Source organism: Corvus moneduloides, chromosome 24, assembly GCF_009650955.1.
Source record: "Corvus moneduloides isolate bCorMon1 chromosome 24, bCorMon1.pri, whole genome shotgun sequence".
Classification (NCBI taxonomy): domain Eukaryota; kingdom Metazoa; phylum Chordata; class Aves; order Passeriformes; family Corvidae; genus Corvus; species Corvus moneduloides.
Genome location: NC_045499.1, coordinates 3000112 through 3122007, shown reverse-complemented (window position 1 = coordinate 3122007; position 121896 = coordinate 3000112). Strand labels below are relative to the sequence as shown.

The window sequence follows — 121896 nt, the reverse complement described above, 5'->3', positions numbered from 1 at the left end:
CTGTAATGATCTTGCTCCTGTCCTCTCCCCATTTGGAGTGTGATGCCCTAAAATGATTGATTTTGTGGGAATGGAGCCAACAGCACCTGACAGCCTTTCTGTAAAGTATCCATACTAAATACTGAAGACTAGGAAGGTAGTGCAGACCCCAGTGCTTACAACCCACTTTCAGAGGTTTGGTTAAAAAAAATTAATATGTTGGTCTGGTTCCCAATGTGGAAAACACCCACAGAAGTTTGAGTGTGTTTAGCTGGAGCAAAGGAGGCTCAGGGGGGACCTCCTGGCTCTGCACAACTCCCTGACAGGAGGGGGCAGCCGGGGGGGTCGGGCTCTGCTCCCGGGGAACAGGGACAGGACAAAGGCAAGTGGCCTCCAGCTGTGCCAGGGGAGGTTTAGATTGGATATCAGGGAAAATTTTTTCACTGAAAGAGTGATCAGACACTGGCACAGCTGCCCAGGGCGGTGGTGGAATCACCATCCCTGGAAGTGTTCAAAAGTCATGTGGATGTGGCACTTGGGGACATGGGTTAGTGGTGAGCACAGCAGTGCTGGGGGAACGGCTGGACTTGATAATCTTAAAATGCTTTTCCAACTGAACTGATTCCATGATTTTCTGATCTCTCAGGGATCAAGGCCTCTCTACCTTTGGTGCTGGGCCCCACGTTTTGAGGTCCTGGACCCCAACCCTAGCAGAGAAGCTCCTGGGCACCTTCTCTGTCTGTGCAGAGCCCGCTGGGCTCAGGTGCTGCTGCACAGCACCATTGACAATTCACTTCCTGCAGATGACCATAATGTGCTTGTAAAACAAACTCTGCTTGAGAATTGGCTGTCTCTGAAGCAGGAGGCACTTGAGTGGCTGAGTTTCAAACAATTCTTCTTTTGCCCTGACAGCCACAAACACACTCCAGCTCATAGCAGCTTCATTCAACAAAGCTACGAGCTGCAATTAAATTTCTGGGTAATTTACAGACTTTCTGGTAAGTCAGGTTTCTTATGAAGGACATGGACTCTTTGTATGTACTGTGGAACACCCATTTTTTGTGGATCACACTCCCCCAGTCGCAGGGAATTGCTGGTCAGTTTTGTGACCTTTCTGTGTTTGCTGTTCCTCAGCCTCTCATCTTTCCCCTTCCTGTGCCCTTGTGAGACCCCACCTGCAGCAACCCTTAAAAAAAGCTGAATTGCTGTCCTGCTACTTCTGGCTTTCAGTACGTGTTTCCTCATGAATATCCCAGCACAGTGGGAGTTTTCCTGCTCCCAGCAGTGAGGTAGGACACGTTTGTTGACAGGCTGACACGTGCAGCACGTCCTTCCAGTGGGGCCAAGCTGTGTGCACAGGGAAAAGCCTTTTGAGAGCTGGCTGAGGGCTGCTGGACAAGCTCTCACAGGATCCAGGAGCCACCTCAGACCTCTCTGCATTCCATTCAAATGCCAGGTGTGCTCTTTTGATCTGGCTCCAGGAGCAAAGAGGCATGGAGTGAGGCAGGAGCACCTCCATCCGTGTTCCCATGGATGAGGAGAGGGGAAGGATGTCTTGTGGCAGATGCTGGTTTTGCTTTTTTGGAGCACTATTGGGTTATGCTTGGAACCTGTTAATGAGATTAATGCAAAAACTGAGTGGGATAGAGTGGATGGAGACACAGATCTGTTTTTTACTACTGACATATTGATCTAATCTTTCCATGCTTTCCATGTATATCCTATGGATATTTATGGCATAAGAACACACCACTAGAAACACTGAGCACCCAAATCCTCCAAATTTTATCACTTTTTTAAAGATCCTCTTTGAAGTATCTTGAAGGGGATTTTTTGCAGTTTAGTTATAATCAGAATTTAGAGCACATGGGTAATAAAATGAGTTATTCTGTAGTAACCTCCTGAATGGTTCCAGTGCTGTGCACAGGGGAACTTTTCTGTCTAAAAGGAGCATATCCTTTAAAACGGAATAGATTTTACCTCCCTAGGAGGAGATTTCTGTGCCTGGAATAAGAAGAAATTCCCTTCCTTCTGCTGAGTGGAGGTTTTGCAAATATATTTTGTTGTTGTTGGGTTTTTAAATTAATTTCATGTTGGTTTTTTTAAGCAAATACCATAACCTGAAGTGTTTGGCGAACTCCCTCCTTCCTTAGTGTTTTTGGGTGGAATAGAGAACAGGAATGAAAGTTTAGTGAAACTCTGAGGCTAATGATTTTGTTCTTTAGCTTAAATTAGATTGTTTCCATGACAATCCTTCAGTTAATTGCACTTAAGCTACTTAATACCACAGTTTCTTCTGAGCTTCCTGTGCTGCTGCATGTGTGGCCTGACAGGACCTTTCTTAGCAAAACAGCTGAAATTGCATCAGAGATGACTCAGAATATGGAGAGGAAAAGAGGAGTGAGGAAGAATAACAGAACAATGGACAATAAGTGTGAGTCTGACCCAAACTGCTGGGATGCACATGGGGCTGGAGGATGATTTAGGCAGAAAGGAAGGAATGAGAGCAAAAACTTCTCCCCTGGGTTTAAAGCACTTGGTAAAAGCATAGGAGCCCCTCCAGTTGCTGAGGTCAAACATGGAGGAGATTACTATGTAGAGATTTAGGATGTCTGGAACTGTCAACTTTCCAGTTAAATTACAAAACAGTACTCTGAACATGGAAAAACATGCAGGAAGAAAGCCTGTGGGATGCCATATGACTTGATTTGGACAAGAGGTAAATTTAAAAAATAGTGCATGGGCAGAGTTGGCAACAGATCTAGACTCAGAATTTTGACCTGTTACTGAAAAAGCAGCATTTCAGATTTTAGATAGGGAGTTGTTTCTCTAAGTTGTGTGGCTGAAGAAAACAAGATAAATGTGAGTAAAGATCTGTGAGAAGTTTCTGGGAAGTCAGTCTTTTTCCTTGGATGTTTTTGGTAATATAACTTGCACCAGTTCCTTGTGCCCTTTAGTGCCTACCAGGTGAAGTTGGGTGACGATGTGTTGGCCAATATTTTCTTTCACACATAACCTGGATAATGTAATGGGAACTCTGTCAGGAATTTATGAATGAAAACAAAGCTGTAGAAAGCTGCCAGAATGGGGGAGGACAGACATAGAATTATAAATGACAGATTGGGGAAAACCTCTAAAACAGTAGGTATAACTTAATAATAGCATAGAAGATCATGGATTTGTGTAGGAATAATCATCATCACAGGGGCAGCATTGGGAGCAAATGGCCAGGTAAGGTCTGCAGTGAGGAATTTGGGAGATGCTGTGAGCTGAGCAGAAAATGCTGCAGGGAAGGAGGCAACCCCTGGTTAATGTGGACAGGTCCCAGTTTGTGGGTGACCACGACAACCAGCACTCACAGCCCCTGTGGGATTCTGCTCCCCAGGAAAGGTGGGGACCACTAGGGGACAACCCAGACCAACTTTCAGCTCTCTGATCCCTCTTGGAGCTGTAAACATGAGATAATTCCAGGATATCTCCTGCATATGTCCTACATATGTCTCAAGTCTTTACTGTGAACTCTGCAAATACTGCAAAGAATAATATAAAAGCACAGCCCAGATGAGGCGGTATCAGAATGTAGGAAAAAAGCTTAGAATGTAGGGGGAAAAATCCAAATGACAAAAGCTGGATGAATCTGGAAAATTGCTCCTTCATAGCTTTGTGATTAGAATACTGCTTTCTGTCTTTCTTTGGCTGTCCTCTTTGATTGCTCAGAAATGTGGGAAGTCTAAACCCATTTCTTTGATTCTTAGTCAGTAGTAGAATGTCTTTTTCCCAGCTCTCCCCTGCACTTGCAGGCCAGGTAGGTAACTTCTCGTGGATGCTTGTGGAAGGTGGTGATTCAGGATGCCTTGGAAAATTACTGGTGCTGTTCAAAAGCTGTTGGAAATCACAGGATTTCTGGTGCCTCTGATGCTGGCCTACATCTGGCTTACTTTTGTGACTTTCACAGGTCCTTGAGTATTAAGCACTTCTGCTGGAATTGAGGTGGTGTGGGAGGGTCACCATTCCCAGATCACCTGTTTGTCTTTCCACCCACATCTCTTGGGTGTTTCTGTGCCTGCTGCTGTCACAGTCGTGCCCTATTGCAAACACTTGGGGAGATACAGATGTCTTCTGGCCCAGGATGTTTTAATGCTTTTAAGGGAAAAATTGTTATTTTAGTGTAAAAATGGGACCATCCACCACCCTGTCCTGACCTGATGACTGCCAGCTTCTCCATATCCTGCACAGGGAAGGACATGGATGGGGTGGGTTTAGATCAGATGTTAGGAAGAAATTCTTATCTGTGAGGGTGGGCAGGCCCTGGCACAGGGTGCTCAGAGCAGCTGTGGCTGCCTCAGCCTTTGGAATGTCCCAGGCCAGGCTGGACAGGGCTTGGAGCAGCCTGGGACAGTGGGAGGTGTCCCCGCCCATGGCAGGGGTGGAACAGGATGAGCTTTAAGGTCCATTCCAACCCAAACCATTCTGTGGTTCTACAATTCTACGACCCCATCAAAACAATGCTTATTATTGAACATTTTAAATTTTTTTTTTTTTCTGAGCAGTAACTTCGGTGTCAGTTTTTGGTGGCTGCAGTGAATTCTGGGCTGAGTTCAGATATCAGGGTACTCTTGGCCCTGTATTACTGGTAAGATGTTGACCAACATTTAAATGTGTATTGAGTCCTGTCCGATAAACCTGGCACTTTGCAGTGTCCCTATCAATGCCACTTTGCGTAGCAAATATTTTTCAATCAGTATCATCTGTCTTGCAGGTTTTGCTTCTTCCAGGATAACAAACCCCTCCTCTGTTTGCAAGAGTTTTTGCTATTTCCAAGAGTTGAAAACTATTTACTGATGCAGCCCCAGTAAAAAGAACCATACGGTGAATTAAGATCCTCCAAGGAGGAATATGGCTGGAAGCAGCTCAGGTCTCTGCACTGAGCTGTTAAAGCTGAGCTTCCAAGTTTCTAATCAAAATCTGAAACCAGATGGAAGTAAAATGTGAGGAATAATATGAAAAATATGTTGCTGAGAAGATCAAATGGAAGAAAGAAAATGAAAATGCTCTCAATTGACTGCAGGGTTCCTTCAGAAGCAGCTTTGGAGGAGTCACCTTCTTCATCCTACACCTTTATTTTGTCCCTTGGTGCACCCAGGTGAAGCCAAGTGGAGCCTGTGGAGCTGGGGCTTTGCCACAGTGCTCATGCCAGCACTGAAGAGCTCAGGTTTTTTGTGTTACTAAATCAGATTTAGGAATCTAATGGGTTTTCTGTGCTCTCCAAAGGCTCTCCCTGCAGTATCCACCTGAAAGGACAATAATTGAAGTTGTCTGCTCTGCAGGTAACTCTGTTCTCATTTCTTTATTTGAGGCAGTATGATGGCTTTCTCTGAAAAGCAAGGTTTAGAAGGACCTGAAACCTCCTGAAGATCCAACAATTTAAGAAGGAGAAGGGAAAATAAATAATTAAATCTCTCTGACAAGCAAGATGTGTCCTTATTCAGAGAACAGGAATACCATTCTTTCCTTCTTTGGGGAATACATGAACAGAAAAATGAACCCGGAGACAATAACATAAGAGTGTTGTCAAAGTATTCCAAAAAATAACTGAGACTTGTGCAGATGCCAAGTCTAACTTTGGCTGATTCTCTTTTTTAGGAATGTTGTAGAGCAATTTTCTGAATTCTATTAATATAACAAGCAAACAGACTTTGGATGCTCTGGATCTACATTGTGGGAAGTAAAGGTGATTTCTTGGAGATTTTATAGAGGCCAAGAGCCTGTGTGCTCTTGAAATATGAACTTAAATGTTACTTATAAATTAAAAGATGGTTAAAAGTTTGGGGAAGGGAAAGAGGGATGCAAGGCCTATGGAATATGCTGATAATGGTACAGGATATATGCAGCCCATGATGAGGGATGATTACAATGATAAATTCTGTATATTCCAGCCATGGCAGAGAGGATGGAGAGGGGTGGTCTGTCAATGGCTCTAAGTTAATTACTTTCTGTAGCACTTTGCCTCCTGCTACAGCAGCTTTGTTTGAAAGTACATTGCTGTGTTCTTCAAACTTCAGATGAGACTGAACTCTTTCCATCACTGAAGTGCATTTGTCTTTCCCAGATATGGTTTCCCAGACTCCTGGTAACACTGGTGAGGTCCAATACAGGAGGCTGAAATGTTTATTTGATTCCTTGCTCATTCCCAGCTCCCTTAGTGTCTTAGATTTATAAGGGAAGAGGCTAAATAGAGGCACAGGTGCTTTTACAGTAGTACCAAAATCCTGTTTAGGTGCTAAAAGCAGCTGGTTTTGACAAGGTTAAGAAGGTTTTTGGGTTTGCTGCTGTTGGCTCAGAGGTCCTCTATTTCTTATCTCTGTTTTTTTCCTATTTTCTTTTCCCACCCTGATAAAATGAACCAAGAGCCTTGAAGTTTCCTCCCTCTTTCAGGGACCAGACTGTCCCAAGGGCACCGCAATTCCCAGGTTCCCAGGTTGAGAGCAGAGGGCTCAGCTTTCCTCTGTTACTGCTCCAAAACATCCCTCAGCTGGAGCCTGAGCTGCTGTCTGCAGTGTCAGAGTTGTCACAGAAGAGCACCACCATGTTCTGCTGCTTCCATCACACTGGGAAAATAAAAAAAAAAGAAATTTCACTTTCACCTCTGGTTTAGAAAGGAAGGCAATTTAAACACTAAGAATAAACATAAAATGGGGGATGTACAGTTGAAGCACTACCAAGTAATTCCTGCATATTCTGTTTATCTTCTGCTGTTGATTAGACTCACTTGACAAAGGATCTTCTGTGCCTTCCCAGCAAAGATGTGAATGAAAGTAACAGGAATTTAACAATACCAATGAATTAGTTCTTGTGATGTTACCTGTCAGCAGTGGCAGACAAGAAGCTGTCTCCAGATGATTTCAATTTCTCACATCTTCTATCTTCTAAACAGCTTTAGGTAATATCCCAGCAGTCAAAGAGGATAGGAAAAGCTGAATAACGGTGTCACCTGAGTTAGGAAATGTATTTCTAAGCATGCTGTCACAATATGACTGCAGGAATAAAGGTTTAATGAACTTCTAACAATACGTGTGTCAGATTTACAGGCATAATTCACTATTTTGGTGTCGTGTGGATGTGTGCATAAAGTACTCAGAGCAATCTGCTGGAGCAGTGAGGAACAAAAATTGATAAAACTCACTTGAAGGTGCTAAAAAGGCAAGGCTGTGCAAGTTGAACAGTCTTCATTCAAAGTGAAGGCAAAGGCAAAAATGCCTTTGAGAGTAGAAATGTTTTGAATGAGAAGCATTACAACTCCACTGCCTTGAGTGGAATCTGCAAGCTGAACAAGTCCAAACAACTCTCATAGAAGAAGAAAGGAGAGATCAGCAGGAAGGAGAAAAAAACACCCAAGCAACTGTTAGGAAATGTTGCTTCAAAGTACTTGATGAGGAGAAATTACTAGGAACTTAGGTTTTTAAGGCCTCAGAGGCTGGTTAAGCTCTGGCTGGTGCAGCACAGTGGAGGTGCTAAGAGCATTTTCCTGCTTCCAGTTTCATGCTGCATTTGCGCTTTCCGACTCTCAGTCCTGAAGTGCTCATCTCTCCCACTGGTTCACTGAATGAGGAGTAGTCTTTAGCTAAATATTTCCTAAAGACTCTTGAATCCTAAAATCTAATGAGTCAGGAGAAAGTGTTTGAAGAGAGACTTGAGTGATACCTTCCCTTTCTGATCTCCTCACGTCTCTTCTTCTTCTTTCTGGTTTCCATTTCATGATGTTTGAGTAATTCGAGCTGAACCAAATGGTTGGTGTTAGAGATCATAGAATTCCAAGGTGGTTTGGGTTGGGAGGGACCTTAAAACTCATCCAGTTCTAACCTGGACACCTTCCATTAGACCAGGTTGCTCCAGCCTGGCCTTGGACCCTTCCAGGGATGGACCAGCCAGAGCTTCTCTGGGCAGCCTGTGCCAGGGCCTCCCCACCCTCACAGGGAAGAACATGAACGTGGCTGCACATTTGCTGGATGGTCCAATTTTTTTTTCTCCCTATAAACAAGCAAAGCACTCCAAGACACCTCCCTGTAGCAGGACATTTCTCCAGGCCTGGCTGTAACCTTGCCTTCTGTCCTGGGCAGGCCACAGGCACATCTCTCAGAAGTGTTCTTTGGTGCAGGACTTTGTCTAAACATTTTCCCACTGGATCTAATCCAGTCTGGGATCGCAACTGTCGTGAGAATGCAACAAATCATTCTGGGAAGTATCTAATTTTGCCCCTATTGGTCAAAGCAATGTTTATGCATGGCCAGAGCCACATGACAGAGGAGAGGGTACTCTTGAACCCTGTTAGCAATGTGTACTAAAAAAATACCAGAGCTCCCAATTTTTTGTATGAGTAAATGGCAAAACTACTGTTTCCTAGTTTGAACAACCCTTGATTTGAACATCATTGGAAAAAAGCCAGGAAAGCAACTGGAGTCAGCCCAGAAACATATTTTATCCTTGTGGCTGCTTTATTTAATCAAACAAACAAACAAACAAACAAAACCCCTCAATAAACCAACAAAAAAGCCTTTTCAAAAATGTACTTTTTCTTTGAAAGAGTATTTTAGGGCTTTACAATGATGCTTGAGATGTGGTACCTACACAGAGACTACCAGGAAAATGTGAAACATAAAACAAATGCTGTAAGTGCATGTGGTTTTTCTCATTTTCAATCCTGCCTCAAATAAATAATTGAATAAATAAAGCATTGTTCAGTTCCTCTATAGGAACTTCTTCACATTTCCAAGGTGTCTGGAAAGGCCCAGCCTTGCAGAGAGGTCTCTTTAGCAGTTTTCCAGCAGAGGGGATTGCAGAGCTCTCACACATCCAGGGCAAATGGCCAAGAAATGGATTGTTTCTGTGGGTTGCTCTGAATCCTATGGAGGGGTGGGTTTACCCCCAGCTCTAATTGATGCTTGAGTTTAAAAACAGAGCATTTAATATGTACCTGAGGGAAAGATCTGAGGCAGCTGGGTGACAGAGGCTGTTTCAGGGAAGAGGGAAACATCCTGGCAGGAGCACTGGTGCTGTTGCAGCCTGTTCTGCAGGAGCTCTGCAGGGTAAAATGTGTTTGTTCCCCCAGCCACCACTTCATCATAAGCACCAAAACTGGCTGGGGTGCTCCTGCCTCCAGCTGCCATTTCACTTTAGGGTATTGACAGGGAAGATCTTTTGGGAAGGAATAAAATCTGGTTTGAAGGCTCAGATTGATGGAGCACCCACCCCGTGCATGGTCACCTGCTTGGGGGGAGTCACAGCATCTCCTGGGTGACAATTTGAGAAAGAAATGAAGGTTTATGGCACAAGGTGCAAAGCAGGTAACTGAAAAATATTGCGAAAAATAGGAAAAAATAGAATGAGAGCCGCTGCTGTTGAGGAGCATTTAAAAAATAATATTAATAAGCAAGATCCTGAGCACAAAAGAAAAATAGCTCGTGAAAATAAAAGAGAAATAAGAATGAGATGGAGAAAATTGGCTAAACCAAAACAGAAACTGGGCGATGCTGAGAAAGTGACAGTGTGAAATGTTTGTTGAATCACCTTTGATGCTCAAACACAAGATCCTGTTACAACTGGTTAACACAAACCCAGGGCTGGTTGATGGATGGGAAGATAAGTGCTGTATACTCTGTCTGAAGAATGATAGGTTGTTATGAACATTAAGAATAAACTATTACAATCAACATCATTATTCAGCCCAATGCTGAAGGAGCCAGAGCAGATCCAGTTTGCAAAAATCTCATTTATTAATTTGATTCTCCCTGTTTGCCCTTGCATGGCTTTGATGTTCTGAAGTCGGTGCTTAAGCCTTGCTGCAGATGACAGCTGTATTGGGAGTTATTAATCACCAAATGAATCATTTGTTCATTCACATCAGACAATGTCTAAGCAGTTTGATAAAGCTGAAGGTGATCTGAGTTTAGGGAAGATGAGATAAATAATATTTTTTTCAATTTGTCCCAAATCCATTGTAGATAAGATAATCTGTATCTTAAATTCTCCAAATAAATGTCTGGGTTTTTTTAAAAAAATCAGGAAATTAGGATCTGTAATGTCTTTAACACATTGGTGAAATAGAAGCGATTCAATTTCAAGTGCAAATTTGAAGAAAGTTTTTGGGTTGGTTATACTTGAGCTGCTGGGGACCCCATCTTCCAATTTCAGAAAGAAAAATCTTGTCTTGTAAATTAATTGGATGGTTTAAAATTGAGGGAGAGTAGGTTTAGATCGATGTTATGGAGAAATTCTTCCCTGTGAGGGTGGTGAGGGGCTGGAACGGATTTCCTAGAGAAGCTGGGGCTGCCCCCAGATCCCTGGGAGTGTCCAAGGCCAGGTTGGACGGGGCTTGGAGCAACCTGGGATAGTGGAAGGTGTCCCTGCCCATGGCAGGGGTGGAATGGGATGGGTTTTAATGTCCTTTCCAACCCAAATCATTGCATGATTCCATGATTGTATGAAAATGGAGCATTTGTCAGCAGTGCTGAGCTTATACAGGATCTGCTGCTTCTGGAATGTGTGGCCTTAATTTTCACAGTTCCACTCTCGTCCCTGTGCTGGCTGTGGAAATTACAATCAGAGTAGCTGGTTCCACTCAGGACGCAGCAGGAAGCATTTAACTTCTCCCAGAAACTTTATTGCCACAGTTCTTCTGGCTCTGAGCTCTCTGTTACTGCAGCAGCAAGGAGGAAGCATAAGAACTCCAACAGCAGGTTGTCAAGAGCAAGCAAACCAAATGTTTGGGGTTTTTTTCTCTTTCCTACGTCAACAATTAGTCACTAATTGTATCAGTCCTTTCAATGCATAACAAGCTGCATTCTGTGTAGGTCACTTGTGCTGATGTGGCCAGGGTGGAGCAAGAAGATGCTATGAGTTAGACACGGCTTTTCTGCATCAGCTCATGGCCTTGTGGCAAAAAGGTTTTCTGCAGTTCAGTGACAGAGCTGTGCGAAGCAATTCGGACCCTGTAGCTGGCAAATAACGCTGCAGGAGCTGCCTGTTGGAGATGGTGTTGGTGCCTGATTGCTCTGATTTGTCTGGGCTCACAACTTGCTGCAGTCACACAGCTGAGGAGTTGTTTGCTTCAGCCTAACAATAACTCTGGCCAAGTTTGTTGTCTTTGGCTTCAGGGATCTGCTTTGGGAGTGCACTTTGAAAGGGAACTTCAAGAACTCTTGACTTCCTAGAACAAGAGAACTGGGCTTCCATCATTCCCCAGTAAACAGTCCCAGTTTAGAACAGCACTTTCCCATTAGATACTGCTCTTCCTGTGCTACTAATCATCTAAATTTATGGATATGGTTCCAAAATCTCTTTTTTGCTCTCCCTGTCTATTCTGATTTATAGTCTTAGGAAGTTAATGGAGGACAAGGGACTTTTCACACAATTTTCCATTCTGGTCACCTTCACATCTTCATTTTAGCTCATTACAGCTGTTGTGATTCAGAATATTTTTAACAAAGCCTCCAGTTTTACTCTTCGCTAAACAATATTTGTGGCTAAAAATTTCTTATAATTGTTGTCAGTGATGTAAAAGCTTTTTAAAGTTTTGTGCAAAATCTGTCTGCTTGGTTTTTTACTACCTTAATAGGGAAATGTTTTCCATGACTTTCTGAAAAATAGTCTGGACTTCATGTGAGAAAACAAAATAAAAACTTGGTTTTACTTTTATAGGTTTGATACAGTGGACATTGTCTAGCAAACTGAACACACTCTTGTTATTTCCCTTTTGAGCAGCTCCTTCCCATGTCCAGCATGTTCCACCCCACTTAAAATGTCAGCTCATGGTGTCTAAAGGTTTGGAATGCACATGTTTTTAGACATTTGGGTTCCAGTCTCTGTAAGGAGCCTAGAACCAAAGCAATCCTTCGCAGCTGGTGACATGAACACTTTTCCCTTCCCTTTTCTTCCAGTGCATCATCAATCTAAAAAGAAAATGAATAGAGCTTGAATGTTACTGCAACAGATCAAAATGAATTTTGGAATGAGTACTCAGTTTAGCTCCTAAATCTGACAAGTCCTGTTCTAATTAGAACCTGTAATAAAAGGCTTGTTATTTATTGCTTAATAGACCTGTCACCAGGGAATTGGGGTTGTGCACACTCCTTCCTTCCTGCCACAGCTTAACTTGTTCTCAGACTTGGACTGTGTGCAGTAGAACTGGAATGTAACCAAATCAAATGATTCAAGAGGAAAAAGGGAAACGGAACAAAATCCCCAGAGGACACATCTGATCAGTAACAACAGCAGATGTGTTTTCCACAGAGGTGCCACGAGCATCTGCACCGTGTTCATCTGAGGCTGAAGGTATCACCTGGGCTGAGGTTATTGCAGAGCTTTCCAGCTGGGTGAGTCACTCCTGCACCCATCACGAGTCGGATCACAACCCAGAGGGCAAGATCTTGCTAAATGCCTGACAGGGACCACTGTGTGTGCTGGATTATGGAAATAGAGGTGATAAAAAAAGAGGCAATCCATGAGTCAGTGCGCTCAGTACAGGCTTGCCTTTTCCAGGCAGAAGGAGCCTTCACACAGGCACTGGAGCAGAGCAGAGTAGGTCTGGTGGGGTTTGTGCTGGAACTGGCTGGCAATATTCTATTTAAAAGCCATGTGTGCCCAAGCAATGCTTCAAAAGAAAAAGCCATTTGCATTTAAAGCAGAAATCCATTTCACTGACTTAGACATGAGTAGGTTTGGATTGTTGTTTTTTTTCTCTTTTGGTGTAAAGCAAGAAAAAATTGTCCTCCTGAACAGCTTGTCGGAAACACAACAGAATAACCTCCTACTCCATCCTAGCCACTTTAATTGTCAGATTGTAGTGTCCCCATCATTCAGACAGCAAAGATGCACAGCAAAACTTGGCAGCTTCATTGTTCCTCTTAGTGTCTCGGAGAGTTTAGGGAAACCCTCCAAAAGCTATGAATTTCTGATTCCACCAGGAAGTATTTGGTGTTTGAAATCTGGAAGGACAAGAAGGAAAACACAAAGAGCACTGAGGATGTGCTAAGTACATTGTTGAAGTAAAGACACATTGCAGGAGCAGTTATCACTGTGAAGATAAGGACTAAATATATTATCTGGTAATTTGAGGCCAGTGCCTGGGTTCTGCTGTAAAACTGGGCATACAGGAAAGAGGAGACCCTCAGATCCTCTTTAACACCAACCAAACCAAAACCATCAAATTTTCTAACAAGATATTGATCCTGTCAGGATTCCCTTCTGCTGTCTAAAACCAATGGATGCTGTCACCTGACCAGATTAGAAGCTGGATAATTCTGTCTCGTATTTTCTTAGTTTCAGCCCTGTGCCAGGTATTCTGCTGGACTGTTTTCTCTATTTATTAAACTGCTGTATAGTGGTTATTCCATATTTTGTTCTGCTTTGGGCTACATTCAGTGTTCCTTAGATTTTGTTAATTCATTTTCACTTCCTAAAGCAGCTTGGTTGAGGGGTGATACTGAAGTGTCAATGTAAAATCCTTGATGGTTTTACTGACCAAGGGATTCAGGATTGCACGTCAGGCCCAGTGATTTATATCAGGCTGGAGATGCTGTATCAGAACATTTGTACGCACAGAGACACCGACTTCTCCAGAGCAGAGAATTCCTCAGGAAAATTGACCGAGAAAAGTGAAAACACACACACAGTGATTCCAAACCCTGCAAGTAAATTCCCGGAGTGGTTGTAATTGCTCTCCTGAATGTTGTTGCTTACTAAGGAAGAGCTGGCAAGGGTGTGGCTGCTCCTTAATCGAGTGTTTGAACAAGCGATTAGAGAGTGGAGCAGCAGTGTCATGTAAGGGGTGAAAGGAAACTGTGAGAAAGCACGACTGTTATGTAAACCATCTCTTGTCTGTCAGTGTCAACATTTCCTGTCTGTATTGGAGCTGAAGTGAAAATAATCACCCAGGCGCAATGAAGTGCAGCCTGGTTGCAGGTGTAGGCATTGGAATGGGCTTTCTGGCATTCCAGGCTCTTGGCATCCAGTCAGCAGCAGGAATGACTGAGTAACCTGTGGGGTTTCAGACGTGTTGTTGCCACCCTCCTGCACCCCCCCTCAAAAAAAGCCCCACCAAACTAATAACAGCAGTGGTGAGAGGATGAGTCCCATGCTGGGTGATGGAAACTGATTATGATCCCTCTCTATAGAGATTGATCTGTTTTCCTCCAGGCAAAATTTAACCTTCACTCCTTAGTCAGACCCGCTGAGCAGGAGTGAAATTGTGGGTATCAGGCATGTGGCATTAGGCTAAAGGTGAAACCAAATTGATCTGATTTGCTTTTTAAATATAAGGATCTTGCTTTTCTTTCCTCAGATTCTAAAGAGAATTTCAGGTTCTTGTAATAGTGACTATGCAATTCTTCCCAAAAAACTCCTTCATAGCAGTCCCTTTAGTTGATCTTATTTTAGATGAAGTAACTTTAATTTTTCTTAGCCATAAATGTTTTCAATCCTTATATTTAGAATAGGGCTTTAAGAAGAGAGGAAGATGCTCCATCTTTAGGGAAGCAGTTGGTTATTATGCTTATCTACATAATTAAAACTGGTAGACTTCTTAAGCAGTTGGAAGAGAATTCAGCACACAGTGAGTAGCACTTGTTTCTAAAGCAGTGGAAAAGCTGAGGGCACCAGAGGAACACTTGGAAAATGCAGAGAGCTGTGAGTGAGCAGTTAATGTTGAACAAAGTTGGTCTGTAGAGATCCTTCCTCCCAGGTGTTTCAGTTATTGTCACCTTACACAAAAAGCTGAGCAGGGCATCAGGTCCATCCTCCGTGCTGAACTACAGTCTTGACTCATCATACAGATTCTAATGCAGCTGTTACAAGTGAATGGAACTTATCCGAGTATGGATGGTCCTGTCACTCTTTGGATTCAGCAGAAACAAAGCAAATGAGGCTGATTTTGGTGCCTTTGGCAGCATTTCAGCACTGTGAGTTGAGCTGTGATGTCACCTGGCCCTTCCATCCCTCACCCCTTCTCTTGCAGTTGTGGGCTAGGTTTGATCACCTGAGATCTCGCTCAGAACCCAGGATGTTCTTGCTGAGCAGTTAAGTCCTGCAATTGTTTTCTTCTTTCCTTAAAGTGACATCAACAAGCAGATTTCCCCCTCTGCCCTGCTGTGTGGCCTCCTGGTGTGATCTGTAATTGCCATTGGTCTGTGGAAGGGATGGCAGCTCCCAAGATTGCTTTCATTATCATGGAATCCCAGAATGGTTTGGGCTGGAAGGAACCTTTAGGATCATTTTGTTCCAACCCCTGCCATGGGCAGGGATATCTTCCACTGTCCCAGGTTGCTCCAAGCCCCATCCAGTCTGGCCTTAGACACTGCCAGGGATGGGGCAGCCACAGCTTCTCTGGGCACCCTGTGCCAGGGCCTCACCACCCTCACAGGGAGGAATTCCTTCCCAACATCCCATCTAAATTTACCCTCCTTCAGTTTAAAGCCATTCCCCCACTATTACGAAGTGTCCTTGTCACAAGTCCCTCTCCAGCTTTCCCAAGGAAGAAAGGCATCCCTTTCAGGGCTTTTGAAGAAATGCCTTACACATGTTTGGAATTACCAAAGGCATCCAGAAGACACTTTCAATTGCAATTCTCTTATGTCAGTGGTAATGTTAGTCTCCGTAAATCTGGGAGTCCTGAATGAGCAGCAGCTCCATTTTTCTTTAGTCCCATTGTGTCAGGTATGGAAAGCAGTTCTACTGCAATTTGGTACTGTGCTCCATGGCTTTAAGGCCACTGAGGAGCACAGGTGGAAGCCTGCTCCAGTTCCAAGTTTTCCTTTGCCTCAGAGCACTGTGTGTCACTGATGTCCCTCCATCCCTCCTGTGAGGGTGACAGGGAGGTGGCTGCCCCTGCTTCTGTGTTCTGCTGCTGTGTCAGGGCATCTGGTCCCTCTGGGATTGCACTCAAAGCACCCTCAGCCTTCCTTGCCTCCCCCTGCTCCAGAGCAAGTTGTTATTTGGAGGATCAGGACAGTCAGGAGCCCGCCTCCTCCTCGAACTTTCAGATAAGTGATTTTTCATAAAGATATTGCAAATATGTTGCTCTGGATAGAGCCAAACTTTTGCACTGGGACGCTGCTGCCCCACACCATAGAAACTTATCAGAGGGGGGTGAAAACTGGCAGAGCAGTGATGGTCAGAGTGATGTCTGTGCCTTCCATGTCACGCAGACTGGCACTGTCCCACCAGGAGGCACCTCTTGCCTGGCTTGGGTTAATTCCTCTGGCACTGTTTTACCCCAGCACGTTTTCTCCAGAGATTTGCTGCCCTGCTGGGCTGCTTACGTGGAGGAAGCAAAAGTCAGCTCTGCTTTTTGCATTAAAGCAAGAACCGTGCAGGAGGGAAGGCGAGGGTGGCTGTGCCCTCTAGGATTTGGAAGGGACCATGCTGAAAAACCTTGATGGTATTTGTTTTGAAACAGTTTTCTGCAATGGAGAACAGCTGCTCTTCCAAGGGAAACAATGAGGGGATCTGCAGCTTTTGGAGTGTGCAGTGAAACGCCCAGCACAGGCCTGGGGCTCCGCCGGGTATTTCTGGAGGTCAATGTCCCCAACACACAGAAATCTTGAGCACAGGGTTATTTTGGGTCCTTGCTAAAACACAGCCTCAGTGATTTGTTTAATATTTATTTTTTGATTTTATTCTGTCGTGCATGAAAAGACTTGCTCCTATGGCAGGTCCCCATTACCAGAATACTGGCTTGAGAAAATTATCAAATTTGGATTATAAGGCATGTGAACTTTTAAAATTTATATAAGTATATTGGCATTTGAAATCCCATCACTCTAATATAGCTCTGAAGTAATGAGCTGTAAAATATCATTTTAACGCAAAAATACACGCTTTGAGATTCTCTTCTTGTGCAGACAAATGTTCCAAAATAATTCAGAATGGATTATTTTTGCAATTAAAATACTTTGGCAATTTAAAAATATACACTAAAGGTCTTACTTGGAAATTGATCTGGCAACAATGAAGAACTAGTGTTTCTACCCCGACTACGATGATTAATTATATATGATTAATACCTTTATGGATAATTAGTAACACTGGAAGCAAAATTCCGTTTCGGTCTCTTGGTATCTGGACAAAAAAATTTCAATTGAAAATAAACCTACAATAAACTGGCAGGTTTTCTGAGGGAAATTTTCTTGTAGAAGAGAGGCCTATGTGTGAAAACTGTGTGGAAAATGTTTTCTTTTTGCTGAAAGCTTGTTCAACGGCCCTGTGAACACTTCAGAGTTGTAGAGATGAATTAAAGGTGAGTTAAAGAGCTCTGCCAGTAAATAACTTAAAAAACACCAAAGGTTTCCAAAAGAGTTTAATAAATAATGAGGTTCTTTCTGTACTGTATAAACTATAAATATACCATGCAGTCCTTTATAACTTAAAATAATTTACAGACTGAGGTAGGGGGGTCGGAGGGTGCGGGCGCGGGCTCAGGGCCTCGCTGCCTTCCTGCTGAGCACGCAGACGCAGGCGGTGTCGATGCGGATGAACCTCCAGGCCGCCTGCTTGCCCTCCATGGTCAGGGCCTTGACGAAGGTGTGGGTGGTGGTGCAGTACGAGTTCCAGTGCTTGGCATCGATGCCGCGGCACCCGCCCGACACCGGCTTGGGGTCCCTGCACTTGGTCTCGAAAAAGTACTGCTTAAAGACGTTGTTGTTGATGTTGACCTCGTCCAGCACTGTCACCTCCTTGCCCTTGATGTCGGTGGCCGTGGTTTTGTCCCCGACCCACATGCTGACGCTGTCGCACACCGAGAACTCCCCGCGGTGCAGCACGGGGTGCGTGCTCCTCCTGCTCCTGGCAGTCCTGTTGAGAGCCCCCGTGCCACTGAGAAATCCCAAATTCTGCCCCTGCCCGGCCACCGGCGGGGGCTGCGTGCTGAACAGCACGCGGGGAGACCGGAAACGCCGCTTCCTAAAAATTTTGGGGTCCACGGTGATGTTTACAGCTTCTCTCCTACCGAGGCTCCACGTGGTGTGGCCGTGGGATGTCTGCGGAGCTGCCTGGGCAATGTGGTGTCGGTCGCTCTGGGTATTGAGCAGGGAGTGTTCTGCAGGATACTCCAGTGGAGCATTGTCCTCTGACTTGGGAGCTGCCTGTGTGCCGATCAAAAAAGCTACAATCAGAGTGTAGAACAGCATGGGCATTACGTTATGACCTAGAACGAGAGAGAAAGGCACTGTTACTGCGAGCTGGGCGGGCACAAACCGCTGCCGTTCTGGCCATAAATTTATCAGATACCCGGAATCATACGGATTTCATCAGGTATTCATGTGGGTGCCAGATGTTGTTCTTCCGGAAGAGCTCATTCAGACAGCATCAATGTTCTTAATAAAGCGAGAACATTAGAAAATAATAGCTAGATTATTATTAATTCCTCTGGTATTTGTTGTTAGAGCACTGTTTATGAAGCACTTGTTTGGTGTTATTAATGTGGAGACCATATGGCGACAGCATGTTCCCAGGAGTCAGATCTCTAGTGAGTTTTGCAGCAACCTTTTTGGCCAGGGCTGGTCTCTTGGCTGCAGAGGAGTGAAAGTAGAAGCAGCCCCTTGGCTAAAACAGCTGTCCATTCCCTAAACTTGTGTGCAGAGGTGTCCTTGGGGCTATGGTGGGGGCCACCAAGCCAGTACTTCGTGCCATTGTCACACCCTCAGCAGCCACTCACCTGCCATGTGGCCAGGCCTCACTGCTGGCTGGCTCAGCAGCCTCCAGCAGCTGCCAGCTCTCCCACCTGCCCTTTCAGGACACACCACATCACTGATTTAGGGCAGATAAAGCCCAGGCTCCCCCCTCAAAGAGCTCAGGTATCTGTGTCACAAGGGCAGATGGGATTTTTCCAGATTCAAGGGCAGATACGGGAGCACTGTGGGTGCCAAGCTACCTCTGCATTGGCATCTTAGATACAGCAAAGCTAAAGCCGTTGTGGCCAAAGTACTGGGAATTCTGGACAGGGAAACACCTGTTTTTTTCAGAATGCCACAAGCAAGAACTCCCCAAAAGTCCCTGCAGAGCAGATGCAGCGCCAGTGCTGGTCCTCCTTCGATCCAGAGGATATGCACATCTGTTTGGGCATGGAAAAGTGCAAGCCAACTGTCTAAACCCTTGCTAAGACCCATTTCATGCTGGCAGAGCAGCAGCAGTAATACCTCGTTGGGCAACTACCATGTGCTGACTAATTCAGCCACATGTTCGGAATGAGAGACATTCAGAAACACTCTGGAATTGCAGTGAAGGGCAGACATTGTGTTTCCTCTGTAAAGACTTAATAAGCAGAGACAGGGTATAAACAGAAAAGCCCGGGTGAGGCTCCTCCCCGTCTCTTTGCCTTGTTTTCCTGACATGTCTCAGCTGGCCCCGAGCTCTGCCGTGGTCGGCCAGCAGGCAGGGAGCCCCAAAGCCACTGGACAAACAGGGTTTTGTACCAGAGGAATTGGGCTCTGCAGTTCCACTGTGATTTCCCAGCATGTCTTAATGTTTTTTCTGGGTGTGGGTCAATTATGGTTGCAGTTCCCCCTCTCTGTGGAGATTTTTCAGATTAGAATCCCAAGCAGCTCTAAAGGACTCAACCAGGGTGCTCTGCCAGAGCATAATCCTGTGGAAAATGCAGAACAACCCTAAGATGTCCCATAGGATCTTGTGTGTCTTATCTCGGACAGGAGCTGAAATTACATAAACAGCAGGGTTTGTGCAGGGCTGAGCAAACATTTAGGAAACCAGCGGGAGATGCCAAGTGAAGGTAGTGACTGGGGAGGGCGGAGAAGCAGAGCCTGCATGGAGGGGAGGAAGGAAGAGAAAGGCCAAAAGCCACGTGAGCACTTGTCTGTGCAACTGTTGGGCTGGAGGCATTGGGGACAAAATGATGACGACGAGAGTCAAATGTTTGTCACGGAGCAAATCCTTACTGTTCCAAAGCCACTTTAATTTGCTTAAAGCAAGGCTGAGGGTTGCTGCTTTCCCACGTGCTGCTCGTGCTGGAGCACTCGTCATCCTCTGTATAAGGAAACAGAGCTGGGTGTAGCTCAGAGCTTGGCTGTGCACCCTCCAGAGAGTAACCCCTTGTTCTACAACCAAATTAAAGTCAGATGCTTCATTACATCTCTCAAGAGTTAGCTTTCCCAACAGAAATGTGAATGGAAAAGGTTTGCAGAACAAAATCCAGGCACAATTTAGCCATGCCAATAGCAGCCTCAACGCATTGTGTTTATGCATAAACCCCTTTTTTATTATTTCCTTCTATAGGAAAGAGGTGCTGCAATGTCAGCAAAGAGCTGGTTCTGGTTTTGTGCTATACAAAATTTGCTGTTCTAAAATGCAGCTACATTTACCTCCCTTCTCCGCGTTTCTTGTGTTGCACATGCTGAGATTTTTGCTTTAAGGCCATTAACACAAAAGCAGAAAGACCTTGCCTGCTTGCCTTTTTTCTTGAATTGCCTTGTATTTCCTCTCCTTGAGGCAAATCATTCTGTGGAGTGTGGCCCAAACACAGACAGAACATATTTGGGATACGTGGTAACTTTTGTAAAGATTCAAAATGGAATCTTTTTATCCATTATTGAGTTAGTGGAGAATAGAAAGTGACACATTAAAAAAATGAATGAGACTTGATGACAACACAGGCAGGAGAAGTTAATATTAAAGAATAGGTGTGCTTTGGGCTGTGAGGGTTGTGAATTCTTTTGCTGGCACACAGCGGTATTTTACAGGCTATTTTGGGGAGTCTGGGGTGTCCCTGCCCATGGGGAGCTTTGAGGTCCCTTCCAACCCAAACCAGGTTGGGATTCTATGATTCTCTGTCTAAACTTTGTCACACAGTTATTAGATCCTCTCATGGTGCTTTCTGGAGATGTTCACAGTGGATGCCTCGTGCAGCCACCTGAACTCGCAGGGGATGTGCAGCTGCCAGTTCCAGTGCTGGTGGTCTGTGGATGTCTGATGGGAACCCCGGCCACAAAGGTTATCACAGGCGTTTTAATGCCAAAATTACAACACCTGTACTAATCCCACTTCTGTGTTGGTCAAGTGTCATTTAAGCCCTTCCTCTGGTGTGGCTGCTGTGTGAGCCTGGCCATGGGTGGCTTCAGGCTGCTGTGGGCAGTGAGTGCTGGCTTACCTCTGAGTGGACTGCACAAAGAACTGCTCCCCCAGCAAGGTCCTTATTTCATCCAGAGCTGAGCCGGGCTGGGCTGCACCTTGCCATGGGGCCCTGCTGCACCTGCCAGCTGTGTGTGCCGTGGGTCACTAGGGGCAGAAGGGTTTGTTTCAATAATTAGCCAGCAAATCAGTGTTTTCAGTACCATTCCCCTCTTGGCAGCAGCACAGGGACGAACCCCCTTGGCTTTCTGAGCTGTGCCTTTTCCCTGTCACAGCATCAAGCTTGTCTAAAGCAGTTCCAAACTTTGCAGAGCAGCACATTTGTAACTGTGGTTATCAATACACTGCTTCCCACCCCTCACAGACACCTTCCAGGCTCAGCAAATGTCAGACCGATTAAAAGTTTTAACTTTGGTTAACCGAAGTTAAAACTTTTAATCGGTCCGACAAGCAAACCCAGGAGTTTTTCCCTGTGGGGCAGCAATACCTGGCACTGCACAGCAGCCAGGGACAAACCAGGGCTCACAGCCCCAACATCTGTTCTGGGAAGCAAATCTGGTTACAATTAAATTCAGGAGGAAAATCACATATTGCCGCATATTGGCAGACAATTATCTGACTGTGGCTGATATTTGAGAAGAATTGAAGATACAAAACTTGCAGGCACATAAAAGCACATACTTAGATGTTTGTTGTGTTGCTACTGTAAGGGCAGCAATGACTCCAGTCTTAATCACTACATTGTGAATGGTTGTATAGACCTCAGTTAAGGGAAAACCATTATTTTCCTCACCAATTAAATCCAGCACACTGACACTTTCTCATCAAAACACATATTCTGATTGTAAATTCATGGCACTGAAAGGAATAGAAATAATATTTTATTAATCTTATTATTCAATAGCTTATCTGTTCCATTTCATAAGGTAAATAGGGGTTGTATAAGGTACTCCTGTGCTGCAAAAACCCTGCTGCATTCAGGCTGAAGTGCATTTGCTAGGGAGAACAAGCTGCTAATGCCAAAGCATGAACTGGACTCACTTTCCACCTGCACAGCGTCTGTCCTCGGGAGCGCCGGCTGCCAGCAAAGGCAGCCACTGGGTTTGGCTCTTACCAACACACAAATACAAGTTAATTGATGTTTAAACCCCCAGCTGAAACCTTCCCAGCCTGTTTTCATCAGTGTAGGGCACAGGAGTCACCCTGTTACGTGCTCATTGTGCAACACTTGTGCAGTGGTTTGGCCACCCTGGCTTTGTCTGGGGCTGTGGCTCAGGTTCCCCCTGGGTGTTGCAGTGTTTAGGAGCTGAGCTGGTTACACTCGTATCAGTGTGTCAGAAAGGTCACACAGAGTTCCAGAATCCAAAGCTTCATGCTACAGATGGAGTAGGCTGTATTTTTGCAGGAATGTGCTAGTGAAGTAATAACCCTTTCAGTGAACTCTGGAGAGTTGAGTACCAGTAATGATAGAGCTATAATGTGCTGGCCACTGCCAAAAATAATCCAACAACTTTTCCAACTGTTCTGCCACCCTAAGAAAACACTGTTTCAGTTCCAACTGGCTGGTTTTTAACCACAAAAGCATTTATTTTCAGCAGGACTTTTTTTTAAAAGTTCTTTTACTGTCTTTTTCCCGGATTCCTGGCTGTGGTGGAATCCAGTAAATGATGCGGTGTTATTCAGCATCCATAGACTATTCCTCTGTTCTACCACTCCCAGACATTCATAAAATATCCTGCTGAAGTGAGTGTTTCTTCAGGATTTACATGCACCCAGGATGACAGACACGAGGGGTGAAACAATCTCACTTCAATCTTATTTCTTAGTCTCAGCACATGTAGAGTAGAATTAAAGAATCACAGACTGGTTTGGGCACAGGGTGCCCAGAGAAGCTGTGGCTGCCCCATCCCTGGCAGTGTCTGAGGCCAGGTTGGATGGGGCTTGGAGCAACCTGGGATAGTGAAAGGTGTCCCTGCCCATGGCAGGGGGTGGAATGAGATGACCTTTAAGGTTCCTTCCAACCCAAACCAGTCTGGGATTCCATGATTCCATGATTCTGGAGAGTGGGGAAATGGATCACATCAAAAAGAAAATGGTTCTGTGTCTTGAAAAGCTCTTTGCTTGCAGGACCTGTAAGTGCAGCAAGTGCCAAACAAAACAAGTTTAGGGAATTCCCTTTTTGTTAAAGTTACCCACAGAATCTGAGGAAAAATGGACAAACAGGGAATATTGTCTGGAAATTTATGAGGAATGAAAATTTAATAAATTTACTAAATTAATTGCTTCCAAATGCGAACAGCAGTCAGTGCAGCCTTCTCACTGCACGTTGACCAGATGCCACTAAAGTAGCTCCTACACAGAGAACAGATAAATTAATGCTCATTTGGCTCAGTCAAACACAGCAAGTGAATTATTTTCTAAATAAAAATAAACATAGTCAATAAACATAAGCATAGAATGTTGTAATCTAAGGCATGATACAATTTGGAATGTTGTTTTCTGTCATTCTTGAAGTTGTTGGCGTATTTTAGGGATGTGCAAAAAATAAACAGAACTGCTTGGCTGTCAGTGCAGCAAATGGGATCATGGAGGTCACTAAAATAAGCAACAAGTAGTGAATTAGTTTTGTCTCATTGCTTCTGGTAGTGAGAGAGAAATGAGGGAGGCAGTTGCTGCTGAAGTTGCTGGTAAAGAGAAGGTGCCTCTGGCACATCTCTCACGGAAACATTTTCACAGGTATACGAGTTACATGAATTAAAATTTAGCAGTAGCAATTCAGGGAGAAGGGAGGCCCTGGGAGCGAGGCCTTGAAGGGAATCCTGAAGCCATTATGACTAAGAGCAGTGTCAGAGGCACAGCTTTCCCTTGATCTTAGCTGATGAGCAAGAAAATGGGAATTTCTAATGGACTCAACATTTCATTCCTCCATTATATCTGCAGTGACTCAGCCCTTAAATAAGAGGTTTATGGGTGCTGGAGAGCCAGCTGGAAGCTACCTGTGTCTCATTCACTTCCTTTTTTTTTTTTTTTCCCAAATGCCTCTAGCACTGAAATGTTCCTTTGAGGATTTCTAGGGAGAGCAATAGACTGAGAAAAATGCTGCCCTGCAGCACAGAGCATCGTGTCACCGTGATCCTCCTCATCATCACAGGATGTGCACCCAGGATCTGCCTCCAGAGCTCTGACTCATCCTTAGCCTGGGTAAAGGTAATAATAGGGATGCCTCATAGCCCATTAAGCCTCTGGTAATTTGGGGTACTTAAGGGGGAATAGCACCATGAGTCTGGACCCACCCCTGGAAGTGTTCAAGGTCAGGTTGGATGGGCTTGGAGTAACCTGGGAGAGAGGAATATACCCTGACCATGGCAGGGGGTGCAGTCAGATGATCCTTGAGGTCCCTTCCAACCCAAACCATTCTATGATTCTGCAGGGTGGGGATTCACCAAATCCAAAGCCAATGAGGCTTTGGAAAACACTTCTTAAGGTTTATTTTATGTTTACTAGGGTATAAGCAATGGAAATGGCTTATTTGTAAGAGCCTAATTTTATCCTTTCTTTCATCCTGAACCAGTACATCAAGATTTTACTTGCTGGTGTCTCTGTAGAGAAGTCCAAAGACAGGGAAAGGAGTGCATTTCCCATCACCTTCACTGACACCCCTCAGAGCATTTGGCGCTGAGTGAGGCCACCTGCTGGGAGAGATCCAGCCTGGAGCCCCAGCCGGGGGTTTCATGGCATGGGACAGGCAGAGCTCACCTTCAGAAGGCTCAGTTTAAAACTCCTGAGTGAGTAAAACAAAATCAAAATTTCTACAAATATAAGCATTTGTTCTGCATCTCAAATTCGCTTTACAACGTTTGGCACCATGATGCTGTCTCTCACTTGTAGAACGTGCTCATGGGAATTCAGAGGCATCAACAGCCATCTAAAATGTGATTCCTTTGGGAAAAAAACATGATCTTAGGTCAAGATGGCCATGCCAGTAAAGGCTTGTGACAGGATGCAGCTCTTGCTGTGACAGATGGGCTGTTAGTGAGTGTTGAACATGCACAGAGCTGCCCTGACAGAGCACAAAGCTTCATCCTGCTTCAGATAACAAAACCAAACTGACAGTTATTAAATAAAAGATAAAAAAATTGTCTCTGTCAAGATAAAAATCTCTTGAAATAAAGTGAAGGAAAGCACATCACTTACAAAACTAGTGACAAATCTCTGAAAACAAATGACAGAAAACAGCCTTTGGAGGAGCGTGTGAATCTGATTCTCCTGAAGTCAACGACCGCAATGGCATAAAGCTGGTAAGTTAAATAAGCTAGAAATAAAAATCCTGGCTAGGAGCAAGTTATCTGAGCATACCAGGGTTGTATATCATCCCTATATTATCATCCAGAAAGCAAATCCTAAAATCAATGATTGACAGGTGATGATTACTTTGGAACTTTCCATATAGCCTTGGAGCTGGATATATATTTTATAGGACTCCAGGGTTTCATATATCCTAATTCATAGGCACCAAGGAGTGACTAAAGATCTCAGGCACTAACTGACAGGAAAACTACTGCAGGATAAATGGGATAAATCCATCCATATAAAGTTGGATGCCTCCATCCTGCCCAGCTGGCAGCCAGCATGAGATTGCTGCTCCCTACAATTCCTATCCAAACACAGCAGGACTCATTCCCTATTGCTGCTTAAAACAGTGAGTCCAAAGGCCTTCCTGAGGCTGGAGCATGGCCTGCCCTTCTCCCCTCTACACCTTTCCCAAATGGATTTATATTTGGGAATACTTGGCTTGCTATATTTGGCTCTGAGGTTTCCAATACAAAATTACCAGTAATGAAAGAACTGGAATTTCAGACTTCACGACACTACCAAAAAGAACTGGAATTCAGCTGGGAACAGAAAGTATGAGGGCAGTCAGACTGTGATGTTACATCCCCTCTTACAGCCAAGAGTAGTTAAGGCAGAAAAATACAATATCTTTAGGGCCAGTAAACCTTTCCAACTAGTGATCTTATTCCAGCTATTCAGAAGGGAATATAAATCCTGATTCTTTTCCAAGCCCTGATTAATAAGAACCAGCTGAATCCCAGCAGCAATGCTAGCATTTAGTTTTTATTCAGGCTCATAATTTTCATTTATATTCTCCTTTTTCACTTTTCTACAACTGCACAAATAAATTTGAACAAAGGTGATTTTTAGCAATTGCACGAGTTGTAGTGTAAGGCATCAATGTAGTGACTCCAGAAATGAGGTAGAAAACAAAAATGAGCTGGGATGTCATGATCAGATTCCCAAAGGTAGACTCCATCATCTTCAGTGTTTCTCTGGATCATGAATTTGGAAAAGAACATTATGTAAGGACAAGGAGCAGCCATAAATTATGGCCATGACTTTTCAGACTTTCCTGTTCTATTAATTATTTACATCCAAAAGGAATTTTATCTTCTACAAATCTTCCAGTGTGTTTATAACTATTTTAAATGACTCAATGATATTTTAATGGGGCAGGAATTCTGAGAAATTCCAAAGGGAAGCTGAAGGGTGTCTGTGCTTGGCAAGTCAGAGTACAGAAGGATGCAGCAAAGGAGAGAGTTGAGAACTTTAAAACCTCTGTTCTACTGAACTGAGGCTCTGGCTGCACCTGATAAATTCTGTAGCTGGAGCAGTTCAAACTGATGTGTTGGATTTTTTTTCTATTAAAAAACCCCTTAAGGATATAGACAAAAATCTACAAAATAAAGTCTTATGATGTGGAGCTGCTCTTGTGTTCACTCAGACAGTGCTGAGATAGGGAAGAAGCAGTCAATACTGGAATGGAATATTGCTTTGCCTGTGTAGGATTTTTCCATCCAGAATTGTCGAGTGCTTTTACAAACACTTAATAAAATGATCCTCCCCTCTCACTCATGGTCAGTAGAATTTACTTCTGTAGCATGTGAAGAACCCAAAGAATAACACAGGATTCTTGCCAAGCAGTAGCAATGTTCCTCTTCTCCATTGCCCACCTCCTTTTATTATTTTTTTAATTTCTAGGATATTCTTTACTACTTCTAAATCTATTTTACCTTCATGAGACCTACAGAATTCAGTTGCCTTCTTAGGGATTGAATTCCCTCTCTTATGATTTACTTTACATTACAATAGGAAAATCATGACAAAAACCCCTCAAATGACACCTTTAGAAATTGAATTCCATATTTTTATTGCAGTAGGAAATGGGTATTGAGCCCACAGCAGTCACAGTCATTCTGTGCCCTCCTCATTGTAACTCACAAGGCACGGGCATAATACTCTGAACTACAGAAAAATGTTAATATTTTCCCTTAAACCAGCATACCCCAAGGTGAATTATATGTACAAACGAACGAAGTCGTTGGGCTGTTTCTCATAAGCTGTTTGACTTCTGTATTCTTTGAATATCCTGGACATTTGAGAAATATATTTTCATAATTTCTGGACAACTGGATTTGGGCAGATATTTGTCTATCTGCTCCTTGCAAAGCCGGAGTTTTTTCTGCAGATTGCGAAGATGTGGTAATGCTCAAACCCTTGTACTCCACCTGCCTTTCCCATTTAAATTGAGTTCAAAACAATTTCTTTAGAATTCCTAAGCACTCCACTACAGAGATGTGAAATATGGTGGGTTTTAAACTAAGCAGGTCTAAATAAATAGTAATAGAGTAATATATTATAATAATAAAAATATATATTAAGTAATAATATTCGTGTGTTAAATCTAAACTAAGTAAATTCTTTAGTTCGGTGCAAGAAAAACTTTCAGCTTTGAAGTTTTTTTGCTACTTGCTGGTGGTTTAAAAATTTAGTTACCGAAGAGGTGGAAAAAAGGGTTTTGTTTCCCTGCACAGCAGGAACCTTTTAGATGTGGTGTAGTTTTGTAATGAGAGGGTAAAACCTCCTAAGAAACAGGGTAGAGATGTCCACAGAACATCTGGAAACACCACCAAATAAAACAAAATAAACCACAGAAACACTGAGTTATCAGATTGCAGTGTCATCTTGTAATGTTCTCTGCAAGCACAAGTAGTTCTTGCAGGAGAAATAGGAGTCTCCTGACATCTAGGGTAGTTTACCAAGAAAAACACAAGGTTCTTACTATTGCTTAGACCTTTACAATATTCCTTCTAATGCTGTGGTTCATCTGAACACGATCGGAGAAAGGAAACAAGCAAATGGGGTTTCGCCTTGGAGTTCCAGCACTCCAGAAGCAACGGTGCTTTCCATGAAGAGACAGAGCTGGTTTGTAAACTGTGGTGCTGCAGGAATTTTTACCCCTGGGCTTTCATACTTTGTATGTTTGTACTCAGCACTTACTGAGGATTAAAGCCTGGTTTCTGTGGAAGTGTGTTGACACTATGCAAAATGCTCCATACCTACATTTTTCCCCCTGTATGTTTTTCTGAGTTCAGCCTGGGAGATCATCTTGATTACTTGGCAGCAGAGTGAACTACTGCAAAGCACAAGTGTTCAGGATGTTTGGGAAACCGATCCTATTTCTTCACATGCTTTTATTTGCCTTATTGTCCTTATTTGTTCATTGTATTTTAGTGTGTGCATGCCTCAAGTGGTAGAAAAACAAGAGTGGTTTTGCCAGTGTTTGTAATCCATGCGAGTACCAGCTCCTTCTCTCATTACCAAAACCCTTTTCTGCACCTTTCTTTATGGAGTGAACGAATTAAAAAGCAGCAGGAGAGTGAGATAGCCATCCCTAAAATCTGTTCTCTGGCTCTCACTCCTGCCCCTGCTCATGCCTATGTGTTGACATCCTCTGTTTTGTTTCCTCTCCAGCTCCAAGTGCTGCTCCGCGTGCTTTCTGACTCCTTTATCTGCAAAGCTCCTGCCTTCTTCTGTCACACATTGAGTCCAGCTGCCTCAGAGCTGCTGCCCCACACAATCTTCTCTGCAGCACACGTGGGACCTCTTCAGCGTCTTGGCTTTCATCTGCTGTGGAAGGTATTTACTCCTTGCTGTATGATTGTTTTAACTCATTACTCTATTAACTCACAATGCCAGACAACTGCTGGCAACCCTAAAGAGGGGTGGTAACAAAATGCAATGGATTCTGTACATTAGCAACAGAATATATATTCAGAGAAACTAATCCAAGCTGCGTTGCCTTGCACTGAGGTAGTACAGAGATTGATTTACTTCGTTCCTATGCTCTGAGAATCTCAGCTCTGATTCCGCTGCGACCCTGAGACCAAACCTGTGAGGCCAGAGAAACACAGCCCAAACTTCAGCACTCTCAGCATCCCGAGTGTGTCAGGCAGCTGCTGCACAACAAATCTGCTCATGCTCCCAAAGAGCAGAGACAGTTTGAACTGGGGCCATATTTCAGCTGTACATTGTGGGCTGCTGGGCGCGGACCCAGCGAGCAGTGGGGAGTAGGAGTTTTCCATCTTTGTATTATGTCAGAGTTTGAGGGGAGGCAGCTGCTGTGGATGTTTTAAGATAGGAGGTTCTTATTCCTCACTCAGCCATTTAAGGTGAAATGAAATTTAAGGTGACATTTCAATGTGGGAAGGGGTTTGTTTGTCTGGATCTTGAACCTCTGGAGCCTGACAACTCTGGAATATCCTCACCTCACACAAAGCTTGAGGGATGGTCGGTGTAATATGCAGAGAAGTGAATGATGTTGCAGCATGCAGGACGTCCTCCCCTGCTGGGAGCCTGCAGCTGTCTCTGGAATAACTGCCTGTGTCTTTGAACAGTTCTCCTGGCCACACAGCTACTCTGTGCAAAAGGACAGCTCAACAGAAGAGAGTTTGTCAAGGAGAGATCGGATCCTGTCTTGTACTGTGGGAATCCTTCAAGCACAGAACAGAGCTCAAAGAAGTTTAAATGAAGATCAGCAACCTTTGCTTAAGAACAGGAAACAGGGAGTTGGACTGACCTGGCAGTCTCAGCAGCTCTGATAAATCTGTGTTTGGCAACTCACTTCTGTGAGGAGCATTCGAAAGGTCTTCACATTTTCTGGCATCATCTTGTTGCTGAAAGCATTTTTTGCTACAGTACAAACTATAATGGGAAAGATGCCTCTCTTTCCTTTAAAGTGTGCCCTTGAGTGTTTCTACCACATTTTCTAGAATTCTCTTTGGCCCTATTCTGAGTCTGAACAGCTCTGAATCCCTGCATTGAAACACAGTGCTATCACTGATGGCATGGGACATCTTTGCACTATTCACACTTCAGCTTTCTGTGGGGTTCACTGACTTCCCTGGTATGTGGACTTGGAAATTAGGGAATTCTTATAAAAGTAGGCCAGGATTAGAAGATTACTGTTCCCATGTTTACCAGCATATTATTTTCCTTGCTACTTTTTATTATTATACTAGATATGAACCTTTTTTTCCATTTCCACAGTGAGAACAATCAATAGATTGAATGTGGGAACTCTTGGACTGGGGAGAACTAAATTGCTGTAATGAGTTTCCTCAGCCTACATTTACTAAAACAATCTTGCAGAAGCTGATTAAACGAAACCTTCTCTTTGTGCAGTGTCACAAGCTTACAGAAAATAAGGGGAAGGAGTGAGGGCAAGAGGTACTTCTGAAAGCTGTGGAGTGGTACCTTGCTATAGCAAGAAGAAGCTACAGAACTAAAAACTTGTAAATAAAATTTCAAGGTTGCAGCTGGTAAATGAAATACAGCTGGAAGTTCACAGGATCATTAAGGCTGGAAAAAACCTTTAAGATCATTAACACAGCACTGTCATGTCCACCACCAAACCATGTTCCCAAGCACCACATCTACATGTTTTTTGAACATTTCCAGGTGTTCCACTCCACCAGTGCCCTGGGCAGCCTGTGGCAATGCCTTTAGTGAAGGAATTTTCACTAATATCCAATCTTCCCCTGGCCCAGCCTGAGGCCGTTCCCTCTCCTCCTGTCCCTGTTCCCTGGCAGCAGAGCCCGACCCCCCCAGCTGCCCCCTCCTGTCAGGGACTTGTGCAGAGCCACAAGGTCCCCCCTGAGCCTCCTTTGCTCCAGGCTGAGCCCCTTTCCCAGCTCCCTCAGCTGCTCCTGGGGCTCCAGACCCTTCCTCAGCTCCGTTCCCTTCCCTGGACATGCTCCAGTCAGGTCATGCTTCTTCCAGTTTAATAAGGAGAAAATGCTGCAGAAAAATGCACACGTGTTCCTGACAGGACAAGATGTTGGGAGCCTGTGGTTGGCAGGGACACCTTCCACTATCCCAGGTTGCTCCAAGCCCTGTCCAACTTGGCCTTGGACACTCCCAGGGATGGAGCAGCCACAGCTGCTCTGGGCACCCTGTGCCAGGGCCTCCCCACCCTCACAGGGAACAATTCCTTCCCAATATCCCATCCATCCCTGCCCTCTGCCAGTGGGAAGCCATTCCTCCTTGTCCTGGCACTCAAGGCTGTCCAAAGTTTCTCTTGGAGCCCCTTTAGGCACTGGAAGAGGCTCTCAGGTCTCCCTGAAGCCTCCTCTTCTCCAGGCTGAGCATTCCCAGCTCTCCCAGCCTTTCCTTGCAGGAGATGTTGACCCCACTACAAAATGGAGCCGTTATTCAAACCAGTGTAGATAAAAAGTCATGGCCTGCATGGAAGAGAGCTATGTTTGTGCAAGCTTTGATGTTAAAAAATAGTAACTTGAACTCACAGATGTACTGATTACCCTGCTAAAAGAAGACGTGGAATCTCTTCTCAGTATTACAGCATTTTAATTAGAAGAATGTGAGCAAAGCCTTAATCTTGTTAGTAGGGATAGATACGGATGAGGCAGAAACAAAATCCACAGCAACATAGTCCAAACACGAAAAGCAGTGTCTTGGAGGTTGGTAACAGCACCAGAACTGCTCCCTGTCACTGCTTTTCCTGCAACACTAAGCTTGACAGTGACTAAGTTGGAAGAAATAGCTCTTCTGCCTTGTAGCACTGAGCTACATCACACACAGCTCTTTGAAAAAAAAATAGCTGAAATGTGGGAAAGGTACTTCAGATTTACAAACCAAATCCACAAATGCTTGATTATTGTCTTTAAAGTTCTTTTTAGCCCTTCTAAATTCTTGTGACACTCAAGGATCAATAAGAGTCTCATCTGTAGCTGATTCTGACAGATGTTAATCTTTGCCTTGGCTTTGCAGTCTGCTTGAAATAGTACTTGTTCCTTCATGTCAGGCCTCTGGCAATGCTTACAGAGTCAGGATTACAGTCTCCAGTGAATCCCATTTTTACTGTCATTAACTTTCTAAACTGTTCCCCATAGCTGGCAACCTTTCCATGCTTGGAGATCTACTTAGTGGGAAGCTGGGAGAGTGATGGGTTTTGCCTGTCTGGAATCATTGTGCCTTTAATTGAGATTTGTTTAATTTTGTCATTAAGTCCATTTACATTGTAGGCATCGTGACCATGATTACACACTGTGCCTGTACCCTGGTTGTGTTTTGTGCCATTTACCTATTAAAGAAAGGGGGAAAAGCTCTGTGTTTACTTAAGATTTTTACAAGTAGCCATTTTTTTCTTCCATTACTTTAGTTAATAAATTAATCTAATTTTTGGATTGGAAAAAACGGCTCATCTGCAGATGCTGTGCTGTGTTCTGAGGAAGTGATTAGATCTATTTGGCAAAATACAGGTGAGGATTCAGTACCTGCTTGTCTGGAAGGAATTATCAGAACCCATAAACATGGGGGTTATGGTTGATTCCAAATTAGGGACAAATCTTGCTCAGAAAGCAACAGGAATGGAAACATTTCTCCTGCAAATCCCAAGGACTTTATGATGAACAGAAACCACGGGGTGCATTGCTGTGTGTGTCCCTCAGTCACAGAGTTGTGGGAAGGCTTGGAGCAGCCTGGTCCAGTGAAAAGTATCCCTGCCCATGGCAGGGGGTGGAATGAGAGGAGCTTTAAGGTCCCTTCCAGCTCAGACCAGTCTGGGATTCTGTAATTCCATGATTCTCTGACAGATCAGGGGTGCAGGTGACTTTTCTTCTCTCAGAATGTGAGTCAGGGGTGACCAAAGCTGTGTGAGTTCCAACACGAGTTCAATAGTGATCACTTCAGCAGCTGGGGAAGCCAAAGACTTGCTTCTTAATGAGAAAAAAGAAAGCTGATTAATCAGCTGAGTCATCCTGCTCTGCCTCAGTGCTGGTATGAGTGGCATTCCTTATGGATCAGCCTATTCCAAGGGAAAAGCCAAACCATAATCAAGGCTAATTGACTGAGCTCAATCAAATGTTTCGAAATACCACCCATGAGTTTGACATCAAACAAAAAGCAGGGATATTCCCAGTCAGGCAGTTAATTGCTTCATGAAAACTTGTTCTTTGCAAAAATTTGAAGATTTTCACCAGTGCTCCCTTTTATTTCCATTTCCTAGGCTTACAGTAGGTTACAGTGTAATGTACAGATTAACAGACTGGAACAAGACACTTGCCCTCTCTTACATTTTTCCTTCTGAACAATGCTGCAGTGCTGCCTTGTCTCTGGGACAGAAAATTTGCAGCCTCCAGGAGTTAAAATAACATTTTAGAAGGTTTTAGAAGGATAAATAATACCAACTTCTTGCAGATATTAGTACAAGCAGCAAAAATTGCAGTATTTAAGGGTAAAGCCACTAGGCTTTTTAGTCATTATGTTTAGAGAATTAATCCCAAAAAGATAATTTCTGTGGGTTTTGTTTCTTACATCCAGCAGAAATTGTTTCAAAGAGGAGTTGAAATGCCAGACTTTTTGCAAGACTTTTGTCTAGTGGAAAATAACGGTGGTGTTTAAACATTTGTCTGGTTCCTGATGTGCCCCAGGTTGTGTGCAGTGATGAAAAATTTATCAGCAGCACATCTGTAAATGAATCATCTTTTTCCCTGCACGCACATGGTTGCACAATTTTATTGACTGCTTGCTTTGGTGAATATTTGATATTTGTCGTGTGAAGCTATCCCATCCCGTTTGTAGTATCGGAAATTCCAAGCACAATTAACAACTGAATGTGGTGTCACAGTTAATGAACCCCCAGCCCCCTGTGACCCAGGGCAATAGCACACAGGGTGAGCCAGTCTTCTGTAGTCACCAGTGACATCAAGACTGAAGTTACAACACAAACATCTGGCTGCAAGTCCTGCACCTGGATTGAACATTTTCTCATCTGGCTGAATGTGCAGAGCAGGTGGGGGGACCTCAGGTGAGGCCCAGTATTAGAAAGAATCAATATGAAATCCTGGGATGGTTTGGTTGGAAGGGACCTTAAAGCTCATCCAGCTCCAACCCTGACACCTTCCACTATCCCAGGTTGCTCCAAGCCCCATCCAACCCGGCCTTGGATATTCCCAGGGTTGGGGCAGCCACAGCTGCTCTGGGAAATCCATTCCAGCCCCTCCCCACCCTCATGGGGAAGAATTCCTTCCCAATATCCCACCTAAACCTTTCAACCTTTCTGTCCGACCCTGCGAAGGGAAGTGTTTGGGTTTCATAAGGAATCTGGGAACACTCAGTCCAAAGCTTCTAAACTGGGAAGCCCCTGGTGGGACCCACCAGCTCTGAGATGTGGGTTTGGTCTTTAGTCACAACAGGGGGTGCAAAATGATTTAATGGGTGTGGTGGTGTTCGATCAAAGGTTGGGCTTGATGATCTTGGAGGTCTTTTCCAACCTTAATGATTCTGTAATAAATTCCACAATCCTTTTCCCACATAATCGTGACTCTGGTTTGTATTTCACTTCAGAGTCCATCACTCTTCTGCAGCAGGACATGAGCACAGGTGCCATGGCTGGGCTTCACACCTTCTGTAGCTCCACAGAAAACATTCAGAAAACTCCCATTCCAAATCTGAATTTCCATGGGGTTGTGCCAATATTAATTAGTACAAATAATGTGATATATTTGAAATTAGCTGTCATTATAACACTTAACCCCATATGTAACCACGTATTTGCCTTGTCTGGATATTTGATGTGCACCTTGTATTTATTACAGTGTTATTTGTTAATGCTTTTGTGTGGTGAATCAGTTGTCAGGAAGAATCATTGTGGTTACAAAAAAGCAGTTTTATTGTGAACTGGAGGGAAGAGAATATGGGTGAGGATGGAGTGGGAGGAGACAGAAGATGACATTTGTAGCCAGATGTGATTTGTAGTATGAAAATATTAAATGCTGTTGAAAAGTGGGACTCCACAGATTATTGACATAATTGTGGCAATAGGAATAGATTTTTCTTTGGTATTTGCCTATTTTTGCTACAATTTTCATCGGATGATGAATACATGACAATTTTACATTGTCTAACACCAAAAAAAAAGGTTTTTTATTCTATTTGTTAAAATAACATATGTCTAGCAGATTTCTAAAGGAATCATCTTTTGAAAGAGGCCTATTGTGATTGAATTTTTCATCTTTCAACTTTTCTCTGGGGTTTCTTTGCATTAATATTAGGTTCCAAGCAATAATCAGGGTCTAAGCCTTACAAGATCATTTTTTGCCTGTTTAAAATGAAAACCAGAGGGGAGTTTTGATGATTAGGTGTGTACTTCATTTCTGTGCACAAAGCCAGAGTTTAAATACATGTCACTTGAAAATGAGCTTTCTCAAATTCAAAGGGAGAGAGATGAACTTTAAATTGGAACTTTAAACCTTGCATCCGTTTTCCTGTGGCATTGGAAATGTGCTATTTTCACAGAAAGTATTTCCTTTTGCTTTCAAGTGATGGCACAAGCACGTGCTGAAGACTGAATTCAAATGACTTAAATTCTTTTAAAAATTCGAAATATTGAACAAAGGGGAGAAATTCTGCAGGTCATGAAATAGTTTTCTAATTTCTTTGCTTTCAAAGAGGAGGGAAGAAATGGGAAGGAAAGGGCCACATGCCTTTCTCTCTCAGAACACACAGAGAAAAGAAATGGTCTCTAGAACAGCCCTTCCCAGCACCAGGAACGTGCATCCAGGGAGAGCTCGTGGATCAAACTCCCTCTGATGCTTTGGATTCTGGATGCTTTGCCAAAACCAGAAACTCACACTTTTGGCATAGATAAAGTGTCCTGGAATGTGAGGCTGAGCAGTGACCCTTTGCACTCTCCTCTTTACAGCCTGTGCCTGAGAAAATGATGAGAGGAAGGTTTGGCAGGAGGCACTGGGGCAGGGAGTGTTTGGAACCAGGCAGAACAGAAACATGGATGTTGAATATTCAGAGCACTGATAACACCAATCACGGAATTCCAGGATGGTTTGGGTGGGAAGGGACCTTAAAGCTCATCCCTTTCCACCCCTGCCATGGGCAGGGACACCTTCCACTGGACCAGGTTGCTCCTCGGTGATGAGGAGAGGGATGGAAAAGATTTTTGGAAAGTAAACCCACACCTCACTTCAGTGGCTTATTCTGTGCTTATTTATTTCTCTTGACACTCTTCATGTGCTTTCTCCTCCCAGGTAAGAAGTGCAGTTACTGTGATCAGTTTTGCTGAGGGAAATGGACAAAATTGCTAACGCTGAGCAGAAACAAGAATAATCAACTTATTCCCCTTAAGCGAGAACCCCTTTAATGTCCTCTCAATACCGACCAGGTGAAGGGCTCATTGTCTCTGACAGGGGCAAATAGAAGATTCTAAGAGCAAGATAAGCATATCATGGTATAAATAATTCACATAAACAGTTTGTATGGCTGTGGGAATGCCCCCAGCTCCAGCACCTTGCTGGTCCAGTGCTGGGACATAGAGTATCCCAAAAGAATCATGGAATAATGGGCAGGAAATGATGCACTTGGAAAATGCAGGCTGTGTCATCCACCACAGGGCAAAACTCTTTGTGAACAGGCACAGGTCTTTTCTCATACCTGACTCATCCAGACATAAAGTCGTCAAAGAAAAAGAATAAAAGCTATGTTTCAAAATAGAAAAACCCTTATTCTGTGAGCCAGAGCTCTTAAATGTATCATAATCAAAGTATTACGTAGCAATGAGGTGCCTGGCAAATCCCCATCACAAAAATTCCTGAAGAACTCTTTTTTTTTTTTTTTTTAAGGGCCTGGATCACATATGGTTGTGTCAGGAACAAAATAAAACAGTCAAAGTAAAGCAGTGAACCAGACCACTAAAAAATCTGTGTCACCTTTCTACCTATACAACAGGGGAAAATACAAAGTGATTAAGAACAGGAAAAAAATCAAAATAGTAATTTTTCACCTGGCAAAGCCATACTTGGCAAATAGAAAGTTATCAAACACATAATCTGCTGCCCAGCTGTATTTACACTGGGCTAATTTGCTCATTGTGGGTCAGAACTGTCAGAATCAGTGTAATCTTTATAAATTTCCTGGGCAGTTAACAAGTAAATGAGCGAAGACAATTTTTGCTGCATCCTCTTTAAGGCAGCAACATTTCTCAAAAATACGGCAGCTCAAAATAAATGACCAGCCCTGAGTTAAGAACCAGGTTCATTTTATCCATTAGTCATTCATTTCATTCATTTCTTTGATTTTATTCTTGGAAGTAGCTTTATATTTGCATGACATGAATGGTCATTATGGTTTAGTGGGCATCGTGGTGTTCGGTCAGAGGCTGGACTTGATGACCCTGGAGGTCTTTTCCAACCGTAATGATTCCATGATCCTATGATTTTGTCAATAATATGTAAACCAAGGCCCAAACCAAAGTCAAAGATCTTGTTTTACCTTCTGGTTGATTTTTGTCTTTGTGCTTGACTCTTGGAAATTCCAAGCACAATTAACAACTGAATGCGGTGTCACAGTTAATGAACCCCCAGCCCCCTGTGACCCAGGGCAATAGCAGTGGGGATTTTGATTCCTAGCAAGTCAATGGGAGCAGAATCTGATCTTTTATTAGCACATTGTTATGGACCCTATAGGGACAGGAAGTTGGATTTTGGAGCCAGGAAGATAAACGAGGGACAGACTTTTTGGAACCCATTTATGGTCTGGGTTGATGTTCAGTTTTAAAAAAAACCTGAATAAAAGAAGTCTTGAACTACCTCAAGTGGTCTGGTCACTGCAGGTTTGATTTCTGTCATGCTGAGGGGGGATTGTGTTAGGGTTTGGTTGGAAAGTCCAGGCCAGGCAATTCCTCAGCACTGGTGCGTTGTCACCATCCCTCAGTTTCTTCCAGGAAATACCACTGTGAAATGTGGAAGTCGCATCCATGAGATAGGACAAGGAGGAATGGCTTTAAACTGAGAGGGGGCAGAGTTAGATGGATATTGGGGAGAAATTCCTCCCTGTGAGGGTGGGGAGGCCCTGGCACAGGGTGCCCAGAGCAGCTGTGGCTGCCCCATCCCTGGGAGTGTCCAAGGCCAAGCTGGACAGGGCTTGGAGCAGCCTGGGATAGTGGAAGGTGTCCCTGCCCATGCAGGAGGTGAAATGGGATGAGTTCCCTTCTCACCTAAACAATCCGTTGGTTTTCTTAGATAAAACCCATCCCAGCAACAGAGAGTGTGTGACTGATACATCTTGATTTGGGTCACCTGATGGTGTCAACTACTGTGCCATAAAATCTCAAAGCATTGTTGGAAATGCAGGAGCCTCAGGGGAAAAAAGAAGAAAGGTGATAAACAGCTGCCTCCAAGATAAGGAAAAGTCAGAGGTGTTTCATTCAGTGAACAGTGGCCCGGGGCAACTCAAAGGATGGGCAGAAATGTGGCAGAAAAGCCATCAAACGTCATTTCAAACTACATCCTGCAGTTGAATTTAGATAATGTGCCAGAGGCCTCGTTCCTCTGTGTGTGTGTGTGTATTTAGGGCCTGATTTCTCCATGCACTGGGCAACCTTCAGCTGTGTGCACGCTCAAAATGCTAAGCAGCACTTTGCTCATCTTCTCCTGCTGTCCTGTCCTGGTGTGATCTAAATGTTTCTCCCAGGAGTTGTTCTGACTCTGGGTTGCTGTAGCCAGCTCTGGCTGTCCTTGGTGACTCCTCAGCTCTCTGCCAATGCACTCAGGTTCTTGGCATCCAGGTTTCACTGCTGGCATTGCCATTCTCTGCTGCATTTCTCAGGGTGGTGCAGTTCTCAAAGTGAAAGGTTATTGTCAGTGTAATTAATGAGGCATTTCCCTGCTACTTTTTACTTGAGATTTATTTGTGTATAACATTTTTAGTGGGGGCTGTTAGAAAAGACCTGACTTCAATAAAGAATTTCAAGTAAGATGTCAGCTCCATATAAAGACCACATTGAGATGAGAGAAAATGGTATTTCCCCATTTCAGTGAATTTCACAAGATGCCCCAGGATTCATGGCCTTTCTCCACTATCTCATGATCTGTTCAGACACTGATTCGCCTGAAGAGCTGTAAATCTCATCACTGATGTCTTTCTGTAGTGGTAACGTCCATGAACACTGGCCTACACCTAATCCTTGAGCAAAAATCAAAATGAGGGATGCTATTTTACCTTTTGATTTTGTCAGAATTGCCATTCTTTCACCAATGAACTGGCAACCCACAGTAAATATTACAGTCATCTTTTTGGAGGTGGGGTAGGTCAAGTATTTGACAGCTGAAGCACCAAGGAGAAGGAACTAGAGCAGAAGTGCTCCCAGGTCAGAAATTCTGCCTCCTGCAGCAGCTGGGGAGCGGCGTACACACAGAGCAGCCACGTGGGGATCATCTCCTTGGGCTGCTCTCCCACTCCGAGGTCATTCTGGAATCACAGATTTATGGAACCACAGGCAGCATCTTTGCTTTCAGTGTGCCCGATTGCTTCCTGAACCCTGTGACCTGCAATATCCCGTGGGAAGGAATTGCACAGCTCCATTATGCCCAGGGAGAGGAACCACCTTGTTTTGTTTGCCTCGATATTGCCACCTGCCAGTTTTATTTCCTGCTCCTTGATTTTTGACAACAGCCATTTCCTTTCAACATCTTAAGGAAAACTGTGACTATAAATATCTCCCTCACACCCCTGCTCAGCCATCTCTTTACCAGACTTAGAAATCATAATCTCTGTAGTTTCTCTAAATACAGAAAATGTTCCAGGCTTTCATCATCCTGCACCTTTTCTTGTTTTACTTTATCCTTTTGTCCTCGTAACCGGTGTCCAGAACTACAAGCAGTACCCAGGATTTGGGGATGGGATGAAACCTGTATTGAGGGTCTGGGATTTTCCTTCCCCCAAATGCCATGGCTTTAGTATTAGTGGCACTGGGCAGACAAGAGACATAACTCACCGTGATTGATCCTGGGATCTCTTGGCAACAGCAAAAATGATCTTGCTTTGCTTGACCACATAATTTTTGGTATTAATTCACATCCACATGCACACAAATATTTAATGAATTCTGTGGGGCTGCACAAAGGGCATTGTGGGGAGAGAAAAAGCCACAACACATCCCACAGGACCTCTGTCCCTGAGCTTTGGTTGGAGAAATGTTCTTAAATGCTTTGGCCTCTGTGCCCGTGCTCAGGTCCAACCCAGCACAGGGAGAATTTCCTTCTGGCCAGGGCAGGAACGCAGTTGTAGGAGCGTTGGTACATGTGCCTTTTGCTTCCATACAATCATGGAATCATTAAGGTTGGAAAAGACCTCTAAGATGACTGAATCCACACGTTAACACAGCACCACCGTGTTCACCACCGAACCACATCCCCCAGGACCACACCTGTGCATTTTTGAACGCTTTGGATGGTGACTCCAGCACTGCCCTCAGCAGCCTGTCCCAATATCTGGCAACCCTTTCAGGAAAGAAATTTTCCATAATATCCACCCTGAGCCTCCCCTGGCCCAGCCTGAGGCCGTTCCCTCTCCTCCTGTCCCTGTTCCCTGGCAGCAGAGCCCGACCCCCCCGGCTGCCCCCTCCTGTCAGGGACTTGTGCAGAGCCACAAGGTCCCCCCTGATCCCCCTTTGCTCCAGGCTGAGCCCCTTTCCCAGCTCCCTCAGCTGCTCCTGGGGCTCCAGACCCTTCCCAGCTCCGCTGCCCTGAGACAAGTTTCTTTCTTTCCACGAGATAAATTTGGTGGGAAGAGGTGTTGCCGCCCTTTCTCTGGGAGTATAACGAGTTTTAATAAATACTCTGGTTTAACAAATCCTTTGCCCAAGCAGCCGCGGCTCCCGGGCAGCTGCCGGCAGAGGTCACCGTTGCTGTAGCTGGGCTGGAAGGGGTTGAGTTTCCCCGGCTTTTATTGGCCTCCCATTTGGGATTGACAAATATTTCTAACCCCACCAATCCAGTGCTGACCGTTGCTGTTAGAGCATTGAATCTTTTGGAATGAAACCATGGATTTTAGTAACCCTTTATCTTTTTTTGTTCGTAAAATGTAGATGAAAAAATCACAGGTTTCTGTTAACTTCTTAAAATCACCAATATATTTTCCACAGGCCTTTAATTTAATTCAGTAATTAGTACGTATCCAATATTCTGTTAGTCCTAAAAGCATTTTGTAAGGAAACAGAAAATCAATTAATAGAATCTATTCTTAAAGGAACATTTATATGGCCAAAGCCATGGAGCAGTAGGGGAATTTATGGGATTTATTCTATTGATTGAAACAATCTAGTTTTTAACGTGTTCTATTTGACCCTTGTTCTAGATGTCCCATTAAATAAAGATATTTTACACTTGAAAATGGTAATCTGAATACATATTTTAGGTATTTTTCTAACCTGATTTTTAAAATTAATATTTTATGGTTATTTCATAGACTGCTCAGTTATCCTGTGAAATAATTGTTTATTTAGCATATGGGTTAAAATGATGCTTGTGCTCATTGTAACTCTCCACTGAACTTAAATGAAGACATCTAAAAAGAGAGTTTCAGCTTTTGATGGAGAAAAGGGGCACTGCTGAGCTACGAGGATGAGAAAATACAGCCATGGTTACTTTCTTTACCACCTTGTTGGGAGGGACAGATCCCTCCGGGGTGAGTGGCTGGGACTGATCAAGCTGTGAAATCACTGGCACTGCACAGATGTGTCGGGGGGCTCCTCTCCAGACCTTGCTGAGATTTATTTAAAAATTATTCATATCCATGATTATTAACAAATTTAAAGGCCGAGTTTTTCTTATCATACTTGAGAACTCTCCAATATATTTGATTCTTCGTTCCATCCCTGTAACCTCTTGGACAAGTGCAGAAAACATTGTAACCCTCTGAATTTCAGACAAAACTGCCTGAAATGGCAGTTGGCAGGGGGATTTTTAAAGCCTGTTTTCCACAATATCTGAACCAGCTCAGAAGTGCCAAGAACAGGAATGTACAGACAAGTCAGCTCCCTCTCTGTCTTATTGCAGATAATTGTCACATTTTAGTTCGGCTTAGCAAAAAAAGTGCCCCCAAAACTTCATTGTGATACTCTAATGCATGAAAACACCCATAAATTATCCGTCTAACAGTTACAATGCAACTTCCAAGTTGTGACAACTTGGAAAACCAGCCTGACAAGCACGCTCACTTTTGGTGTTTTTCTAAAACTTCTTGAGCGTTATAAGGAGAACTTAAAGTGAAGAAAGAACCGAAGCACAAACACTTTTTGTTCTCAGCACACAAATTCCTTCTGTCTCCTTGCCTGGAATCCCCCGTTTTTATCTGTGAGCAGCGTCTTGGCTAAAACAGTGTTATCACCAGCTATAAATCAATAAACATTGTCAGCTCCATCCTGTCACTACACACAGGCAGCGGGGAGGTCGTGAGCTTTTCCAAGTGGACATCCCAGAGGATACATGGTCTCTAGTGAAGTACTGCTCTGTCTGCAGCTAAAAGGATTCTGCCTTGGGTCAGTCACGCTTTGATTTAGCAGAATTCCTATTTATTTATATTAGTAAAGAAAGAAAGGGGTTTTTCTCTAGAGTAGAATTATCACAGGGAGGAAAGAAAAGGAAATAAGAAAGCCTTAATATTCAGAACAAAGCCAGTAAAGAATTTCCATATAGGTGTAACTGCTGCAGAATGCAAATAAAACTTAAGTTCCCATATACCTGGATAAAAAGAGTAAGAACACTTGCATTTCCCTAAGATTAAGCTGCTCTCGCTAAAGATGTTTTTCAAGCTTTAAGCTTATCCACAGCTGCCCCGCGAACACCTTCCAGATGTGTGTGCAGCCAAACCTGCCTCAGCAGATGCGATTTTCGGTTTCACCAAACCACGCTGTGCTTGCAAACGCTGCTTGTAGGCAGCGAGCGCTCCGCGTTTCAGAGCCATCCCATGCGTGCCTGCTCCGGAGAGCAGAACCAGCGCGCAGCACCCGCACCTGGGCCGTGCGGGGATCCCCGAGCTCCGGGCGCTGCCGCAGCCGCGCTCCGGCCGTGCGGGTCACTCACCTCAGAGCCGGAGCGCCGCTCGCCGGGGGCTCTGCGCTGCCCGAGGGGTGTCCGGGCTGCTATGCGCTCTGTGGCACCCCTGTCCTCGGCCCCTGTGCCCAGCCCGAAGAGCCATTCACATCCCGCTGCCGCCGCAGCCTCATTCAGCGCTCAGGGCTCCGCTCTGACTCACAGCGATCCAGCTCCCTCTGGGTCCTAGCGCTGTGGACGTGTGGGAGCTGCACGGACTCGCAGGAATTCGGCGCTTGGCTCGCTGCCGAGCCCAGGCAGGGATGCACAGATGTGCAGTGAAAGTTTCAAAGCGTGGCTGGTCGTCTGAGTGCGCTCGCAGAACGCCCAGAGAACCCTCCGGCTTCCCGGTGCCGCTGGCAGTGACTGAAACCCTCTGCAAGGGATGTTTTGTCCTCAGCCTTTCCACTCTGCATCCTAATCCTTGCCCTCAATTTAAAGATGAGGGCTCCCAGAATGAAACTCCCAGCTCCCTGATGAATGGGTCCTTTAGAAAATCATCTCCAGAGCCCTTTGCTCATCTCGGGAGCCTGTAAACAAACCTGTAGGAACACCAATGGTTAACTGGGGAAGGAGTGGACCGGGTTCCCGCAAAACCTGTGCAGTCCCCATTATCAGCTGGCTTTAACTGGGGTCAGCCAAACACTGGTTGAGAGTAGCAAAGAAATATTTGACCCTGACTTGAGGCAAAGATTATATAACAATCCTTCCAACTGAAACATCCTGCGTTTAACGTGCTTACCTTAAGCAACAAAGAGATATGGAAATGTTTTCCAGTGTGTTCGAGGAGAAGGATTAAGCAGTTTACAAGGGAACAACAGTGGGATTTAGGCACTGATAAATATAGGAAAGGAATATAAAAATTTAAAACATCGTTATATATATATATATATATATATATATCTAAAAGGCAATTTGGCTATAAACTCTACTCTCAAAAAAGTTGGCAGCTCTGTTGAGGATTATGAAGCAGCCCCTTAGAATTTCCTAGCTCTCATTCTGGCACAGTGGAACCTTTGTGATTATACAGACCCAAGGAAAAAAATTAAAAGCAGATCACTGCGTTTTATCTAAGTGGAAGTAATCAAACACTTTTTGATTCCATCCAGGAGAGGGCAGCCAGCTGGAGAGACTGGTCCTTAAATCCTTTGGGAAGGGGAAAGATGTGTGGAAGGCACTATGTAAAGGCGAAGAGCAAGGAGGCAGAGAAGCTTTGAGATAAGCAAGTTATTTGCCACGGGGGTGTGCTGCTTTCTGCACCTGGAGCACCCATATCCTCGTGTTTTATTAGCACCAGTAGAAAAACCCTGAATTCCTTCCCCACAGTGCCAAAGTGGCTTCAGTGCTTGATTGATTCTTGGAGGTGATGTGTGTTTAAAATTGCCCAGAATATGCTTTAGGAAATTGCAGCACAAAATGCTGGATGTGAGTGCTGAAATTGCCTTCCCCATTTGCCAGGATTATGCAGATTGCTTTGTTTTACTCCAAGAAAAATTCTTCTGCACATGATGGCAGCCACAGGCCCAAGTGTGTCTTCATTTACACAGAGAGAGTTGCTTCAAATGTTGCCTGTAAACCTTGACCTCGGGATTTGGCCGGAGCCTCAGGGTCCGTGGCAGAACTGCCAGGCTGTGCTTGTGCTGAGCATTTGTCTCGCTTCATTAAGATATCCTCAGATTAGGACTTTGTGCTGGAAAATTGGAAAGAGCCTTAGAGCCCATTGTGACTGCAGCAAACAGCATCAGATGAGAGCTATAAAATGATAGGATTTTTCTTTTCTTTACTTAAAGTTAACGCACACTTGTGTTGAGCATCTCTAAGTTGATTTCTTGGCAAGAGCTGCCTGATTTTTCTTAAAACTGTGTCACAAAAGCTCGTTTGGACACAGTAGTCAACAAAACATTGTGTTTGTACTCAATCTGTATCACCAGCACTAATTTCTGTCTTGAAGAAATCCTCCTCTTGTCCCACATTCTCATCCCTCCTGAGCTCACCCCAGCAGGCTGATGTTAGCAAGCAGCACAGCTGGGATCCCTGGGAAGAAGAAGGAGTTTTTCTGCTTTTTCTGACGTTCCCATGTCACCCAAACAAACACCAATTCAGCTTTGGGGAAGGTGTGGCAGCAGTGCACAGAGGAATGTCTGATCCCAGGGACTGTAGGGCTCGGAGGTGAACCCTTCTCCTCCAGCACTGGTTGGAGACACAGATTTAAAGAGAAAATCCTTGCTCAACCCCTCCACGAGCTGAGGGTTCTCTTGCTTTGGCAGGTCACTGGCGTGAGGTGAGGGATTAGAATGTTAGGCTGAGTAAGGAAAAGATGTGCTCTGGAATCAGAGAGGCAGCTGGATAAAGAGTCTTGTGAGCACAGAATGAATGAATCCTATTTCTCTGCTGGGTTGCATCCAGTTATTTCTCTGCTTCTACTACAATTTAAAGCCTCCCATGATCTCCTGGATGAGCTTCTTCTGTGAGGAGCTGTGGCTGCCCCAGCCCTGGCAGTGTCCAAGGCCAGGCTGGACAGGGCTTGGAGCACCCTGGGAGAGTGGAAGATGTCCCTTCCAGGGGGTTGGAACTGGCTGAGCTTTGAAGTCCCTTCCAACCCAAAACACTACACCATTCTACAGATTTCTCCTGGAATCAGTGTCTTTTGTGCTGCTGAAAGTCTCAGAGAAGGCATCTGGGAAGAAGTGTCTGGGCTCTTTTTGTTTAGAAGAAACAGCCTTCGAGAAAAACTGTTGCTTTTGATGAATCCCCATTTATTTCTGAAATCTTTGTGGGTTTGGAAGCAACATGGGAGAGTACAGCTGCTGTTCATAAAATCTTGGCACTTTAGAGAGGTGTCAGGTCACTGAGAAAGGGACCCACAGAGCATCAAACAGTTTTCAGAGATCCTGTAAAAGTATAAAGGGATAAGATGAGCTTAACAAGTTTTATTTTCTTCAGAGAAGCTTATTTACATGTGTGTGTGCATTACATTCAAGACTTCCTTGTAATGCTAAGTCTTTACATGAAAAAAGTTGTATCACAAGTAGCCCTCTTCCCCTGCCTGTCCTGGGGGTGCTTTGATGTGAGTGTGAGGAAGAGTTTTAAGCATCTCAAATTAAACACTCAGAGTGGAAGACGGTGTCTGTTTTACCTAAAAGAGTATTTATCTTTTACACTTTTAAATTTGCAGGAAGCAGAACGTCATTAACTTGTGTAAACTTGTCTGAGAGCTGTTCCCAGAGCTAAAGTGAATGGAAAGGGATCGCAGAATACCAGACTGGTTTGGGTAGAAAGGGACCTTAAAACTCATCCAGTCCCACCCCTGCCATGGGCAGGGACACCTTCCACTGTCCCAGGCTGCTCCAAGCCCCATCCAACCTGGCCTTGGACACTCCCAGGGATCCAGGGGCAGCCCCAGCTGCTCTGGGCACCCTGTGCCAGGGCCTCCCCACCCTCATAGGGAGGAATTTCTTCCCAATATCCCATCTAACCCTGCCCTCTGGCAGTGGGAAGCCATTCCCTGTGTCCTGTCCCTCCATCCCTTGTCCCAAGTCCCTCTCCAGCTCTCCTGGAGCCCCTTTAGGTACTGGAAGGGGCTCTAAGTTCTCCCTGGAGCCTTCTCCAGGTGAGCATGCCCAGGTCTCCCAGCCTGGCTCCATAGGAGATATTAAACTACAACTCAGCTGGAGGAAGCTCACCCATGTCTGGCTAAGTAGAAGTTAATCAAGAGGTTGGAAGGAATGAGCACAATGCAAATTCTCTTCTTGTGTTCATTACAGCAAGCAAAAAAGTTGATAGAGGAACTAAGGGCCTGTTTTGCCTTTGTCAGTTTGTGCAGCACCACTGCGGGGTTGTGTGGGGGGGAGACGTTTCCAGAAAAATGCAGAAGCTCACTTATGGGTCATGAGTAAATGGGTCAGACAAACGAGTTCATTACTGATATGCTGTAGGACTCAGTCTCCTGTAAATATTTTCTTAACTGTCTCTGCCTCATGGCTTCACAGCTGAGTCGATACCACATAGGGAATGCGGCTTGGGCGCGTCGGAAAATCAATGGGAACACGATGCAATTCCAATAGCCTGCAATCCAAACCGAGCAGGGAGACAACCACTCATCTGTGCTGGATTGCTGAAGTGATTTGCACTAATCCTTTCTTTCTCTTTCTCTTTCGCTTGGTTCTGTAGCACACAGGAGAAGGAAACCTTTTGACTCTAAATGAAAACATCTCAAAAGCCTGAGCTGACTAAAAGCAAAATGTCTGGTGATGGTTCAAGTGCTGTTACTGAGAGGATATAATTGTAGTGGCAGTGACATATAGACAGAGCTCTGAGAAAAGCTTCACATTCTGCTTCAGACTCAGCACAGATTTGGCAGACAGTTGTTTGAAGAGATAACAACAACTACACTTGTTTTCTGGAATGCACAGGCTTGCGTGCAATATATTCTTTATTTAATATACATTTTTATTAATGGCTTTAAACTGAAAGAGAGTAGGTTTAGATTAGATGTTAGGGTGAAATTCTTCTCTCTGAGGGTGGGGAGGCCCTGGCACAGGGTGCCCAGAGAAGCTGTGGCTGCCCCTGGATCCCTGGAAGTGTCCAAGGCCAGGTTGGATGGGGCTTGGAGCAACCTGGGACAGTGGAAGGTGTCCCTGCCCATGGCAGGGGGTGGAATGGGATGGGATTTAAAGCTCTTTTCAACCCAAACTATTCTATGATTCTATGGTTAATTATCAGCTATTCATTGGCAGAGAGGATCAAATGAGAGCCTATGTGCCATTTAAAATATTAAAGGAACTATGGATTTTGAGAATCAGCACTCCGATGTTTATTCCATGCTCTTCTGTAAGCGCATAAAGATTTTTAAGAAATTCTGCTTAGTAGCTGCAAAGTTTTTTCCCAGGATTGATATTCTTGCGCTTGGCTGAGCCAGACTTGGGTTGAATTCTGAATTCTCCTTTGAAACCACTTTTTGTCAGAGTTTGCTGATGGTGGATTTTGTTTGAGGTCTCTCTCCTTGGACAGAAGCTGCTCTGATGGATTTTTAGAAGGAGAACACCTGCTCTGGTGCACCTTTCACATTCATCTCCTTGACAGAGGCACTTAAAGAGCCAGTAAAGAACATCCCTCCCTGGTGCTGGGGTTGGGTATTTGTGCCTGGTTCTGTGCTGCCAACACTGTGCCAGCATTAATCTTTCAAACACCCACAGTCTGACAGGGGGATCCTTTTTGGGGGGGTGCCAGCACTGTCAGTGAAGCTCAGCAGCTCAAGGACTCACTCCCCCAATGTCAGCATCAAATGGGACCGTTCTAGGGGAGGTCTGCACGTGCCTTTGCTGGACAGTGGGACCATTATTCCAGATGCCCTGAGAATCCCTGGCTTCAGCATCGCTCCTCTCCTGGCTGCAAAGGATTTGGAAGAAGAGAGGAGCACCAGCTCTGGCCAAGAGTGACTCCTCCCTGCTCTGATTGATGAAATAAGCCCAGTGCTCTTCCATCCCACTCTGCCCAAGGCTGGCCCCATCACAGGGGCACAGCCCATGCTGACATAAGGACAATAATTTGCCTGTAGGACCATGCTTTGCTCATGACCTCTGGCAGCTGGCAGCGCTTAAGGGATTTTTTATCTGCAGGGGATGAGCACTAAAATCTGATCCTTTTTGCCCTGTTTAGTGGGCAGATGACATATGATCATAGCACAATTCTTCCTCCTTTTGGGACTGAATCCTCATGTGCTGCAGCACTGGGGCCACAGCTGTGGGATCAGGTTGTGCTTGTTCTCCAGGGATGTTCCGTGGCCCTGCACAGCAGATTCGTGTACACAACACCACAGCAACTGTGGCCACTGGGCCAAAGATTCTCCCACAGAACTATCTGCTTTTTTCAGAGTGCCCCGAAACATTCCAGGGTGCCCCTTGTCCTCCTGCTGTAGAACAGACCCCACGAGAGAACTTGGTGCTCTCAGGGAATGTTGCTTTGTTGCTTAAATCTTGTGGAGGGGGTGGAACAAACACTTTGGCATTTGAGTTGCTGGTATATAATTTTTTAAGGGTAAAATCAGGCTTTTCATTAAACACCTTTTCCTGCTCTTTGGTCGGAACATGGTCTTCTTCTGTAAACACTCTGCTTAAACCTTCCTTCTCAGACACTGATTTTGCTGGAAGTTTTTAAGAGAATATTTGTGGAAAGGAGACAGAAGTATTAACTAGTGAAATGTCACCAAGCTGTGGAATTGAGGTAAAAAAGGTAATTTGGCAGAGTTAGCAATTAGTCTGTGATAACAGGAATTACCTGGCTGCTTAAAAGTTCATCCAGGATTTGGCCAGGCTCTGCTACCAGGAGAGGCTTTACCATAAATCAGCCAATTTCTTCAAACATTTCTGCCCTGTAAAAGTTTTCCAGCTACCTGTGCTTTACCATAAATCAGTGAACATGAGAGGCCACCCTTTGGGGAGAGCCCCAGATTGCCCCCCAGTCATTCAAGATTTAATTTCCTTTGGTTGAATTCCAACTTTGAAAAAGAATCCCATCTGCAGGATTCTCCCTGGCCAGCCCTTCTCTGTGTTTCCAAGAAGGAGCACACTTAGGAATTGCTGTAAAACATGGCTCTCTGTTCCTAGCACTGTTGCAGGGCAGTAATTAAAACCAGGACTGTTATTCACTCTTTACATACCAATGCCTGGAAGCATGAGCTCTGTGGGTCTGTGTTCTGTGGGAAATGGACTGGGTTGGTTGGGGTTTTGGTTGGATTTTATTATTATTTTAGTATTGTTATTATTATTGTTATTGTTATTATTATTGTTATTTCTTTGTTGTTGTTATTGTTTGTTATTATTTATTATTGTTACTACTACTGTTATTTCTTTAGGGACAGAAAAAAGTGTTTAGTGACTACAGCAGATTTAAATGAATAAAAAATGCACTTTGTCCCCCGAAGTGACAGCTGGAGATAAGATCTACTGGCAGAAGGGATGTTGAAGGCACACCCCTACCCTAATTCCATTTATATCTGGATGAACCTGTTGTCTGTGAACTTGTCTGCCTGAGGCACTGTTTGCTTCCAAACTTTTTCTGGCAGCAATATCCAGAAGTTGTCCACCATCTCTCAAAGTACTTGTGCATGTTCTGAGCTGCTCTCATGTGAGTGTCCCCACGTTTCAGCAGTTTCAGCCCTTCCATCCCCACCTTATCCAGCACCTTCATCACTCTGTAAACCTTCCCGTGTCCTACCCCACTGCTCTCCCCAGCCCGAGGAGCCACAGTCTCACAAAGCAGCTGTTTCCTCGCTCACTTTAATCTCTTTACACGCCCTCCTGTGAGCCTTTTCTCACTCCCCTGTGCCCTTCCAGAGCCTGGAGCTGCACATGGACTCAGTGGGTGGGTGCAGAGAGGTGCCCCGAGGTTTGTGCAGGTGATTTCTGAGCCTCGCATATTTCCTGATACATTTGCAAGCAGTGATGATATCCAATTTTTTTTTATTTATCATTTTTATGTGCACAGCATCAAGACATCTGTTGCATTAAAAGTTCATTAAAAAACCCAAGGAATCCCTTCTCCATGTGAAGAAATCCTGTTCTATTCTGTAGGACTGAGTGTATTCCAGCTCGTTGGTGCCTGTTTGCAAGTCCCTACAAGCTGATGGCTCCAGCTGCTGTGGTGTCCTTTGTTCTTGTCACAGGCCAATTGTAATTTCAAAATGTTATTTTAATTAAGAAGGAAAATGTGCTTGAACAGGCCTCCCCTTTGTGGGGACATACAAGCTTGTTTAACCTGACCAAGAGAAACAGCCCAGACCTGGACCCCAGACTCACACCAATTTAGTGTGAAATGTCTATTTTCTGCACTGGATTTTATTCGTGGAAGAGAGCAGTGCTATTGCTTTGTGAGGCTGATCCCTTGTTTTTCTGGTGGTTTAAATTCTGCAGATACTGAAAAAGCTTCTCTGCTTTCACAGCAGTGAGGTCAGACCCAGCTGCAGTTTCTCTTCAGGCATGTGGATCTTGTCCCAGCCTGGACACAAGTCCAGCCTACCCAGCACCTCTCACCTGGCTCAGAGAAGTTGGTTCTGTCTCTTTTGGAAGGAGACCATTTTTTTAGGGTGGTCATCCCTAATTAAACCACCTTTCTCTCACTAAGGATCAGAATAGCAGAGTTATCTTAGAGCGTGGAAGCTGTCCTTGTATCTGTAAGTGTTCTCTCACTCAGTGTGAGTCAGACCCAGGCTTCTGCACTCAGCTCTCATCCTCCCAGCACTACCTGGGCAGGTAGCAGGGGTGTAGGAGGGAGTCTTGCTATGAAATTAGGAATATTGACTTAACATCAGTCTTGGAGGGAGACGCATTTGACAATTTGACCCATTCCTGGAAGTGTCCAAGGCCAGGTGGGACAGGGCTTGGAGCATCCTGGTCTAGTGGAAGGTGTGGAACGAGATGAGCTTTAAGGTCCCTTCCAACCCAAACTGTTCCATGATTTTATGATTCTGGTGGGGATGGGACATTTTAAAGGAGCTGAAAAAAAGTGCCCAGTTGGACGGACCCTGCACTGACACCAGAGACACAAAGGATGGACTTGCCCTTCATCATCTCTCTGTCCAGTATCTGCTTATCTTTATTGATAAATCTTAATGAGGCTTTGGAGAAGGTTGAAAAGAAGTTCAAATGATCACATTTAAAGCAAAGCTCTAGAAGTATTTAACATCATACTCATCTTCCAGGACCTGAGCTCTGTATTGTATAACAATAGAGATAATGAAAGTGTAAAACACTGGGACTCCCTGCCAATGTTACAACTTGTTTTTACTACTAAAAAAGGCAGTAAACTGGGAGGGCACATCCACAAGTGAATTGCTTTGCACTTGCCCTGTTTCTTACACTTGTTTTCTACACTTCTGGGCTCTGCTGGAGGCAGAACTCCAGGCCAGAACTACATTTGGGCCAAGCCAGTGTGGGAGTGAGCCTGTGCGTTCAGTTGCTCTGCAGGAAAAGGCAAAGTTCTCCCTGTGAGAATTATTCTGAATTGAAAACTGAATGAAAACAAAGCTTTTCAGTTTTGCTATGAGGAAAACTAGGCATGGAGTGAATCCCTGGTAGGGCTGTCACACTCATCTGCCAGGTTTTTATTTCAATATCGCAGACTTCGTCTCGTCCTCACCGTGATTTCCACCTCTGGATTGCCGGGTAAATAGTCTGCAGAATAAAATCCCTCAATTATCAGCAGTGAAGTGAAGCTCTCAAGCAACTCACTTTTATGTATCCTGGATGTCCTTGCCCTGTGAGCTGACGTGGGACCACAAGGAGGTGGGGGAGCCTGGGGAATACAAAGCTTTAAGGAGAACTAGTGGAACAGTTGGAGCAGAGATGTGGGATGCTACAGAGATGAGGTGGTGAGAGGCCAGGTGAGGTGGGGAGGAGGCACGAGGAACCAGCAGGAACCCACGGCACAGATCTGTATAAATAATAGTGTTTCCAATGGAACAATAGTGTTTTCAATGGGCCTGTAGGAAAAGGGAGAATTCTGAGATAAGGAAAATAGATTTTTATGGGTTTTGCCAAACCACTGTAGTGGATCAAGCCTTGCAAACAGGAACAGCTTTGCTTTTCAGGGACACTTTCACACCTCCCTCCCAGGGTGTCCTGAAGAGGCTCTGTGGCATTGTCACTAGACCTGCAATACTGTGACATGGAAGTCCACCTGTGAAAATCAGCCACCCCCCAAATGCAGGTTGAAAACATGCAGCTGCAGCACGAGCTGAAAGTGCTCTTTGCATGCACAGAGGGAATCCAAACCAATTTGGGTTCGAGGAAAGCAGGGTTTACTCCGGGACACAACACAGTGTTTGCAGATCATTGGACAGCTCTCTCTCGTACAGATCATGCCTTTTTATGGGGACATTCCAGCTCCAAAGAAAGCAAATTCTTCTCAAACACATTGTCTTAGTTAAACTTTTAATATGTTTTGATATTGCCAGCAGCAGCTTTATATAATGCAGTCGTGTAGCAAACAAACTCACTCTGTGCTCTTGAAGAATGGAAGCCCATGGATGGAGGGGATGGATTGGCACTGTGGGATTTGCAGTGGTTCATGCCTGGAATCAATGGGTTAATGACCTTCCAGCACTGCCTCAGGACTGGGAAGTACAGAATGTTCTGGAAGCAGGGGGAGAGGGGAAGGTTTTGGCCAGCTCACCTTGAGCCCAGGTTATGGATGGCAGGAAAAGCTCCACTTAGACCAAACCAGTTACTGACTGGGGTTCTGATCCCCAAACCAGGACTAACTGGGGTTCTGATCCCCAAACCAGTTACTGCTTCTAACCTGGATATCAATACTATTCCTTCTTTCCTTAATGCAAGGCGTAGGCCATGTCCTCTTTCCAAACATGAAAAAGATAATACTGGAGCAGTCATTGCCATAAAAAGGAGTTTGGATGGTGCCAGCTGATCAGTGTTTCTCGAGGCTCTCCCTCGTGTCCATGTCCCTGAGCTCTGGGAGCCTGGCACTGCTGTTGGTGACACCATGGGGACATGCAGCTCCTCGTGGGGAGCATCACGCCTGGCTCCTGCCTGACTGTCCATGATCTGCTGAAGGCTTGGCTCTGCAGGAGCTCCTGCCACGCTACTGTGTCTTGGCACGCTCCTCCTTGCTGTAGTGGGATTCCTTGGAAGCACAGCACCACGTTATGTCCTAAAACTGTTCTTCATTATGCAGAGGGACAGTCGGTATTTTGGGTTGTTCTCTCCTTCCTGTTCTTTTCAGGAAAGCAAAGACAATTTTACGTTGCATTTGTCACTCCATAAGCCTTTCCAAAATCTGGGTCATTCCAAATGCAAGCTGTCACGTGGGTAAAGTAATTCTGCTTGGGAATTAACCTGGCAATTCTAAGTGTTACTACATTAAGAGCAGAAGTCCCACTTGGAAATCTCAGGTAGTACATATGCTTTATGTTTTCCTGTAAAGAACAACTACTCAGGAGTTCTGGAAGTCCAGGAGAACTTACAGGATATTCAAAGAGTGCCTCCCTTATTCTTTGGGTCTAATCCTGATTTTATGAGTGCAGCTCTTTAGTGGAACATTTTACAACATTGTGGTCAGTGGGAAAAGCTGTGTTGTGCATGTGCTTTTCTTCTTTCCATCCTGGATTTTCTGTTTACACGTGGCCTGTTAGTTCCTCTGCCACTTGATCACATCACAGTGTCTTTTGGGACTGGAACCAGGCTTTGAGACAGCTCTGCTAATGAGGAAGAGGCATCCATTCCCTGCAGTTTGCTTGGGATGCTGGGGAATAAGGAGATATTGAAATTACCATCCATAATCTTGGCTGTAAATGATCAAACAAATCATCACCTGTGTTTGTAAATCTTATCTCCTAAGTTCTTAAGTGCCCAGGTAAAGCAGAAAGAAAGAGGGATCCAGGAGTTGTTCTCAAGGTGGTGGAAAACTCTGTACATTGCCTGAAGCACAGGGAAGGCAGGGCATGGAAAGACTGCCCAGTGCTGCAGTGGAAGTGATCTGTTTATCTCTATTTTTAAATTACTCCCTTTCTTTTAGAATTATGTTCAACACTGTGATGCCTTTGGATGTCCAGCAGTTAAATTATTAGCACTTAGAGCATTGATGAGAGCCAGCAAACCGAGCTGGAGCACGGCTGGCAAAGGAACTATTTGTGTAAGAGGTGACTGACAGCAACTTGTCCCTGTCTGCGAAGTTTCTTCTGTGACTTCTGTGTCAAAAGTGAGTTCTTCAAAACCTCCAGCTCCCTTAATTTTTTAACCTGCTTGCTGGGAACAAGAAAATGTCTCTTTCCCAGCATTCTCCTTTTCACATTGGCCTTGTTGCAAGCAAGAGCTGAGTGAAAAGGAGAAAAACCCAAACCAGAACAACAAAAAAACCCCCAACACAACCTTCATTCCAGAGTCCAATTTGCAATGAGAATCTTTGAGTCTATTTTTGTCCAATTCCATTTGGACAAAATTCAAGAATTTGATTTTTCCCATTGCTTTGCTTTATACTCTGGTTGACTCGGAAAGCACGGGCTGAAAGCAACACTGAACCACAAAATTCAATTAAAACACAAGGCGTAAGCAGGGAGGAGAAATGAATGGGTGGATTAGTCTATCAGCTGCTGTTCCCATGATCTTCTTATCTTATCCTGCACTATGAGAAGAACTGTTGGGAAGTGGAGTCGTTCTAAAATCTGCCCAGGCTGCTGTGTCCTCTCAGCACAGAGCAGAAAATTGGATCAATAGCCTGAGCCTATTCCTCTTCGCTTTCCTTCTAAACAGCTGGACTGCCAAATCCACCCAGAGAATGGAGGCTAATCTGGGGTTTAATCCTCTGCTCTCCCACTATGAAGTTAAACAACAGAGCCTGGAACAAGCAGAAATCAGTACAGATTCCAAACCAGGCTGCTTAGGGTTTACACATATTTATAATTTTAAAATATTTTTTAATATATGTTGCTGCTGTTCTTGCATCTAGCAACTAAATCAGACATTTGGAACAGAAACGTTTATCAATCCTGAAATTACATGTGGGTCTATCAAAAAAGAAAACCTAAGGCAGGAGGGAAATGTTCTAAAATGACAATATTTAATTTTTAATTTGTTCCTACTTCTATCATACATTTCACTTTTTATGTAGAACATAATAGCAGCACTTCTGAAGTTTTACATCAAGGTCCTTGAGACCAGGGGAAGAGAACAGAAAGGAGCAAACACATTCTTGGCCTCGTATGAGCTGTTTCAAAAACTGCCAATTATGACCTTTTCCAACCTTAACAATTCTATGATTGGTACCTGGACCTTTATTGAAATAGACAAAGGTAAAGGGGAAAATATATTCTTTTTTATTCTTTCTCTTTTACTCACTAGAAATACTAGATTGGTTTGCTGGTGGAAAACTGTGTAAGCCTGAATGGAGGGTCCTAACTCATGGAATGGATGGGACACAGGAGGGAAAAAGGATTGTTGGTGGTTTCCTTCAGATAACTCACTGCAAGGCATCTGCACCGTGCTGCACAGCACCACCCCCCAGGTCTCTGGTGATGGAAACATTTCACTGGAACACTTCACTGCAGGAAAGGCAGTTCAGCACGTCCATGCACCTGGAATGATTGTTGGAACACCTGGTTTGGGGTTACACAGGACTGGTTCTGATCCCTCAGTCCCTGCTCAGAACTTGGTCTCACTGGAAATTTGGCATTTTGAGCTGTGTCCCGGTGGCAGATACCAATGTTCTGGTGTTGATGTGAGAGGGGTGATGCAAATGCAACTTTGGCCTTTAAGGTCCCTTCCAACCCAAATAATTCCATGGTTCCTCCAGCTGTGTCTCTGCCGGAGCATTCACCACTGTGGAAAGAGCAAGTTTGGAATGTGTTGTTCAGGTGGCAGGCACAAGCTTTTGGTGTTGATGTGGGAGTTGATATTTGGGATGCAGGCTGACCTGCAGCCTTGTGTAAGGATGGGCAGCATTCCCACTCTCCTGTGTCCTCACAGGGAATCACAGAATCAGGGAGAATCCCAGACTGGTTTGGGTTGGAAGGACCATAAAGCTCATCCAGTTTCACCCCCTGCCATGGGCAGGGACACTTTTCACTGTCCCAGGTTGCTCCAAGCCCCATCCATCCTAGTCTTGGACACTGCCAGGGCTGGGGCAGCCTCAGCTGCTCTGGGCACCCTGTGCCAGTGGGGGTGACCTCCCTGTTTGCTGCCAGAACTGGAGAATCAACATTGCTCTGGGTGGTTTGAATGTTTTCCTGAGCATTCCTCCTAGAATATCTTGTCTCTCTTCAGCACCTCCAAGCACCCATAAACACATCTTCCTTTCTGCACTTCCCTCAGTGTATTTATTTTAGTAGCACGGAGGGGGAGATGGAAAATCCTCTGAGCAGTAGCCACAGAAGCTGATCCACCACTGAGCAGGCACATAGCCAACTGGATGCATGGGCATACATGCAGACAGCCCAAAGGACAGATGTATCAAATCAGATTTATGAGGTCAGTTTTCCCAGCCAATAAAGCCCAGATTGCTGTCTGCCCCGTTATAACCTTCCTGTGTTTAAATGGATGTGAAACAGATAATCCAGCCTTTGGCGGGAACAGCACTGATAAAACACAAACATTATTGCTGTAGCCACATAAGATTATTTTTCCAATTCAGCAAAAAGTATTGGCTTGAAGATTGTTAAAGAGGTCACAGTATTTTTATACCAGTTGTGTGTGAATAAAAATTTTCTCAGTCCAAGAGAAGGATCAGAGGATGTGCATTAATTATTATTATTACACAGTAGAGTACAGCAGGAAGGAACTGTGTATCTCAGTGTGACGAGATCTGTCCTGGGCAAACCTGTGTAAGTGATATCTGCTCCTCAAACCCCAAACAAGATGGTCCTGAGCCCTGGGCCAGGCTGGTGTTTCCCTCAGGCTGAAGGTCGTACCTGTCAAAGTGGTTGTTCTATGAATGGGACAGGATTTTGAGAACATTTCATCCCACCATTTATGATTATTGACCATGTTATTTCCCCAAACCTACAAAACGAAATGCAAATGTCCCATTAGGATGGTGGTGTATCCATTATCTCCAGGATAACTGCCTGAAAAAGTCGCATTTTTCCTTTTATTTTCAGTAAAACAAAGCAATTTTCCATTCTATAAGATCCCTTCTCTCAGCAAACAAACCTAAATTGGTTCAATATTGTTGTTTGAATCTCTATTTACTTATCCTATGGGAAAAAAATGTAAATTAAAATATGACCATTGCATGCAAGACACTTCAAGAAGATATTGAAATTGTACAGTAAAAATAGCTTTCTGATGGGAATATATTAAATAACATTGAACATAAAGACTCACTGGCAGTGTCATTTGCCAGCTGCAAAAACAGTATTGGGATGGGAAACATGCTAGGAAGAAGCAGGCACTTGGGAAGAATACATTAGTAAAAATGCTATTTTTATTTAAAGTTCTATACAGTCAAAGTTCATCTTTCAATGTTTTCTAAGGATTAGGCTTTCAGTGACACTGAAACTTTTGGCCCAAGCATTCCTGGAACCACATTGTCCTCTCTAGAACCAAATGAGGAGAAAATAATGCATTATATTAAAACTTATTGTTGTGAACTTCATAAACTGCTTTTCTTTCCCCCTCAGATTCTTTGTTTTGCCTCGTAAAACAGTGGAATGAAGTGATAATTAGTGCCCCTGGAAAGTGGCTGCTCATGTTGGTGGTTAAAGCCAATGGGTCCCACTGGGAACTTTTATAGGAAAGAAACAGCAAAGAGAGATAATTCAGATTCTGAGTTTCACAAGCTGACTCTGAAGTGAGCAGCTCCCTGTGGCACCAGCAGAGTCCAAAGGCCTCTTTGGGAGAGTTCTCAGACGGGACTTCCCCCATGTTCTCTGAGAAGAGGTTCCTGGCATTTGGGGCTCTTTTGTACTGGGTAGAGATGTGCTGAGCTGGAGCATTTCTCTAACTTCAGCTTCAGATGAAAATGTGTTTATATCAGGAATTCCAGCTGTGCATTGATTCCTCAGGCTGTGCTCTCCAGCACCCCAAATCCCACCTGGTCTAGTGGGAGGCATCCCTGCCAATGGATGGAACCATTGGTTCTTCCAGATGTTTCTCTGCTGGAACATTTCTCACTGTGGAAAGAGCAGGTGTTTGGAATGTGGTGCAACAGTTCCAGCAAGAGAGGTAAAAACCAGTGTCTCAGCAAACTTTAGCAACAAACTGGGGGGTTGGAAATAAATCTTATCATAGAATCACAGAATCGTGGAATCCCAGAATGGTTTGGGTTGGAAGGGACCTCAAAGCTCATCCCACCCCACCCTTGCCGTGGGCAGGGACACCTTCCACTGTCCCAGGCTGCTCCAAGCCCCATCCAACCTGGCCTTGGGCACTTCCAGGGATCCAGGGGTGGCCACAGCTGCTCTGGGCACCCTGTGCCAGGGCCTCACCACCCTCACAGGGAACAATTTCTTCCTAATATATGATCTAAATCTTCCTCTTTTAGTTTAAAACTGTTCTCCCTTGTTCTGTTACTGTCTTACACAGTTGGGAGAAGAATCAGACACAAATTCTGGGTGAGAAGGTGGTTGCACCCCAAAGGAGAGAGAGCTTTTGTCCTTCGATCTTGGGGTTGCAGTGATTCCGTTAATTTTTGTGATGTAAATGTTAGCACATGGTGAAGATCACTTCAGACATCTGACCTTTTCCACTTTCTTATTCCCCTTCCTCAGCTGAATGGGGGAGGTAGTGATGGAACTGCCAGCAAAGCCTGTGAGGACCAGATAACAATGAGGTGATAGTACACAAATGTCAGCCTTCATCAAATTAATCCCAGGACAGTCACCCGGATGCGTTTACAGCAGATAATCTAAACACAAACACAACTGTTCTAATCTCTGCCCTGGTGACTCACCAGCAGATGCCGAACACAGCCCCGTTAACCTCAAGGCAAAGATCAGCATCTGTTCCAGAGCTGTTTGGAAGGTACTGCTTTTATTTTCATCACAATTGCAATCCCCTTTCTCGGTATTCAACTGTCCCTCGAAAATCTTAGAAGTGAGAACAGTCAGCAGTGGAAAACGCGCAGGAATTTCAGACGCAGTCAGAGCAATTTAAGGGATTCTTCTCCCAGAGGGTGCTGGGCACTACCCAGGCTCCCCAGGGAATGGTCCTGGCCCCAAGGCTGGAGAGCTCCAGGAGCGTTTGGACAGCGCTGCCAGGGATGCCCAGGGTGGGATTTGGGGGTGTCCTGAGTTGGACTCGATGATCCTTGTGGGTCCCTTCCCAGGGGGAATATCCTGCTCAGGATATTCTGTGACTCTATGAAGTTAAGGATATAATCCTGATGTACAGCACTCCCTGGTTTTCCTTGGATGTTTTCTCTGAGGAAAAGGAGAAGTCAGTGGTCTAGAGTTCACCTGTGGCTCTTCAAAACTGTTTAGACTGACATGTAAACGCCTGGTTATTATCACAGGTCCTGGAATCTATTTCTTTTCCATCTTTTTATCGTGGTTCCATGGCCTGCAGCCCTCCAGACACACCAAGTGTGGGCTTTTCTTCCTTTTTCTGGAGACTCTGAAGTTTGGCTGCTTGTTGGCACAAGGTGCTGAGTGAAGGGAATTCTGCAGCGTCTTCCTGGTAGAGAAACAAAGGCTGATCACTGCAGGTTAAAGCTTGAACTCAGCAAGGAAAAGCCAAGTCCAGTCATTTCTGAGGAGTCAGTATCCTGAGGAACAGTGACTTTCCTTCTGCAAAATTAAACTGCAGAGTAGCAGATCACCAGGTTCAACTTTTAATAGACTGGTAAGTTTGAAATTATAATAATTATTTGGTATGATGACATTTTAACCATCTAGCACTTACAAATAATTCCCTACAGTCATTCCTTGGGAAAGAAAACTGAGATTCACTGACTGCCACTAGGAGATGAGAACAAATTGTGGCCCCTGAAATATTGCCAGATGATCAATATAATTTTTATTATCAGATAGTCTCTTTTTTCACCTTTATTTCCCATTTGATTTCAAACTTTAGACTTCAAATATGTGTGGTTCATCTGTAGCCTCAGGGAATTAATGTCAGACAATAAGTTCTCCAAAGAGGGGTAAAGAAACCCAAACTTCAGTCCTGGGAGGGGGGAAACGTGACTCCATGACACAAGAAGGGAGCTGAATGTTCATTCAAATACCGACCAAAACCACGGCAGAAAGTTCTCAGACCAAGCCTCCCAGAGGACATGGACACAGAACTATAAAATAAATACTGAGGAATCTGGGACATAAAGAAATTCTAGAAAAAAACCTTAATGCTGCCAAAAATATCACCTCCCATCCAGCCCAGATAAAAGGTGACATTTGTACATGGCCTCTTGTATTCAAAGACTTCTACAGACAGAGCCAGACTCCAAGTGCAGAAATCAGAGGGCGAAATTCGGTCACCCAAATTTAAAACAGTGATGTGGAAAAACCTCTGTGTATCTACTGCACTCCCATCAGCTGTCATCCTGCTCTTTTATTTCCAAGTTAATGAATTCCCTGGAGATGCAGCAGACTTGGAAGGGGTTTAGCCCCGTGGGACACTGAGCCACGGGCTCTGAATGGAAGGGGCACAATCCCTGCTCCGAGGGCCTCATTCCCTGTGTGTTTTGGTATATTCCATCTCCAACACATGGTTCAGAATTCCACAGCTGAGATCAACCACGGAAAACTTCCGTGTTTCCATCATTGATTTAAAGTTGTATGGAAAGATTTAACGTGATGACATTCTAGGATTCAGTAAACTATGATTATTTACATCAGCTGAGAGACAAAATGTTCTGGAAATTATTGACAACGCTGTTAAATTTTGGTATCACTATTTTTTATTAATCTAGTTGTTTAATGATTTAACTGCCTTATAAAAATATGTGTGAAATTATAGCATAGAATTGAAGTTGATAATTGTTATGCATTGTTCACCTGACAAAATCTTAAAGAAGCTAAGGCGGAGGAGCTCCACAATTCCTCTTCGTAGTCCTGTCCTGTTGTTCTCCTCTCTTCCCCTTCCTTTCCTCTTCCCCTCCACCACAGAACATCAGCTACAGTCCCAGGCTGTGTGGAAATCCAAGTGGTTTTCTCTGAGCAGACCCCGTTAGTTTCCAGTTACAGACAACTGACAGAATCATCTGTGAAACCGGTTACCTTCAGGAAAAATGATTCCTTAGTCTCCCTGACTCTATCAGGGACATTTACTGCTTGTTCTAGTAGTAACAAAGCCATCTACTGCTAAGGTATGGTTTTATTTCTTGTTTTAGGGGACCTTCAAATACAATTTCACTTGTCCTTGGTGTGATGTCTCCATGAACGGATCTTATTCTGGTGACAGGTGAACTGTACCTGCATGGATATAAATATTTAATGCTGTTCTGCAAACTCAAACCACAGACAGCAGTGATGTCCCTCTTATTAAAGTGGTCAAACAGAAGTTCTGTAAGGAATTGTATAAATTGAAACTACAACAAATCTGGGTTGAGAGAGCACTCCCCTCTTACCCTCCTCTTCATCGTGCCTGGAATTCCTCATCCTCAGCAACCCAGCACTGCCAAGGCCACCACTAATCCACATCCCCAAGCGTCACATCCACACGGCTTTTAAATCCCCCCAGGGATGGTGATTCCTCCACTGCCCTGGGCAGCTGTGCCAGGGCTCGACAACCCTTTCAGTGCAGAAATATTCCCCAACATCCATCCTGAACCTTCCCTCGCCATTTCCTCTCATCCTGTCCCTGTTCCCTGGGAGCAAAGCCCGACCCCCACCTGGCTGCACCCTCCTGTCAGGGAGTTGTGCAGAGCCAGATCTGAGCCTCCTAAAATGCTTCCACTCCTTAAGTGGTTTCACTTAAATGGAACCAAATAAAACCATAAAATTCTCTACCCTGAAACAATCTCAAAATCATAATGATGCATTTCAGAAAGGCAAGTTCTGTGCTGACACTGCTGCGCTGTTGTGGTCCAGGAGAGGAAAGGCCTTATGCACGGAAATGGATCTTTTAGAAAGTAGGAAGAAAGATGGGATTAAAGAGTTGATTTCCAGGAGAACCTGGGGTCTGAACCCAGGCTCGTGGTACTCAGAAGTGATTAGGAATGGGAAAGTAGCAAGGAGACTCCATCTTCATGGTGGGCTTTGCTCTTCAAACTCCCTGAGGGACTGCAGGAGGATGTTATTACAGTACATTTTCAGTCAAACGGAGTGAAAGGTAAAGGTCAGTGTAGGTATGTGAAGTGATGCACCAGGATTACATTTTTTTTTAAAAACCAACAAAAACCCCCTCAAAAACCTAATTTTGCACTAAGAATAATTGGCTCTGAGCTGACTGTTCAGAGTCAGGAAAAATACCTTTGGAAGATTTTTTTTAATTAGTCTGTGATGTGAGGTGACCTGCAGACAGAATTCTGTCACTATGAAAATTCCCTGGGCACACGTGTGCAGTTATTCCACTGCTCCAGGGGGAGGGGAGTGGAACTGGGAAAGGTTTAAAGAAGGGTGAGAAGGACGGTGAAGGGGGTGCAGGTGTTTTTAATGCAGAAGTAGAAGAATGCTTTAGTCTGGAAAGCAGCAAAATGATGGAGAAAAGGAGAAAAATAATGGGGGAAAAGAGTAAAATAATGTGGGAAATGGGAGGGATTTGATGGAACTGAGTCCTGAGAGCCGTGGCAAAGGTGATGCTGTGTGCTTTTACAGCATGGGAAGCAGGGGGCAACAAAATCCACTCTCAGAAAAGAGGATGGATGACTGCTCTTCCCGTTGCTGCAGAATGTTGTGAACGTGGGAAATTTCTGTAGATTCGGGGGGAAATGAACACATTCCTGGGAAGGAAACCCAGGGAGGACCAGTGCTGACTTCTGACTTGAGAAACCCCTAAAATGCGACTTTCCGGAGGAAGACAGAATACTCTGGAGCCCTTTAATACATGTGTGTCCTAATCTTACACACTTCCATGCCCTTTAGATGGTTGTAGGAGGGAAGATATTTAATTAAAACGTTTGATCTGATTCACTGCTTGTGTGAAGTCACCTCGTGTTAAATATTTGTTACATTTACCTGCCACCGTGTAATATGGAATTTCTTGGAAAAGGAAGCCAAGCTTTGAGTTTTGCAGTTTTTACATTGAGCAAGACAGCTGGAAGTGGACATTTTCTTTCCACTCTTTCTTTGTTGCCTGTACAGAGAGTTGAGTGGAGGAGGGAAACCTGCTTTTATGTTGGTTATTTACTGTACATGGCTTTTATACTCCAGTTCTGGACAAATGCTGCACTTAAAGCAGTTGCCAAGCTGACATACCTTAGATCTCAGTGTAAGCACAAAAACCAGTAAAAGGGTACAGAAAAAAAGTGGATAGTTACCGTAATACAAGGATTTATAAAGCTGAGAGGGTAATTTTCACATCCTGTGAGGTTTCTGGTGATGGCATTTATGTATTCTGTAACGTGTTACGTATATAATACAGTATATTATAATATACATGTTGCAAAACACTTTATGTTATGTATATTTTTATATATTTATATATATTTCTATTTCTATTTCTATTTCTGTTTCTGTTTCTATTTCTATTTCTATTTCTATTTCTGTTTCTATTTCTATTTCTATTTCTATATATGTATTTCTGGGTGAGGCTGTTAGTCCTATGGCTTAGTTTTAGGGATTCCTGCATGGAACAGGGAGTTGGACACGATGATCCTTATGGGTCCCTTACAGTTGGAGACATTTTATAATTATTTCAGGAAAAATCTTATTACTTGTGTGGGGTCACAGCCCAGAGCAGACTCATGGCATGGCCTTGCTGAGCTTTCATCAGGCTCTTTGAGCCCAGGCTGTTCCCTCCTGGGGTGAGCTGGGAGCCACTGGGCATTGTGGCTTTTGTCCTGTGTCTTCCCACATTCCTGCAGGAAAATCCTACAATTTCAGATTTCTGTGCACATAATAGAGCATGAGTCTGGTGAGGAGCGGCTGAGGGAGCTGGGAAAGGGGCTCAGCCTGGAGCAAAGGGGGATCAGGGGGGACCTTGTGGCTCTGCACAAGTCCCTGACAGGAGGGGGCAGCCGGGGGGGTCGGGCTCTGCTCCCAGGGAACAGGGACAGGAGGAGAGGGAACAGCCTCAGGCTGGGCCAGGGGAGGCTCAGGGTGGATATTGGGGAAAAATTCTCCACTGAAAGAGTTGCCAACTGGACTGGACTGGGCTGCCCAGGGCATCACCCCTGGAAGTGCTTGGAAAGAGTGGGGATGTGGCACTTGGGAACAGGGGTTAGTGGTGGCCTTGGCAGCGCTGCATTAATGGTTGGACTCCATGACCTTAGAGGGCTTTTCCAACCGAAATGATTCCACGATTCCATGGTTCTGCCATCACTGCCCCCAGCAGCCAGCAGGACTGGTGCTTGTCAAGGCCAACACCAGCCCACAGTGGGTGTGGCAGTACCAGCAGAAGAGGTTTAGGAGCACACAAAAGAGATGCTCACGGTGTGGAGGCTGGAAATCTGCTGAAATAACACCAGCACCTCTGTGTTCGTGGGGCAGCAGTTGCCAAACCTTCCAGGAATTTTGTGCTGAGTGTGTTTTCCCCATCCAAAACACACCTGGAGCTCCCTAGGAGCAGCTGCTCTCCCTCTGCCTGATGCAGGGTCAGCTTCTGCACTATGGCTCTGCCCAGTCCTCACATGTCCCCCAAGCAGGACAGGAGTTGGAGGTGGTCACAAAAATTGGACAAACTCTCTGGTAGGTTTCACTTAAAAACTCTAATCATAACCCAACAATTAGTGACCTGAACTTAAAAACATTCATGTACTGCAGCTGGTTATTTGTAATATCTGATTTTTAGTTTATTGCAAATACCTGGGGTTTAGTTCATTGGAATATCTGATTTTCAATTTACTGGGCAATACTCCACAATTATTGATTTCACCTTGTTGTGGTGACTTAGGATAAAAACAAGACTATAATAACCAGGGTTTTTTTCTAAGAAACTGTACACAGTTATCATAAACCTTCAAAAAGCCTTAAGTAACAGCCATAAGTCCAAAAATTTTTGGAAAAACGATTCCATTACTGGAATGCCAGTCAGGTTTGTATGAGCACCAGGGATGAGAGGATCTGGACACTTGGGAACTGCTGCTGTTACTCAGTTCAAACATGATTTTCTTGCTCTGTGAATCACAGGCCAGGGCTTGGCTCTGCTCCTACCCCTCGACAGCTCCCTCTCAACACTGCCTGAGCGTGTCTGGGCATTCCCACTGTGCTGTGGGAAACCCTCAGTGAGGGACAGACGCTCTCTGAACTCACTCTTCCCTGCTTTCCATCCCCCGTTGCACTGAGGAGTGGTTTGGTGCAAGAGAGTAAGAGCGTCCCTGGAGAAGATTTCTAATTTTGCTCCCTGGGTGAGCTGAAGCTTTTCCAGAGCAGGCTGTGGGCTGATCCGGGTGGAGGAGGGCTGGGAAAGGTCAGGGATCCCATCTTGGCTCTTTTTTCAGCAGCTTTGCTGGTAAAACCCCACAGACGTTCTCGTGGGCTCTCTGCTTACAGCGAGAGACAGATCGCTTCCCCCTCTAGATTTATAGGACTGTCTGAGGTTGTGGCATCCTCAGGACCCAGGAGGCAGCCAGGATCTGTGGAAATAGCTGGGAAAACTGCAGTCCCAGAAAGTGAGGGAATGGTGCTGTGCTGGTCCAAGCAGTGCCAGTCCCAGCTGCTCTCACCAAGCTCCTTGGGCAGAAATCACACCTGATTGCTGCAGGCACAACCTTGAACAATCTGTACTTGGAAGGCACAATGCGGGAAATTTCATTCCTCCAACTGCAAAACATTCCATTTTTGCTATTTGGTTTTTAAAAATAATATTGTGTCCTTTCTGGGCACACATAAATATAGTGATGCTCCTTCTGTGTCTCATATATTCCAGCAAACAAGCTGTCAGATTGTCTAAGTGGATGGTATATGTGGCAGGAGATTTATGAAACTGTTCCATCGTGCTTCTAAATAAATTAAAAAACGTCATGGGTTTGGGAAATCAAAGCTTTCAGAGCAGTGTTGTGGTTTTTGTTATTCTAAATTAGTGAGATGAAGCATTTCATTTGAAAAGTTCCCTCCTCTGACAATTGTTGGGGAGTTCACACGAATGGAGCTTTTCATTTTCATGGAGAAAACCTAAATTGTGTAAGTGATGTCATCTATTTTCATACTCTGTTTAGACAGCCTTGCAGACTACAAAGGACATTTTCCGGGATGTGAATCTGAGTTCTCTGAAGGAAAATATCAGATATCTGTGAGGCAATGTCGGGGCTTTGTGCCACTCTGCCCAGACACACCCCCAGGGTGTCTGAGAGTGGAACACCCAGGAACCCCAGGAACCCCTTGTTTGCAGTGCTAGGTTAAAACACACCAAGTTTAACTTCATATTCCAGCGTTTTTTATGGAAAGTGGAAACAGATGGACCAGACAAAGGCACAGTAATCATGTGTCTAACACTAACCAGAGGGAAGAAACCAAAGCAGCCATTCCCACATTGGTGTTTGCCTTTGCTTCTCGAAGATGTTCCTGCACTTCAACATTTGTTTAAAAACTTAACAAGCCCATGGATATCTCCTGGCTGCTGGCCTGACAGGGAATCCCAGAGGGATGGCCTTGCAGAAGGGTGAGGGACTGCTGTGGGATTAGGAACCAAAGCAGGATAAGGTGATTCCTTAGTCTGAAAGAAAATCTTTGCTTAAAGCAGAAGGAATCCCAAGTAACTGACAGTGAGAGTGAGCAAAAGTCTGGTTAATCAGAAAATAATAATAATAATTTAGTCCAAGACTTTTCATGCTAGAGAGGAAATTTAGTAGTGCCTTACTTGGTAAATCCAAGGAAAAGGTGACACTATTCTGCACAGATCTCTATTGACAGAAATATGTTGAAAAAGCTCACAGACATGTCAAAAACAGTAATACCAAATTATAGGAAGTAATTAATAAATGGCATCGAATTGTAGTAAATAGAGTAAAAACAATAATACCAAAAAATGTCTGTAACTGAGAATCAGTGAATGAATTACAGTGACCCTTAAACAGTAAAGCCAAATGACAAAAATTCCAGAACTTTGTTGCTGGAGGAAATACTATTTTGGCACATGCAAGGTATGCATCATAAATCAATGGGTTTGAAAAAGTCCATCTAGAACTGCTGTATTTTACTAAATTATTTGCCTTTACCCATCCATTATTCTGTTAATATCTGAGCTCAGGTTTTGTTTCAGAGGATTTCTTTTGCTTTCGTCACCTGCTTCTACTCATCCCTGGGAGTAAGACTTTTCCACATCTAAAATATTTCCTGAGAACAGTTCATCCCTTTGTACCAGGTGGGTACTGACACAACAATTGAACAATTTGTATTGATTCATTAATTACTAAAATCAAACTTATAAATTAACCAAAGTTTTCCATCCCTCTTTTGTTGTCTCTTTTAATTTTTTTCTTAACTGTGCCATATCCTAAATCCTATTCCTGCTCAGCATTTCCATATATTTGGATTTCATCTGACCAGGAGTTGTTTGATTTGACAGATTCTGTATTTGAAGCATCAAAATATGTTGCTATGGAAAAAGTTACGAGTTCTAATTAAAAATGCAGAGGTCACAAGTTTCCCAGAACCAGCAGGGCATAGATCCTAGGAGAAAAGAATCACAACATAAAAAATCCAGAGATATGTCACTGTGCAACTTTCCAGATCTGAAAAGGGAACAGCAAGCATTCAGGACAAAACACGAGGCTGAAATTCATTCAGATGCTGAATTCTCCCTTCCCACTGGCACAAGTTGCTTCTGGAATTCATGCAGAGCACTGAGATTTGGAATGTCATCCTAATACAACTGAAACTGAGGAGAGAGAGAAATTAGATGTGCATTAGCAGAGAGAAATCAGACCTGCCAGGTCATCCTTTCAACTCCAATACCAATATTGAATTAATTTTCATGTCATGCTGCTGAGGTTTTGGTGAACAACCTGTGTCCATCTCATCCTTTGAAAGATCATCATGTTGGAAAACACTCCCAGGCACAGGGTGGGATTTTGGGGTTGTCCTGTGCAGGACCAGGAGCTGGACTGGATCATCCATGTGGGTCCCTTCCAGCTCAGGATGTTCTGTGATTCTGTGATTTTAGCTTTGATTTCCCTTCAATACCTTGAGTTGTTTGACTGTTTATGGTTTCCCCTCTTATAAACTGTTATTTCTAAACAAGTATTGTGGCTTTCCCCTCCTTTTGCTCCAGTTTAGCCAAACTAAGAACCATCAGTACAAGCACAGCCTTGGGTCTGAGCTGCCCACACCTGTGACAAGGCGTGCCCACACAATTCCTCAATAGATCAATATCTCAATAGATCAATATCTTCATCAGAGCACAGGATTTAAGATCACCTCAGCTGTACCAAACCCCTGCTCTGGTGCTGGCCATTTCTGCAAGATTGTGGTAAATGAAACAGTTAAGGCATCGAATCATAGAAAATCCTAAATTGGAAGGGACTCACAAGGCTCATCAAAGTCCAGAATTTCTAATCAAAATGTATTTGGCTTCTAATCTTTGGCAGTGTTGGACCTCTCAGAGCTCCCGCTGCAGTCATCTTTTATTTTTAAATGACAAATATTGTGTAAATATCTTCCAGTTTGTGTTCCCTGCCCTGCAGTAGCAGGGCACAGCAGTTTCCCTCCCTGAACTCTGCAGTTCAGGGAAGTGTTGCTGCTACACACAGAGCCAAGGGATCCCCAGCTCCTCTCTGAGAGCTGCTGAGTTTCTGTCTTGAGGAGAAGGGAAACCTGTGGTCTGATGGCTCCTGCTCCCCAGTTCCACTTCTAGATGCAAAAAAAATAGTATTTCCTCACAGGTATTTGGTATTTCCCACAGAAAACACAGAGCCACATTCCAGAAAATGTACTTTTGTGAGGAGGGGAGGCCCTGGCACAGGGTGCCCAGAGCAGCTGGGGCTGCCCCTGGATCCCTGGAAGTGCCCAAGGCCTGGTTGGACATTGGGGCTTGGAGTAGCCTGGGACAGTGGGAGGTGTCCCTGCCATGGCAGGGGTGGGATGGGATGGGCTTTGAGGTCTCTCCCAACCCAACCCAGTCTGGGATTCTGGGACTCTGTAATTCTGGGATTCTGTAATTCCATGTTTTGATTGTGAACTTTTGCTCCAGGTTTCAGATCTCTGCTGAAGTTCCTACCAAAGGTGCAGCACAAGACTCACCCCTGCAGTTTAATCCATTTACAGATCTAGAACTGTCTTCTCCCAGGTCCTGGGAGAATTCCAGAGTCAGTTTATTGCCAGGATTATTTATAGTTCTCTATCATGGCTGTGGCCTCAGGCCGCATCCTTAATCTGAGGAGACAGGCACTCAAGTGCAGCACCAGAACATGGAACTGAGTTTGTTGTTGGCACAACTACAGAGACCAGCACTGGATCCTGTATTTCAAAGCCTGTGTGCACCATTTTAGTCTAATTAAAGATGCTATCATTGATAAAACAACAATAGATATCTACCTCGCCGTTTTTTTTAGTTTTTAAACCACTATATGTAATTAGGATGAGGGCTAAATGCCTTCCTGAGGGCTCACAAATGCTGATCTGTAGTTTTGTGAATGTAGAAAATGTCGTTCTGCTGTATTTAATGAGTCTTCTTTATAGTTTTGAAGTCTATAAACTGAGCTAATTACCATGAAAAATTCCAGGCAGCCGCCTTGAAACTGTTTTACCAGTTTTCCCTTTTGCCCTGCTTTGGTTTTTAATAAGGCAAGAAGTTTTCAGATAGTTACAGACAATATTCAGGATTGGGATCCACATTTAATGTTTTTCTATTGAACTGTAGCAAGATCAGATCTTAAATTCCTTGCTCTATTTCTAAGCTAAAGTAGATGAGAAAAAGTGCAAATTCAGATGGCAGCTCTGAGGGCAACTTTGCTTGGAGAAGGTACAAACTTCACCCATTTCTACATTATTCATTTTAATGAGTATATTAATTGAGCTCATCATTTAAAAATATTTCTAATCTAATATATGATATTATATGATATGATATAAAACAGTACAACATAATATATTAGACGGGGGTACTTAATGTTTTATATTCAATATTTAGAGTCAATAATTTATATATGTTCTAATTTTAGTATGTAATATACAGTATTAAACATTTACTGTATATCTCATATTTGAGACAGAAAATAGTAAAGTTCCTATTTTTGTGTGCAGACAGCACAACTCTGTTTTCTGTCATAAAGCAAAAAAACCCCAACATAATACAGTAATTTAATATACTGCTATTTCCATGTTCCCATGTTAATTGGGAGGTATTTTTAGTGCTATCTTGACTTTCCTACAAATTTATTTTTAAAAAACCAATCAAGACACTCTGAAAGAGCAAAAGGGAAGCTCTGGACATCTTTCCCTGAGTGGAGTCCCCTGAAAAATTTCTCAGCCCTGCAGATTTCTAAAAGGCAAGAAGCCAGGGTAAAGCTGTTGGGAAGAGCGTGGAGTAACAGGAAAGGCTCCGTAAACTGATTTTGTATTAAAAATTCTGATTGAGGGTGTTGCTAAGTGCAAACAGAAATATTTCTCTGTCGGTTGCCAAACAAGCGGAAGACCTTGGGAGTTTCTTTTCAGCACTCGGAACTCTGAACAAGGTGGTGGGAGGGGACTCGGTGCAGCCTGGCAGGCCCTGGGCCCCTCACAGCGCTGGGGTTAACCCGTTTGGGTTTCTCCAGGGGGGTGTAAAACCAGCCCCAAAGCAGCCCCAAAGCAGCCCACAAAAAGTCCCAAAGCAGCCCCAAAGCAGCCCCCAAAAAGCCCCAAAAAAGCCCCAAAGCAGCCCCAAAGCAGTAGCCTCGTCATTGGGACCCACTTTATTCGAGTACCAGGCTCAGGACAATGTGAGGTGCTTTGCAAGGCCTTCTGCCTTCTGAAAGCCACTGGGATACGAACTGGCAATTAAAATAAAGGATAAATTCACTTGGTGAGGATTCCATGGGAGGAATTTCACGGTGATGTTGGGCCAAGGATGTTTCTCTTGTGCCCTGATGATTTCACTTAATGAAGACAATTATGTGAAAAAGTTTTTGTGTGATTATAGGATGAAAAAAATCCGTGGAGTCATTTAAAAAAAACCATTTCAGAACGAGCCATATAAGGCACAGAGAATTCTGCCCTGCTGACTCGGGCCAGGCTGGGACCAGCACTTAAAGGAAAAGGACTCTTGGAACAGCAGCAGCTCCTTCCCTTTGGACATCCCTGACCCAGCTTTGGCACTGATCCTGTCACTGCTCCTTTCCTGAGCACTTTTACTGTGTATTCTAAGGTCTGTCATGGCTTTTAACAGGTTTTTGAAGCCCTTGAGGCTGGGGTGTGTATGTGTGTGTTTGTGTGTGTATACATATGTATGTATATGTGTGTGTATATATATTTAACATCTCTTATTATTACACATTAAATATATTTATATATATATATTTATATATTTATGTATTTACATGTCTACACCATGCTGGCATTTCCACTTAACCTGCCTATACGAATGAGATAATATTTAAGCCATATGCTCAAAACCCCTTGCCAATAGGTGCTGAATGGCTTTGGTTGCCTCTCACAGCTGCACCTGGAAGGAGCAGGCACTGCTGGAGGCTCTGCTCTTGGAAAGGGGGCTGGAAAAGTCATTTAAGGCACAGTCAGGATAGCAGGTTGCTCTGGGTGGTGGGTCTGCACTTAGACAGCCCTGGAAGGGGCACTGATTCCAAGCAGGGACTTTGAAAGGTCATTGATGGCAAGGGTGAGTTTTTTAATATTAAACTATTTAGTATTTAAGTTTCCTGGGTTTTATTTTTGACCTTGTTAACATCATGAGGACTTGGGTACAGACTGTGGCCAGTAGATCTCGTGCTCCTCTGCTGAGGAAAGACTCTGCAACGTGGGTTTGTTTGAAGAGTGTTCTTAAAACGCTGCTGTCCTCCCAGATCCATGCTGGTTTTGGCTTGGAAAACTGGCTTTGTGGGAGACAGGAGTTGGCCTTCCTGCTGGAATGTGTGTCTGGGAGGCTGAACTGTGGAGAACAGCTGTAAGAGCTCCATCAGTAGCTAGAGAAGGTGGTGGGTGAATTATGAGGAATGCGTGGTGAGGAGAATTCTGGGCTTGGGAGAACATGGCTGGGCACTGGCTATGAGTGCAGGGAACAGGGAGCATGGAAGAGCTGGGATTTGTGGGACTATGGTCAAAGGAGAGGGGTGTTTAACATCTGTGATGTCCTGGAATCCCAGAATGATTTGGGTTGGAAGGGACTTTAAAGCTCCTCCAGTGCCAAGGGCAGGGACACCTCCCACTGTCCCAGGCTGCTCCAAGCCCCATCCAGCCTGGCCTTGGGCACTGCCAGGGATCCAGGGGCAGCCACAGCTGCTCTGGGCACCCTGTGCCAGGGCCTCACCACCCTCCCAGGGAACAATTCTTTCCCAATATCCCATCCAGCCCTGCCCTCTGGCACTGGGAAGCCATTCCCTGTGTCCTGTCTCTCCATCCCTTGTCCCCAGTCCCTTTCCAGCTCTCCTGGAACCCCTTTAGGCACTGGAAGGGGCTCTAAGTTCTCCCTGGAGCCTTCTCTTCTCCAGGTGAGCACCCCCAGCTGTCCCAGCCTTTCCTCACAGGAAGGTGTCCATCCCTCTGCTGAGCTCTGGCCGGATCAAGGGACACAAACACGGATTTATATTCAGCAGGAAGGTTGCTCCTCTTGCTCTGTTCATTTCCCCTCTTCCAGCCATCCCACGGGTGCTCCTCCAGCCTCTCCATGGCTTTGTCCCTTGCTCGGAGCGTGGACCAGCAAATGGAATCGGCAGCCGGGGGCAGGAGTTTGTATTGATCCCCACACGGTGACAGATTGTGCCAGGGGCTACTGCCAGGCTGGAAATAAAACCTGGCAAGCTCCTTATCCACTGTGGATCCGACAGGAATCTTAGTTAAAGAAGTTGATATTAAATAAGTCTTTACCAAGCTTTAAACACAAAAACCTGCTTATGCAGGGCTGCAGCCAAACCCCATTTCTGGTTATAATCCATGAGTCAATTCACTATTGTCAGTCTATGGATTGGATACAACTTGCCAAAAATAACTATCGAAGCAGGTCACCGTGAGAGATGAGTTTTTCCAGAGGCTGTGCTGATGCTCTTGTGGTATTTTGTGTTCATTGTGTGAATAACAGACTGTAAGTTCATCACAATTCAGGGCTAATTAAGCTGTCTTTTCACTGTGCTCCTAAATACTTTCCCACCTGACCCAGCTTGTGCCTTTTACTCTGAGCTGGTGGCCACAGCTTTACAAACACCCACTTTTAACAAGCTGTGCACTTGCTGGGTCCATGGGCTTTGTTCGGATCAGTTGAGTGGAAAAAGCAATTTAGCTTTGTATTTGCTGTCTGCTGCTCTGGCGTGCTGCAGCCAGGCTGACCTCCTCAAAACCCCCAGTGTGTTTAAAGTTGATCAATAATTTGGGATTAACCATCATGCTGATCTTTGTATTCTGAGCTAGATACAATTTAAATGTGTATTTTCCACCAACTTTGGACAGAAACTTGCAATGCAAAGAGCAGTGTTTGCATGGCAGTGCTCAAGCTTTATTCTGCCAGTGACATTTCCCTTTTGTCATCATTCCCTGTAGGAAATTCTGAATGAATGCAAGTTTACAGGTGCAGTTAACAAAGGACACAGACCAGTTTACCAGTGCACACTCCCAGTAACACACACCAAGTTCCCCAAATCCCATTGCTTTCTGTACTTCTAGCACTGGCTGAAATAAAAACTACATGAAGTAGTTTAGCTGCAGTGTTTCATAAATACGTCAGAGCCAAATCTCATGCACCAAATGTATTCAGTACCTGTGATCCTGGTTCTCATCAGTGCCCGTTTAGCATAATGTCATAATTTACAGCAAGAGACAAGAGATTTGGGGTTGTTGGGGGTTTTTTGGTTGGTTTTTTTTATGCAACAGCTCAAAAAACTGCGTGGAGTTATTGGCACAATAATGGGGGGATTTAAACAGCTCCTACAAACATATTGGATTTGAAAATTGAAACCAAAGGGAAGCTTATTTATTATAGTGACTTTGTAGAGGAAATTTCTTGTATCTCCTATAAAATTCAGCAAGGTTTATTGCAGGGCTTAGCAATGAGGATCCCTACTCCTGTGCATGTGTGTATTTGAAAACAGGTTGGGAATAAGAACTGAAGTTCCTTGCACCGTGACCCAGTTGCACAGGGGAGGTCCTGCTCTTGCAGGCTTTAGTAGCACATTTATAGCCCAGTGCAGGGTTCTCAGTGAGGTAAAATCTCACCACTGTCTGCTTGATCAGTGCAGCAAACAGGAACAGCTCATTCCCAGGTGAGAAACATTTTTCACACAGAGAAATAATTTTGGACACAGATCTCCCAACTGTTCATCTCAGTAAGCAATGAGAGAAGAAAATGATTGTATTGTCTTTATGCCTGAGACTTGGGAAAAGAAACAAAAAGTCACCCCCTCTCAGGCACTTTTACAGAGCACATTTTAAATCTCAGGTTGCATTCAGAAAGGTCTTTGAAATAGAGACTGAACTCATTGCTCTGTACCACAGGAGCCACCAGCTCGCTGAGGAAAATTTTATCAGTGTGTGTTCTGAAGTGGATTTGTCACAGATGGAAGGAGACAAAGCAGTGAGATATTTTTGTGCTCTATAAATTCATCTACCCACCGTGTGTGGGATTTTCAGGGGAGGGAAGAACACAAAGAGCAGCCCCTCTGCCCCAGAAATATGCAGGTGCCCCCAGCACCAGAGGAGCTTCCTGGAGCTGAGGGTACCTAAATTTTTCTTTCCAGCTGTTTGCAACAGCAGCATCCCAGGAGAGGAATGCACAATTCCATCTGCTCAGTTACAGCCACTTTAATTTATCTGTGTGGATGCCAAACTCCTTTTTGAGAGAGTAAATGCTTTATTTAAACATACGCAGTGCCACTTGCTCCTACAGAGCAAAATAAAGATGAAAATATCCTTTGCACCCTTTCAAGTTAACTGGAGTTGCTGCAGTGCTGTGTGTGAGTGCCTTGGGCAGCAGGGCATCCCACAGCATTCCCCAGGCTGCCACACAAGGCTGCCTTTTGTCTTGGCTTTGAGTCATCCATTGATTTCCAGCAGGGAATCAGCCTCCTGAAACCACAGGACAGAGTAAATTCTGTGTTCTGGGACATCCAGCTCAACCTGTGCAGAGGGAAGAGGATAACTTGGATCAAGCAGTAGGACTGATGTATGGGAAGGTGGAGTTGATGTTCCTCAGGAATCGCCAGTCTGAGGACTTGGTCTGACAGAACAACACTCCAGGGAACTTTTTAAGGTGGGTTCTGCCCTCTGAGGGCCCTGTCCCAGCTGGTTTTGAGCACACAGAAGTCATGGACTTAAAAATATTACAAAGAATCACAGAATAGAATCACAGACTGGTTTGGGCTGGAAGGGACCTTAAACACACCAACAACTTCAAGAATGACAGAAAACAACATTCCAAATTGTATCATGCCTTAGATTACAACATTCTATGCTTATGTTTATTGACTATGTTTATTTTTATTTAGAAAATAATTCACTTGCTGTGTTTGACTGAGCCAAAGGAGCATTAATTTATCTGTTCTCTGTGTAGGAGCTACTTTAGTGGCATCTGGTCAACATGCAGTGAGAAGGCTGCACTGACTGCTGTTTGTATTTGGAAGCAATTAATTTAGTAAATTTATTAAATTTTCATTCCTCATAAATTTCCAGACAATATTCCCTGTTTGTCCATTTTTCCTCAGATTCTGTGGGTAACTTTAACAAAAAGGGAATTCCCTAAACTTGTTTTGTTTGGCACTTGCTGCACTTACAGGTCCTGCAAGCAAAGAGCTTTTCAAGACACAGAACCATTTTCTTTTTGATGTGATCCATTTCCCCACTCTCCAGAATCATAGAATCATGGAATCCCAGACTGGTTTGGGTTGGAAGGAACCTTAAAGGTCATCTCATTCCACCCCCTGCCATGGGCAGGGACACCTTCCACTATCCCAGGCTGCTCCAAGCCCCATCCAGCCTGGCCTTGGGCACTGCCAGGGATCCAGGGGCAGCCACAGCTGCTCTGGGCACCCTGTGCCAGGGCCTCACCACCCTCACAGGGAACAATTCTTTCCCAATATCCCATCCAGCCCTGCCCTCTGGCACTGGGAAGCCATTCCCTGTGTCCTGTCCCTCCATCCCTTGTCCCCAGTCCCTCTCCAGCTCTCCTGGAGCCTCTTTAGGCACTGGAAGGGGCTCTGAGGTCTCTCTGGATCCTTCTCCTCTCCAAGCTGAACACCCCCAGCTCTCCCAGCCTGGCTCCAGAGCAGAGGGGCTCCAGCCCTGGGATGAGTTGATCCCGGTGCTCCAGCAGGGAATGCTGCTCCTGCTCTGCTCTCAGACAGCTCTGGAGCTCTGCAGGAGAAACTCCTGAGCACAGACTGAGCTGAACCCGCCCGTGCCGACCTTTGGAACCAAATGGCTCCTGTGAGGCCGGAGTGGGTTTGTGTGACAGACCCTCGAGTGCAGGCAGTGCTCTGGGGACGTCACCAGTGTGCAGTGGCCACTGGGATCAGGGCTGCTCCAGCCTGGCAGTGCAAAGCCAGCTGTGAACAGACTCAGGCAGGCAATTCCACGTGGATCCCGTGCTCCAAAGCGCTCCCGTGCTGCCATTCAGGGCTGTCCACAGGCCTGCAAAATGTCATCTTATCTTCCTGCCTCCTTCCCTCTGCCCTCACGAATGAGGCACTCTCCCTGCTTCCCTCAATGAAGGCTTTGTCTTGGTCTTCTACATTCAGCACAAAGTTTTGGATGATCAGAACGAAAAATGCTGAGTTTTCTCCTCAGGCTGCCAGCACAGGAATATTGCTGACTGGGGACGGAGCTGACATATGGAAAGCACTTGGATAAAGCCATCAGATTCCTCCTCCATGTGTGTCCCACCAAGAATGCTCTATAAATGTTATTTACAATGATTATTTATAATCTTTACAAAGATTATTCTGATATTCTGTGGAAGACTTGAGGACTTTTCTGTGTCCTTTTGGATGCTCGAGTCTGCTGTATTGCATACAAAGTGCAGTTAACTGCTCAGCTCTGTCCTTGGTGACTCAGAGAAACTCAGGGAGAGAAACATTTACTCAAGGGGCTCCTCAGATGGGATTTTCCTCTTAATTTGTCTCAAAAGCAATTCCTGATAATAAGATAAATAACATGGGGGACTGTTTCCAGTCTACATTGATGTGCTGAGATGTTTCATTTCCTGTGAATATGAGACATAGAGATAATAAACACAGTGGTAAGAGGCTTTTTTTTAAACTTTCAGTCTGGGGGAAAAAAAGAACCTTTTGATGATAAATAATTGAAATGAAAACTCACTTATAAATCCACTAAATGAAGGGTCACTGTAAGAAGAAACAAGGGCTGTCTCAGCAATGGTTGTGTGTGTGTCTGATGTATTTTTATAAGATGAGGGAACTGTTTCTAGCAGAATACAAAGATTCTTTTCCATGAAAAGAGGAGGGAAGCACTGGGGGCAGCAGAGGCATCCTTAGCACAGCAGGTGTCAGGATCCCTAAATGATGAGAACATGGGAATAGATGGAAAAACAGTGTTTGGGCAGTGGTTGGCTAGAAACAGATTATGAGATGGCTGATATATGGGAGAAAAATCTCAAAAGAGGGAGGACAGGGCACAGGAGGAGCTTTAGACCTGCGGAAACTTCTCCTATTTCCCGATTATCTCCAGCCTAATTGCAGAATGAATCATTTCTTCCATGCCTCTGTCCTGCCCAGATGTGGCTGCAGATGGCACAGTCTCTGCCAAAAGAGAGCTTGGAAATGCACAGCAGGACTGGGACCAGCTTGGTTCAACTTCCAGTGACACTTCTAAACAAATAAAAGAATGCTACGCTTCTCTTTTCTTCCCACACCTTCTCCCCTCAGCTGGAATTCAGGGCTCTCCTGAAGAAAAGTGTTCTCACCCATCATCCCAGCCCCTCACAGTAGTTGAACAGGGAACAAGAATCATCTGCACTACCAGAGATCTAGGAAATATTTTCTAAATTGTATCACAGTAGAACAAAAAGCTTCCTTGAGCTGTAGGGTCTAGGAGAAAGGAGGTTATATATGGCATTAATTTTCTATTCTCTAATTGAAACCATTGTCTGACTTTGCCACAGCCGTGGTCTTCTAATGGTTGGGAGTAATTTGCTCAGATTAATGCTCTCTGTTCAATCCATTTAATGTGACTTAATTTCATAACACTACAGGCTTTATCAGTAGTCAAAGTAACCCCTGCAAAACCCCAGCAGGCAAAAATGCCTGTCGAGTTTAGCTGTTGAGGCTGGATGGTGCTGCTTGGTGAAAAATGAAGGAATTGTTTGGAGGGAAAGGACCATCAGAAAACCACTGGGTCTGCCCGAATTCTTTGTCTTTCATCAGATGTGTTCTTGGGTCACAGCTCGGCTTTATCTTCACATTTATCACAATGTGGGGTTTGTGTCTGTGGCAATTTGGGAGCTCTGTCCGACTCCCCCAAGCCAGCATTGCACAGATCATAAACCAGTGACCCAGCAAAAATCCTCACTCGTTCTTTATGGGGTTGAATTTGAGATACCACCGACTGCAGAGATAAAGGCTCCGATATTTTCATTTCAGCTTCATTTTGAAAGTGCCAGCCACACATGACCATAAAAGCTGTTGTGTTGGTTGGGTTTTTCCTCCTCTGGTTGTTCTCATCAGCTTTCTCTCCACAGCACATTTGGGAATATTCACTGGGATATCTTCTCTCCCTGAGATGTTGGAGCATCCCAGTTCTGCCCCAGAACACCAGCAAGAGCTCTCAGACCGTCACTGTCCTGCTTTTGACACCCAGTCTGCTCATTCTGAATGCTAAAGTACCCTTTGATTTGGTCTAATATTACCTCACGTGGCATTCAAGACTGTTTTGGCCCCCTTTTTCCTGAGGCTCATCACAGGAAGCACCATTCAATGCCTTAATTCAGGAGAGGAGGTTTTTGGAATTGTGAACATGTTAAACATGTTAGTACTGTAAAAGACTTCCAGAAAATACCATTTTGCAGCCAGAATCTACTATTCTGCCTTGTCACCCCCAAAAAAAATCACCCCAAAGTAGTTGTAAAGCAACTGCTCCCAGCATTTCCAGGTTTTCACCCAGTTTTAGTGGTCATTGCTTAGGGTTGATGGCTTTGCCAGGAGTTTCTGGCTGAGATACTACTCTGATTGAGGGCCTGTGGTTTAGTGATCACAGTATTCCATGCGGGATTCACAGCCCATGTTTAGCATTTTGGGATTTGCTAGAGTAAACGATGAACTCCTGAAAGACACAACTCTGGAACTCTAACCCTTAAGAAAGGTTCGTAATCGTCTTCCCTCACTGTTGCTGCCTGTTTTGAGCTTCCCCCCCCCTCCCAAAGACATGTGCTCTGAGCTCCTTTGTTCCAAGCGCGGGCAAAGCCAAATGTAACTCAGACTCTTCAGCAGTGTCTGATTGGCCGCTCGCCCCGGGTCCGCCCCCAGTCCTCCCCTTTCCCCTTCTCCTAATAAAAGATGGTCGAGGGGAGGCAAACGCCCTCTCTCAGCTCAGCTACTTTCCTGTTAACATCTCTGGTTGTCTGTCTCATTTGAAGGCTTCTAACTGCAGGGAATTGAGCGAGCAGGGAGCTATATTTCTCCCTCTTTGCTTCTGCTGATGGTATTTGCTCTGCAGCTGATTCAGGTACCGATTTAAAGCTACTAAAGTGCTAGATTGCCCGTGCTACCTCTCAAGGCTGCTCGAGGCTTCCTAAGGCATTGAAATATAAGCGCTAGCCGGTATAAAGCTGAAAAGATACCCTTCCACACCTCACTGTCCAGGGTTCATCTCTCTGTGATCTTGATTCAGGGCATGGTTTTGATGGTGTCATTCCACGCACTCAGACTTCCCAGGAAATTGCTGTGGTGTTGGAGAAAGCCATGAGGAAATACATCCTCATGGGCAGAGAGTGATGGGATGATGGGGAATGGTTTTAAACTAAAGGAGTAGAGGTTTAGATGGGATATTGGGAAGGAATCCTTCCCTGTGAGGGTGGGGAGGCCCTGGCACAGGGTGCCCAGAGCAGCTGTGGCTGCCCCTGGATCCCTGGCAGTGCCCAAGGCCAGGCTGGATGGGGCTTGGAGCAGCCTGGGACAGTGGGAGGTGTCCCTGCCCTTGGCACTGGAGGAGCTTTAAGGTCCCTTCCAACCCAAATCGTTCTGGGATTCCAGGACATCACAGATGGACAGGGCTTGGAGCAGCCTGGGATAGTGAAAGGGTCTCTGCCATGGCAGGGGGTGGAACTGGATGAGCTTTGAGGTCCTTTCCAACCCAAACCATTCCAGGATTCCCTGGTTTCTGTGGTTCCATACACTGCAGAGCCAGGTAAGAGTGAGAGCACAAACACATGAGCCTCAAATGGGGCTGGGTAGCAGCTCAAGGGTTTGTGGTGGTTACTCACCCACAGGGACCCACAGAAAGCTTTGAAATTGTAAAAATCTCAATGATTTTGAAAGAAAACTTGAGTAATTGGCATTTCAGGCTAGAAGAGCCTTTCCTATCTCCTGATATTGCCCTTCCTCCTTCAGCAGCCACATTCCAGTAACTCAATACACACTACAGTTTATTGGATCCCCTTTAGGTCAGGGAGCACAAAGCACTCAAAACTGAACCTTGATGGAGCCTGGGGTGAGTTTTTCCTTGGATAAGGGCTGTGGCAAACACGTTCCTCTTTGTGACCAGGATTTCTCCTGCCCACCCACTGAGAATGACCCAGCCTGAAGGTGCTTGGGAAAGGGGAGGCTGAGACCACCCAGCAGTGGCTGCAGCAGCCTCGGGTCAGCCTGGGTGGCCCATTTGATCCTCCTCAGCTTTTCTTCTGCCCTTTCTGATCCTTCCCAGTATGGACCAGTGCACATTTGTGGTCCTGCAGGGAAGGGAGAGCCCTGTGTGCTGGGGAGGGCAGGCGGGGCTGGACTGCTCCGAGCTGTGTCATCAGGGACAAACACGGACAGAGAGGGAAGGAAGAACCTCTGATGGAATAAGAGGTGGATTTCTGAGCAGAAGTAGCTTTTTGGAGAGGGTGTGGATGCAGTGGGTCTGAGTTCACTCAGCCCAACCCACTGGTGATGATTTCCTTATGCTCATTATTTCTTAAGGAGAAGAAAAGGGGTTGTATTACAAGAAGACCAAAATGTTTATGGTAAATTTCCTAAGCATCCAAGATGGTGCAAGCAAGAAACATATTTTAAAAACCCACACCATGTAAAACATCAAAACCCCACCAAGCTCAAATCAAACACAAAGGAAGAGATGCAGAGCCTCATCTACAACTGACAGCAAATTCAAAATGCATTGTCTGACACATCCCTGGGATGGCCACTCACCTCTGTTAGAAAATCTCTTTTATTTTCTGTTTAGTCTGTGTGTTATTTAGAGCTTATTTAATGTATTTCCTCTCTGCACTAACTTGTGATTTTTATAGCACAGATTTCTCACAAAATCTGGGCAGAAGTGCTGTCACAGTAACCCTGTGAGACAGGCAGTGTGGTGGAAGAAATATTTATAGAGAGTTAGTGGACAACTCCAAAGTCAGTGCAGTGTGACACAAACCCTCCAAGGTCTTCACTTCTTCCTCCACAACTTTGTGTCAGCAGCAAAAGGAGAAGCTGCTTTGTAATGACAAACAAGAATCTCCTAACACTGAGATCTTAGAACTTGCCGTGCCTTGTCTCTTTAAGGTAAAGGTTGAAGTAACTTGGCTTTCACCTAGGAGTGTGTATTTTTAATTTAATTACATTTTTCAGACTGTGCTTTTGATTTAATTAAAGAGATGTCCATCTGGCACTCGTCCTGCAGAGCCTTAGTGCTGATATCCATTAGAAATGGAAAGAAGAGAATCTCTGCAGAGGAGATCCCACGTTGGACAACCACAGGGACACCTGCTTTAGGATGGAGCCAGGTGTCTTTAGGGTACCCTGAGGAGATGAGGTGCAGCTGGCAGCCTGCAGAGCAGCATGAAGGAAACAGCTTTTTTGGGGAGATGGGGAACACCTGACACCTGGCTGGGACCTCACAGCACCTGAGGTCCCTTCCCGCCCTCAGAGCTCTGGCATCCCTCAGTCACAGCTCCACTGCTGCTCTGGGAGACCTGGAATTCCCTCTTTCTGCGCTTCCTTACCCTTCCCAGCGTCTCCCACTGGATCCCAGACTGGGTGTCCTGAGCCAGTGCTTCCTCCTGGCTTCCCACCTGATTTCTCAAAGGCATCTCCATCCTCTGGGCATTTCTCTTGGAATTGCTTAAAAACCAGCCCAGGCTTTCCCCTCCTCTTCTGAATTCTCACTCAGGTCCGTCTTTTCTCTGTGTCTCTGCACAGCCCTGGGAGGGGGAGATGCTGCCCCGGGTCTCCACAGGGCAGCTCCTCAGCCTCACAGATTTCTTCCCCAGTTCATTTCCCCTCACCCTCCCTTCCTCCTTTTCCTTCTTTTCTTCACTTCCCACCTGCTTTTTTCCCCTCTTCCCTTCCTCTCCCCACCTAATTTCTTCTTACTTCTCTCCTTGTTCCCTTCCCCATCTCACCCTCATTTTTCCTGCCATCCTTTCTTTTCTCTCCTTTCCCCTCACACTTGCACCCAGTTTCTCCTGCTCCCTCTTCCTCCCCATGCTAAAAATTCACCTTCCCTTGTCCCATCACTCTTCTTGTTTTCTTTCTCCCTCCCCTTTCCTCCCTTTCTGCCAGCCCTCCCTTTAAGTACCAACTCAGATGAGCACCAGCTAAATCCTGCCCCAGAACACCCAAGACATCCTCAAACCCCACCTAAAACAACTCTGAGACAGCAAAGCCAGGCGGGGTAGGCAGCTTTGGTAGTTTTGCAGGGTAAGCCTCTGAGCACCAATTTGGAAGAGAAGCAACGTGACCTGAAGTGTTCATTTCAGTGATATTTTTCCAAGGAAGCATGCAAACATAGAAAGGGGAGCAAACAGGAAAGGAAAGAGCAAGGAGTGTTTGAGAGGAGAAATACCAAGTGCCATCAGCATTTACACTGTTACAAGCTGAAGGAATCACAGAATCCTGGAATGGTTTGTGTTGGAAGGGAGGTTAAAAATCATCCAGTTCCACCCCCTGCCATGGGCAGGGATGCCTTCCACGATCCCAGGTTGCTCCGAGCCCCGTCCAACCTGGCCTTGGACACTTCTGATTGGTAGCTTCAGTCTTTTACTAACACAGATTTTCTGCACGAGGCATAGCAGGGATGCCCCCGGGATCAGCACTGCTGATTACTGGGAGTGCCTCTTACGGAAACTTCTCCTGGTTTGAGTACACGTGGGTGGCTGCGAAGGAGCCTCTTACTGTGAATTTGTCTTCTCGGTGAAGTAAAGAAATTCAGCCAAATTAAATTTAATAAAAAAATAGATTTTATTCCGCGGCCGAAAGATCGGTCACACAGAAAGCCACGATCGAGAAAAGCAGCCCCGAGCCCGAGATCGGAGCTGGGTGAACACGCATAGATCTGATGAGCTCCGAAGTTCACGGGTGCTGCTTCGGCTGGTTCCTTCTTATACAGTTCCTGGGCAGAGTCCGAATTAATTCCATTCTTTTCCTGAAGCTGGACTGCACAAAGCCTTTCCTGGGTCTGATGAATTGTCCATCCTGGATGATGAATGGTCCATCTCTGGTTCCTGGAACAGTTATTTTTAGTTCCCGGAATGTTCAATTCCTTATCAGCTGAGATGTAGATATCAGAAGATAGTGATCAAGTCATCATAGTGTGAATGTCCCGGTGATAAGATCCAACCCCACCCGGGGTGGAATCCTCACCTATTGATTACATCTATGCTGAAAGGACTTCCTTTTCAGCTGCTCCAGTGTTGTGAAATTTTCCTCTCAGACAGGTCGCTGGGGGGGATTTTGAAACTCTGTCTCTGCATCGTTTTATTACATTTCAGTTTTATATACAACAGCACGAATTACATACTTTATTTATAACATCGGGATCATCAACCCTTTTCCCCCCGTGACAGACATGCCGTTCGGGCACACTTCCCGGGGTGCGTGTGAGCTGCGGAAGCGTCGGAAGGTGTAAAATGGGGAGTTTTCGGTCAACTTCGACGCTGAGCGCTGCGACCCCCGGGCCGGGCTCCGCGCGCTCTCCCGTGGCCGGAGCCGGCGCTGCAGCGCCCCCGCCCGCTGCTGCTCCTCGGGGGGCTCGGCCGGGCTCCGCCGTGTCCCGGCGGCAGCGGAGGGGGCGCGGTGACCGCTGCGTGTCCCGCGGTGTCCCCCGGTGTTCCGCGGCGTCCCGCAGTGTCCCGCAGTGTCCCCCAGTGTCCCCCGGTGTCCCGCAGTGTCCCTCGGTGTCCCGCGGTGTCCCTCGGTGTCCCTCAGCGTCCCGCAGTGTCCCTCGGTGTCCCGCAGTGTCCCCCGGTGTCCCGCAGTGTCCCCCGGTGTCCCGCGGTGTCCCTCGGTGTCCCTCAGCGTCCCGCAGTGTCCCTCAGTGTCCCTCGGTGTCCCGCAGTGTCCCCCGGTGTCCCGCAGTGTCCCTCGGTGTCCCTCGGTGTCCCCCGGTGTCCCGCAGTGTCCCGCGGTGTCCCCCGGTGTCCCTCGGTGTCCCGCAGTGTCCCTCGGTGTCCCCCAGTGTCCCGCAGTGTCCCCCGGTGTCCCTCGGTGTCCCGCAGTGTCCCGCGGTGTCCCCCGGTGTCCCCCGGTGTCCCGCAGTGTCCCTCGGTGTCCCTCGGTGTCCCCCGGTGTCCCGCAGTGTCCCGCGGTGTCCCCCGGTGTCCTGCAGTGTCCCGCGGTGTCCCTCAGTGTCCCCCGGTGTCCCCCGGTGTCCCGCAGTGTCCCGCAGTGTCCCCCGGTGTCCTGCAGTGTCCCCCGGTGTCCCTCGGTGTCCCTCGGTGTCCCGCAGTGTCCCCCGGTATCCCCCGGTATCCCCCGGTATCCCCCGGTATCCCCCGGTGTCCCCGGGGCCGCAGCTCTCGCTGCCGGCGGCCGCGCTCTGCCTCCCTCTGGTGGCTGGCGGCGGTGGTGCAGCCCCGCCCGGCCGTACTGACCCTTGTTCACCGTTACCGGCGGTTCCTCGCCCTCGTTTGCCCTGATCTGCACTTTTTTACACTTATTGGACCCTGGTCACGCTCTTTACCCGGATGTTTTAGGAGGAACCAGCCCAGGGCCTGCGGCGCTGCCCACGTGCAGCGCTAGGACACCGTGCTCATCGAAGGCAGGCTGGGTGTCCGTCCCTCGGTGTCCCCCGGGGTGGCAGCCGAGGGTAGAGGCAGGAGGAGCAGCGCTCTGCACCTCACATTCCTCTCCTGATTAAAGCTTGGTGGAGGGGGAATGTCCCAAAGGGTTTTACAGGCGTCTGGACAAGGGTCAGACAATGAGAACATTTGACAGGGTGCCCAAATCTGCTGATCTTGGATACTCTCAAAGCCTCCCTCGTGCTGTGGGCAGTGGGGAAGGTGCGGGGAGGGCGCTTGGGCATTCTCACGATGCCCCCACAGCCTTCAACCCAGCCAGGCTGCCCCCAAAACGCCACAGTTTAAACAGCACCAGTTTCCTCTGAAAGCACGGTCCCACCAGGATGCCCCAGCAAATCCTGGGTAGAGGCACCAAACACACTTTGGAGACTCTCGGCACTCAGAGCTGTGCTTTAAAAAGGGCTCTGCTGCCTTCAGCAAGGAACCTGTCTCGCTCCCCAGGGAGCATGGGGCACTGGGGGCTTATCCTGGGTTTGCCAGTCCCAGGGATGCTCTGACAACCTGGCTGGGAACCACCTCAGCTACCCAAAACCACTGAAGTGCCTTTGGAAATTTTACTCCCCTGCCTTTCCAGTTCTTTTGCAGAAAATCCCATGCCTGGGAATTCTGCAGGGTTCCCAGGCAGCTGCTCTGGTGCTCAGTTACACATTTAAAACTGTCAACAAACAATTTCGTGCACAAGGGAAAAAACAAATACCAAAGAAATGCACCAATGTGTGAACTTCTCCTTTCTGTAATTACAGACAAATCCTTACGTAATCATTGCAGCACACATTGCAGCCATGTGGAAATAACACGGTTGTTATCTTCACAAAATCGGTTTGGTGAGGAAACACAAGCAAAGCTTTATGTCTTTTATTAAAGCAAATCAACTGCAAATACCAACAAATACAATAAATACTTCAATACTTTAAAATACGGGATAATAAACCAGAGAAGTGTTTTTGGCAGCAGTCAGAGGGGGAAGTGTTTGTCCTTGTAATGGATACACCGTCTGGAAACTGGATACAGGAAAATTACCTTGTAGAGAGATTGCTGGATCCACAAAATACAGAGAGTCATTAAGGTTGGAAAAGCCCTCTGAGATCATTGAGTCCAATCATCCCCCAGCACCGCCAAGGCCACCACTAACCCACGTCCCCAGGTGCCAAATCCACACGGCTTTTAAACCCCTCCAGGGATGGTGACTCCTGCGCCAGGGCTGCACAGCCCTTTCCATGGAGAAATTTTCCCTAATATCCAACCTAACCCCCCCAGGTGCAGCCTGAGGCTGTTTCATCCTGTCACTTGTTCCCTGGCAGCAGAGCCCTCCAGCCCCGGAGGTCCCCAGCTGGATTCCTCCCCTTCCCGTTCTCTCTGTGGGTTTTGGAGCAGCTCTTTTCCCTCGCGTTTGCCCCAGGACGGAGCCAACACCCGAGAGCCCCTCTGTCCTCGCTTTGTCCCGGGCCAGGGTGTGAGGGAGGTGACACACACTGAGGGGCCCAGCGACCGACGCGCGTCCCTGCCGGGCTCCGGCCGTGACCGGGGACAGAGGAGCCCCCGGTGGGGGTTGTGGGGAGCACCAGGTGCGGGCAGGGAGGCTGAGGTACCTCCCTGTGCACGGATGGCTGATGATGGTGCTGCCGGCAGCGGGGCCAGCGTGAGTCAAGGCAGCAGCGGAACGGCCGAACAGCGCCGCGCTGCCATTACACCGAGGGAGAAGAGATGGGGACAGGGTGGGACGGGCGCTGGGGGCTCACCGTGGGGGGCGGAGAGGGCCGGGCGCGCTGTCGGGGCCCGAGGGTGTCCGGGGAAAGCGGCGGAGCGGAGCGACGCCATGCGGGACCCACGCGAGGCTCAGGGGCACTTCCGGGTTCGTGGGACAGGACGGTGTCCCCGCAGGGTCAGAAAGCAGCGGAGCCTGGAGTCACGTGCTCGCGTGTTCTTTCCCGGAGCATGCCGGGAACTGCAGTCTTTCGTCTCCAGGCTGCCGGGTGGCCCGGCGGGGTTTGCACTGCATGCCGGGAGTTGTAGTTTTGCTGCATGAGCAAAGACCGCATGCGCACTAGGGCTCAGCCCCCCCCCCCTCCCCGCGCGCTCGCTGGCGCCGCCTAGCGCCCACAGTGGGCACGCGGGGACCACCGGCCGCCTCAGCGCCCGCGGCGGCGCCATCTTGGCTCGAGGCGGGGGCTGTGAAGGGGGAATCGCCGGGAAAAGGGGTTAAAATGTGGAGCCACTCTGCTCTGGAGCCAGGCTGGGAATGTTCAGCTGCAGAAGAGAAGGCTTTGGGAACAGCTGAGAGCCTAAAGAGGCTCCAAGAGAGCTGGAGAAGGATCTTGGACAAGGGATGGAGTGACAGGACAAGGGGGAATGGCTTCCCACTGCCAGAGGGCAGGGTTAGATGGGATATGGGGAAGGAATCCTTCCCTGTGAGGATTTCGAGGCCCTGGCACAGGGTGCCCAGAGCAGCTGTGGCTGCCCCTGGATCCCTGGCAGTGTCCAAAGCCAGGTTGGACGGGGCTTGGAGCAGCCTGGGATATTAGAAGGTGTCCCTGCCCATGGCAGCGAGTGGAACTGGATGAACTTAAGGTCTCTTTCCACCCAAACCATTCTGGGATTCAATAAAAAGGATAAAAAAGCCACTCCGATTACACACAAAAATTATTCTTTTAAATTTATTTCATTTATTAAGTTATTCTACATGGACAAACACCACTTGATGAGGTGTTGGCACTCTGGGGAGAGAAACCAGCAACCACCGGTCAGTCAGAGCAGGCTCCTGTCCACCCTGTCCCACCGTCCGCAGCGTCCGAGCTGTGCCCAACCCTCCCGATCCACCCTCTGGTTGGGAGGCGAGCAGGACGGCAGGACACGTGCCACCTCCTCCAGCCAGCCACGGGATGCTCCAGATGATCCAGAGCTCCCTGTGAGCTGCCGCCTCCCAAAGCCCATTATCCCCCCCATGTCCCCGTGCCGGGTACCCACCCAGAGAGATGCGCCGTCGGAAGAAGAGCTGTCCCCGGATGATGTCCTCATCCTGCTCGAAGGGGACGTCCCCACAGACCATGTTGTAGAGCAGGACGCCCAGGGACCAGATGGTGGCTGAGTGGCCGTGGTAGCGGTGGAAGCGGATCCACTCCGGTGGGCTGTACACCCGGTGTTTCTGCGGGATACAGGAGCTCCTGGGGTGGATGCTGCCACTCCAGACCCTTGCCTGGGCATCCCTGGGCATGCAGGAGTTGCCCCGGGGCACATGACAGGACCCACTGCCTTCTGTCTTTCCTCTGGGTCTTGGTTGCAAACTCTGGGGTGTGAAATGAAGCTCACAGTGCTGGGAAAGGGCAATGCAACCTGGGGAAGGCCTGGACTTCCCATGCAAGGAAAAAACCCACCCACGAGTGGAGAAAAACCTGTGTTTATCCTCCCTTTCACTGGCCAAAAACCCCCAGTCATAAGCCAGGGCAAACAAGGGGAGAAGAGCAGCCCAAGCCTTTTTTGCTTGCAAATGAAACCGGACAGAGCCCAGGTTCTGAACCCACCTCTGCTGCCCCTTCAAGGGGGTTTTTGTCACGCTGGCTCCAACTCCAGCCCCCGCCAGAGCCAGTGTGGGTGACAGAGGCTGTCAGCAGAGCCAGGAGCTCCCGTTCCACAACATCCATCGCTTGCCAAACAGCAACTTGGCAGTGGATGAAGAATTAATCCCATTGCCCCCAGCCAAGGGGGAACTTCCAGAGCCTGGTGGCCTCACCTGCACTTTGGGTGTAGAGGAATGTGCCACAAGTGAATTCAACCACAGAATTATTTAGGTTGGAAAAGACCCCTGGGATCATCCAGTCCAGCCTTTGACTGTTCCCCACCTTGACAACTAGACCAGAGCACTGAACTGAGGCCAGTCCTTTCCTGAACACAAAGCTCGCCTTGCCCGCGGCGAGGTCGACCAAGCCCTAGGGGAGAAGAAGCCTTTCGGGATACGGGAGGGCTGGAAGCACTTTTTAAAAGGAAGAAATACTCAAAATGAGGGGAATTTCTGCAAACCCGCCCGTTCGGGGAGGCTGGGACTGACAGCAGAGGGCGGCACGGGCTCGTCGCGGCGCCTCAGCAGCGGCACCGGCACCTGCCGGCTTTCCGTGACCCAGCGCTTTTTGCTCTTCCCCTCTCCATCACCTGCTCCCAGGGCACAGGGAGATATTTCGGGGGGCAGGGCGAGCCCTGGGTCTCTGACAACGAGCCCAGCATCTCCAGCAGCTTTCGATTCTGAACGAGAATGAAACTCGAGAGAGAAGAATCAGTTCCCTTTCCCATCCCGAAGCTGAAGCGGAGAAAAGAAACTTCAGAGCTGGCAAAAATAGCAGATTTTAGGGTACGGAGCTGCAGGGAGAGCACTGCCCTCCGGGTCAGAGGGGCTGTGTTGGACTAGCAGAGTTTCCAGGAAGGAGCTGGGTGGAGGCGCCGCTCCTTCCACCCGGAGGTCAAAACCTCTGGGATATTTATCATATATAAGACATCCAACAACGTTATCACAAATCCCCTCATCCCGTAACACGGCTGCAAACTCTGGGAAATGGAAGCCATCCCCCGCGGGAGCTGAGCGCGGACAGCCCGTCCATCTGTCCGAGAGTCACTTTCAGCATCTGTGAATCCCTGCAGAGCTTCTTCGGATCCTGCTGTCCCCTCCTTGCAGGCGGGCTGGGCTGCCTTTGCTGTTCCTCCCCAGCCTGAGGGCTGGATCCTTCCTGGAGTTTTCCCTCCCGCTTTTCCATGGCAATTCACACATCATCTTCTCCTGCTTCACGTATTGGTTTTATCAAGGTTTTTTTTGGAAACACCCTGCTGGAGCAACAAAAGAGTGACCCCTCCGCCCTGGCGGGAGTAGGGGGCTCATTGTCTGCTCTGCCCACATCCTGCTCCGCTCCCAAAAGGTGAGAAAACCCACCCGGAGGGCGGGGAAAGGATGAGATCCCAGTCCTTGGCATTCAAAGTTGCATCTTGATTACGGTCAGGTGTTGATTAACGAGGGCAGGAGCCAAACTGAGCTAAATGGAGCCAAATCTGTGCACTTTGAGGGGAGGGAAGAATCTACACCCACCTGAGCATGTGCATGCACCCCTGCGAGTGTGTGCACCCTACAGCGAGCAATCTACTACACGGAGTAGCCTGGCACTGAGATTAGGGCTGCACGGCACATCCGTGCTGCACGCTTGGCAGAGCAGGGCTGGATTCCCTTGGGGCTGGTTCTGATGCTGAGGGCCCCAGCCCTGCCTGCCCATTTCAGGGAGAGAGATGAAGAATTTTGGGTGACCCGAAGTAACATTTTGCCGCTTCTGTTTTTCTCACAGCTTTCTCAGCGGGTGAGATCTCCATCCCGACACTGCTCGCCCCTCGCATTCACACACGTGCCTCTGTGGTATTTGAGGGCCACTGATGTGGCTGCTGTAGTTTGTAACAGGGGCTGTTGTTTCATTTTTTTGGAGTTGCTTAACCCCCTCCTAACTGTAATAAACCCAGTGAGTAAAGACACAAAAATATTACCCTGGATGTAGGGGACCAAATGTTTGGAAAGAGATGAAAGAAACACCCCCATTACAGCTTTCAAAATATGTTTCTCTAGCTGGAGCTGCTAAATTTGACTCAACTTTACATGCTGGAAAGGTTTTGCGGTTGGTTTGGGGTTTTTTATGGTGAATAAAGTGTTTTTTCCTCTTTAAAACCCCCACCAACTCGCAGGCTGAGTGATGCAGTTTCGATGTGTCACGGAGGCAGGGTTAGCGCCTGCTCTTGGAACAGTCATTGTAAACCCCAAAACATGAGATTCTGGTCTTGAGTTGGGCTGCAGGTGCCTGAAACCAGCACCTGGCCCCCCTCGCTGTCCCAGCACCGTGGGGGGTGTCACAGGCACCTTGGAAAGGGACAAGTTTCATCCCAGGTTCACACTGAGAGGGGGCAGGGCTTTGGTCTCAGCTCCTGCAGGATTCAATCCCCTGCCTCGGGGAATGTGGGGACATCGGGGGATTAAAGCTGGGAGCTCCTGCAGCAAATCTCAGCCTGAGGAAACAGGTCAGGGGAAAGCAGGTGAGCCCAGGCTCCACCACAAAAGATCTCCAGCGAGTTGGGTCACTGTGCCTCAGTTTCCCCACATGGAGATGATGCTATTGCCACACGGGCCACTGGCAAAGCGCTCGGAGACTGACTGCCACAAGGGCTCATTCCCGGGGAGCTGGAGCCCTGGGACACCTGGTTTTAATTCACCTCATCCTAAGGCAGGAGTTGAAAATAGTTCCTGTGACTCACTGTGCCAAGAAGGCCAAAGGGTTTCAGACAGCACCTCGGGGGCAGCTGGATGTTTTCCTTGGGACAGGGAGGTGGTGAGGTGCCACCTCCGAGTTTCTGGCTCTTCAGGTCCCTGGGGCAAGCCCAGCCCCTGCTCCCCAGGTGACTTTTCTCCTTGGTGCTCAACTGCCTTTCTCCAGCCGTGGCATAAGTTCGGCTGTTGCTCATCTCCCATTCCCACAAAGGGACCTGTAAAACATAAATGTCCCTTTTGCTGTGGCTCCGGGTTCCCCTGGCTGGTCTTTCCTGCATCACCGAGCACTTTAGCTGGGGATGGATGTGTGCAGAAAGGCACAGGTGTGATGAGTGCTGGCCCTTTGAAAGACCTCAGTCATCCATGGGATTCCAGTCCTCCCAGAACTGGAGTTCCAACAACCTGAAATCTCCTCCTGGTCCTGCTTCACTGGGTTTTTTTAAATTTCTGCATTGTGGGTGTTTTGCCTGCTGACACAGGGGAGCAAGAAAAATTTGGGAAAGGGAGGTGGAAGAGCAGTGCTGCCTCTGAGTCACGTCCCAATGGATAACTCCTGTGTTTTCATCCTCTCCTGTCATAGCTGATGGCCCCAAAGTGCGGAAAACGTCCTGCCAGTGAGGAGAAATGAGGGGTGAAAAGGGCTTTTCTTTCCTCCAGGCCTTGAGTGCAATGGTGATGGGCAGCCTAGAGGGCGAAACAGGCAACTGATGCTGTAACTGCCCATCTTTGGTCTCCCATCACGCCTCCCATGATCCTTTCCCTGTGGCAGAGACCTGGGACGTGAATCTGGTGGCCCTTGTCCTGGTGAAGGTGTTACTGCTCAGGAAGGCTGGTGCACAGGGAATCAAAACACGCACTGATCCTTTTCCAAAGAGGCTTGGGACACGAATCTGGTGGCTCTCAGACTTGTGAATATGTTACTGCTCAGGAATGTTGGTGCACTGGGGATCAAACACACACCAATCCAACACCCAACCCTTGGACAGGACGGTCCCCTGGGTCAGCAGGATCTTGCTGGGGACACACTGGCTCTGTCCCCCTCCTGCAGCACAAGCCTGGGGCTGACAGAATCACCAGCCACAGGCGGAAGCCAAGGACTATCAGCACCCAGCTCCACAAGGGACCTGCTCAGCCTTTCTGCTCAGTTTTCTAAGAAACACCGCAACAGTTGGCGAGTGCTTACGGGAAGGGTGGGCCGGGCCCAGCCCGCAGGGAGGCCCCGATAGTGTTCTGCTGGTGCTGGGGGGGACAGTGGCCACCCAAGGGGCCCAGGGGCTCCACGGGGTAGCAGGAGGTGTGGTGGGGAGGTTTGTGTTCGTGTAAGAGCAGCTTCCTGGATTGTCTAGAGGGGAAAAGAGAGAGAGGAGGGTAAATACAAACCACATCTCAAAATAGGCCTAAACTTTGACAGCGTTTGGAGCTGTGCTTCCTGCTTCAAGCAGTCCCAAGGAGATGAAAGATGCAGCTGAGTGAAATAGAAAAATAAATAAAAAAACCATGAAAAAAACCAAAAAAGCAAAACAAACAAACCAACTTAACACTTTCTTTGCCAAGGCAGAGGTGCAGAGGTGATACCAAGCCACTCCACAAGGCTGGGATGTGGCTCCAGGATCCCCCCCTCCTAGCAGCCCCATGGTGTAGAAAGCAGGACAGGAGAGCCAGTGGTGAGCTGGGAGAAGGGACTGCTCACTGGACATGGGGATATTAAGGAAAAAGCCCTGGAGCAAGCCAAGGAAAGGAGGGTCCTGTTGTGTCAGATCTGGGCTGGGGGCTTGCAAAGCCACCTATAGAAAGGGAAAGCTGCCCCTTCCTTGGAGCAGATACAGCCCTGTGCACGCAGCAGCAGCTGCTCCAGGAGGTCATGCAGAAACAGGGCTCCAAAATTCAACACATATAAACTAATTAAAAAAAAAACCAAACCAAGATAAGAAAACACACAAACAAACATCCCTGAAGTGCCGCAGAGCTGGAAATGGGGTTTGACAGTTTGGAGGGTAGAAAACTCAACCGCTGCTGACTGATAGCGACCAACTTCTCGTAATCTGAAGATCAGCTTCCTCTGCGTTGGCCGAGCTGGAGGTGGGGACAGCCCGCTGGCAGCTTCCTGCACCCACCAGCCCCCAGCATGCAACACCCAACAGAGCTGGAGCAACAGGATCTGCCTTACCAAAATTGAATTTGGCTGACAACATCCTGCGTTTCGTAAGGTCGCTTTGATGTTTGTTTACTCGCCAGCCCCAGCACACGCTCCGCACCAGCCTGCGGATGAATGGCAACGAAAAGGGCTCAGCACCCAGGAGAGCTGCCAGGAGCAGTCAGCTCTGGAAACACCCCGTGGAGGGAGGGATCTGGCTGTCCCCATGGTGCTTTTGACTGGCTGGTCCTGGTTAATGCTAGGGTGGAATCTTCGGAGTCAAGTCTGACTGGAGACAAAGTCCCTGGAGTAGCCATGGTGTGGTCACTGGTACCCCACAACTCACAGCATATCCTTCATCCTGCCCCGCAACAAAGGAATGTGATCCATCACATCAAGTGTTTTGTTTTTATTTAAAACCGCATAAAAAAAATAAGATTTCTCAATTCCCCTGTACAATATCAACTATTAACAAAACCTGCCGGCTACACACTTGGTTACAGGTACAGACTGGACAGTGCGGACGGCCTGGGCCAGCTCCCCCCTCCCCAGCCCCAAACAAGACACCCGTGGAGAAAACCCAAACTCAACTGCAAACCGAGATCTGCATGTGGCAAGGAAAGAACAGCACCCAGAACTATGTACACAGACAGCTGGGGAGAAGCAGCCACCCCACACCTCCGCCAGACATCCAACAGAAACACGACGGGCCCGAGGATGGACACAGGACAGAAACAGAGGGAAACCCAAACGGAAACCCGGGGGATCAGCAGCTGTAGAAGCAAGGCATGGGCTGGAAACCCACATGAATTATAAATAAATAAATAAGTTATCCTAGCGGCTAGAACGCTTCCTTTAAAAAACAAACAACAAATTCATGAAAATAAATTAAAAACAAAAACTGGAAATGAGAAAAAAGGCAAAATGTTATCACTATTCACAACTGTACATCAAGCTTTGCTCCTGTAGAACTATGTACACATTTACAGCTGTTGGTTTGCATTGTTTGTGCATTCATGGGGGCACAGAGAAGCAAAGAACCCCAGAAAACCCACGTGGGATGGAGGCACAGGAGGCGAGGCATAACCCACTTGGTTCCCAAGCATCTTCTGACCCGTTTTCTTTTTGAAAAGGGAAAAGGAACTATAGGCCCAGGCAAGTCTCAGAAAAGCAGCACTGTAGGAAAAGCTAAGTCCTTCCTCCAGCACAGCTCAGATCAAACAGAAGGCACACGAGCACGGGGACAGCGAGAAGGGACAGCCACTTGGCCACAGGCCCTGCCCTCCCCACAGTTTTCCCCCATTGAAGCTTTTCTTGCAATCAGGTTTCCAATCCTCTCGCCATCCCCAATTCAGCAGGTCAAGATGACACTTGAGAGCCTCCAAAACCAGAACCAAAACCTGTCCAAAAAAATTACTGGCAAAATCTCTACAAAGACAAGGTCATTCAGATGCAGTCCAGGACAGCTGGCTTGGATGGTGGCTACCAGAACTTGGAAGAGAGCAGGTCTCCAGCCCAGCTCCAGGACAAGATGTGCGCGTTCACATCTGAGGATCCCTGCTCAGTGCTGTGGTCAAATGAAAAAGTCTGGTTTTCTTTGCTTCTTATGATCAGGAACTGCATGGAGCTGTTACTTGTCAGGCTCCTGGATCAAACTGTGCAGGTGGATCTCAGCTGGTTCCAGGTGAATGTCCTGCAGCCAAGAATGGTTGAAGATGTCTTCCAACGACGGCCTGTCCGAGGGGCGCATGGACAAACACCACTTGATGAGGTGTTGGCACTCTGGGGAGAGAAACCAGCAACCACCGGTCAGTCAGAGCAGGCTCCTGTCCACCCTGTCCCACCGTCCGCAGCGTCCGAGCTGTGCCCAACCCTCCCGATCCACCCTCTGGTTGGGAGGCGAGCAGGACGGCAGGACACGTGCCACCTCCTCCAGCCAGCCACGGGATGCTCCAGATGATCCAGAGCTCCCTGTGAGCTGCCGCCTCCCAAAGCCCATTATCCCCCCCATGTCCCCGTGCCGGGTACCCACCCAGAGAGATGCGCCGTCGGAAGAAGAGCTGTCCCCGGATGATGTCCTCATCCTGCTCGAAGGGGACGTCCCCACAGACCATGTTGTAGAGCAGGACGCCCAGGGACCAGATGGTGGCTGAGTGGCCGTGGTAGCGGTGGAAGCGGATCCACTCCGGTGGGCTGTATACCCGCGTTCCTGCGGGATACAGGAGCTCATCAGCCCCTCGCCCGAGCATCCCTGGGCGTCGCTGGCACCCGGCGTGACCCGCCCGCCTTCCCGCCAGCACGTGACTCTTGTTTACAAACTTTGGGTTGTAAAAGCAAAGCGCCGGTGCCAGAAGAGGGCAGCAGGGCCCGGGAAAGGCCCCCGGCCGTTACATGCGAGAAAAAAACCCACCCACGGGTGGGGAAAAACCACGCCTTCACCCCCCGCAATGGCAAAAAAATAAAATTATAAACCAAGGCAAACAAGGGGAGCGAAACAGCCCCAGCCCTTCCGCACCTGCAAGCCAAACCGGCCGGTGCTCGGGTTTTGCAAACCCCCTCTGCTCCCCCCTCCCCAGGGTGTTTTTATCACGCTGGCTTCCCCCGCCCCAACCCGAGCCAGTGTGGGTGACGGAGACTGTCAGCAGGGCCGGGAGCCGGCTCCTGTTTCACAACATCCTCCCCGTGCCAAACAGCAACTTGGCAGCGGCTGCAGAATTCATGCCGTTCCCCCCCCGCCACGGGGAAACCTCCGGAGCCCGGCCCGGCCGCGCAATGCCCGACACCGGCTGTGAGCTCACCGTCAAACTGCGTGTAGAGCGTGTCCTTGAGGAAGGTGCCGGAGCCGAAGTCGATGAGCTTGAGCTCGCCCGTGGCCAGGTCCAGGAGGATGTTCTCGTCCTTGATGTCGCGGTGCAGGACGCCGCAGTTGTTGCAGTGCCGCACGGCCTCCAGCACCTGACGGAACAGCCCCCGCGCCATCTCCTCCGGCAGGAATCCCCGCTCCGTGATGAAGTCAAAAAGGTCTTGCGACGGCTCCGGGCGCTCCATCACCACCACGAAGCTGTCCGGGAGCTCGAACCAGTCCAGGAGCTGGATGACGCCGTGGAAGCCGGAGCCCACCTTGTTTAGAAGCACGATCTCCAGAGGCACACGGCTGCCGCTGGGCTGCGGGGAAACCACGCTGCCATCAGCGGGGCTGAGCTACCCTTGCCCGCGGCAAGCTCTGGTGTCCCCTTGCCCTCACCACCGGTCCTGGGCATCCCCTCGCCCAGGGGATGCTCCGGTGTCTCCCTGCCCGCTCCCACCGGTCCTGGGCATCCCGGTGTCCTCCTGCCCACCCCCATCGGTGCTGGGCATTCCCCGGCCAGGGATGCTCCGCGTCCCCCGGTGACCCCACACCCGCTCCCCCCGCGGTGTCCCGGTTTCCACCCTCCCGCGTCTCGGCTCATCTCCGCCCGTCACGCCCCAGGATCCCCCGCTGGCTCCGGTCACTCACCAGCTCGCCCCACTGCGAGATGCGGTCCCGGGACACGCGTTTAATCGCCACCTGCGAGCCAAGGGGAACGGCAGGATGAGCTCGGCGCCGGGATGAGCTCCGCGCCCGCCCCGCCGAGCCCCCTCCTCCTCCGCCCGCCGCCGGCTCCGCCACTTACCGGGGCGCCGTCCGAGAGGCGGATCCCCGAGTAAACGCTGCCGAAGCCGCCGCTCCCCAGCAACGGGCCCACCCGGTACAGCTGCTCCAGCGGCTCCTTCTCCTTCCCTGTGGACGAGACCCGCCCGTCACCGCTCCGCCCGCAGCCCCGGCCGGTCCCGAGCCGGGACGGGCACCCCCGGGGCCGGCGCGTCCCTGACCTGGCTGTAGCTTGGCTGGGTGCAGCTCCCCGCCGGTCCCGGAGCGGAGGTGCGCCAGCGAGGTGATTTTGGAGAGCAGCATCCCGGTGGCGGGGCCGGTGGCGGGGCCGGTGGCGGCACCTGCGGGTCCGCTCTGGGCACGGGCGTGAGGGCGGCGCGCGCGCGCGGGGCGGAAGCCGGCGGGCTGCGGGCGCGAGCGGCCGCTCCGCGCGAGGCCGGGCCGCGTGTGGCGCGCGGCCCCTGCCGGCCCCGCGAGCCGCAGGGGCCGGGGGCGGGGCCGGGCGGCCCGGGGGGCGGGGCCGGGCTGGGGAGCCGCGCCCACCGCCCCCGGCGGCCAATGGGGAGCGGGCGCGGCGGCGGCGCGCGCGGGTCCTGGCGCGCGCGCGGGTCCCGGTGCCCGCCCGCCCGCAGCGGCCCCGGCAGCGCGGCGCTCGCGGGACCCCCGGCCGCCCCCGCCCCCGGGCGCGGATTGCAGCCGCTCCTTCGCTTTCTTCTTTTTCCCGGGAAGCGCAACTTCCCCGGGTGCTCGGCATCCCCCGGTCTCACCCCGCTGTAGCTTCACCGCGGGCCAACCAGTGCCTGAACTTTTCCCTTTTCCAGTAAAAAGTGGCCATGTGGCCGCTCCAGCTGGGGACTCTTGACTAACATCCCTGGGTTTTAGGTTTTTTTTTTTCCCCGACTTCTTTTTTCCGCAGAAGTCGCTGGCTGAGATGCTTCCCCGAGTTCCAGAGATAAGATAAATAATTTACTGGATGGAGAGCTCTGATTACTCACTCTATTAGCATTTAGAGCAAAGAGCTCCAGCCACTGGGAGCTGAATTATTCCAGACAAAGCCCATCTGGACTCCTGCTCCTAAACAAGACCGAGGAGTTGCTGGCATCCCACACATACTTGTGGGATGAATTGCTTGAAATCGAATGGGGTTTACTGGAAATGCTGGTGATATCCTATCCCCTTTAGTATTAAGAAAAAGGATTAAATACAACCAAGATGCACCCCCTAAACTGGGGTTTGGAGCTGCAGCCCAGCCCTCGCACCGGCCAGGAAGAACTCGCCACCACCACTGCTGCTTTTAGATTTCCCCAGAATGTGACACATCCTCTTTCAGGCACTGAGACAACCAAAAACTGGAAAATCTACCTTCGGTTTTACCCAGAAAGTGACATTTTTATTTAGGGAAAAGTGTGGAAAATCTGATGCAGCGCCTCCATTCCTCTTTGTTTAAAATATATTATTTTTTAAAAAATGTTTTTTAATATATTTTTGTTGCAATTTGAGGTGATGCAAGGTGAGAGTGGGGCAGAGGGGCAGGCAGCACCTTTCTCCTGCCTTATTCCCACCCGACGCCTGGGCATATTTGGGACAACTGGTTCTGCCAGTCGCTGCTCAGCCGTGGGATGAGGTGACTTAGCATTTGGCCCCGAACTCATTATCAAATTCCTTGCCAGGATGATGAAAGGCACCAAAGGGGCTGCCCTGGAAACCTGTTGACAAACAGAGCTCGCCCGGAGCGGCCGGGCTTTCCCGGAGGCTGCCTGTCCCTGACTCCTCAGGAGAAGCAGCTCTGCCCAAACCTGCTCATTAGCGTCGGAGGCAGCAGCGTGTCTTGCAGCCGGGATGATCTGGGGCCAAAATCATCCTCGTGCGTAAACCTGCCCAGCTGCTCGTTTACCCGGGGACTGAGTCAGCGGCCGTCTCTTCCTGCTGGCGTACAGGGGTTGGGTCCCCTCTGGACTGGGGCAAACCCCCGCCTTGGAGCCGAGGGGAACTCACTGCTCCATGCCCCGGCCGCGTGGAGCAGGGAGGCGGCCACATTTCCCGGCCATATCCATCCCTTTCCAGAATAACCCACCCAGATGCATTCCTGTTCCCAAAATGACCCCAAACCAGGGCTAGGATTCACCTCTTCCCCTCAGCCCATCCCACGAACTCCCCTTTCCCCTGCCAGCCCGGGTGAGGCCGTCGGGATGTGTCAGATATTCAAACTAAAATGAAACAAACCCCATCCTGTTGCTACCCACTTTGCCCTCATCCCTAGGGATCACTTCTTGTCCCAACCCTCTTCCCCCGGGATGAAAGCCGCCGAGGATGGTGAGTGCAGGAGAGCAGCCCACATCCACAAGTACACCTTGCTCTTGCATGGACACAGGAATGTCCTGCAGGTCCTGCCCTGGCCAGGGCTGCCCCTGTCCATCCCTGGAGCAACCCCAGTTCTAACGTGAGCCTTCGGGGAACAGTTTGCAGCCCAGAGGAGACTGCACAGGGCTTGCAAGGAGGAAAAACCCAACCAGGACCATGCCCGGGGAGAAACAAGACCCTGGGGTGGCACATGGAGCTGATGGCAGGTCTGGGGGAGAGGAGCTCCCAGCAGACATCAAAAGATCAGTTCTGAGCCCTGCAAACAATCCCAGCAGCTTTCAGGCTCTTCAGCGGCATTCCAGTCTAACCGGGGCTGCCTTGCATGATAATCAGGCTTAATTACTGCTTTATCGCTTGATTGCTGTGCTGGGCCCTTGGAGCTGCAGTGTTGCTTTCGCAGTTTACTTTTTGTATTTCCTCCCCCTCACCTTCCCCGCCAGCACAATTAGCAAATAGGTGAAAACGGGGAGGGCCAGGGAGATACTCAGCGGGGAGAGAGAGGCGATTTGCTCCCCAGGAGCGCCTGGGGTGAGGGTTATAATTCAGGTTTCCACTGATGTCCTGAAACAAAACAGCAAGGTCAATGCCACGCCGGGAGCGCGGCCCCGTATCAGCCCCACGAGCATCCCCGGGCGGAGGGGCCGTGGCTGGGCCAGGGAGGGGAGGATGCGGGGCCATTAACGCCGTGACACAGAAGGGCTGTGGTTTTCCACCAGGAGCTTTGAGTCATTGCGTGACCTTGTCTGAGTCCGCCCGTGGCTCCCTCGGCTCGGGCTCGGTCGCCCGCAGAACCGGCTGGCCCAGGGCGTGGGGAGAAGCACGGCACCAACCTGCGGGTCCCCGGGGAAAGCCCGAAACCTTCCTCATCTCCTCCCGATGCTCTGACGGGCACCCGGCCATCTCCACCTCCCCTGACAGAGCCTGAAAAAAGGGGTTTGAGACATCTCAGCAATGCCCACTCTCCCATGAGGAGGGGACGAAGCCCTTTGCCCGCTCAGGGCTTGTCCCAGCCTGCAGCGAGAACCCGGAGAAGGGAGAGGTGAGGAGAGTCGGGAAGGAAGGATGCTTCCACCTACACGCAGTGAGCAATCCCTGGTGGCACCGGCCGGGAAGCGGGCGCTGCCCTCCCGCAGGCAGTGCGTGCCACTGCTGGGACACCCCCAGTGTGTCATCACCTGCTCAAAGTCACCTCTACAGTCACGGAAAGGTGCTCTGGGGCCTCACATCTGGAAATGCCATGAAATGTGTGTGCCTTCCTCAGTGTCCTGGCAGTGCAGGTGATGGACATCCCTGCAGGATGAGAGCAATCCTGGAGTACACAGTGTCACACTGTCCCCCCAGGAGAGAGGAGGGTTGGGATCCCGTGGGTTTGGGTCGCGAATGCTGGGAGCCAGTGCAGCCACAGGGTGCTGGCTGGGTGCTGCTTTCTCTCCTCTCCTCATCCTCAGGGACCCCCCAGACCCAGCTGAGACCCCCAACACGGTAGTGACAGCTTGGGAGCCACACGCCACATCCTGGGGCTGGAAACACCCGAGGACAAAGAGGAGAAAGGTCCTGGCTGGAGTGCTGGAGCACCCCAAAACCAGGACTTTGGGTGCCAATTCCAAAGTTAGGAGGGTGATGGGACCCAAGAGCAGCGCAGGAGATTCTGAGACCCATCCTGCTCCCCGAGAGGAGCAACCGTGGGGACTTCTTCTTAATAATTGAAATTTCTTTTTGTATGTTGGCTTTTTCGCGGGCTTTTTGGGGCGAGGTGTGCGGGGAGGCGGCAGCATGGCTAATCTGCTTTGTGAATGGAGCCTCACGGGGGGCGGCGGAGGGGATCGGGGAGGTGGAAGGAGCCACATATTTGGGATTCCATCATCTGGGTGGGCTCCTTCTCCCCAGACTCTCAGGATGTGGGAAATGGAAGATGAAAGGAGCTGCATTTCCAGCCTCTCGGGTTACAATGTCTAAAGCAGAAAAGGGTGGTTGGGGAAAGAAAGAGAAAAGAAAAAAAAAAAAAAAGAAGGGGGGGAGTGGGATGCTACAGGGAAACCTGGGTTGGGAAATGGCCCGGGTAGGTTGGGGCAGGGAAGGGGGCGGCTGGGGCCGAGCCGCTCGTGTTTCACATCACGTCAGGGCTGAGGAATTTCCTCTGCTCTGGGGGTGCCTCGCAGAGAAAAAGGGGGAGGCTTTAAGGTTAGCTGGGGATGAATAATAGCCAAGAGAGGGATTAGAAGTGTTACCCAGGGGCTGCTGTTTACAAGCAAACCCTCCTACCCAGAGCAACAGGGGAAAGTGGGATGCATCGGGGTGACGGTGGGGATGCCAGGGCATGTGCCACCCACATCCCTTCCCCAGAAAGCACAGCGGGGCGATCACCCCCAGCCCCTGAGAGCGTTCCTCCCCAGCATCAGTGGCGTCCCAGCAGCCGGTCCCCTGCACACGTGGCATGTCCTGGGGTGCCTGCCTGGCTTCCCCACGCTGTCCTCCCATGGCCCCAGGAGGTTTCCCATCCTTCTGTTGCTCTGAGTTGCAGACACCGGGATCATCCCTGTGCACTGGCAGGAGAATCCACGAGAGGGTTTGTGTCACCCACTGGGTGCACCAGAGAAAGAACAGGGAGAAGGGATACAAGGAGTGGGGAGGGGGCACAGAGACACAGGCTGTGGGCAGTGCCTGGGCATGGGGCTTGTACCCTGCTGGGTGATGGGAGCAGCCCCCAGACCTGAGCATCTCCTGGCATCATCCCACCACCTCCTGAGCTGGGGCCCAGGTTTTGTCCCAAAACACTTCATTTTCATTTCCACTTTATTGTTACCCTGGGTGATGCAAGGTCAAGATGGGGAGGAGTGAAGAGAAACACATTTCTCCTGTGTTATTCCATATTATCCTCCATCTCTGTTAGGACAGCTGGGAAAGGATTGTTGCAGCGTGGAAGTGCAGCCTCCAAGCTGGGCCCAGGGAAACTGTGGGATCCAACCTGGGATAATGGCAGAGACACTGGAATGTGCTGTGGGCAGCTGGGCTCCACTTCCAGGGGGTGTGTGCTGGGACAGGTTGCTCTCCCTGATTTAGCCCAGGGAAACTGAGGCACAGAGGGGCCAGGAAGCCCCTGTGAGGCTGGAGTGGGGAAATGGACTTATTCCATCTCATAAAGGGATGAAAGGGCAAGGGGAAGACGTGGCTGGAATCGGCTGAGTGCTGTTTGGAGGAGGCTGAGCTGGTGCACCTGCACTGTTGGCCACTCTGGTGAGGCCTCGTGCCCAGGTGAGACCCCTGACCGTGCCTGGGGACATGGACCTGGCCCAGCGACTGCACCGTGGACTGGCACCACTTGCGGGGCACAAATAACATCGATGCTCGAGGCTCAGGCTGAGTGCAGCCCCACCTGCCCCTCTTAACAGGTTTCTTGCTGCAGATCATTTACACAAGAAAAGCACCTTTTAAAGGTTATAAAACAAATGTCGGTGGCTAACTGTGGCCAGGAGGGTGCTCAGCTCTGCTCTTCCCCCTCCACCCTGCAAAACCCTGCCTTATTCCCAGGTGCATTCCTGGCATTGCTCCGTCCTGGAGTGCAGGGAGGGTCCTGACCCCCTGAGCATGGGAAAAATGCCTGTCTGCGTGCGGGAAAGGAGGTGCAAATAGTGCGGGGTGAGGAGGTCAGCCGGGAAATCCCTTTCATCTTCTCCCGGGCCTTCGCCGACACGCGGCCGGGGAGCGCGTGGGGCGAGCGAGAAAGGGTTTTGTCTGCAGCTGGAAAAGAGGAGGCTCCCGGGAGGCTCCTGCAGGGACGGATGCTGTTTCCAAGCTGGAGGAGGCTGAATCGCCGCATGAGGTGGATGGTGTGGAGATGGGCTGGCCAGGTCACTGCGGTGACCCCCAGGATGGGCGATGGGCAATTAGGTTTGGCTCTCGTCCCCTTGTGCAGCTCAGCGGGTCACTGGGACCCACCACATGCGAGGGCAGTGGGGCAAAGGGGCACCCCCACACCCCACAGTGCCCGTGACACACAGGTACCAGCTCTCAGGGCTGGTGGCTCAGCCCAGTTGGTGACACGGAGGTTCCTGGATACAGGTCATTGTCCCGGTGTCACCCCAGAGAGCTCTGAGTGCCAGAGGGACTCGAACTGGTGCTGCCCCACCCTGGAGAGATCGGAGCAGAAACCCATTCCCATCTCCACAAGTCCTGATGCTGCTGCAAAGGCTGGGCTTCATTCTGCCCCTGGGCTGCTGGGGCAGGAGAAAATCTCCTGGCACAAGCACAATAAAAGGCAGATCTTGCCCTCCCTGTTTGGCAAAAACCTCCTGAGTGGAGGAGTAGGGGGGAGCCTCCAAGGAGCCTGCGAGATGCGGGGCCATCCCATCCTCTGCCACAGCCCCGCTGCATTCTGTCCCTCCTCTCTATCTCTGAATCCCACCTGGGCTATAACAAACCTCTCCCTGCGGTTTGAACTCTGCCATCTCCCTCCCAGCAGCCCCCCCCGGGCCATCACAGTCGTCGCTGTCGCCTGCCCTTGTTGGCCAAAGGAGGAGTCCCAGTGCAGCCCAGCCCTGTGCGTGTCGAGCCGGATCCAGCCTGGCTTCCAGGAATCGGGGCTGGGGCGGGCGGCTGTGGGTGACAGCTGGTGCCTTGGGTGGCATCCGCTTGTCCTGATGTGCTCGGGTCCCGATCCACCCGTTTCCTAAAGCACCCACTGCTCTGTGGGACTCATCTCTCCCCAGGGGTTCCCACTGCCTTTCCCCAGCGTGCGACGAGGGCTTCTCCTCCCTGCACAAAGCAGATGGTAAAACACGGACTAACAAGATCAGAGATTAATCTGCGCTTTGCTTCCCAATCGCATAATCATGTAATTATTCCCGGTATCGGGGAGGAGCAGGCTCCAGGCTCCTGCTTCCTCCTGGGCCACTTTGCATGGCAGGATGGTGCCAGGGGGTTGGATCCTGCCTTGCTGCTGCTGCAGGGCCCCATTATTTTCGTGGGGCTGCCCAGGGTCCTACTGGTTTATGGGCTCCAGTTCAGTGTCCAGCAGGAGGTGTTGGGAGAGGACCAGGCATGTGGGAGTAGCAGCTCCCCATCACACCCCACATCCCCATCCAGCCTTGCACTGAGGTTATCCACCTTGTGCCGGGGCAGTCCAGCAGGAAACACATCCCAGAGCACCTTTCCACACGCCTGGCATGGCACAGGAGCAAACCCAGCCCGCTGACTCCCAGTTCCTACCAGTAAGTCACTGGGCTGGAAGTGGGGTCCTGCTGACATGATGCTGCTCTGTACCCTGCACAGGAGTCAGGTGGCATCAGCACGATCTGCTGCTGCCCTTCGTTCGATCTCTTGCTTTTGTGGGAGAGGAAAGGGGGGAAAATCCAGCATTTAGGGCACTGTGTGTGGCCATTGGCTCTGAATTCCTGGGTGGCCAGTGGCACGGCCCCATTATCAGCAGGCCTGGGCTGTTTGCTGGAAAAGGGCGGCAGCGGGGCTGGGTGACCCCACACTTCCTTCCTTTCCTGGAAGCCGCTCGCTCTGAGTGTGACGCCCACGCTTGATAACCAGCTGCTTTCACAACACGAGTGCAGGGCCAGGGCCAGGCTCACTCCTTGCTCTGTCACCATCCTAACTGCTCAGCTTCCATCACCTGCCTTCTTTGCCTCAGTTTCCTCCCTTTCCAGAGGTGTGAACACAGCCCTGAGCACTGCAAGAGTGAGAGCGTGGATATGTTTTGCTGCAGGGTGTAATGAAGTGTGTTGGGCCTCAGCTCTCCGTCCATCCATCCATCCACCCATCCACCCATCCATCCATCCATCCATCCACCCATCCATCCGAGTAGCGAGGGCTGTGCTGGAAACTGGAAATGCCCTTTGCAGCACTTGGACTTGGGGAGTGAGGAGAAGCAGGGAGTCCTTCACCGCCTTGGAAGCACCCAGGAAAGGGCTCATGGGCTCAGCGATGCTGAACCATGGAGCTGCACTTGTGGCCGTGCACTCTCTGGTCCTCCTGTTCCCTGGGAGGAACTCAGTGCAAGGTGCAGGATGGGACAGGAGTGAGTTGGGGGGTTCTTGGTCCCCCTGTGCCTGGGGCAGAGCAGCCAGTGGCTCCTGTGTGCACTGAGGGGCTGAGAAATCACGGCTGCCTTTGAAGGGGAATGGCAGGCAGGGCCCTGCCTCAGTCAGGTGTTGTCCCCTCCCTGCAAGGGGACAGGGCCCTGCATGCCACAGAAGCCACGGCCACGGGTCAGGGAGGGACAGGCTGAGGGGGAAACTGAGGCAGTGGTGGGAATGCCGTGACTTGCCTGCACGCTTCTGGAAAGGGACCCAGCAGCCCTGCCTGCTCCCTGGACACTGGTTTGCAGCTCTGGGGGCTGCATGGAGCCAGGCTGGTACTGACAGGTTTGGCTGTGGGCTTGGAAACCTGGCAGGAGCTGGTGCTCAAATCCTCCCAAACCCCGTCAGGATCCACTCTGCACTACCCTGTGTAGGGGCAAAGGATCACCATTGGGGTCTGGGGTTCCAGGGTCCCCCCTGAGAGGCCGGTGCATGGCCGAGCTTGGCTCCTTGGCCTTATCTGGCCCGTCCAAGGAGGAAGTTTGCAGGGTGAATTCCAGCGGGCAGGTAAACAGTGACCAGATGGGACCCAGATACCTGCCCAGGGACACCGCCAAGCTGGGTTTGCACAGCCCCGATGCTTATTTGCTCTAGGGAGAGCTTTTCCCTCTGTTAGACGTCAGCAGCGGTGTCAGGACGTCACCCCAGCAGCCCTGCTGGGCTCCTCCGTCACGCTCCTGGCCAGGTGCCTGCATCCGGGGTGCTGCTGTGGCCCAGTGGGGGTGGGAGGCAGCGCTGCTCAAAGTGTCACTGACCCACAGCCTCATCTCCCACAGCCAGGGACCAGCAGATGCCCAGGGCTCCTCTGACATAGCCAAAAGGGCTGGGGGTCTTCAGGTGCCCAGCAGTGCTGGGCTGGGGGGCCCCTGGCCTCGCTGGACCCCTTTGCAGTGGGTCAGGGGTGAGGGGCTGCTGCTGACTGCCCTGGCTCAGGCAGCAGAAGTGGCTGGCAGAAGATGCCAGGCATGCCCTGGCACACTGTGGGAGCACCTTGCACCCAGCCCTGGTCTGCAGCGCCACCGGGATGCTCCCGGCCCCGGTTGCGAGATCCTGTCTTGGCTCATCCAGCTTGCCCAGCTCACCCTTCTGCCGACACACCCAGCAGCCTTCCCTGCTCCCAGGGGGAAACTGAGGCACGGGGATGGCAGGATTGATGCAGGGACATGAAGTGAAGCTGCTGAGGGGAAGTCACCGAGCATCACCCACCCACAGGACCACAGCATCCTCGGTCCCAGGGTGCTGCTGTTTTACCCAGAGCCCCAGGGCTGCATCACTCCCAGCCAGTGGACGCTGCAGGGCTGTTTCTTCTCCCAGGTTTCCATCACTCCCCCCATCCCTTCCCCATCCCTGCAGGATGTAGCAAGGACAGCTTTGGGGCGCAGTGCCCACCGCAGCATTACCCACATTTCCCTGCCCTCTCCGTGGTGATGAATAATGCAGAGCCCGGAGGGTTCCTCGATGCCACAGGACGAGCACCCGCGGGAGGCTGCTCCCTTTGCCTGCCAAGGGCACGGAGGGGAAATGCCGGGTCAGGACCCCGTCAGCGTGTGTTTACTGTGTCCGGAGAAGCCGTAAATTCACTTGGTTTAATTGAAAGCCGGTGCTGTGGGTTTGGCTTAACCCACCCTCCTCCTCCTCCTCCATTAGATAACGTCTCGCTGAAACCACTTTGCAAACTCACGGCATTCCTGTGTGCTGAGCACCGGGCAGCGGGCGGGCCACGGCCACGGCCACGCCGGGGGCTCACGTGCCTCGGGGCCACTTGGCTGCCGCCAGCTCTGCTCCTCCGCGCTCATCCTGCCCCGGTCCTGGTCCCGCTCCCAGCTGGGACTGAGAGGACTGATCCACTCATGAAACATGGTTGGCAACAGAACAGGATGGATGAGCGTGGTGGGATGCAGAAAGATGCAGAATTGTGCTGGGAAAACACCCTGAGGGTCCCCAAGAGCAGATTCAAAGGGCTCAAGTTGAAAAGATAAAGGGAAATTCTTTGGGTGAGGGGAAATCCAAGCAGTAGATGGGCTGGGATGTTTCCAAAAAGAGTTGTTGGGGAGAAGCAGTGGGAACCCTCTCATCTCTGTGCATCAGAGGGGTAAGCACTGCTTCTCCTCACCCCAACAAAGGGAAACTGAGTCACAGAGCTGGGCAGTGCTCGGGGAGTGCTCGGAGTCGGGGCTGCACCGGGGGTGTTTGTGGGGAGCTCGTTCCTCTTCGGGTTTCTGCAGAACTGGCAGAGAAGAAAGCACCCAGGCCACAGAGAGGTCACTTTGCCAGCGCAGATACTCACGTGAGCTCGGTCCCCTGTCCCCATCCTGTCGGGGGCCACCCGGGGGGACCCCACTGCCTCTCCCTGCCCCCGCAGCTGCGGGGCCGAGGAACCCCGGCATCTGGCGCGGGGGAAATTTGCTTTGCCAACGGAGTTCAGGCAGCGGCCAGGGGCGGCGAGGGCTGTCGGGGTGTCCTGCGGCCGCCGCTGACCTGCGAGGAATGCTGTGAGTCACCGGGAAGGCATCCCCACGCCGCCGGCCCCTCGCCGTGCCTCCGTGCCGCTGGCGACCGGAGGCTGCGAGCCCGGCACCTCGAGCTGTGGGGTGCGCAGTGCCCGGGACACCCCGTTACACTCCGCTACACCCCGCAGAGGACCCCGGGGCACAGGCAGTGCCCACCCAGCGGCTGAACCTCGCCGCGATCCGGGCGCTGCGGTGGTGGCCGTCACCCCGGCACATGGGCAGGGACAGGGCAGGCAGGCCAGGAGCGATCCCCAGCCCCGGGCAGGCCAGACATGAACTCAGCTTCTCCAAGAGGGAAGAGGTGACGTGATGCTGGGAGGTCACCCGGGGCCGGGACGCCGTCCCAGCCCAGCGCTCAGGGCTCTCCTGCTCGGCCACCTCCGTCCCCTCCGGCCAGCGGGAGGGGAGGGGGATCCCGGGGGCGGCTCCTGCTCCGGTCCTTCCCCCAGGGGAGCCGGTGTTTTCGACTTTATCAGCTCACCGCAGACTCGTGCCCGGCGTTGCAGAGGAGAGAGAGGCTTTTCCCAGCGGCGCCTTATCAAGGCGCTGAGCCTCGGACGCTGCTTTGTTTCTGGTCATGTTGCAAAATTAAAGAGGCAAACGGCATTTCGGGGAAGAATTGCAAATTCCTGGAAGGTTATCTGAGCATGGCACCTGTGCCTGGTGTGGGGCAGTGGGAGGTGGCATGGGGCCAGGAGTGGGAATCCCAGGAGGAGACAAATCCCAGAGGATCCATCCCTTCTGTAGGTGAACACCCAGAGCCTGCCCAGCTGTGCCCTCACAGCCTCCACAGCTGGATACATCCTGAACGGGGAGGAACGTGCTGTGTTTTCAAAGACGTCTCAGCCCTGGGCTTCTCCGGGGCACTGGGACAATACTGGAGGACTCTGGCTGCAGTGGGAGCTGCGATGCTGAGCGAGGCACCAGCACCTTCCTCGAGAGCAGCCGCTGCCTTTGCTTCCATGCAATAAAACACAGCAGGTTATTGAAAGGGACAAGTGTGCCACAGAAGGAACCTGGTGCCACCTCCTGCCTGTCCCCAGCACCAGGACAGGACACCCAGGAGGTGACAGGGTGATCAGCTCAGGGCAGAAGGATGGTGACTTCCAGGGAAGGCTGTGGTATCATAAAGGACACGTGGTGCCCTCCCAGGTGCCGGAGCTCATCTCCCCTGTCTGGGTCATCTCTGTCCCCAAGGTGCCACCCCAAGGGCCACCTCAGCACCCCATCCCTCCTGTCCCACACCGCTGCTCATCCTCCCAGGAAGAGCAAAGACCTGATGCTCTTGTGACACCTAATGGCAGTTGCTGTTATCAGACACGGTGCTCTCCCAGGAAGGCTCATCTCACCGTGGAGCTGCAGGTCAAGGAATGCTCTGTTCCCAGTCCAGGCTGGTACTGCTGGGCCTGGACAGGGCTGCCAGAGGGGTTTGGGAGATGAAAATATCAGCCCTGGGAAAGACAAGCCCAGGAGCTGTTTCTTCACCCCATTCCTTACAGAAACGCAGGCTGTGTTGTGCTGGGTGTCCTTTTGTCTCACTTCTATTCCCCACCCAAAGGTGCATGCAGAGCCAAGAAGAACCAGGCAGGTGTACAGACAGGAGAAACTCCAACTGTTGCTTCTCAATCCTCTCCCAACACGATGGGAGAGGCAGGACCTGCCCATAACCACAGCGCCAGACATCAGAGAATCCACACCTAAACACCACACAGCCATCCCAACTCCCCAAATCCTGCTGCCAGGGGAACGCCCTGATAAATCCAGCCCCGTTCCTGGGGAGGAGGACGTGTGCCCTCGGATCACAGCACCGAAACCTCAGATCAGGAGGTGCTGCAAGGTTGCATCACCAAGGTTGGAAAATTCCTGGATCAGTCCTGAATCCATCACCAAAGGGATCAAACCTTTTGAGTTACCCAGGACCACCAACCTCAGACCCTCCTGTCTTGAGTCACATCCCTCATATTCCTGTTTGCTCACATCCTGCAGCACTCCAGCCACTTCCCAAACCCTCATCCCAGCACACAGGGACCGGACCCGCCGCCCCTCAGACCCCGCTGGGGCAATGGGGGCTACGATTCCTTCCCTTCCCCGGATGGCCGAGCAGGATCCTGCCTCCAGATCCTATTATTTTCTGCTTGGTGCATCCAGCCCAGCCCAGAGATTGGCATCTCAAGGGGCTGCAAGGTCCTTTGCCTCCCCACACCCTCCTTCTGCTGAGCCAGGGCCATCCGGGGTGCAGGGGGAGGCAGTGGCAGACCATGAGTTTCTGGGAATTTAGCTACCAGACCACACACCACGCTCACCATTACTTCTGTTCCTGGGAAGAGAGGTGACAGGGACATGAGCAGCACCCATGGGTGGCCACAGACAGCACTACAGGCAGGATGGGGAAACTGAGGCACAGAGCAGGTATCTGGGCTGCCCGTGATGTCATCACAGCTCTCTGAAGAAAACACAGGTACTGAAGGAGCCAGCAAGGCCAGGAATTGCCCCTGGAGCTGGGAAAGCATCTTCTGGACTGGATCAGACTCCAGAGGATGCAGCCTGGGAGCCTCCTCACTGCCCCCCCTGAATTTCCACCCACCTTCAGGCTATTTTTCCTTACTGAAGTGGCTCTTTGCAGGGCGGCTGGCAGAGGGGGGCACTGCCTTTAAGTGTATTTGATGGATAATTCCTCATTACTCTAATGCATTTGCAAGCTGGGATAATTGATGGATGTTTAACAGGATGCGTTTCCGACAGTGGCTGGAGAAATGGACTCCCATTACTCCGCAAACGTTTCTTTTTACCATTGAACTCCTTTGTTTCAATTGATCCTCGCCTTTCCCATCACTTGCTGCTCATTAATAATCCCCAAAGCAGCTGCTCCCCCCACTCCAGCTCCTCCCAACCTGCGGTGCCGGAGGCTTTAGCAGGGGTTTGCAAGCAGATCTGGGCATTGCTGCAGTTTTATAATAAACAAGATTTTTTCCTGCCCCAAGTATGGTCAAACCTGAACAGGAGCAGGGCAAGGCACGCCTGGGGTATCGCCCGGCTCCATCAGAGTGATACAAGCTGCTAATCAGGGGGAATTTGGGGTGAAGAGGGAGAGCTGGCCGGTCTGTGGGGCAGAGCTGAGCCCAAGGGAGAGGTCGCCCTTTGGGGCTGGTATCAGCCCAAGCCAGGCTTGGAGCTGAGCCCTGCTCTGCCTGCAGAGCTTTTATCTGCAGCTCCCTCTGCTCAGGAAGGGCAGCCAGGGGTTATCAGCTCTGCCTGTCCCCTGCCCAGGCTCCATTCCCACCCGGAGAAGGTCCCTGTGTCCCCACCCTGCAGAGCCACCCAGGGGGCTGAGGTGGAGGGGGGGTCTCCCACTTGCTGAGCTGCTGGCCAGGAGCAGCCTGGCATTTAATTCCCCTGGGACTTCTTCAATAAAGCCCTGGGCATGGCTGTGGCAAACAGGGCTCCTTCCACTCCAGCATCACCCCAGGCACGGCCGTGGCCGGGCCCCAAATCTGGGGTGCACTGAAGCCCCCGTGTTCCAGGTTGCCAGGAGCCAGCAGTGCTGGGGGGATCCCAAGGGGCTTTTCCCCATGGTGCTGAACTGTTCCCACTCCCAGTCCTGGTGCATCCCAAGCCAAGGTGCTCCCTTGATGCTTCCCTGCACCCTCAGGCCAATGCTCCCACCTGAATCCCTGCTCAGCCCCATCCTTGGCCACTCTCACCCTCAAATCTGGATTCGGAGCTCACTCTTCCCCTCCATTCCCCAGGAGACCTCAGGCCTTGCATGACCATCCCTCACACCTTCACTTCTCCTTCCCAGTTCCCCCAGAGCTGCAGACAGACCTGCAGCCTCTTTTCTCTCTCACCCCGACATCACACAGCCACGCACGTCACCAGGGCAGGAGCTTGCGCTGCTGCTCACACCATTTACTTGCCATGATCTGACCTGACCCTGCAGCATTCTTCGTCCTTTTCCCATCCACATCTTGCCCAGGATGAAGCACAAGAGCCTTGGCACAGGAGAACAGCATCCACAGGCCTGGCTTAAGGCAGAATTTAAGAAAAAAAAATTTAAAAAGAGAAAAAACCCAAAATCCATAGAGGAGAAAATCAGCTGGGGCTGCTCAGGGGTTATACAGACGTGAGTGGGTGGAAAGAGGGGGATCAGGCTGGATTCAGGTCGGCTGGAGAGATGGAATGGGACAAGGCTGTGGGACCTGCAGGAGGGGGTGGCTGAGATGGACTGTGGGGAATAGGGGGGCCAGAGGAGATCTTCCTGCCCTGGCATGCACTTGGGGGTCCCAAGGGAGCCGGTCCCAGGGCATGGACCCACCTGATGGAGCTCACACTGCTGGGCTGACCAGTGAGAACAGCAAAACCCCTCAGTCCCAAATGGCTGAACCCTGAGACTGAGCTCCCCAACACGTGGGCTGCACCCCATGCTCCAGAGCAAACGGGCCTGGGGGCTGTGGCTGACTGACCCCAGATCCCCGTGCCAGGGAGCACCTGGCTGCAAACACTCCCTGCCCCTCTGCACAGCCTGGGGAGGCAATAACCTGCTTTGGGGGGCAGGTTAATTTGAGGTCCCAGCTCAGGAGGATCTGGGGTGACAGAGGAACCCACAGCCCATGTCCACCATCCCCTATAGGATTAACACCCTGAGAAGGAATGAGCTCCGTGGGCAGAGATGGATGAGACCCCTCTTGCTGCAGACAAGGCGCTGAGCAGGTGGGGGACAGAGGGACAGCAGGGACCGGGGCTTGTCATCGCTGCCATAAAGCATAACCCAGGGCAGGTGCCTGAACCAGGCTCATGTCCTGGAGATGCCCCCAATGACTCTGTAGCTGCCCCATGAACGCCCCTGGTCTGTCCCTGCCCATAATGGAGCATTTCTGAGTCAGGATAGGCAAATCCTGGGCACACCTGGGGGGTCCCACAGAGCTGCCAAACACAGCTCTGATCCCCTCCTGAACTGCAGAGCTGGTCTTAAATCATTGCAGGAAGGCTGGTAAAAGCCTCAGTGCCTTCAAGCATGAAATACAAAGCACTCACCACCCCCTTTCAGCCTCTTCCGTGAGTGCCCGGCTCACCGCATGAAACCTTTTATATCCCCCCTCCCCGTTTTCCCCCATCAGCCTGGAGAGCGCCGGCGCGCCGCCAGCAGCACAATCCCAAATTGCTCCCTTTATTAGGGAAAAAAAAGGAAGAAAACCGAGGCTTCGATTTCCTTTCTCACCTCTGAAATGGCCTGGGGGGTTGAGGAGGAGGGTGGGAGGCCAGAATCACCCCAACCCCAACACTGACCCCAAACCCAAACACACCAAAGGGTTTGATTTTGACGGGAAGGGATCAGGGAGGCGTTTTGCCATGAGGGAGGGTGTGACTGCAGATGAACGATGGGGATGTGGAAAGACCCCAGTGGCTGGATCAGCCTCTGGCAGAGCTGGTACCCACCAGACACCGCAGCAGGAGGGCTGAGGGACCCTGGTGATGCTTCCCGCAGGCAGAGATTGGATCGGGATGCACAGTCCCACTGCAGTCCCACGGGGACGGAGGCAGCCAGGGGTGCCTCAGGGTGCTGGCGAGCACCCTCCCTACACCCCGGAGGTGGGGAAGGCTCCGTGGGGCGATGCCGTGGCGGGCAGATGGGGCTGCGGGGGGCGCGGGGCTGTCCCCGGGAGCCGGGGGAGGGTGCAGATGGCGCGGGGTGGGTCCTGTCACGCTGCCATCAATCAGCGCCGGCTCCTCCGAGCGCGGCGGCGTCTCCGGGGTGTAAATCAGACCTGAACAAGGCTGAGGGCTTCTCTGCAAGCTCTGGCCCTCGCTGTTGGCATTCGCTCCGGTGACAGCGTCGCGACGGGGAGACCTTGTGTCCCCGCCGGTCCGGCAAAGGGCGCGCGAGGACGTCTGCGAGAGGATGCTGAACGTGCCGCACCTCTTGCTGTGGGGAAAAACAGCCCGGGGGAGCCTGAACGGCAGCTCCTGGCAGCCTGAACTCCTTCTCGGTTGTGTTTCTCCTGTTTCCCACCCTCCCAAGTCCCGCTGATGGAGCTCCAGCCGAGCAGGTGTCTCCCCACCCGCCAGGGCCCCGCAGGTGTTTGTAGGGGGCAATAAGGCACCGGCAGCTGCTGCACTGCACCCGCTCCCTTCCCAGACCAGGGTTTGTCTGTGCAACACCAGCATTGCCCCTAAGCTGCCCCGAAGAGAGACTGGGATGGGGACAGGGGCTCTCTGGGAGCCCTTGGGTATCCAGAGGCAGTTCGCTCTCTGCAAGTGGCCCATCCCCTTGTCCCCTTCCTGCCTGGGACAGGCCAGGGGAGGTGTCTGGGGGTTTCAGTCCCCTCCTCCCCATTTTTCTCAGCATCCTCTGGGTGTGGTGCAGCCTAAGGTAGCACAGCATCCTTCCCACGTGCTTTATTCTCCCTCCCAGTGCTGTAGGTTCCCAGCAAGGCCAGCACTGCTGAATTGCTTCATCTCTTTCCAAAATTTGCCCCCCTGGAAGTCAGCTCAGCCCTCAGACTGTGCCATGCAGGTGTCCCCATGCCGCGCCTGGTCCAAGCATTGCTGGTATTGCTGCTTCACCTGAAGGCACCACTCTTTGCCATCAGGGTTTGCTCTGCAGGGTTTCACTCTCCTGCCCCTGCTGCTTTTCTGTTCTGCCCCAGGTTTCTCCCATCGCCCCCATGCTCCCTCCTGTCCATCCAAAGCTGGGGCATGTTCCCTGCTCCCGACAAAAGGCGGCTGGATCTGTTCCTTCCCTTCAGCGAGGGGAGAGCAGGCGAGCTCGCTGCCTCTGCTCATGTGAGCATCTTTCATCCCTGCACGAACGTGCTCACATTTAAGGAGTAATTGCTGCGTGACTCAGCCGTTTTGGCAAACACCCGATGGCTCCGTCCCTGTGCGCTCCCATTCCTCCTGCAGCTCCCCCCACTGCCCCCCCTCCACCCCCTCAACCCTGGGGATGTGAGCTCAGGGCACCCCCAGCAGCAGCAGCAGCTTTTGGGGGAAACAGGGTGGGGGTTGCAGTGCATCGTGTCCCTTGTGAGACGTTCAACCCCCGGGGACAGCGATGCTGTCCAAGGCGTCGTGGTCCAGCATCCACCCGGCACATCCCGGGCTGGGGCTGCCAGCGAGCGCCCGGGAGCAGGGGAGGGCTGGGCGGCTGCGATTATTCAATCTGGAGCAACCCTGACCTGCTGACAAAGGCAAAGTTATTTTTAAAAAACAACCACTCAGCGAAATTTGCCTCCACTGCTCATCCTGCTGCTGCTGCTGCCCGCCGCTGGGGAGAAATCCGTCCCGGGAAACGCTGCTCTGGGATGCCTGGAACGGGGTAGGAGTGTGAGCCCTGCTCCACACCCTCCAGGCTCCCTCCCCGGGCCCCGCTGGCTTTTTGGGCTGACGAATCTTCCACAGAGCCATGGGAGCATCGCAACCTGCTTCCCAGCGCTATTTATAGCCCCACGTGCGTGGTGAGCCCGGGGCACCCCGCATGCACCCCCCGGGGCTCCCCAAAGCATCTCCCTGCTCCCTCCACGAGCAGCAGAATGGATTCTGCGTGGCCCAGGCACGTTTTTATGTCAGGATGGTGCTCACTGCAGCGGTGGCCGTGGTGCAGGGACCGGAGCAGCGTGGCAGCGGAATCGCCTGCTCCGTGCCCTTGTGCAGGGTGGGAGCGTGGGGCTGCCCCACTCTCACTGCCCCCTGCTCAGTCTGTGGGCCAGGAGCAGCCCCAGGCTCTGCCCATGCTCAGAGGTTGCCCTCTCCATGCCAAGGCTGGTTGGCATCGGGGAGGGAGGGATGCAGCCAGAGGAGGGCTTGGCGTTTGCAAGGGAAGAGCTGGACCAGCTCCAAATTTCCAGGGTGAGAAAATCGCCCCAAGTCACGCTCCAGCTCCAAACAAATGCTCGGCTCCAGGGGCCGGCGATGATTCACCCGGGTGAGACCTCAGTGCTCCCACCTTGCAGCCGCCCCCTTTCCATCTGAAAACACTCCGGGAGGGTTAATTCCCAATTAAGGGGGGATGGCTCCAAGATTGTCTGGATGTTGCCCAGGGCAGTGATCCCAGCCCCACTCGCCTTCACTCCCCCGAGGTGGCCACACTGCCCGGGAGCCCTCCTTCCCTTTTATTGCCACGAGGTGAATTAATACCCATTTCCTGAAGCTTTTATGGTTTCCTCCCAAATGGCTCTTACATCAGGGGCATATTGGGTTACAGCAAATACCAGCAGCAAGGAACGAGCCCAGGCTTTGCTCTTCCTGAATCTGCTGGTGCATTTGGGGACCACCAGCCTCCGGTACCTCTCCCCCCAGCCAGTCCCTTCCCCCAGAGTCGGGTGGACGCTCCCAGCAACAAATTACTCCCTTGAGATGTTGGGAAACAAGGAGGACTCTTGTAGACCTTGTGCACGAGGAGCACAGGGCTGGCTGAGCCCCTGGGGTGTGGGGATTTGGAGGTGGCCCCTGGTTTCAGGCTGGTTTCGGGGTGCCTGGTGTGGCTGCTGAGGCTCCTGTCTCCATCTCGCTCTGAGCGCACGCACACCTCTTGGGCTGGTTACTGTAGAAACGAAATTAGCACGGGGAGGGAATGCAATCCCAGAGCTAATTAAGGTAATTACAGCTTCACACCAGCTGCTCACGAGGTCCAAGGACCTTCTGTAACTTGTGGAGGGGATCAGGCGCTCTGGGGGACTTTGAATTCCAATTCCCCGGGACCACGCGGCTTCCATGGTGGCACTTGTGTCACTCACCAGTGTGACACTGGGCTGGGGGGATGCACGGCTCCAGATGTGCCTCCCAGATGTGCTGGGCCCCTTGCAGCAGTGGGTTTCAGGCTGTGATTGGGGTCTGGGGTGTGTTTGGGGTCCCTGGGGAGCTTCTTTGGAGGAGGTTCAGTGCCGGGGGGCTGGCAGGAGGTGCCCCCTGAGCCCAGGGCATCCTGCCAGAGGTTGCACTTTACAGCTGAGTCACTTCGGCTCTTCAGCTGGGGACATGCTGACCTGGAAGGGAGGGAAGCTGCTAGAGCCGGCTTCAGGTCCCCCTCCATCCCATGGGGACTGGCTGGCTGGGGCCAAAGGCTGCAGGATGGGTGCAGGCAGCAGGGAGGTGGCAGGACCTGGAGCTGGTGGGTGTCAGGGGTGTTTGGGGGAGGTGCTGGAAAATGAGGGTTGGATGGCCCACTGGAACCAGTTAGACACACTGGGGAGGGGGAGAACGACCATGGGGTCTGGCACAGGATCACCCGCAGCATTCAGGGAGGCAGGAGCACCCCCAGATCTCCCCCAGCCTCCCTTCAGCTGGCGAAATGTTACTGCCTAGCGGGTGCCTTCCCAAACCCCATGGATTTTTGGAGCTGATTCCTGGCACTGGTAAGAGACGGGAGCCAGGAGAACGCGGCCAAACGTGTTTGTGCCGTGGCCGAAAGTGCCCGGTGGCCTGGCTGCGGCGTGGGGCCGGCACAGCGAGGGCTCCGCGGGCTGGCGGGGGGCCAGGCTGGGGACAGAAGCGCCGAGTGCCGCGGCCGCGGTGTGTCAGCAGCAGCGCCGGAGCGGGCGGTGATTCACCGCTTCCCAGCAACTGATATTTGTTACTCAGCCTCGCTACGGGGCCGACATGAAATGTGGTACAGGGAGGGGGGACAAACACGGCGCAGGGGGCGGCAGCGTGGCCCGTGAACCCCGATGGGTTTCCCCATCCTCCCCCTCCCGCTGCTCTCTCCGGCTGGTGGGTTTTGATGGAGGAAAATAAGCGCTCACAAAAATCACTCTCTCTCTGCCGGCTTGTCCCCGTTTGCCCTGTGCTTTGGCAGCTCCGCCGGGGTGGGCTGGGACGTGGCAGGAATGGGAGCGAGCAGGGAGGGACGGCAGGAAGGGGCTCCCCTAGGATGCTTGGCCCCAGCAGGGTGATGGGACTGAACTGGGACCCTCCTCCTGAATGGGACCCCCCTCCTGCAGCCTGTTCTCCGTGGCTTTGGAGAAAGCCAGTCATGATGTGGAGCTGCCCGAGGTACATGGGCATGAGAACTGCCCAGGTCGGTCCACGGATGAGAGGCAGGAATGGGGTCCCATGGGATGCAGAGGTGGGAGAGAAGGGGGCAGATCCCCGAGCGGGTCCCCAGAGCTTGTCCCACACCCTGAGGAGGGTGGTGTGGGTCTGGGGCTGGATCCGATGGAGAAGATGGATGCCCGGCAGCAGGGTGGATCTGGTGCAAAGCAAAGGAGCCAAAGCAAAACGATGCAGCTGCTGCAAGGGGACAGATCCAGCACAGAGGGATGGATCGGATGCGGGTGGCTGGTTCTGCTGCAGGGGATGGAGCTGCTGCAAAGGGATGGCTCTGATGCAGAGGGATGTGACTCAGAGTGACACAAGTGCAGGGCTTTGTGTATCCCCCCTGCCCTGCCATCAGCCCTGGGCTGATCCCCTCTCCCGCCCCGGTGTTGCAGGCAAACAGGTCCATCATCTCCCCTCGCCCCGCCAGCAGAGCCCCACCTGTGCCTCAGTTTCCCTGTGCAGCCAAGGGGCAGAGGCTGCTCCATCCCTGTTTCCCTGTGTGCCTCCATGTGTCCATCCACCCCTCCAGGGGCACGGCGAGGACGGGGGCTCTGACCTCTGCCCGCAGCAACCGGGAAGGGCCAGTGTGAGCTTCCCCCCGGGTTATTTATAACCAGCTCCAAGTGCCGGTGTGCGGCGGCAGCTCCCGGGGATATTTTTAGCCCGCTGCAGGGAGTCACGGCGGCGAGGGCTCGGGAGCAGCAGAAGGGAGGCAGGGAGGGAAAGGTGCTGCAGCACGAAGCCCTGCCAGCATCCCTGCTCCAAAAACCCTTTCCAGGGAGGAACCCCGCTCCAGGATGGCTGCGGGGTCACGCCTGGGCTTGGCACCGTCGCATCCCTTCGTGGCCTGCTGGGACCCAAGGGACCGGGTCCCTGTGCCACCCTCTGCCCATGTGCTCCAAAAGCAGGAGCTGCAGACTGGGATGGGGCACGCACCGAGAGCGGCTGCAGAGGAGCTGTGCAGGCTGCTGCTGTCTGCTCGAGACAGGAAGACATTAGAGAGCAGCACTGTCTGCATCCCTAATCGGCCTCGCTCCGCCGCTGCCGCCCGCTGCCACTCCCAGCGCTGCGGGAAAGCCGGGCCAGGGACCCTCGGGTGCACGGCTCTGTTCCTGCAGTGGGTGCTGCTGCCCGCCCCTCTGCCGTGGCCACCTCGGTCCCCATGGGTGGGTGCTCCGCAGCACCCACGTGGCACTGCCACACACGCACACGGGCACACATGTACACACACACCCGTGTGCATCCCTGGCAGGGAAAGAGCACCCACCATGAGCTCTGGGGACAGAGGTGCCACCCAGGCCTTGCTGAGCAGGGAGGGACCCCTTGTGTCAGCCCCCTCCCCCAAACGTTCTGCAGTTTTATTCTCCTGTGATCCTCTTACCCCCATTTCCCACACCCCAAAGCCCATTACAGCCTACAGCAGCTGCAGAGCACTCGGTGTGGGTACACAGGATCTGGGCACATGGGGATCTGAGCATGCAGGACCAGGGCTGGGCATCCCAGGGTGCAGGGCTGGGCACCCAGAAACAGGGCTCAGCATCCGGGACCAGAGCTGGGCACCCCAATGTGCAGGGGAGGATTCCCAGGACCAGGGACAGACATCCTGGGGACAGGGACAGACAGACACTCACCCCTGGCAGTGCCAGCAGGGCATGGGGCCAATGTGTGAAGCGCCGCCCTCCTGTTCCAGGCAGTTTCCCAGTTTATTTTCTCCCCTATTAGATTCCAGCTGGCAGGATGGTTCCTATAAATATACATAAGGGTTCATTTACATGACGGTTTATTCGGGAGCAAATTCCACAGCTGCCTGGCAGACACTCGGTGCAGTGGGTGAGAGTCATGCCCGAAACCAGCCCTGCCTCAGTTTCCCCATCCGCAACCCAGGCGACAGGGAATGGCTTTCCCCACACTTTTGACAATCTGTTCCTGGAAAACCCAGGGTGTTATTATCAAGGCTATTTATAGCCTGGTAAATGCGTTATTAATACGATTATTTGCAGTGTGGCAATGGGTAATTGCCCTGGGTGGGGACCACACCAGCGTGTGTGAGGTGCTGCACGGGGACGGTCTCACACCCAACCTGCCTCCAGCCCAGGGGAAAACCCACCCCAAAACCCCAGGAGGGCACCGGGATGTGCCTGGCGGGTGATGGGGTCCCCCGGCAGAGCCAGGGGCTCACGGCAGGTGCGGGGCCTTGGTGGTTCCGTGCTCCAGCGCTGGAGTCCGGCTCTTGTTTCGATCACGATGATTAGCTGAGTCACAGCTGGGGTGCTGCTAATTAAATGTATTTCTTAATTAACAAGATCACAGAGAAGGCCTGCCAGCCCGGCTTGGCTTTCAATCACGGCTGACAGAGGCAGCTGCGGCCACGGGGCATGGCGGGCCTGAGGCGGGGTGAGCATCCCAGTGCTCAGTGCTGCCCCGTGGCCACTGCGCTGCTCTCCTGCTCCACAAGCCCGTTCCCACATGCAGCAGGAGTTTGAGGATGAGGAGGGCTCATGGCTGGCATCACCCAGCCCCCAGCTGTCCCACTCTGGCGTGCAGTGAGTGTGTCGGGGTTCAGCGCAGGGCTGGGCCATCCCCTACTCCTGCCCTGTGACTCAGGGCTGCTTCACGTCCTCCTGTCCCTCCCTGCCACCTGAGCCCTGACCGAGCCTGGCTATTAATTAATATT

General features: G+C 49.2%; 2 protein-coding genes and 2 long non-coding RNA genes across 6 annotated transcripts; 1 reads left to right on the top strand and 3 right to left on the bottom strand.

The window, feature by feature from the left end:
- Window positions 1-17308: 17308 nt before the first annotated feature.
- Window positions 17309-43821, bottom strand: NGF (nerve growth factor). 2 transcript variants are annotated; one of them, XM_032133351.1, is made up of 3 exons: window positions 43338-43820; window positions 21128-21255; window positions 17309-18172 (listed from the first exon to the last, which is right to left on the bottom strand). In XM_032133351.1, exon 3 carries the CDS (start codon window positions 18159-18161, stop codon window positions 17445-17447), a length of 717 nt encoding a protein of 238 aa, XP_031989242.1. In that variant the 5' UTR covers window positions 18162-18172; window positions 21128-21255; window positions 43338-43820; the 3' UTR covers window positions 17309-17444. The 2 variants fall into 2 exon arrangements, with proteins under 2 accessions (XP_031989242.1, XP_031989243.1); XM_032133352.1 differs by lacking the exon at window positions 21128-21255 and having other exon boundaries at window positions 43338-43821.
- On the top strand, window positions 24160-62803 carry LOC116455447. Of its 2 annotated transcripts, XR_004244389.1 has the most exons (6): window positions 24160-24315; window positions 24680-24893; window positions 28918-29082; window positions 59563-59815; window positions 60306-60634; window positions 61900-62803. It is a non-coding gene; the product is annotated as an uncharacterized LOC116455447 (long non-coding RNA). The 2 variants fall into 2 exon arrangements; XR_004244390.1 differs by lacking the exons at window positions 59563-59815; window positions 60306-60634; window positions 61900-62803 and adding an exon at window positions 29841-31049.
- A 24104-nt stretch (window positions 62804-86907) lies between these two features.
- LOC116455464 lies at window positions 86908-88078 on the bottom strand. Its single transcript, XR_004244392.1, has 2 exons — window positions 87934-88078; window positions 86908-87195 (listed from the first exon to the last, which is right to left on the bottom strand). It is a non-coding gene; the product is annotated as an uncharacterized LOC116455464 (long non-coding RNA).
- A 6924-nt stretch (window positions 88079-95002) lies between these two features.
- PIM1 (Pim-1 proto-oncogene, serine/threonine kinase) lies at window positions 95003-98628 on the bottom strand. The gene is made up of 6 exons (XM_032133337.1): window positions 98461-98628; window positions 98262-98368; window positions 98105-98155; window positions 97407-97773; window positions 96641-96817; window positions 95003-96390 (listed from the first exon to the last, which is right to left on the bottom strand). Exons 1-6 carry the CDS (start codon window positions 98540-98542, stop codon window positions 96239-96241), a joined length of 936 nt encoding a protein of 311 aa, XP_031989228.1. The 5' UTR covers window positions 98543-98628; the 3' UTR covers window positions 95003-96238.
- Between the last annotated feature and the right edge of the window lie 23268 nt (window positions 98629-121896).

Coding starts and splice junctions, on each gene's coding strand:
- NGF (XM_032133352.1), bottom strand. CDS start 18,161: ATGCCCATGCTGTTCTACACTCTGATTGTAGCTTTTTTGATCGGCACA.
- PIM1 (XM_032133337.1), bottom strand. CDS start 98,542: ATGCTGCTCTCCAAAATCACCTCGCTGGCGCACCTCCGCTCCGGGACC. Junction 98,156..98,261: donor GCCTCTCGGACGGCGCCCCG/GTAAGTGGCGGA, acceptor CTTGGCTCGCAG/GTGGCGATTAAACGCGTGTC. Junction 97,774..98,104: donor TCTCGCAGTGGGGCGAGCTG/GTGAGTGACCGG, acceptor GTTTCCCCGCAG/CCCAGCGGCAGCCGTGTGCC.